At 39.1% G+C, this 114,176-nt stretch overlaps 5 protein-coding genes across 7 annotated transcripts; 3 read left to right on the top strand and 2 right to left on the bottom strand.

Moving 5' to 3' along the window:
• LOC109232872 (ankyrin repeat-containing protein ITN1-like) lies at positions 9,372 to 12,710 on the top strand. Of its 2 annotated transcripts, XM_019398556.1 has the most exons (4): positions 9,372 to 9,589; positions 9,719 to 10,294; positions 10,861 to 11,270; positions 11,551 to 12,710. In XM_019398556.1, the coding sequence occupies exons 2-4, from the start codon at positions 9,724 to 9,726 to the stop codon at positions 12,376 to 12,378; spliced, it is 1,809 nt and encodes a 602-aa protein (XP_019254101.1). In that variant the 5' UTR covers positions 9,372 to 9,589; positions 9,719 to 9,723; the 3' UTR covers positions 12,379 to 12,710. The 2 variants fall into 2 exon arrangements, with proteins under 2 accessions (XP_019254101.1, XP_019254100.1); XM_019398555.1 differs by having other exon boundaries at positions 9,372 to 10,294.
• On the bottom strand, positions 13,856 to 16,632 carry LOC109232870 (pentatricopeptide repeat-containing protein At1g08070, chloroplastic-like). Its single transcript, XM_019398554.1, has one exon. It carries the CDS (start codon positions 16,358 to 16,360, stop codon positions 14,318 to 14,320), a length of 2,043 nt encoding a protein of 680 aa, XP_019254099.1. The 5' UTR covers positions 16,361 to 16,632; the 3' UTR covers positions 13,856 to 14,317.
• On the bottom strand, positions 16,946 to 29,529 carry LOC109232869 (phosphatidate phosphatase PAH1-like). Of its 2 annotated transcripts, none has more exons than XM_019398553.1 (11): positions 29,276 to 29,529; positions 27,699 to 29,061; positions 26,971 to 27,575; positions 26,797 to 26,870; positions 26,314 to 26,398; positions 19,392 to 19,478; positions 18,900 to 18,972; positions 18,050 to 18,093; positions 17,835 to 17,963; positions 17,640 to 17,738; positions 16,946 to 17,227 (listed from the first exon to the last, which is right to left on the bottom strand). In XM_019398553.1, exons 2-11 carry the CDS (start codon positions 28,945 to 28,947, stop codon positions 17,168 to 17,170), a joined length of 2,505 nt encoding a protein of 834 aa, XP_019254098.1. In that variant the 5' UTR covers positions 28,948 to 29,061; positions 29,276 to 29,529; the 3' UTR covers positions 16,946 to 17,167. The 2 variants fall into 2 exon arrangements, with proteins under 2 accessions (XP_019254098.1, XP_019254097.1); XM_019398552.1 differs by having other exon boundaries at positions 26,971 to 27,581; positions 29,276 to 29,528.
• LOC109232868 (protein GPR107-like) lies at positions 66,955 to 68,780 on the top strand. Its single transcript, XM_019398551.1, has one exon. The coding sequence runs from the start codon at positions 67,187 to 67,189 to the stop codon at positions 68,489 to 68,491; it is 1,305 nt and encodes a 434-aa protein (XP_019254096.1). The 5' UTR covers positions 66,955 to 67,186; the 3' UTR covers positions 68,492 to 68,780.
• LOC109233512 lies at positions 100,893 to 101,327 on the top strand. Its single transcript, XM_019399402.1, has one exon. The coding sequence runs from the start codon at positions 100,893 to 100,895 to the stop codon at positions 101,325 to 101,327; it is 435 nt and encodes a 144-aa protein (XP_019254947.1).

Raw genomic sequence — 114,176 nt, 5'->3', positions numbered from 1 at the left:
CTTTCATTTTTACTCACAAATTCATCAATCTCTCTCAATCTCTCTCCAATTTCTTCTATAATTGCTTACTTTATTATTGCAATTTCGTGAAAAAAATTGTGAAGTTGGTGAATTGAAGTATTCAAAGTCTTCAAGTCTTCAACAATATTCAATTTTCAAGAAGTTGTTCGTTCAATTCGGTAAAACTCGTTTCCAACTCTTAATTTTAATATATTTAATTTTGTTTGTTTTAGTTTGTATAATTATAATTAATATGGCATTTTCTTTGAAAAAATGTTTGATGGTAAGGGGGAAAATCTAAAATTGGTGAATTCGTACCCAAGATACTACTCTTCCCCCGGCTCCCCGACCCAGACCTGTTACCCGTCCTCCTCCACCTGTTATTCTTGATAGTATAACACTTGTTTTCAATTTTCCGATAGTCCAATTTTGCCATGATGTTGCACCAGGTCAACAATTAAATGAAGAAGTTATGAATGCTCTTTATCCTAATCAAACTATCTTTTGAAATGATGAGGAAAATGGATTTAGAATGAAACGCAACCGGATTTAGATGATACACCTACTAGTCCTGTTAATAACCAACTGATGCCCCGCTTGACCCTCCTGTAGTAAACCCCTACTTTTAATAGACAACGTGCTCTAAACGCCCGAAACATCGCTTTGGTTGAAACTTTGTTACTCAATTAAGAGAACAAAAAAATAAGGCAAGTGTAAAACTTGGTGGGTCTTTGATGACTCATAAATATACTGGGAGACCGTACGCGACGGTACTTTGACTAGACACATATTGAAATACCCTAGAGATAAAGCTATATATTTACAAATGAAAGCTGCGCAAGAGGGGACAAGTGTAGATACTACGGTTAACCCTAGTACAGGGTCAAATCTAGTTCAACCGGGAATTAACACTGTTACCGATGGCATTTTATATTACGATCCAAATAAAGATCGTGAAGAATTAGCAAAAATGGTTACTATTATGTGCTTACCCTATAGTTTTCCTTCTAACCCTCATTTTGTGCATTATATTAGAAGAGTTTTTAATCCTACTTATAAAGGATGGCCCTCGCGCAACCGTAAAGAGCGATATTTATAAATATAAACATTGAATATGAATAATATTTGCGGTATTTATTTAACTCATATAGATTTGTCGCATTGCTTTACCATTAATATTGGTTAGAAGAACGGTAATGACTGTGATTATCTAACTGTCACCCACTAATGATTGATGGAAGAATAAAAAATGCAAAAACGTATTATTTGCATATAGAATAATTAATTCACGTCACACAGGTAACTTTATTGCTAACACAGTTGCAGGATATTTGTAGATATTTTTGCATTTAGAGATAAAATAGTGTCAATTTCTATGGATAAATGCTTCTAGTAACACTAATGCTATTAGCTTACTTACAACTACACTAAATCCTGCATTTAGTAATTGTTTTCATGTTAGATGTATTTTGTCATATTTACCATTTAATCGCCAGGTGATGTATGAAAATTTTAAATTTGGAAATTAAAAAGGTTAAAATGGCTCTTAATTGGCTTTTTTATTCAAACCGTAGACAGTAGACTTAAGAGAATTATTTTAAAAAATATGATGAAGTTTGGCCTTAGAGAAAGAAAGGTTCCTAAAGCTTGTCCGACTAGATGAAATTGTATGTACGAAAGTTTAGTTGTTGCATATGAATATAGGAAACCCAACAAATGCAACGTTTAATGCTCGTGTTGGTGGTGAGGATTGATGAATGAAATCCTTACAAATCAAATTGGACGAATGTTAAAATTCTTATAGATTTTTTAGAACAATTTTCATATTGCTACAAATGAATTGTCTGGGCAATATTATCCTAATATTTCAAAAACTGTTAGTTATATTGCAGCACTATGTGATTTATTTTTTCAATTGTCAGAGGGTGGGGTAAATTTATCAACTTGCTATAAATGCAATGAAAGAAAAGTTTAAAAAATTTTTTCCCTATCCCCCCTATTTATGGTGTTGCTGTCATGTTAAATCCTACCATGAAATTAGGAGGTCCTCACTTTTGGTATTCAAATATTTATAGGGCTTTAGATCTTTCAGATGAGGAATTAGCTACACTTGCAGATGCAAAAGCCTCAATTAAAATAAATGCTCAAACAATTTATAATGCTTATCAACAAGCCTTAGATCATGCTAGACCACATGTTCCAACTCCTACTTCGTTTAGTTCGCAATCATCTTGTCACGATCCGGATTTTCCACCCTCGGGAGTCGTGATGGCGCCTACTAATCGGAGCTAGGCAAGCCAAGTATTAAAATATTTTCAGATAACATCTCAACAATATAAATAAAACGAGTCATTTAAATTAAAGCGGAAGGCTTAAAAACATAGATAACTGAAAACCAAATGCGGAAACTCAATTTCAACCTCTACCCAAGACTGGAGTCACTAACCCGCGGACGTCTATAGAATACTACATACAAAGTCTGAACAAAATACAATACTGTTTGCTTCGGTACAAGTGATAACAAACTGACTAAAATAGGAAGGGACTCCGGCCTGCGGACGTCAGCAAGGCTACCTCGAGTGTCCCTGGACTGAAGTCAACTCCCAATCAACTACTGTTGTGGTCCAAAAGCTGCTTCGGTACCGTGATCTGTGCAAAAGAGCACAGAAGTGTAGCATCAGCACAATCGACCCCATGTACTGGTAAGTGCCTGGCCTAACCCCGGCGAAGTAGTGACGAGGCTAGATAGGACTACCAAACAAACCTGCACAGATATATGCAATAGAAGAAAAATATACAGAACTTAAACAGCTAAGGGGGGGGGGGGGAGAGCATGCTATGGGGCTGTAACAGTTTAAAAATACAAAATCAATAAATAAGGAATGAAACGGTACAACTACAATAGTCAACGAGAGTAATAATCAAAACATGGCACGGGATGTCCCTTCATGCATTAATAATCAAAATATGGCACGGAATATCCCTTCGTGCATCAATAATCAAAACATGGCATGGAATGTCCCCTCGTGCATTAATAATCAAAAACATGGCACGGAATGTCCCTTCGTGCATTAATAATCAAAACATGGCACGGAATGTCCCTTCGTGCATTAATAATCAAAACATGGCACAGAATGTTCCTTCGTGCTTTAATAAGCAAAACATGGCACGGAATGACCCTTCGTGCATAAATATTCAAAACATGACACGGAATGACCCTTCGTGCATAATCACTCTTCCTCACCCAAACAACAATCACAACCAAACAGGGCGAGGGGATAGACAAACAACATTAAATATCCCGGCAAGGGAGAACAAAGAAAAACAGCTAAATCCCGGCAAGGGAACAACAACAATATGTTCAAACATCCCGGCAAGGGAGATAATCAATATACTCAAAACGTCCCGGCAAAGGATTTGTCACATCTTCTTCTAGTTCCTTCTTTTCTTACTCATTAACCTTTCTATCATCCTGGCCAACGCTCCATAAAGTTTACAATTCCTAATGATTCGATATACTCCTCACATTACATAGAAATCACCAATTAACATGGAAGAGTCATAACAATATTAGCATAAGTATAAATAAGGACTCACGGTCATGCTAGACACCGGTGTATAGATACTCGTCACCATGCCTATACACCGTACTCAACATTTAGCAATTAGTATACAACACTCTAATCATATTCCCTCAAGCCAAAGTTAGATCAAACACTTACCTCGAATGCTCCAAACTCAACTCAAGCCTCTAGTATAGCTTTACCCCTCGAATTCGGCTCCAACTCAGTCAAATCTATGAAATAATGACCTTAAAATATTAATAATAGCTAAACAAACTAAACCCAATGCCTAAATATGAATTTCCAAGCTTTCTTCCAAAAATTCCAAAATCGACCCCGGGCCCGCTTGGTCAAAACACGAGGTTCGAACCAATTCTATGTCACCCATTCCCCCACGAGCCCAGATATACAATTTGTTTTCAAATTTGACCCCAAAACGAGGTCTAAATCAAAGAAAATTGAAAAACCCTAACTCTACCCTTTTCCCCCAATTTCTACCCTAGATTACATGATTTAGGCTTAGAAACTCACTAATCAATGAAGGAAAATGAAGGAAATGAGTGGGAATTTACTTACCCAAGAGGTCTTGATGAAAGGAAGCTTCAATGGAGGACTAAGGGTCTTGGAGAAGAAGGAACTCGGATGTTTTTATGAAAATTTCGCGACCATACTGTTCTGAAAATAAAAATATAACTGGGCAAAAATGCCCTATGCGATCGCGGAGAAGGCACTGCGATCGCATAGGGTAAAGGGGAGTAAAGCATTGCGATCGCGGAAGGCGTGTTGCGAACGCATAGAGGAAATATGACTGGGTAAGAAAAATGCTCTATGCGATCGCGAAGAGCACAATGCGATCGCATAGGGATGGGAAGGCTGGGCATTGCGATCGCACAAGGGCTGTTGCGATCGCATAGAACAAAACTAGGCTCTTGAATTTTTACACTATGCGATCGCGGGAGAAGCTATGCGATCGCATAGAACAACGTACCAGATATCAGAACTGAGCATTTTCTGCGATTTTTACTAAGTTCAAAACACCCCAAACCACCTCTGAATCACTCCCGAGCCCTCGGGGCTCCTAACCAAACACATACACTAACTCAACAACCTCATACGAACTTAACCGAACGATCAAATCGCCAAAACAACATCAAAATCAATGAATCAAACCTCAAAATCATCATTTTTCATTCTAACTTCATAAACTTCAAATTTTAGATATTTAGGTCCGAAACACGTCAAATGACATCCGATTTCAACCAAATTTCACAGAAAGCGCTTAAACCATATATAAGACTTGTACCGGGCGTCGGAACCAAAATACGAGCCCGATACCACAGTCTTTTAATAAATTTTTTTATTTCCAATTTCCTTAATAATTTCAGAAAAATAATTTCACAGAAAAATTCATTTCTCGGGCTCTAGACCTCGGAATTCGACTTCGGGCATACGCCCGAGTCCCATATTTTTCTACGGACCCTCCGGGACCGTCAAATCACGGGTCCGGGTCCGTTTACCAAAAATATTGACCAAAGTCAACTTTAATCATTTTAAAGCCACATTTTGAAATTTTTCACAGAATTTAACATATAAGCTTTCCAGCTACGCGCCCGGATTGCGCACACAAATCGAGGCAAGTAAAAATGAGGTTTTCAAGGCCTCGGAAGCGCAGAATGAATGAGGAAACAGGTGATGACCCTTTGGGTCGTCACACATCTAAAAGAAATGCGGGCCTAAAAGCACTTAGTTCTTGGACGGAGTTCAAGGGTTCTTAAGGTGATAATATTGATGATACTTCACATCTAAATGAGCTTCAAGTTTATTTGTCGCAGGGCCTTGAAAAGGAGAATCCAGACGGCACCTTTATCTTTTGGAATGGTGGAAGGCCAAAGAAAAATACTATCCGGTTCTTTCAAGGATGGCTCGAGATATTTTATGTGTTCAAGCTTCAACAGTGGCATCAGAGAGCGCTTTCAGTCAAGCGAGACTTCAAATAGGTGATCATAGAGCGTCTACGAGGGAGAGCTTGGAAAAATCAGTACTCTTCAGAGATTGGATCCGTTCGGAAAGAAGAAATTTTGGACTTACTGAATCACAACCGGAGATAGACAAAGCTTATGAAGAAATGATAGCGGAACTTGCGGAGGATGCTGCTTCGCCCAGAAGCGGTGATGAACAAGCTTCTTTTCCGCCACCACCAACGGAAATTCCTCCGAACCTTGAAGGATTTATGAAATTTGTTAGAGATACTATGTAGACTAATATGTAACTTGTATTTTGGCACATCTTCATTAGTTTTTTTTCCTTTTAATGGTGGTATTAGCACCTTGTTGTGCTCATTCCATTGGGGGGAGGAAGACTAAAAAAGATATTGCCATTTTTGTTACTGTCGTAATAATAAAAATTATAAGGCATTCCCTTGAATATCTCTTTGCAATTTTTTTTGTGTTTAAATTTGACTCTTTAGAAGATTTAACTTACAATTCTACAATATATTTATAATATGTTATATATATATATATATATATATATATATATATATATATATATATATATATATATATATATATATATATATATATGCATCACCTTGAATAAGTTTTTTTGCAAAATAATGGGGTTTGTAAATTGAAGGAAAAAAGTAACAATCGAGGAATATACTACCTACACGGGTTGATTTTAAATCTTAGGAATACATATGAATACATAAGCTAAAGCAAGAAAACTTGGTTGATAAATGCAATAGAACAAATACTATAATAATAGGAAGAAATAATACATTTAGCAAAGTTTGTAGCTGCAAAGTTTGCCGAATTTTGTTATTGTATTTTTGCACGAGGACCAAAGCCAAAAACTAACACGTAGAAGTGTTTGGCTCCTTCTTTATTAAATGGATTCGTACAATTTAATATGCTTTCCAATTCAATTAGTAATATGATTTTTCTAAAGAAATATGTCTTATAAGTAAAAGGATTACATGGCTAACTATAATATGAAAAAAGAAATATATTTATGTCCGGAATGTAATTACTAATGGAATTCTTAAAGGTAATAGAATTACTTGGCAATGTGGCAATTCTCAAATAGAAAATGAGTTATATATGTTGTTTTCAATTGATATTAGGATTTGGACTTAAAAAGTAAATTAAATTTGTGGATTGGTAGACTACTTACTGATTAGTCTCTTTTTCTCGGTTAATTTTTATTGAGTTTTCTAAAATTTACAAATTTTCTTTAACTACATTCTCAAACCTGAATAGCTATAAATAAATTATTAGCAAAAAGTTTCCAGATTATAAGAATCAGGAATAAGATCCTAAAAGTAATAGAATTATATAGCTAACATCTGGGATTCCGGTAAGAAGTATGTCCTAAAACTAATAGGATTATAAAGTTAATATCTAGAATTCTGGTTATGTCCTTTTATTATGAGTTATTATGCTTAATATTATAAGGTTATTTTTGTAAACCGACATTGTAGTCATGCTTTTATAATAATATAGATAGATAGATAGATATACAAAAGTATACATTTTATTGACTATTATTTTTGGGAGCGGCTAAAAACTATACTTTTCTCAAAAAAGATTATAAGACACACGAGAGAAGAGCTATATAACTTTGATGGAAAAAATTTATAATTGTGTGACCTTTTATGAAATTTATCCGAATTGAATAATGCTTACTTTCTTGTTCGATTAGAGACTTCTTTTAACTGGAAATAAAGTTTTCATTTTATTGTTGATTTAGGAACAATGTGCTTCATTCATATATGAAGAGTACTTATAAATTCCTTTTCAATCCATATTCTAAAGCTTCAGTACGTATTTATATAACATTTGACGGAGTTCCCATTTAAGCGGAGTTAACCATCGGCTTTCTTGTTTAACTTTGTTTACTCAAACCTAATTACCAATTAATTAATGAAGAATCTATTATCAATAAGGAAAGGAAAGTTGACTTAAGAATTTCAGATAGAGACCTTATGTGGGATTTTAGTTAGTTTGGGAAGAAATCAAGAGTTGAAACTTGAAAGCAGAATTATTTTATTGAAATAGATCACGAGTTAATCAAGATTTAATGAAGAATTATTTTATTGCCAAAGGACTTGGAAACCTCTGAAATCATTAAGAATATCTTGCCGACCACTTGTAGCATATGATTTAGAAACTTACAGCTTGTTTGGATGGTTGTTTCCATTGTATCGTATTGAATTGTTATTTCAAAATAATGTTTGTTTTGATTGTCTCATTAAAATTGATTGTATTGTATTGTTAAATTCATTGTTCCGGAACAATGAATAGTCTCCTTTTTTTAAATAACCGATTTGGTATGGTGGGATTGTTTCCTATTTTTCTTTTCAATTATGCCCTAACTTATTACTCCATAATTCTATTTTAACCTTTACCTTTTTTTCTATTTTAACTCCAAATCTCAAACCTATAACCTACTTTGTTTTTTTCCAAAACTTCTGCCGCCAACGTTAAAGGTGTTTTCCCGCATTCTGTTTTACGTTTTCTTCTAATTTGCTTTTAACTCAATTCTAATTAGTTGTGCTCCTTTGTTTTGCTTTCTTCTGTCTCGCTCCTTTCTTAAGGTGTTTTGCCTTCTTCTGTTTTGTTTTTTAAAATTATTTTTATGCATAATTTTTTATAAATTTAATATTTAAACAATTGAGGTTATTTTAGTAAACTTATCAGTTACAGTAAAGTACGATACAATCAAACCAACAAAATATTATTTAACAATAACAAACAATACAATCTATCCAAACATTTTATTCATAAAACGATACAATACGATATAATACAATACATTATAAAAACGATGGGGAACAGTGATCCAAACAGAGTATTAGCCTGCGACAGAGATTCTTAATTTTTAACTGTTCAATACAGAATATTACTCTCAAACGGAATTTCGGGAAAGAAGAAAATTGATAATATTGAGGAAGAACGTTGATTGCTAACATGAATTGGATATCAAAGTTGAAACTGTAAACAATTAATTAATAAAACCTTGAAGATTCACATCATAATCCGATCTTAGCTCAGTTGGTAGAGCGGAGGGCTGTAGTCGGGATAAAATTCCCACAGCTAATCCTTAGGTCACTGGTTCGAATCCGGTTCTTTCTCGTGTGCTTTATTAATACATATTTTTTTTTCTTCCCTCTTTTATTTTTCACACAATACTGTCCAATACCTACTGCACATTCAATTATATATTCTTCTTTGAGTAGTTTTCTGCTAAGATGCAATGACAATTCAATTATATATGTACCGTGTAATTTTCTTTCTTTTTGGCATGATCCAAATTATACAGACGCTACTTACAAACTTGTCTAGATTGTGTAATTTCACTTAATTCAATTGCATATGGCTTTCCAAATGTAAGAAGAGGATAAGAATTGCATGCTCTAATTACACTCAAAAACTGACTTTTCAAAAATGTCTTTTATATTTATGTTTCAAATATAAATCTTAAACCTGCTACTATTTTGTTAGGAGGATGACTTATTAAAACCACTTCGAAATTTGACTAGTTTTATCTTTTTATTCAATTTTTCAATTCACTAGTATAAATTATAAAAAGGGTTATGATACTATTTATACATATATAAACATGCTTTTTTCAAAAATGAAAATAATTCAGATAATTCCTTTTCGTATATAAATTAATTTATGAGTAGGTAATTACAGTCCACCACTTAAAATGTGTACTTCTAATAACCACTAAAGTGCAAAAGTTAGAAGCCAATATAACTAACAAACAAAAAAAATCCGAACCTTTTGGTCGTTAAGAATATGGTAATCAGTACGGCGGCGTCAACATCATTTCACTCCAACCGTTTTAACCACCATCACCACCGGCGGCGTCGCCGTCTTCCCTTTTTCCGTCAGCCGCTGCCGCCTTTCTCCTTACCAAAAACTTCCTAATATTCTCCATTCTTCAAAAAAAAAAAAAAAAACAAAATTTTGATTGCTACGATTATATATAGTGAAGATAATAATTTTCCAAGCAAGACGGTAAGAAAATAAGAAAGGCTTTTAAAAAGTATTAGATTCAACTAGCTTGGGATTGAGACATTGTTATTATTGTAACAATAAAAGATTATTATATATTGTGTACGTAATGCATGAATTTACGTGACTCAGGTGAGATGGATCTGGAAATGGGGCTATCTTCGGCCCCAAATCCAATTTCTAACATGAATTATACCGGCGAGCCATCACCGTCGCCGTCGCCACGTGCACCGGCACTCGTGGTGTCACATTCAAGCAAATCTCTGATACCATCAAATTCAGGGAAGGCTTTGGTTGTATCAAATTCAGGGAAAGCATTACTTTTATCAAATTCAGGGAAAAGGATAGATCCTACAGGGAAAAAAAAGTATGTGAAGCAGGTGACGGGGCGACACAACGACACGGAGCTACACCTCGCGGCTCAGCGCGGGGACGTGGGTGCAGTGAGGGAGATATTGGAGGAAATCGATGCACAAATGTTGAAAACAATGAGCGGAGCAGAGTTTGATGCAGAGGTGGCGGCGATAAGGGAGGCAATGGTGAATGAGGTGAATGAATTAGGGGAAACGGCATTGTTCACCGCTGCTGAACGGGGATATATTGATGTGGTTAATGAATTGCTTCCTTATAGTACAAAGGAAGGGATCACGACCAAGAATCGCTCTGGTTTTGATCCCTTGCATATCGCTGCTAGCCAAGGTCACCAAGGTAATGAACATTTGTATATTGCTTGGAAGACTTTTCCTTAAAGAGTATTGAATTGCTTGATGTTGTTACTAGTATGTGAAAACTGCATGGTCATCTCATCGAAAAGCTTCTCTTTGTATGGTCTGAGACAATTCTTAGCTCATAATTAGTTTTTGAGGTCAAATTAGGCTCAATGTCCATTCCAGTGATGGTGTTTATATTAGATGGTTTTTAAGTTTCAATGCATTATTTTTAACATGTAGGGGAGCCTTGGAACAACGGTAAAGTTGTCTCCATGTGACCTATAGGTCACGGGTTCGAGCCGTGAAAGCAGCCACTAATGCTTGCATTAGATTAGGCTGTCTACATCACACCCTTTGGGGCGGCACTTCCTCGGATCCTGCGTGAATGTGGGATGCCTTGTGCACTGGACTACCATCCATGATTTTGGCTGATTGGTATTATCCTAGAAATGATATTTTAGCTCGTATTTTTCTTTCTTAGTATTTGATCAAGTACTTGAGAAGGATGGAGATAGTCCATCGAAGCCTGAGAAGAACCTAACTACTGAAAAATGTAATGTGCAGCTATTGTTAAGTTACTATTGGAGCATGAGCCAGAGTTGAGCAAGACAGTTGGCCAATCGAATGCAACTCCTCTTGTATCTGCAGCCACAAAAGGACATACATCAGTTGTCCATGAATTGCTTTCCAAGGATTCTAGCTTGCTAGAAATATCAAGATCCAATGGTAAAAACGCGTTACATTTGTCTGCCCGCCAAGGCCATGTGGACATTGTTAAAGCGTTGCTGGAAAAGGATCCGCAACTGGCAAGAAGAACTGATAAGAAAGGACAGACTGCTTTACACATGGCTGTAAAAGGTGTTAGCAGTGAAGTAGTGAAGTTGCTTCTGCAAGCAGATCCAGCCATTGTAATGCTGCCTGATAAGTTTGGCAATACTGCACTGCATATTGCCACACGGAAAAAGCGTTCAGAGGTAAGTGCTGTTGCTTTAGTGTCTGCATCTTGTTTTCCTTTGTCTGGAAACAGTGGCAGATTTAGAGTATAGTATATGGGTTCTCGGGAACCAAGTAACTTTTGCGTAGACCCTGTATTTCTATATTAAAAAAATCCACTAAATATCTATAAATATCTAACTGTGATTTGAGATTACAACAGGAACCCATAAACTTTAAATCCTGAATCCACCTCTGTCCGGAAATTATTGCATTATGTAGCTTCTTCTGATGGCATAATCTGCTATTTTATCAATGCAGATAGTGCACGAGCTTTTGCTGCTCGACGACACAAATGTGAATGCACTGACAAGAGATCATAAAACAGCTCTGGACATAGCTGAAGGGCTTCCTATGTCTGAAGAATCGACTGAACTAAAAGAGTGCTTGACTCGTTATGGTGCTTTGAGAGCCAACGAATTGAATCAGCCTCGCGATGAGCTTAGAAAGACAGTGACAGAAATTAAGAAAAATGTACACTCCCAGCTTGAACAAGCGCGAAAGACTAACAAAAACATGACTGGTATTGCAAAGGAACTTCAGAAGCTGCACAGAGAAGGAATTAACAATGCTACCAATTCTGTAACTATTGTAGCCTCTCTTTTTGCAACAGTAGCTTTTGCTGCTATATTCACAGTTCCTGGTGGTGATCTTGATTCTGGATATGCTGTGGCGTCTAACACCCCATCATTTAAGATCTTCTATATCACGAATGCTCTTGCACTCTTCACGTCGTTGGCTGTTGTGGTAGTACAAATCACAGTAGTCAGGGGTGAGACAAAATCTGATATAAGGGTTATTGGAGTTATTAACAAGTTAATGTGGTTGGCCGCGGTTTTCACTACTCTGGCTTTTGTATCTGCCTCTTATATAGTTATTGGCAGGCGTAATATATGGGCTGCAATTCTTGTTACAGTTTTTGCAGGAATTATAATGGCAGGGGTTTTAGGCGCCATGACTTATTTTGTTGTGAAGTCTAAAAGGACTCGCAAAAACAGGAAGAGGGATAAGTTTGCAAGGACTCGAACCAACTCATGGCATCACTCGGAATTATCCGATTCAGAAATTAATCCAATGTTTGCACTTTGATTCAAGCTAAGTGGTTTCAGACTCTGTTTCTTATCTCAAAAAAGATACAAAGAACAGTAATCTGTTGCAGGAGGTGTGTGCTGGAAATACTGAAGCTTCACCTCAGCAGTGTGGTAAATGAATATATCTCTGAAAAATTAGCCTGTTTTCTTGCACTGGTGGTGAAATATTAATGGTAGATGAAGAGAAGAGAAAGCAATGACAGAAAAATTGACTGTGGCTCTGATGATTCTTGAGTACAAACACTACTGCAGAAGGTTTTTGTTTGTGTTAGAAGTGCATATTATTTGAATTTCTACTAAAAGAAAATATACATTATCCCGTATTCTTTTTTTCATTTCTCTTAAAAAAAATTCGTCCATAAAATTTTGACTGATTCGTGTATTTCTTTCCATTTGATCTCAGACTGTCATCTTTTGTAGGAAAAATGCTGTAAATCTTTTCTTGAATTTTTGATAGAACATGGAAATTGTGGAAAACAGAAAATTGGAAAAATAACTGAATAATAATTCTACAAGAATCTGACAAATTTTCAGCAGAAAGAGTAGCACAAGTACTTTATAAGCTAGAGCCACCAAATATATATATATATATATATATATATATATATATATATATATAAAGCTTAAGTACCTTCATCTTGTGTACATGAGAATGTTTTTCCCTTATGATTTAGTAAGGCACTTAGATAATTTCAAAATAATTCCTCGTAATGCTGCTGGCACAAAAACCATCAAGAATGTGCCATATAAGCTATACAAAAGTAAAAGGTAAAGCTATGAAATGGCCATATGACCTATACAAAGGATTCCGAGCAAGTGACCGATACGAAGGCAGACTCAGAAGAGTAAGCTGGTCCATTACGACACTTGCAGGGGCTGTGTCCATGTCTTCGACTTCATCATGTATGCACTTCGTGTGGGGCCTGGGAACACAGCATGGGATATGTGGCAAGTGATTGCTAGCGGAGCACAGGCCGGAGTTAAGGATGCTGCCTAGTGCCTACTGATGGGCGTTTTCAGCATTGTCTACTCATGGGAATGGGCGTCTAGAGGCGGCTCAAAGATATTTGTGGCCTAAAACCAAAAATTAAGAAGAGGCCTTAAATTATAGTGAAAAAGTTTATATTTAATTTTATTTGATTTTTTTCTAATAATGGTTTATGAATCATCTTGTACGTATTTTGGTTGACTATCTGCTAGCTCCCCACGATCGAAAACATCTAGTGACTCTACTTACAAAGCTTCAAAAAAATTTTATGAAAAACATCCGCAGTTAAGGATAACATTTTTGTAAGTTTCAATCATCTGATAATCTTAATTCTGGTAGATGTTAAAATAATTTTATACATTTGAAATAGTTTAAGTGAATTGAACTTGAAAAAAATGACTTCATCTACTCTTTATAAGAAATAATCTACTTCAAAAAATATTACAAAAGACTTTATTTTATTAGCAATGTTGTGATCAAACTCATGTTATTTTGCTATATTGCATGTTTATTATGAAATTCAAAAATTTGTCTAAATAACCTCTATTACACTCCAAAAAGAAACAAATCTGGTATCTTTTTTATAATAATTTTATAATAACACAATATTAACTGCTAAAGAAAAGTTGAGGCCTTCAATTTGGGGAGGCCTAAAGCAATTGCTTTAGTCGCCTCCCCCTTGAGCCGGCACTGTGCGCGACGAGTGGGGCGACATAGTCGCAGGTGCACTTGTCAACTAGCGCGGCCAGAGCCATGGGGGCATCCATGCACTAGGCTCTGGGCGGCTTGTCAAGGAGCCATGGGGCCCAACCAGGATCATGGGGCTCATGGGGCATGACTTGAAAACCGCCCATGACATTTTGTTTGCTCTATAGCCTGTCCTAGGTACTAGAACGCCAGTACCATCGAACTTTCAGCACCGTTTGTTAACTGAAGGGAATTTATAGATTCACCAATAGTCTCTACAAGAGCAAAAACCATTCTTGAAGTGGTGGAAACGATGGCGGTCCCTAATTACTATTTCTCTTTCAAAACAAGCAGAAATCAGCTTCATAGCTGCATGGCAATCCGCGCAAATGCGAAGATTTTTCACCACACGAATGATAGTGTTTTTATCAGTTGCAATAAGTCCAAAAGCAACAGCCATTTTCTCACTATGGAAAAACAAAGCCTTTTCCTTTTCCTCCTCTTCGACGTCAAAAAATACCTCACTAGTGCTCGCGACATGGCCAGCCTTCTTGAGTCGTCTGTAGATTTCATCTATCATATCATAAATTTCTCTGGCTTGAGGGTGTCTGTTTTCTTGGACACCAAATTCATGTATTACCCCATTAACCTCAATGGAGCTAATCCCTCGCGACTTACCAATGCCTTTTACTTTCATCAATTTTCGGACTTTTGAGACATCTTCCCACCTTCCAGCATTGGCATATATGTTGGACATAATTGCTAGGTAGCCCCCATCCTCAAGGTCAAGTTGGATTAAGTGTTCTATGGCCTTTTCAGCAAGCTCAACATTTCCATGTATCTTGCATGCACCTAGTAAGGCGCCCCAGGCACCCGTGTGTGGCTCATATGGCATAGATTGTATCAAATTATATGCCTCGTCTAACAAACCAGCTCGACCGAGGAGATCAACCATACAACCATAATGCTCCAACTTTGGTGTTAAACCAAACTCCTGAAACATACCATAAAAGCACTTCCTTCCCTCATCAACCAACCCTGCATGCACACAAGCACAAAGAACCCCCAAAATTGTTGCATCATTAGGCCTTTCAGATTCATCTTTCATACGGTAAAAGAAATTCAATGCAGTTCTACTCTGCCCGTTCATCGAGGACCCCATGATCATTGCACTCCAAGCTACAGTATCACGTTCGGGCATCTTATCGAAGACACATGCAGCACTCTCTAAATCCCCACACTTGCAATACATATCTACCAATGCCGTTCCAATTACAGCATTTAACTCATTATACCTCCTATCGATATATGAGTGCAACCATTTCCCAGTATCCAGAGCTCCAGCTTGTGCACAAGCAGAGAGCAAGCTCGCCAGGGTAACATCATCAGGCGACAAATTCACTCTTTCCATTTGATGGAAGAATCTCATAGCTTCATTAACCCTCCCATCACGTACGAGGCCTCCAATTACCGTATTCCAAGATACCAAATCCCTACAAGGCATTTCATGGAACAATCTCAAGAGACATTCAACTTCGCCATTCTTGGCAAGGCAACCTAAAATTGTATTGTACATGAGTAAATCCTTAACAGGCGCTCTATCAAAATACATTTTCGCTAGCTCCAAGTCCCCAGCTTTGACATACCCAAGAATTATGGTATGCCAAATTACAAGATCCTTACATGGTATCTTTTCGAACAAATCCCGAGCTTTTTCCATGTCGTTACATTTGTTGACATAACTAGATAACATGGCATACCATGTTACTTCATCTTTAACCGGCAATTCCTCAAAAACTTTTTTAGTCATGCTCATATCCCCCATAGCAGTATAAAATTCGATCAAACTAGTACCCACAAAGATATCAAGATGGACTCCAATTTTAAACAACTGGCCATGAAGACTTAGTCCTTTGGCAAACTGCAGTAAATCCGAACAAGCGCGAATTACAAAAGGGTATGTGAATTTATCAGGTAGGACATTGTGTGCCCGCATTTGATCGAAATAATAAAGGGTACATTTGGGTGAATGATTTTGTTGGAAGCCTCTGATGAGGGTATTCCAGACAAAGGAATTTGGCTCAGACATTTGATCGAACAGCTGGGCTGCATATGACATGAGTCCAAGAGAAGCGCATTGGGTGATGAAGTTGCCGACGGCGAAACTGCTGTGGTGAAGGCCGGTGCGGAGGAGGTATACATGGAGAGACTTTAGATGATTCAATGTGGTGCGGTTGTGTGAAGACTTTAGCAGAGAGAGGGCGATATCTTTCTGTTGCCATAGCCCATTCCAAGAATCATTCATTGGCGGGACCAAAGGGAGTGTTTTCAGGCTCTCGCTCTCAGCCGTTAGCTGTTAACTCGATTAATTGCCAAAATCAACTTAGCAACTTGAAGCAATTTTTAACTCTAAGACTCTAAAGCCCTACTATTTAAGAATTAGTCAATGCGTCCTAAATTTCAGTTTTTCAGATTAATTAATTTCTAAATTATCCTGAAATTAAGATTGTTAATTTAAATTTCCAGGAAAAAATAAATACTAGCTAATCTTAAATAGCAGCCCGTTGTTTGTGCACTTTCCCGTTAAGTAGTCGTTTGGACATAGATTCCAAGTATTTTTTTAGTATTTGGAATTTGAACGTTGATTTGAAAGTACAGGGTCACTTTTCAAAAACGTCAAATACAGAAAATGTTTTCCTCTTGAACCAAAAATAAAAATATACAAGCTGTTTATCATGAGATACACCTCAGAACCAAATAAGTTAGGTATCATTTATATGGATCCTTACTAACCATGCAGGACAATAATTAATTTTTTTTCATTTGGTTTAAAGTGACATGCTATATAATAATTCGTCACAAAGGAGGCACTATTTAGCATAGTGGAAGAGGCGTCAAATGATTTTTTTTATTCCCTCAGGACCTTATTCTTTAAATGAAATAACAATATGAATTGATTGCGAGTACAAAACTGTTTTTATACACTTAATATGAGACCAAAAATCAATAATGACAGACCTCTTTTTCACAAAGCTAGAAGTGATTAATGTATAGTGGGCTTAATAACATGCTTTCAACTTTCCAGATCAACAAACTTTGTGAAGACAAATCTCTACAAGTAATTGATATCTGAGATGGGCATTTTCCAAAAGTTCCATGCGTTAAAATCTTCCTGCACATAGAATGAAAATCCATAACTTTGTGACAAAAATGCCTACATAATAAACCACACATTAATCTCTAAGGTAAACAGTAAATGAAAAGGTGGTTTGCAATGGAAAAACAAAGAAAAAGATTAACTATACACGTAATTTTGTTCTTGCTAACTTGAATTTGTAGATGCTAAAACAAATGAAGAAAATGCAGAAATAATAAAAGGACTGATTGCCATGCATTTGTTGCAACATTGGACTATGTTAAGCATGCTAGCAGCAAATTTATTCGATGGCTTAACTATATTTATAATAACAGCATGGATCTTAACTCTGATAGCATTGCATCGTACTGCTAAATGGTACTATCGAGTATCGATTGTCTTGTCTTCTAAAACTAGAATTACAAGAAAAGACAGAATTTTTTCTTACCTGCTCAACCTTGGATGTTGGTGGGAACATGTCATCAACAAGACTGTGCAATGAAATATAGGATTTCACATCAATTTGATGATTAATTGATACTTCCCCCTGTAAAGTCCCACTTCAACATATTAGGCATACAGTGTAGAGTAAATCGATAAATCTTGTAGTCAGACAACAAAGCATATTGCAGGGATTGCCAACCTTTGGGTTGATTATAAAAATTTTGCCTTTGGGAATTCCAATTTTTCTGTAACTGAATTCATCAGTGTCCCTATTCCCGAAGCCTGCGTAAAATGGGTTGTAATCTTGTGGGAAAAGTGCTTTGATGTCCTGAAAAGTAGAAGACAGCATTAGAATGGGCAACCACCGGAAGATTCAATAGAATTGGAGTCCGCCCAAAGAACTGTCAGCTATACCTCTAAGCATGCAATCTTGAATTCATGAGGAGCTCTTCTTATAACTGTCATACCAAGTAGAGTGATAAGCAGAAAAACAGATTAGCCTATGTTGTGGAGCTAATTATTCCTCACAAGCATTCTTTTGTGCTCAACGATCAAAACATATCGAACTGAGAGAAACATGTACTCAAAATATTCATCATCTTACCAGAAAATACACCTAAAATAAGCTTAGTATATAGTAAATTTTCAAGAGAGTATATGTTAGATAACTACAAGTACAGATAGAAAGCAACTTAGCTCCAACAAAGCTCCTCTTTAATTAGTTACATATTTGGGTATGGGTGTGTTCTTGGTGGCTATTTTACTGCTAATGGCAGGCTGAAGAAGGTAGGGAAATGAATGTAAAAATCAGAGTGTGGAGAAGAAGGGGAAAAAAAATTTAAAAAAAAAGTTTTAAGGGGTTCAGGCACCCAAATTTGAGTGAAATACATGCACCTCGCCATATCAGCACGAGGTGTGCATGAGATACATTTATGCCAAGAAAATGTGTTTATCTGGTCATTGGGTAAGTTGGAGTGTCAGAGCCACCGTTGATGCCAACTTTAAGTGTCTGTTTATATATTTTGCCTTTTTTTTCTTTTTGTGGCAAAGCAGCATATATGCTTTTTTAAAAAGCATATGTGCTCTTCAAGAGTAATCGTCTGCAGCAAAAGTCAGTAAATTATACCGTAAAGAAAGACAAAGATCTTGAAATACATTCATCACAGCCAAACACCAAGAAACATGTCCAACTCTTATGCACTGATCAAGCACTTTGATTCAGACTACAAACATGAGGAGACAGTAGAAGGATGCGGCCTTATACCTTCTCTGTACAATGATGGAAATAAACCGTCGGGAGAAATCACAACAGGTCCGCTGGGTAGAGTTTTTCCATCCTACAGAGCATTTAGCATTTTTAGTCAGAGAGATCTGTTGGACAATCACACCCACAACACAAGGACAAGATGAACAGAGTCACATCCAAGAAACTCAAGGTGGCAAATATAGTTGAACGACAAGTACCAGGAGCAAAATGGTTCGCTAAGCCTCTCCTTTTCATCCGAGAAAAAAAAACGTCCACAGAAGGAGAGACAATGAATAGTAGGAGAAAAAGTATAAGCAATGAGAAGACAAGGCCAAGTTGCGGGGTTATGAGTCAAGCTAATCGGAACACTGTGAGACCATCTAGATATTTGAAAATGTGTAAAGGGAAAATTCAACCAACTGTTCCCCTGGGATTCCGAAGAAAATGTTACTACAATTCAGAAGCCTAGAACTGGTATGGTTGATGTCTCATGAATGCATATGCTAGTACCTGTTTGAGATTAAATAGGAAATTCTTGGTCAGATATGCTTGAACAATTGCACGCGCACTGAGAAAAAGTAGCTGATACCCATTTTCCTGCAGTTAAGAAGCTAATGCATATCAGCACAAGTATCCGCGAGAAGCTATTAAGGAAATTTGGGTCAATATTAGTGAAAATACAAGTGAGAAGTCATAAATGTTCAGCCTCATTTGTGTCAAACACTCATGCTATCACTTATTAATGCAATAAGAAAATGGAAGAATGCAAAACAAGAGAAGGTAATAAACGACAACTATAACCATACTTCCTACATCTTACTCTTTGACCCAACGTTCGTAACGAAGAATATGCAGTATGTTTAAATCAACTAAACCACGACACAACAGGAGAAACTCGAACAGATCTTACGTTAAGTGAAAGATAAATATGTGTAGAATTGTGTGACCACCTCTAAAAGTGTAATATGGCCAATCTTTTGGGCTAGTGGGTCCATTTTATATAGGCATAAGCCTATTTTGGAAGTTGGCTGGCAATATTTTTACTTGGAGCCAAAGTATCATTGTGTGGTAGAGATTGGTTGATCAATTTCCTTTTTCTTTTTAATAGTTCTTGGAGCCCAAGTTTGGGTCCTATAAAAGGAGGGCCATCTCTTTCATTTCAAACACACCTTCAGATGCAAAAGTAGAAGTAATTCTACTAGCTTTTGTCTTCCTTTTTTATTATAGAGTATTTTGTAAGAGAGTGAGTGTTGGGAAACACTTGTGTGAACCCTTTCTTTGGAGTGATCTTGTGAGGTTATTCTCTTGGGGTATTTGGGACTAATTAGAGTATTTACTCTAATTTTGTACTCTCTTTTGTACTCTTGTTGGTATAGTAAAATTGCTTCTCTCAGCTTGTGGACGTAGGTCTCCTTGACCGAACCACGTTAAATTTGTGCCTCCTTTATCTGCTTTAATTACCGTTATTATCAACTTGTATTGTCTTTGTTATTGTCATTATAACGTTGTTTGGCTAAATTCCGCACTAATCGGGTTCCCGATCCTAACAAATTGGTATCAGAGCCGGATCTAACCGGGTTAGTTTAAATAGCCACAATGACTCTAACAAAGACTTATGTTGAGAAATTTGACCGAAGTGCAAACTTTGGAATGTGGCAATTAAAAAAGGAAGCTATCCTAATTCAGGATGGCTTAGATTTGGCACTACAAGGAAAGGAGAAGAAGTCGGAAAAAATGACGGACGAGGAGTTTGCCGTCATTGACAAAAAGGCAAAAGCAGGTATCATTTTAAATCTCTCAAATGAGGTTTTGCGCGAAGTTGCTGCAGAAAGTTCAGCCAAAGGCATATGGGAAAAGCTGAAAACCCTGTATATGAAAAGGACAATAGAAAACAGGCTTTACCTAAAGCAAAAACTCTACACTTTTCGTATGGCTGAAGGTACCTCTATACTTGCACATCTCGATACTTTCGATTCTCTTCTTATGGATTTAAATAACATAGATGCTGAAATCAAAGATGAGGATCAAGCCGTATTATTGCTTGTTTCTTACCCCAATCGTTTAAGCATATTAGAGATACTACGGATATATCTCTTATAAAGATATCAAACCTATTTTGAAATCAAAAGAACAAATAGATAGAGATATTACTGGGGAAACTAGTGGGAACCAAGGGGAAGGCTTGTTTGTAAGAGGTAGATCTAATAAGAAAGATTCAAGTAGTGAGAGACCTAAATCAAGGTCAAAATCCAGATACAGAAATGTCATGTGCAAATACTGTAATAAGAAAGGCCACATTATTCTGAATGCTTTAAGTTGAAAAACAAAGAAAAGCATACAGAAAAGAAAAATGAGCACAAAAATACTGACACTGCCGAAGCAAGTGTAGCTGCAGATGAGACTGAGGGAACTATTTTTTTAGCAACTAATAATAGTTTCAAATCTAACAATGAGTGGATTTTAGATTCGGGTTGTTCTTATCATATGTGTCCCGATCGGGATTCATTTACCACATATGAATCTATTGGAGGTGGAGTTGTCTTGATGGGCAACAATGCTGCCTGCAAAGTTATTGGAAAAGGTACAGTCCGAATCAAAATGCACGATGGTGTGGTGAGAACTCTCACCGATGTTACACATGTTCCAGACTTGAAGAAAAATCTCATCTCTTTGGGCACTCTAGAATCTCTTGGGTGCAAGTACACAGGTGAAGGTGGAGTTCTAAAAGTTTCTCATGGTGCTCTTGTGATCATGAAAGCACGTAGATCTGGTACGTTGTATACTCTATTGGGATCTACTGTTACAGGTGCTGCTGCAGTTTCAACATCAGATAAATCAGATTCTAACATCACCAAATTATGGCATATGCGATTGGGGCATATGAGTGAAAAGGGTCTTTCCATCCTCAGCAAAAGAGGTCTCTTGTGTGGCCAAAGTACCGGAAATATGGAGTTCTGTGTTCGGGAAATAGAAAATAGTCAGCTTCAAATCTCCAGCAATTCATAGAACAAAAGGTACTTTGGATTACATTCATTCAGATCTTTTGGGCCCTTCACGTACCCCGTCAAAAGGAGGTGCCGGGTATATGTTAATTTTCATTGATGATTATTCAAGGAAAGTTTGGGTTTATTTTCTGAAAAGTAAAAGTGATTTTTTCTTAACTTTCAAACAATGGAAAGTTTTGATTGAGAAGCAAACAGGAAAACAGGTTAAGCGGCTTAGAACAGATAATGGCTTGGAATTTTGTAATGATGAATTCAATGAATTTTGCAAGAATGAAGGAATTGCTCGACACTGTACTGTGAGAATGAACCTCAACAAAATGGTGTGGTAGAAAGGATGAATAGAACTCTATTAGAAAGGGCTCGTTGCATGATTTCAAATGCTGGGTTGACAAACGCCTTTTGGGCAGAAGCTATCTCTACAGCTTGTTATATTGTCAACCGTGCTCCTTCTGCACCCTTAAACTTTAAGACTCCAGAGGAAATATGGTCAGTTACTCCTGCTAATTATTCTAATTTAAAGATATTTGGTTGCCCAGCATACATGCATGTAAATGATGGAAAATTAGAGCCAAGGGCAAAAAAAATAAATTTTCCTTGGGTATGCATCTGGGGTGAAAGGATACCGACTATGGTATCTTGATCCCATGGCACCAAAATTTATATTTAGCAGAGATGTAACCTTTGATGAATCCTCTATGTTACATTCTAGAAAAGAGTCTTCTAGTTCTTTTAATACAGATAAAGGGAAGAGTACACAGAAGCAGGTGGAGGTTGAGATTGACATTCTTCTGAGCCAAGCTCATCAACTTTGGAGAAAAATACAGTTGAAACTCCTGAAGTTGAGGCAGAAACTGAAATTCCTGAAGTTGGGACTCCTGAAGTTGAACCAGAAGAAGAGGAGTATTCTATAGCCAAACATAGACCAAGAAGAGAAAGTAAACAACCATTAAGGTTAGGAGATTGTGTTTCATTTGCTTTTTCAGTTGCACAGGAAACTGAAGAAATTGGAGAACCATCAAAATATTCAGAAGCAGTTTCTGGTGCTGATTCAGCAAAGTGGCTAATTGCAATGAATGAAGAAATTGAGTCTCTCCACAAGAATGGTACTTGGTCTCTTGTAAAGCCACCATCAGGAAAGAGAATTGTTGGTTGCAAGTGGGTCTTCAAGAAAAAGGATGGCATTCCGGGGGTTCAAGATGCGAGGTATAAGGCACGATTAGTTGCAAAGGGCTATAGCCAGGTACAAGGGGTTGATTTTAATGATATATTCTCACCTGTTGTTAAACATAGCTCTATCCGTATCTTGCTTGCCTTAGTTGCCATGTATGATTTGGAATTAGAACAACTTGATGTTAAGACAACTTTTTACATGGAGAACACTTGAGGAACAAATATACATGCATCAACCCGAAGGATTTGAAATTGAAGGAAAAGAAGATCACGTTTGTTTGTTGAAGAAATCCTTGTACGGATTAAAACAGTCTCCAAGACAATGGTACAAAAGGTTTGATTCCTTTATGTTGGGTCAAGGTTATTCGAGGAGCATGTATGATAGTTGTGTTTACTTCCGGAAGTTAAATATGGTTCATTTGTATACCTATTATTATATGTTGATGACATGCTCATTGCTGCTAAGGATTTGACAGAAATTCACAATTTGAAAAGTCAACTGAAAAGTGAATTTGAGATGAAAGATTTGGGAGCAGCTAAGAAAATCCTTGGCATGGAGATCAAAAGAGATCGAGGAGCCAACAGGCTATTCCTGACCCAGAAGAAGTACTTGGAGAAAGTCTTGGAGAGGTTTGGCATGAAAAATGCTAAACCAGTGAGTACCCCTCTTGCTGCTCATTTTAAGTTATCAGCTGCTCAGTCACCGCAGTCAGAGGAAAAAGAGAGGTATATGGCACAGGTACCTTATTCCAGTGCAGTCGGCAGTATTATGTATGCAATGGTGCGCACACGCCCAGATATTTCGCAGGCAGTAAGTGTGGTGAGCCGATATAGGGCTTGCCCTGGTAAAGCACATTGGCAGGCTGTGAAATGGATTCTCAGATACTTGCGAGGTACTTCAAACACATGTTTGGAGTCTGGGAGAAATACTAATACTTTGGTTGGTTTTGTAGACTCAGATTATGCAGGTGATCTTGATAAAAGAAGATCACTAACAGGCTACGTATTTTGCATTGGTGGTTGCGCTATCAGTTGGAAAGCTACATTACAACATGTAGTAGCTTTATCTACTACCGAAGCAGAATATATGGCAGTGACCGAGGCTATCAAAGAAGCCTTATGGTTGAAGGGTCTATTTGCTGAACTCAGTTTACACCAAGGTGGTATTATCATTTTTTGTGATAGTCAAAGTGCCATTCACTTGACTAAAGACCAAATGTATCATGAGAGGACGAAGCATATTGATATCAAGTACAATTATATCCGGAAAACCATTGCTGATGGAAAAGTCTCTGTTCAGAAGATCAACACTAGAGACAATCCTGCTGACATGTTCACGAAACCTCTTCCAGTTGTCAAGTTCAAGCTTTGCGTGAACTTGATTGGCATTTATGAAGAATGATTTTGCCCATTGGGGCTTTTGCAGAGAAGGTGGAGCAAATTTACTATATCAGCCAAAATTAGGCCAAGGTGGAGATTTGTAATATGGCCAATCTTTTGGGCTAGTGGGGTCCATTTTATATAGGCATAAGCCTATTTTGGAAGAAGAGTTGGCTGGCAATATTTTTACTTGGAGCCAAAGTATCATTGTGTGGTAGAGATTGGTTGATCAATTTCCTTTTTCTTCTTATTAGTTCTTGGAGCCCAAGTTTGGGTCCTATAAAAGGAGGGCCATCTCTTTCATTTCAAACACACCTTTAGATGCAAAAGTAGAAGTATTTCTACTAGCTTTTGTCTTCCTTTTTTATTATAGAGTATTTTGTAAGAGAGTGAGTGTTGGGAAACACTTGTGTGAACCCTTTCTTTGGAGTGATCTTGTGAGGTTATTCTCTTGGGGTATTTGGGACTAATTAGAGTATTTACTCTAATTTTGTACTCTCTTTTGTACTCTTGTTGGTATAGTGAAATTGCTTCTCTCCGCTTATGGACGTAGGTCTCCTTGAGCGAACCACGTTAAATTTGTGCCTCCTTTATCTGCTTTAATTACCATTATTATCAACTTGTATTGTCTTTGTTATTGTCATTATAACGTTGTTTGGCTAAATTCCGCACTAATCGGGTTCCCGATCCTAACAAAAAGCTTAAACTGTTCAGAGTGAAAACTTTTATTTACTTATTTTAGGTCTGCTAGATGTCCCCTCACGTCCGAAAATAATTCTTTTCTTGCGCTAAGCAGGTGGAAATATTTTTGTTGATGAGTAATGGTGAGCACAAAAGTTTTTCTTTTTTCTTCTTCGAGTGCTTTAAGCAATTAATGATCTCATGAAAGTTTTATATTCCTTTCTTTGAATATGTTTAGTTACACTCAAGTCTTATCTCTCTAGCGGAAATTTTGGTTAAATGTCATAGGTATAACACTATAGCCTTTTGCAAGACCATCTGTCAGAAGTCATTGGCAGAACACTACAGTCTCTTTCATTTTGCAAGACCATCATTCTTTAATTGCTACATTCCCATTGGTCACACTCTCCAATTCTAACAGCATTGAATCAGTTCCAAATGATAAAGACAAGGTTTATCCATCTCTTGTCAAGTGACCTCATGAAAATAATACCGATACACAAAGTCTTCCTTAGCAGATGCAACTGAACTAGCTGTGAATATGATCTACAATTAATTTGACCTTTAGACAGTATGGGTAGTAAAGGTCAAAACATTAGAAGAATCATATTTAGACACATATGATGATAAGTTTGCAAAAATTATAGCATAAAGCAGATTCCGCGACACAGTTTACACAGGAATTTGGAGAGGAATTCCCAAGAACTGCTTATTTCCTTGAGGAATGGTGTCTCTCAGAGGCATACTGCATGGGACTTGATACGTATCATAAAATGTACGTAAAGAAAAGTAGAGACAGTGGTTATCGTGATATGGTGGTGTTGATGAATAATCTTAAGCTGATTCTTAATGTGAATGTTGTCTGAAATGGATAAGCAAACTCATCTCCCTGTAAGTAAAATCAAATGCACTAACTTTTGCATAACAAAAGAACTTATTCTGAAAACCAGATTCTTAGTCCTCAAATAAAGCCACATTCAACTTTGGCATATAATATCTACTTGGAAAGTGTGGTCGATAAGCTATTTGGAAAATATATTGCTATATATGTGTCCTTGTATATGTATACACACACATATGTCTCTAATATGTATACACACAAACACACACACATAAATACATAGTACTCCTGTTTTATAGAAATAACGAAATATATAGATGTGAAATCTCAAATATGGATCAGAGAAAAGAAGTACCTTGATTGCAGAGAAAAGTCTGGCAGTTCCAAAATGTGTCCAGTCCTTCCCAACCAAAGGCATAAACTGACCAAGAACATCGGACCTGGACATGAAACATGTACCTCAAAAATATGTTACTATCATATATCCACATCCATATTCAATTTTAACAGTAACATAATATGTGGATTATTATTTTTTACTTCTTAAGAAAGAACAGTATTCAACCAATGCCTGAAGTTCTACTAAACTAGTACAAAGCACAATTCATATGCTGTCGAAAACTCTGAACAAGAATCATTCGATTGTTATGCTGCAGTTCAAGAAAATAAATGTTACCAACTCCTTCCCGATTAATGTGACAGAACTCCTATTTTTACACATTAAATCTTTAATGCATTCAGAGGGGTTTATAAGTCATGTATGCAAAAGACAATCTCCTAGATGCATGTAAAAGCTAGTATGAATCTTAAAGGTCAAAATTTTTGTGCACAATCTTACTTGGTAATAGTCCCATCAACATCAGAAATTACAATTTGTGCATTCCACTTCCACAAATATATATGGGATTCAACCTGTTTCAGAAAGTTGCTTGAGCAACCAAAATAAGAGTCCAAAAATACAGTAGACCACATCATAAGAACTAAATATTTTGAGTCAAGAAAGACAACAAACCTTTTGCTCTCCTAGGACTCGGGTTGAGAAAATGAAGGTTACCATATTCTGCCCCTCCTTCAGGTTCAAAGACGTGATTTGACCGGAAGTGGGAATATTTGTTCTCACAAGTTGCTCCTGAGGAGATTCCTTGCCTCCTTGTGTGATAACTGTTGGTTCTGTAGGGTGGTACATTGAGCTAGATTCAGAATCAACAAAGACCTCTTCATTTGATAAATTACAGTTACTGTCCTCAAGTGTCTTAACCCTTCTAAATGGATTTGGCCAGAGAGTCCATCGCCGTCCAGAAGCAACCGAAGAGATCCCACTATTATCCTCTCCTGATTTTGAGGTCTCCTCCCGCTCCACAGGTATGATATCAGCACATTCAACAGGCAATTCCATATCAAATTCGGCCATGCCAAGAATGATAGGAGCAGCTCTATCCCACGAAAAATAGTTTCCTCGAATTCTGACAACTAAATTCTCGTTCTTGATTATGGATTCTGAAGAACTTCTGAATTCATCCTCAGATATGCGATTTGCATCAAAGGCTTCTCTTGCAGCACTAGAACCCATTCCAGCATAAAGCAAGTTGCCACAAAGAGATATCTCTACCCCTGTAGCTATTACTAAAAACAAGTGAAATTTATGAGAAGTTGCAATAAATCAAAGACTAAATGTGAAGCTATAATTGTAATCAACAAAAAGATGGACACCCTACTTTTGCTTGAATCAGGTTTTTGTACCTTTGAGAAAAGCTTCTATAAGACGCTTCGAATTTTCACATTGAGAACATTCATCTGGTTCTTGCTGGACACATTTTATTTCTTCAGCTGCTAAAAATACATCATGCTGTTCCTCTGGATGTTTATCACTAACAGCCTGATGGTCTATTGAGCCGTCAGAACCATTACAATCCATCACTGACTCACATTTCTGAAGGGTTTTACATTGAAGCTTTAAATCTGGTGAAGGAGAACTGCAGGGACGGTCAGTACTAGGATTTAACAAACTGTTGTCTCCCAGTTTCCCAGGACACTTCTTTTCTAAATCGTCAACCCCTTCCAGAATCTTCACATTATCCTTCTTATTGCCACATGAGGTAACCTCCACATGGCCATTTTCCTGGTTCTTCACATCCAAATTTACTCTAAATTGACCATCTACTTCAGAAACATTTAACTGGTGCTCAACCGTATTGCTCTCGTTCTTCACATTGCAAGCATCTGCAGGAGCATCGTTTGGTGTCTCCTGATCACTCGAATAATCATCAGCCCATGTAGCTTCACCTGTGATGAACTCTGAGTTACCATCAAATAAATCTGTCCCCTGACCAGGGCCTAGATTAAACCTAGGCGTGTCTAATTTGACATCTTCCACATTCCTTTCCGATGATGAGATGGGTGCTGTCAATATATGGCCATCCACACTCACCATAACAACTTCAGAACTGGGGTCCTGCGATTCTAACACCTCATCTACATTATCCATATTCTCATATCTGCTGGAACCAAATTCCGCTAGCTCATTACCCAATGTCACACCTTCATGTCGCGACGGTAAATCAGCTTCACTAGAATCATTATTATCATGTGTGGACAGAGCGCCATCCGTTATACTTTCTCCGTTGTTAACTCTATAAAGATCACTAGCATTCACTTCCCCTTTTTGACAATCAAAATCCTTTGAATCCCCATTTGTTTCGCTCTCATTACCAGTAGAAACCTCTCTGATAAAATATGCTTCACCTGAATTATCAAGGTACATGTGAAAATCAGCTTCTACGCCATTAACTTCAATTCGGACAACTTTTTCTGCCCCTTTAAGGACACCCTGAAATTTCCCGAATCGAACATGCCAAGGGGTGCTCCTAAAAGTCCCATCCTGCTGCTTCACAACAATTATGTCAACAGCTCCACCAAAAGGATGAAATGGAGTGGCAACTGAGTACACACCTTGTGTTATAAAGCTGCTAACTTTACCAACAACATTCATTTGCTCCACCCCCACAATGTAATCTTTTCCTTAAATCAAAAATAGGACGGTCCAATTAATATTGATCCCAGAATTCAGCGTGGAAAACACAACTTCCAACCTTAACAAGAACATCTGCATGCAACAAATAGAAGCAAAATTACGTGTGATCATACATGTTACGGCAAATTACAGGTCATATTAAAACCTCCAAATGACATAACTTATCATCTATAAGCTTCATAATACAAAGCACAAATGAGAATTCATTCTCTAGAAATGCATGGCAATCAAGGTTTCTTGAAAATACAACCAAAATTAATAGAATAACTAGAATCTAGAAACTTACAGATTGAAGAATGTGACAAAAATATAACCCAGAAAATCTTCGAACTCCAACTATAAGTGGATCAATTCGAAATTGATCTCACCGCTAAAGGGGTTGGAGAAGGAATACCCGAAAATACTTTTTCTCTTGACTTTTTGGTTTTCTTATTTTTTTTACATATATATAAGTCTTTTTTTCTTTTTGGATGGACACACATATAAGTCGATATATGAAATGTCACGTCAAAGATTTTATGCAAAAGTTTTGAAGTTTGTACTGATGATGAGAATAGGATGAAATTTTTGGAAAACCAACCAACCAGAGTCATAACTTCCTACTTACCTAAAAATATAAAGACTCTGCAATTCCAAATTCAGAAAGATTTCTTTTTGTTGTCAGAATGATTAAATACCTCATCTCTTTGAACGATTATTATTCCTCAAATGCCCTTTATATTCACGTTGAAATTAAGTTCAAACAAGCCTTTTCATGGTAAAATAGTACTTTGGAACCGGTTCTCCAGGAAATTTTGTTTACCCTAAAAACGGATAACAATTGAATTTATAATGTGATTTTAAGGTCAACCGATTCACTTAGCACAAATTGAAAGAAAACGTAAATTGATAATAGAATTAACTGCAAATATAAATGGAGCAAACCAAACAAAATGATAGCTTTAATCCTTGAGCTAGACTGCCCTCGAATTAAGTGTATATTTCGCCCAAAAGTATGAACATAGTAGCAAGAATATTAATAGCTTAAGAATAAGAGAGTATATTGCTTTTGTGACGTGAATATGGCCCTTACAAAATGATTAGAACCCCCTTTATATAATAGAGGAATTCTATTTACGGTACAATTCTAAATACAGAAGGAAATCTCATGATTGGCTAAATGTCCTGTCTTGACTTGATACGTGCCGAGATTTCCGCCACGATCCCTGCCCGGTCACGGATATCTCGGCTTTCTGTTATTCGGCTTAGCAGACTTCCTTCGACCTCGCTCGATCTTTACCCCGCCTTGATCTCGATCATGGCTGGTCTCGATCTTGATCGGTCATTGATTCATGAGCTTAGCAATCCATCTCCGTGCCATGGTCCGATACAACGCGAGGCCGAGCCCTGGTCTGCGACCCTGGTTTTGATTAGTCACACAAAATTAGGGAAGCCCGATTTGACTGTATACAAATAGTCCCCTCGTTTTTTGGAGTGTAATGACGAGAAACGAATTGAGTCTTCGAACTTTCCCTCAGTTTATCATGACGTAAGCATCGTGATACAAGCGGCAGAGGTGACCGAAACGTCCCGTCGGTACAATTTTCTAGGCATTTAATGCGCGTCAGCTGACGGCCGACCACTACCAGCCTTGAACCATCGTTGTGATACCAATAAATAGCCACATTCTCCATTCTTTCAAACTTTACTTTCAATCTTCTTCATTCTAATCTTCACAGTTCTTTGCCTCCCCCAGATCTTAGTGTTTTCAGTTCTCTGAGTCTTTTCACTTGTTTCATCGCAAAATATCCAAGCGTACCTCCTCTGTTTTATTCTTCTCTATTTATAAGAATGGCTAAGACCTCAAAAACCGTCCCACACAAGGAAACCACTTCTTCATCGAGGCATGCCGACGCCGTAGCCGCAGCGGAACCTCCCCTGGAGGACTTCGTTCTGACAAAGTGCCTCACTGCTGCCGATTTTAAGATGGAGAATACACCCTCGACACCGGGTCGATGCGAATCGATGTCAAGATACATATGCACAATTACCGAAGGTCTTCACGAGAAGGCGAAAGAGGAGTGTAACTGGGTAGGCAAAGATGTAGTAGTTCCTACCCCCGAGGAATCTATCATCACTCATGTGGAGGGGTATCTAACTGTCTATACTTACCCCTTCACGATAAGTCCTTTAGACCCCTTCATCGTCGCCTTTTGCAAGAGGTACGATGTCATTATTGGCCAAATCCATCCATCATTTTGGAGGATCGTGATCCTCCTCCGATTTTTTGTAAGCAAGATCGAGGGGCATTTTTTTACCCTTGATCACCTTATGCGTCTCTACAGCCCCCGGCTTTATCATGGAGGTTTGATCAAGCTTTACCGCCGAGCCACCAAACCCCCATTCTCGAGCATAGATGAGACCTAAGATCGAGGTTAGATGGGCCGATTTGTCCGAATAAAGACATCAGACATGATCCCTACCAAGGACATACCGTTTCCTGAAAAATGGAACATGAATCTTAAGTATTGCTTTGCCTTGAATATCTATCTTTGCCATTTTACTTCTCATCTTCTTTCCTCATCTAAGTTTTTATGTTGTCGCTGTGGCCGTCGTACCGGAAGTGATCCCTGACCGGAGGCAATAGGTCGAGGGCTTAGTGTCGCAAAAGTCTTACTCCGAGCGTGCTTGGATAAAGTTATCAAAGGGTCACTAGGAGGCCCGTAACTACGGTAATCTTCTTTTATTAGAACGGTTTTCATTCGGGCTTCGCATTGGACTTACTCATCTTTTTCCTTTTGTAGGCCTCGGGAAGGATGTAGCGATGAGGCCCCCATCTACTGAAGAGGAGGCACTTCTTTCATCATCTGCCCCAAAGCAGGGCAAAGAGAAGAAAAGAAAAGAGGCTTCGAGCTCTCCGGGCCCGAAAAAGAAAAAACCGGCGAGGAGGCCCTGTAAACCTAAGGGGAACGCCATCCGCCTGACTATGGAGTCAGTCCAACAGCTAAAGGATGAGGCTGAAGAAGATGAACAAGAAGAAGATTTCGGGTTGGTGACCCGCGTGCGAACTAGCACCGAAATTCAAAGAACTACTGGGCCAGCGGGAGCTGAAACTGCTTTGCCTCGTTTTGACAAAGTCCCCGAGCCAGAAAAAGCTGAAGGCGCTTCACCTCAATGTGAGAAGTATACCGAGGAGGCGGTCGAGGCTGGTGTAGAAACCACGCTCGAGGCTTCCCGAAATGAAGGCGGAGCCCCAAAAGATTTACTTGGGGAAATAGAGATTGGAGATTCCCCCTCGTTGCCTTCGTTCTCTGATTCGACGATCAAGGATGCTCAGGCGATGGAGACTTGCCACGGTGAAGGGTTCCATGAAGCAGAAAACCCTTTCCGTGGCTACTTTGTTGAGATGGAAGATGTCACCGGTCTGGGTGACTTGGATGTACCGAGGAAGAGCCCGAGTGAGGCTTCCTCGAGCTTTAAACTGACCAATCAATTCTCGACCCTCAGTGTCGATCCCGGGCGTAAACGGTCACTTATCATCTCAGTCCCGGAGGATGCTCGGGTTTTTTCTGCCCCCGTAGGGGTGGCTAGCTATCTTTGATGCTTGGTCACTGAAGAGGACCAAGCCAAGATGGATGAAGTGGAAGTTGCTTGCTTGTTCAACGAGGCCCAGCATGCTCAGAATCGGGTAAGTTTGAGGGTCATTCTATTACCTTCCTTTTAAAACTTTGAATTGTAGATGGTACTAATACTTTCTTCCTGACTTGCAGGCTTCAGTGCTGCATCACGATGCCTTCCTTCGAATCTAAGAGGAGTGCAAGGCTGAGGTTCATGGCCTCACTGAGAAATGTGATACCTATAGGATTCTCAGTGAGAAGCTTCAGACAGATTTGGTGACGGCTCGAGATGAGCATGCTGAGATGGCCAAGCAGGTATTCCAAGTGCTTCATGATAGTGAAGATAAGTTGGAGATAAAAACTAATGATCCGATTCTGCAGGTTCGACAGAGACTCGAACAAATCAAGGGTCTTCAAAAGCAAATAGATGAAGTACGAGCCGAGGCTGACAAGTTCAAGGGGTGCATGGATATCTTATCTTCACAAAAGGAGGCCGTCCAAGCTGCGCTGGAGTTGGTCGAGTCTCAGCTTCGGGTTGCAAGGGAGAATGCCTTGGTTCAGGCAAAAAAGGTCGAAGAGCTTCAATCCCATTTAGCTAACTTGGCCATAGAGCTCGACGTGGCCAGATCTGAGACGGCCGCGGCCAATATTAAGGCTCAGGCTAGTGCGACCCAATACAAGGCCGATGCTGAAGCCACCTTAGCGCAAGCCAAGAGCATGGTGGATCATACGAAGTGACAAGCTTGAAAGGAGGCCCTTGAGGCAGCCCACGATCTGCTGGAGATTTTTGGGGCAGAGGAAACAAAGGCTCAGAAGCTGGCTTTTCATGAGGAAGACTCCAAGAACTTGAGCGAATCTGGCGATGGAGAAGATTCTGATGGCGAAGATACTTCTATCGATAAGGATTATGCTGCTTAGGCTTTGTGCTTTTTGTAATTTTCCGCTTTTATTTTGAGGTCGATCGGTCCTTGTAAAGAACTCTTAATCGGGGCATATGGCCCTTGTAAAAAGATTATGATGAATATATGAAACCATTTACCTTCCATGGCTTCTAAATCTGTTGTCTTTTTGTTATTTCATACAAGGTTCAAAAGGCCTTAGCATAACATTATGAAGTTATGTTCGAGGATCCAAGGTTTGGGATGGTGAGGACCGATAATAAGCCTTGCCCTCGGCCGTTTTAAATTGATGGACCTAGAATGATTGTTGAGTTTATGTAGCCCTTAAGTTTAATGGTCGAGTGAGGACCTGCTCGAGCTCGAAATAAGGTAGCCCTTAGGCTTTCTAGTCTAGTAAGAATAATTTTTCGGACTCGAAGTGAAAGTAGCCCTTAAGCCTTTGTAAATTTTTATTTGGCTGATCTGGCCTTTGTAAAACGATCATTTAAATACATATATAATGCTTTCCACCCTTTTCGGCCTTCAAAATTTCTCCCTTTGTTTTATCATTCGTGTTCACAAAAGGTTGTAATGCCTTAACATGAGATATGAGGTTGTGTTCGACGGTTCGAACAAAACCTTGCTTTTATTGCCTTCCTGAGTTAAGGCGTTATCGGGTTTCGATGTTACCGAAGTTTTTTCCCAAAAATATCTTAAGTTTAAGATTCTGCCGAGTGTAGCCTTTAGAACCATTTGTGAAAGAATTTTCTCTTTTTCGAAGGCCTGCTTTTGTTACAAATTTCGGACGTCCCCGAATCGTGTTAATCAGTCGTAGCCTTTGAGTTCAGGTGTAGCCCAGTGAGCTCGCTTTCCCGAGTTATCCAGGCTTGCCTAAGATAACAGTCCCCGAGTGGGTACGGCCGTAGCCTTTAAAATTCGAGGGTTGTCTAAGAGGTCTTATGCCCTTGACGTTCAATGGCTCGATTTGTTCGAGTTTTTATGGACGGCAGTTCCTGAGTATTGGTGTGATTATCCGAACTCCGGTTGCAATCGACCCTTGGGCTCGTTTTCATAATAGATCGAAAGTTTGAGGTTGTAAAGTGGAAATTTTTCCAAGACATTAAATAGTTGCAAGGAAGGTACTTCTCTTTATTTTTGTCAAAAATAATCACACATGCGTACATGTTTTATGTCAGGGCTCGGGCAATCTATGTGGCACGGTTCGTTTTGACTGTTTGGCCCTTACAATAAATCCTACCTATTGAGACCCCTTCATTTTAAAATAAATTCCTAGCTAGAATAATTCAATAGCCGAGGGTAATCCCTCCCAGTATTTGTATACGGTCAAAATCGGGCTTTCCTAATTTTGTGTGACTAACCGAAACCAGGGTGGCAGACCAGGGCTCGGCCTCGCATTGTACCGGACCATGGCACGGAGATGGATTGCTAAGATCATGAATCAATGATCGATCAAGATCGAGACCAACCATGATCGAGACCAAGGCAGGGTAGAGATCGAGCGAGGTTGAAGGAAGTCTGCTAAGTCGAATAACAGAAAGCGGAGATATCCGTGACCGGGCAGGGATCGTGGCGGAAAGCTCGGCACGTATCAAGTCAAGACCGGAAAATTAGCCAATCATGAGATTTCCTTCTATATTTAGAATTATACCATAAGTGTAATTCCTCTACTATATAAAGAGGGTTCTAATCATTTTGTAAGGACCATATTCACGTCACGAAAGCAATATACTCTCTTATCCTTAAGCTCTTAATATTCTTGCTACTGTGTTCATGCTTTTCGGCGAAATATATAGTTAATTCAAGGGCAGTCTAGCTCAAGGATTAAAGTTATACATTTTGTTTGGTTTGCTCCATTTATATTTGCAATTAATTCTATTATCAATTTACGTTTTCTCTCAATTTTTTCTAAGTGAATCGCGTGTCTTTAAAACCACAGTATAAATTCAATTGTTATGCATTTTTAGGGTAAACAGTTTGGCGCCCACTGTGGGACTAAGGATAATAGTGATTGCCTAGTACAAATTTTTGTAACACACACTATTTTACGCTTGTTCTTTGAAGTGTCTTTGACTACCGGATTAAAAGATTTCAAAATCTCAGTCAGCCCCTCAACACATTGACAATGATCACAGCCGCCACGGCGAGAATGAGAACATTGCACCAGGAAACATTGCACCCCCTGCTGGCCTCAATGGAGTTCCGGCTACAGACCCAATCGGCGTCGGTTCACATGTAGCCATCAATGGAAATGGGGCCGTCGATCCCGAAAGCAGCATTCGTGGGGGTACCCGATCAGCTACTCAGAATGCGCATGGCGGTGAATATGGCGGGATTAGTATGCGGGTAATCTTCGAAATGTTGCAGGCCCAGCATGCAGCAATAGCCCAGCTCCAAAATCAGAACCACACGCCGAGCAGGGTCGAACTCGAGCCGTCCGAAGAAGTTATGCACAGGGTCGAATCGACTTCGAGAAAATTGAATGAAAAAGAATCGAAGACCAATCCCGCTATCCTAAAAATGCTCGAAGAGTTGACGAAGAGAATCGAGACAGGGGAAAAGAAGATCGAGGAAAATGATAAGAAGGTGGAAACCTATAACTCCAAGGTTGACCGAATCCCGGGGGCACCACCAATATTGAAAGGACTAGATTTAAAAAGTTTGTACAAAAACCATTCCCCCCAAGTGCGGCTCCGAAGCCAATCCCCAAGAAGTTCCGTATACCCGAGATTCCTAAGTATAACGGGATGACTGATCCAAATAAACACGTCAGCTCGTACATGTGCGCCATCAAAGGAAATGACTTGGAAGATGACGAAATTGAATCCGTATTGCTGAAGAAATTTGGGGAGACTCTATCAAAGGGTGCCATGATATGGTATCATAACTTACTGCCTAATTCTATTGATTCGTCTACTATGCTTGCAGATTCTTTTATGAAGGTGCACGCCGGAGCCATTAAGGTTGCAACAAGAACGTCAGACCTTTTAAAGGTAAGGCAAAAAGATAACGAGATGCTTAGGGAATTCGTATCTCGGTTCCAAATGGAGAGAATGGATTTGCCTCCGGTCACCGATGACTGGGTTGTTCAAGCTTTCACTCAAGGTCTCAACACTCGGAGTTCCACAGCTTCACAGCAGTTGAAGCAAAATTTGATCGAGTATCCAGCTGTCACTTGGGCCGATGTACATAATCGATATCAGTCGAAGATCAGGGTCGAGGATGATCAACTAGGAACTCCTTCTGGATCCGTTTATCCTAACAGGACGTGGGTAGAATCAAGAGGGATATCGACCGAGAGCCAAGGTTGAATAGAGATCGATATCAACCGTACAATGGGGACCGTAGAGGCAGCGAGTCTAGACTAAACTTTGCACAGAATGAGAGGAGAAACAATCGAGGTCAAAGTTCATGGGACTCATGAGTAAGGATGGTTTCAACAAGGATGTCGGGCCCAAGAAGCTCCACGATTGTCGGAATATAACTTCAATGTAGATGCATCAGCCATCGTATCAGCTATCAGACGTATCAAGGATTAGATGGCCCCAACCTCTGCAGACCGATCCAGCCTAGAGAAATCCCAACCAAATATGCAAGTATCATGGCAACCATGGTCATACAACAGAAGATTGCAGGCAGCGAAGGGAGGAAGTAGCTCGATTATTCAACGAGGGGCATCTTCGAGAATTCTTAAGCGATCGAGCCAAGAACCACTTCAAAAATAGAGATTCCAGTAGACAGAACGAGCAGGAAGAGCCGCAGCACGTGATTCACATGATCGTTGGAGGGGTCGATATTCCTCAAGGACCAGTATTTAAACACACCAAGGTGTCGAACACAAGGGAGAAGCAAACTCGGGACTATTTACCGGAACGAACCTTGTCTTTCAATGATGAGGATGTAGAAGGAATTGAACAACCCCACAACGACGCACTGGTAATATCTGTCCTTATGAGTAAAATTCAAGTTAAACGTGTTTTGATTGATCCAGGTAGCTCGGCCAACATTATTCGATCGAGGGTCGTAGAACAGCTCGGCCTACAAGATCAAATTGTGCCCGCAGCCCGAGTACTTAACGGCTTCAACATGGCAAGCGAAACCACCAAAGGTTAAATTATTTTGCCAGTGAACGTGGTCGGGACCATCCAAGAAACAAAGTTCCATATGATCGAGGGTGACATGAGATACAACACCCTGCTTGAAAGGCCTTGGATCCATAACATGAGGGCAGTACCCTCGACCCTTCACCAAGTTCTGAAGTTCCCGACATCGGAGGGAGTCAAAATAGTGTACGGGGAGCAACTCGATAAAGTGATACCGGTATCGGCACTTTCATCAGCAAAAGCATCGGATTCGAAGGGAAAACATGAGGCCAAATAGCAACCACAGTCACCGACCTCGACCCATTCGGAGAAGTAGGGGACCGACAAGGACAATGACTATTGGATCCCTCGATCCTTCATAATTTCCGATGACTCCGATGCCACCAAGTCAACGTTCGAAGAGCTGGAACATGTCACACTGACCGAACATCAGCCCGGACGAAAGGTATACCTAGGCACGGGGCTAACTCCCGAGCTCAGGAAAAAACTTATTCAATTTCTTATAGCTAATATGGATTGTTTTGCCTGGTCCCATCTCGATATGACAGGAATCCCACCAGAGATCACTACTCATAAACTAATCTTGAACCCGAAGTTTCGCCCGATAAAACAAAAAAGGAGGCCTCAGTCCGAGGTAAAACACACTTTCATCAAAGATGAGATAACCAAACTTCTCAAAATAGTATCCATTCGGGAAGTAAAATATCTCGAATGGTTAGTGAATGTAGTAGTAGTCCCTAAAAAGGGAAAGAAACTTAGGATGTATATAGACTACAAAGACCTAAATAAAGCATGCCCCAAGGATTCTTTTCCTTTGCCTAACATCGATCGCATGATCGATGCCACGGCCGGCCACGAGATCCTTAGTTTTCTCGACGCCTATTCCGGGTACAACCAAATACAAATGAACCTAGAAGACCAGGAAAAGACTTCGTTCATCACTAAGTATGGTACCTACTATTATAATGTGATGCCGTTCGGACTAAAAAATGTTGGTGCAACCCAACGCCTAGTAAACCGAATGTTCGAAGAACAAATAGGGAAATCTATGGAAGTTTGATGACATGCTAGTTATGTCCATGCGAGTAGAGGACCATTTGAAGCATTTGTAGGAAACTTTCAGTAAACTGAAGAAATACAACATGAAGCTCAATCCGAAGAAGTGTGCATTCGGGGTCGGGTCCGATAAGTTTCTCGGATTCATGGTGTCGAATGAGGGAATCGAGATCAATCCTGATAAGATCAAAGCAATCAAAGATATCGCGATAGTGGATAATGTAAATGTTGTACAAAGGCTAACGGGGCGCATTGCTGCCCTGGGTCGATTCATCTCGAGATCATCAGATAGGAGTCATCGATTCTTCTCGTTGCTGAAAAAGAAGAACAACTTCACATGGACCCCCGAATTTCAACAAGCTTTGGAGGAACTTAAGCAATACTTGTCGAGCCCGCCCCTACTTCACACGTCGAGGGCAGACGAACCGCTTTACTTATATCTGGCAGTATCAAAGATAACGGTAAGTGGAGTCCTAGTCCGAGAAGAACAAGGTACGCGATTCCCTATCTATTATGTTAGTCGGACCATAGGTGAGGTCGAAACTAGGTATCCTCATTTAGAAAAGTTAGCGCTCACTTTAATAAGCGCCTCTAGGAAATTGAAACCATATTTTCAATGTCATCCCATATGTGTTGGAACAACTTATCCCTCTGAAATATTTTGCATAAACACGAGCTTTCGGGGCGATTGGCCAAATGGGTCGTGGAACTCAATGGTTACGATATTGAGTATTGGCCCCAAACAGCCATCAAGTCTTAAATCTTGACAGACTTCGTGGCTGACTTCACGCCGGCCCTAGTGCCCGAGGCTGAAAGATAATTATTAGTCAACTCGAGTACATCTTTGGTGATATGGACCCTCTTTTCAGACGGTGCTTCGAACTTAAAGGGGTTCGGACTCGGCATCGTGCTAAAACCACCCACAGGTAGCGTGATTAGACAATCTATTAGAACTATAAAATTGACTAACAACGAGGCTGAATATGAGGCCATGATTGCAGGTCTCGAACTAGCCAAAAGGCTTGGGAGCAAAGGTGATTGAAGCCAAATGCGACTCCCTCCTCGTTGTGAATCAGGTTAACGGAACCTTTGAAGTTTGGGAGGAACGAATGCAAAGGTACTTGGACAAGCTTCAAGTAACTCTACACTGGTTCAAAGAATGGAGTTTGCAACATGTACCTCGAGATCAAAATAGCTAAGCCGATGCCCTCGCAAACCTAGGCTCGTCTGTCGAAGATAACGAACTCAATTCAGGGGCTGTTGTACAACTCATGAGGTCAGTGGTCGAAGAAGGCCATGCCGAGATAAATTCCACAAGCTTGACTTTGGATTGGAGAAAAAAGTACATAGAGTATTTGAAAAACGGAATACTTCCTTCAGATCCAAAGGAATCGTGGGCCCTGCGTACGAAGGTAGCCCGATTTAGCTTGTCCGAAGATGGAACCTTACTCAGAAGGATAGTCGACGGTCCGCCAGCGATATGTTTGGGACCGGGTGATACCGAGTATGTTTTGAGGGAAGTCCACAAAGGCACATGTGGGAACCTGTCATGACCCAAATCGATGGGCCGCGGCGGGCACCCGGTACCTTACTCAACCGAGTACCAACATAACGTATCTTTTCATATCATTCTATCATAGGTAAATGAACCAGAAAGATTGTCATGAGATAAATAGAATGAAACATGAGGGAACACTCGACATAGGACGGCCCTACATGTAATACAAACTTACACATATGACATACGGGCCTATAAGGCAAAAATAATCACTCATACACCAAACATAGGCCGACAAGGCCATACAATCTTTCACATACATGACATATGTCTACAAGCCTCTAAGAGTACATAAACGCCATAAGGCCGGGACAGGGCCTTGACATACCAATCAATACGTGTCGAATGCATACTGACCGAATAGGCAACTCCGGAGCAAATGGAGCGCACCAACACCTTCCGCTGAGCTAATAGCTTACTTGGAGGACTCTCAACCTGTCTATCGGGACCTGCGGGCATGAAATGCAGAATCCCCAGGCAAAGGGGCATCAATACAAATAATGTACCGAGTATGTAAGGAATGAAAATAAGTAAGTAATAGACATGATAGAAACATGGAGTAAAAGACTCAACACGTAAGACCAAATAACTCTGTGAATGATTAATATTTATAATGTCATGCATACGCGTATAAATGTCATACCATGCACAGGTATATGCGTTCATAACATCATCAAGCCTCTGAGGGCATCCCATCATATCATCTCGGCTACTGTGGGCAAATCATCAACGTATACCAGCTGATCAGGTGGTGGTGCGTATATAACGCCATAACCTTTTTCCATATCCCATACACATACAATATACATATATAACGCCATCTGGTCATGGGTCAATGTACATGTACAAATGAATGCAATACATGAGAAGTACGTTAATAAAATCTCTTGGAACATCATAAGACCATTATGCCTTTGATTAATGTCATGAAGTAAACTTTATCAACTTACGTATTTTCTGAGACCCATGAACAGACGATAGAATAATAAGACATATGGGAAATCAAGAACATAGGAACCTCTACTATTTCTATGAATAAAGTCATTTATGGAAGTTGTGCATTTGCTCGTTTCGTTTGTATCGTATGGATCATGCCAAAAGAAAGAAGGGCTATCCTTAACATACCTGAGCTGATTCTCTTGACAATCCCTCCAACACATGTCTTTGTGAAAAACACGTAACGGCGGATTGAAGTAAGGGAAAATCCGTATGATATTCTTGAGAAAGATTATACCGGGATCCCTTAGAATTGCAAATCCCGTTACAATTACGTCGTATAATTTCGCTTGAATTCCTTGTTTAAGATCGTTACTTGGTAGATGTAGAACATAATCATTTTGGTGAATTTGATCACACTCTTGTATGGCTTTCCTTGCCGAAGCAATAACATTTCCATTTTTGTGAATAAAGAGATTTTCCTAATAGCATCTTTCAACAAGAATGAGATAAGGTGTATATATATCCTTAAATGGTGCCACCACCTCCTTTAAGTATAAGATTAGTTAGCAATTTGGTGCCATATCTTCATAATCCCACGTGGATTGTTGTCCCCTAGTAATCATCCAAGATTCTCACTTAATTACATTGTTAATCTTCCACCAAAAATCCACAATTAACCAAATATCCATATAATTAAGAATTATCTCAAATTACTTAAAATACTACTTATTTTTAACATACTTTATACACCTTACTATCATGGTTATGTGGTACCTTGTATGATACTAGTCCATAAATACCGGGTATTATAGCTCGGCCTGTATTTTATCCCAAATTGTCAAACTTCGACCAAACCCATTTTCTTCGATTCGCTTAACCTCTTACCTTCACGAATTTACTTATCACTTGTTTGAAATAGCATAATACTTATAATCTCCAAAGAATCTTGTCCTTGAACTGATGTCAATTATCTTACGACAAATTCAACGTACAATACTACATGGTGTAACATCGTCGTAATATAATACTGCGGAGCATAACATCGACGTAATCTTGTGGGGCATAACATCATTTCCCCCTTTGGAATATTCGTCCTCGAATGTTTACTAATACATTTATCAGTCTCATAATCGGATAGCTCTTACGAATGGTTTTAATACTGTCCTTGCCATTTAGGCAACTGTTCTGTGAATAAATCCAAAGTCTAGGGCATTTCCACCTTTAGGCCTCTTTCTCACACCACAACCTATGGTTGGAATTCTTCCCAATCTCGTAACTGTTGATACCTTCTGTCATGCAGCCTGTACGACTTTTTCCTTGTAAGTGCGCCTATGCGACTCTTCTCTCTTTTTTTCCTCCAGCTTTTAGCCAATCTCTAGGCCTTACTTTGTAAACATATATAGAGCTTGACAAGATGTCCTTCTGGGCATCTATAGGTATACTGAAGTTCTTCGCTCGGTACTTTGTTGAGCTTACGAATATTGTTATATCTTACTTCATAGACCCGGTTATCTATCCCTATGACTTTACTGCATCTAGGTAGGTCATACTATACCATAACTCTTACTTCGATTTATCGCTACTGAGGTCTGCTACCAAACTCCAGGTTACTCTCGTTGCTCCTCCTATATGTATAAATCTATGTCCTTTAACGCTTCTTTATTGTTGTTCATCTTAAGACTGATAGCCTAATCTCATCTTATCTTTGTAACTTTTATCCATCCATTGTTGATTCACCTCAATGTTGATCTACAATCTACAAATGATAACTTGAAACTTCTTACGCAATACATTGCCACTAGGGCTGATGTCTCGAGGGATATCTGAAATGACATGCCCAATCCACCTAGGGGCGATACTACACTATAACCATATTTTATAGCATCCCAATGTGATTCACCTTATATGGGTATTTTAATCCCATACAATTCATGAAATCCCCTCTTTTCTTCAAATCATTACTCAATCGAAGGCCCAAACGTCATCCTTTATCTATTACAATTGCACCCTCATTCTACTACCAGGGCAGTATTCCATCTCTTCTAAATGCTACTAGTCTTAGACTCCTTTGAATTCATTCAGGCTATACTGAGCTTTCTATAACTTAGAGAAACCATTAGCTTTCTTGTTTTCACGGGCTTAATCCTGAGGACTTTATCCATTTTCGTCACCTTCTCACTCGCCTTTTCTTATTCTTACTCATGTCTTCCTAAAACCTTGTCGTTCTACTATACTTTAGCTTGCGACATACACATATCCATTTATCCTACTCGCAACCTTCCTTCAACTTGCTTGCACAATAGATTTCCTTATGTTATTCTGGAACATCAAGCGAGACATCACATCATCTCTAACTCTTCTTTACTCTCTTGACTAGATCTCTTGGTACCTAGAAACCATAGGCTGGAAGATATGCCACTGACAATGCCGCTATCATTCCTGGATACTGAATTCCCGTGCTTCTAGCCTTCTATCCGTAGAATGGACTATTCACAACCTTCTGCATTTGGGTATCTTGTACGTTGTTCACCTTTACCTTACTTTAATATCTTGCATCACATCTTCTATCTCTTTCATGACCTCCCTTCCATATAGGTACAATTTACATCCACAATTTGAAGCTCTATTATAATACTTGCACCTCTGGTGCATATACAATCCGGTGAGAGCTTCATACTGACTTCTTATGAGGCTGGTACTTTTCTAACTGGCTTTATCGTAGAGATGTTATAGAAAATGGCTACTATACTATCTCTCTTGTACCTCTGATATTAAGGGTGATCCTGCAATGTCTCAATCACGATTTCTATAATTTTCTGGGTCCAATAATCAGACTCCTGATTTACTTGGTTGATGTAACTCTTTAGTTTCCTCTTCCCTTTGATCAACCTTTATGTGGGCTTAAGCTATGTTCCGATCTGCGGCTCATGGTATTAGTTATTGCTTTAGCCTTTCATGGACACTATGGAATATCTAGGATACAATCTTCTAACAATTCAATCCTTTGTCTATGACCTGGACTCACTTCTTTCTTTCAACTTATACCGGAGTCTTCTACGGCTGTATGATTGTCAACATATATGCTGCATGGATAATACTCAGATATCTTAAGTGTGTTCATAACGTAACTAACTCTAGATCATTTATCGAATAATTCCTTTCGTTCCTTCTCAACTTTTTTTAAATGTAAGCTATTACCTTTCCTGGTCTTTTTGCCCCCTTGTTGCGTGCATACTTAGCTTATCTTAGTGCCAACACATATTGAAATTCCATACAATGTTGTTGTGAGACTGTTGTTATAAGACCATTTCCTTTTTAGGTCACTGTGCTTAGGTTGAAGCCTTCTTCCTTATTTCCTCAGCTATTCTTTCATGGTCATACTTAGGGAGGACCCTTTGACTCTTGTAAAGTTGCGAGCTTGTTATATTGTATACCCGAAGAAGTTTTCGATGTTCTTACTCGCCTATAAATATTCGTAGTTACATACCTCTGTGCACTTGTGCTCGTGCGGTTGCTTCTGAACTGAAGTTTTGACTGTCTTCCCAGTGGCATTCTCTTTTATTTTCGTATACTCATACGATACCTTTAACTACCCCAACACCTATCTGAATATTTCTAAAGGGTTTCGATGTCATATCTGCGAGACTGAATTCCCCATGTTGGGGTTCACTATGTTTATCTTGCATGATATGTTGATCTATCTGTAACCTCTTGTCTAGCCATAACTAGACTCTTCCTGAATCAACTACTAACTTCTCGTTAGTCCATTCTCATATCGATACTTCGCGTAATCTTTCTTGGATTATTTCTTTTGTCTTAACTTACATCTTGCGTTCACTCTTTATTTATCAATAACATCCCGGGCCGGAACCCTTACTTCCTCTCCTTGGCGTCGTGCTTACTTAATGTTCTGGAATCGTAGCATATACGTAGGAGCTGAATAAGTGTAATCTCATTCCTGTTTCATTTTTACCGCATTATTCCTTTACCATTCCATGATTACTAGAACTACTTAATTTTGTCTTCATGCCACATCACTCCATGTTCCCCCATTTAGGGAAGTAGTAAGATTTAGAGCTACGACGATCTACCTATAGATGTTTTACCTCTTCATTTTTGGTGTCTTTTCACATCATCGATGACCCTTACTTGCCTTACGGTAATCTTTTTGTACCAAGGATAACGAAATTTCCTTACTCGCGATGGTGACACTTAGTGTAACTAGCACATACAGTCCCTTAAACTTAACTTTGCTCACACTGCTTGCTTTAGGGAAGCGTCCTCCTGAATGACCTTTAAAGGTTATTCTTCTATCGCCCATTCTATTATTGCCAGAACGCAAATCTGAAATTCTCATGATGCTGACTATTACTCAGTCCCCAATTCAAGTTGAGTTTATCTTGCTCACCAGTCCATACTGATTTCTATTACTCTGGGGTCTAACTTTTCCTTCTGGTAATCACGTTAGAGTCAAGAAGCTATTTCTCGAAATGAGGATATGACTTTATGGACTATACTCTTTTGCTGTCTCAAGGCCTGTCACCTCTCGTCTTTTCCTTCACTTGGCAATAGACTCTGCAATATTGTCACCATTTTTTTTATCTGGCGTTGTCATCAATGTATCACGTCTTACTCATAATACTTCATTAACTCTCTTCTTATTTCCCTGCCAATATTTCTGTCTATCACCTTATTTTGAAAACTTCAACAAGACATTCTTCTGCTTTTAGCTCCCCTTTGCTTCATCCAGTGGCTCTTCGGGTTGCCTAACATTCTCTCTCTCTTCCTGAATTGTAAATAATGATCATCTTCACAAACTGGGTGTGAGCACGTGATTTTTGCCCTAAGCAATAATTCCTAAAATTTAAAACAAAACAATGTTTTCTAGTATTTTATAATTTGTTGTGAATTTTGTGGCATTCTTTGGTAATTGTTGCATTTTTATTTGTGCATTTTGATCCATATGAAAATACCAAAAATATGCATTGGCATTTAGGGATTTAATTTCACAATTTTAGTATTAGTTAGTTTTAGAATAAAATGTACAGAAATTGCAAGAAAATAGTTCTATGCATTGCTAATTATTGCATTTGTCTTCAAATAGAGTTATAAGTAATTTTAAGAGTTAAATAGGGTAATTAGGTCTTTGCTTTGTTTTAGCATTTTATAAAATCAAAAAATAAATAAATACAAAATACAAAAAGAAAAAAAAAGAAAAATTAAAAGTGGTCTTAATTGGAGACCAAAATCTGGGCCAAAATCAGTTAGCCCAAACAAAATTCCCACGTCCAGGCCCAAATGCTCTGCCGGTCCAAGTGCCTCATGATCAAACGACGTCGTTTTGACGTCGTTAATCACGACCATCCATCTCCCCAGATCCAGTGGCCACAATTGACTCTCAAAAATGTAATAAAACTGTAATAACTTTTATACAAAACTCAACGACAATTCCCATCCTCCTCGTACAAACCTTAACCCCGCCTTCCTCCGCCGTCCTCCGCCCTAGCGCCGCCGGCCGGAAATCGCCGCCGCCGGCGGCGATGCTCCGATGACCACCAAAAATACACCACTGACTCCCCTCGTCTTCCCCTGTCCAACCATGCCCTCAGCTCCCCTCGAATCATAGCCAGTCTCCTCGAATATTCCATCAAAGTTTCCGGCCAAGTCGCAAACTCACCCAAACTGGCCCAAATTCATACCAAATGTCCCTCATCCCTCCCTCATCATTAATCCCTAACCAAAATCTTTCGAATTTTGCCAGAGCTTCTCGAATTTTAAATCTCAATTCCGGCAGAACCCTAACTCAGAAAATCTTGGGGATTTTGGACCGTAATTTCCCTAATCATGTGTGTTCTTTTGAAAACACACGATTAGGGATGTTACGTGTCAAGAATCCCGGAGGATTCAAACAAATGGCCGGTCAGAGTTCCCCATAGTCAGCAGAAGTGCTCAAACTTAGTAAGTTCTGTTCGATGCTGTTCTGATTCTGTATGCTTGTTCAAATTTGTTTGATAATCGTTAACTCTTTAGGGCACTTTTGATTTCAATTTTTCTTTTCTTCAGTAATTGAGCCTCTACTGTTGTTATTGTTTAATGGTAATCAATTAGTTTAGTTTAGTTTAATTACCTTAGTAAGTCCATGTTCAGGATCTAGCTTAAATTTCGTCCTTCATTCTCAGTAGGCATACACGTTTAAGTGGTTTGATTTTAGGTTTAGTTAGTCGACTCCTAATTGTTTACTGCAATTTGAGTTTAATTGTTTCAACCCCTGGATTAGCTGATTTGTCTAGTTTGATCAGCCTTAGGAACAGATTGCTTGGTTGTAGTTAATGGACTGGTTTAACTTGGTCAGTAATTTCATGGGATTCAAAGGGTATTTTAGGCATGGGAAAAGGGTACTTTTATCAGATTTGATAATTTTGGAAGGGGGGTAAGGATAGAATAGGGATTGTAATGGGCATAGAACCTTCTAGGATAGACTATAGTGTAGGTTCTAATAAACTTAAGGTAGTTACTTGTGTAACAAGTCAGAAAAAAAGGGGTAAGCACTGAAATTAGAATAGGGACTAAGGGGTAAAAGGAAAATCTGAAATTGGACCTTAAGCTCACCTATAAATAGGCACTCATTTGCCTTGAGAAGGGGGTTCTTTTTTTGGGGAGGTTTTTGGGCAGTCCTCTAAATCCCTTCTAAAAGGCATAAAACAGAGTGTCTAAAAATCATAAAAATTCCTTCAAAGCAATACTGATCTCAGCATTGGGATCAGAAATAAGCTGGTTGTCGAGTATACTGTTCTATATGTGGAAGTAGCTGCCAAGAGAGTCGTTAAGGTCTATTTGAATTGCTGTAAACTGAGTCTGGGTAATCGATTTGGTTTTGGACTGCATTGGTGCTTGAAATTGTTAATGTTTTGGTTCATTGCTGGAGTTTCAATCCTATTCCTGAACTTGCTGTGTTGATTGAGTTAATACTGGATTTCAACTTCTTCCTGGGCTGCTGTTGCAAACTGTCACTGCTACTGATCTTTTCCTTTTCTTATTTGCCATTACCAGGTACACATTTGAATCTGCCCTGCTGTAACATTAAGCTTGAAATGGAATACAAATGTTCATCTGTTTGATCTTGAAGTGTGCTGTTTGGACTGTGGTGTATTGATAGTTAAATAGGTGTATTGAAGTGTTGAATCAATTTTGTAGTATGTGTGTAAATACTGGACTGCTAACTGGACTGTATAACTGGACCATTCGTATGGACTGTCTCGAACTGATATGGACTGTTATATATTGATAGTTCAATAGTAGCTTAATTCCGATTTAGGTGTGATTGTGTAATTAGAACTGTGTGAGACTAACAGGCTTGAATTGATTGTTCAGTGATAGTGAGGTAAATGTTAATATCTTGTTAATTAGATTTCGTTCTATAAAAGGGAAGCATGATTGTAAAAACGATTTAGGTCATAAGCCTCTCCTGTACTTGATGAACTTCTTCTGTGATTAATAAGTTGTCCAGGAGGTTAATAGTCTTCAATTGATTCAAGTCTAGTTAGAAATTAAACTATTAGCATAAATTAAATCCAAAACAGATTATGAGTTGATATTAGCACAGAGGCAGAGTCCAGTATCGAGCATGCTGCTTCGTTTAGTCTTTCTCTAATAGTTTAATTCAATTTCAAATACATTGGTTAATTAGTTCAATCTGCCTGGGTAATCAAGTTAATAAGTCACAATTGTCATGGAGAAATGTCGAGCTTGTTCTGCACAGGCTGAAGATAAAATAATCTGGGCCATGTTGAAGGCCCAAAACATGATTGTTCCCTTTAAAGTCATATCTGGGCCCGGATCCGTTTGGGGCCCAGTGTCAATTGACGTTTTCCTCACTCGCTTAGGCCTAAATGCAGGCCAATCACCAAGCTGGCTGAGATTTCTTTTGTTGGGCCAAGTTCAGGCCCGAAAGAAAAATTGTTAAAAGGTCTTAGTAAGATGTTTTACTAACAATAATTAATCAGACTTTGTTAGGGACAAATTAAATAGAAACCCTAGTTTGCTTTAGGTTGGCTTTTAAATAATAAAGTGAGATGAGCCTCGCCAAATAGAACACACAAATTGCGGGGCCCTCATTAATTGCTTATATCAAAATGATTAGAATCCGAGGCGTGCCATTTAGCAAAATTTCATGGCCCTCGCAAAGCCAAACGCGTAGGTGCTTTAGGTGCATACTTTAATAATATTACTTCCCTAAATTCGGGTGCACATTGATGTGACCCAAATCCAAATCTCAACGAAGTCGAAATGTGCTAACAATCACGGGTGCACTGGTGCGACGTGATTTGAGGCACATTTTCACGACGTTGCAGTTCGTTTAAAAATCAAATAAAAATAAAAGTAAAAGCGGTTTACTAATAAAAGCACATAAGCTAGAACATATTTCGAAATCAGATAAAATTAAATACAACAGTTGAGCGACCGTGCTAGAACCACGGAACCCGGGAATGCCTAACACCTTCTCCCGGGTTAACAGAATTCCTTACTCGGAGTTCTGGTTCGCGGACTGTTAACAGAGTCATAACTTCCTCGGTTCGGGATTCAACCGGTGACTTGGGACACCATTAATCTCCCAAGTGGCGACTCTGAATTTTAATAATAAATCCCATTCCGATTGTCCTTTAAGTGGAAAAACTCCTATACACCCTTTGCGGGGTGTAGTAAATAAAAAGGAGGTGTGACAGCTCTGGCGACTCTGCTGGGGAACGAACCCAGAACTTTGGTTCAGGGTTCAGAATCCGAGCTTAGATATATTGTTGTATTTGGCTTTATCTGATTTTTCTTCATGTTTCATGCTAAATGTGCAAAATGTTGCTTTTTACCGCTTTGATATTATCTGGATTGTATATAAACTGTGGCGAAACCCTTCTCTTCTCACCTCCGGGGATGTGCTTACTGGTTGAGACTCCCTATTCTGTTAGTGTCAATACCTTGAAATAAGAAAGAGGCCGGACAAGTTACTAAGCCGGATGGCCTTTTGGTTCCCGGTATGTAGCCCCCTCCTCGACTCGAGTTGTCCGCTCGGGTACACAGTCTAGAACACATACCCAGGTTTTGAACCTAGAAGAACTTAACTTCATGCCGGATCCCTAGTAGAAACGCTTATTTGCATCACGTACATTTTGACTTAGGGGACTCAACACAGGGTTTGGGACCGTCTAGGACAGGTGTACCCGGAATAATGGACCATCCTGATGCATCCTACTTGTGCATTTATCTGTTTTGGACTCGCATGCTGACCGGCTTTGAATATCTGGGCAATATTGAAAAAACAAAAGAGAGAGAAAAAGAGAAAATAGCAGTGTGGAGAGTTAATTACCTATGCTAGAAAAACCAATGGCCAAGTAAGTGCCGAAATGCTGCCGGATTTTTTGAGAAAATGAAAGAAAAAAAAAGAAAGAAAGAAAAGTAGTTTTGTTTTTAGTTTGTCTTATGGAATAGCAAAAGGAGTTTTATTTTCCAATTAGCTTAGTTTATTTGCCACTAAAAGAAATTACAAAAAGAGTCTTGCTTTCAGAAAAGAAAAAAAAAACAAAAAAAAGGGGGTTTTATTTTCAAATTAGGGGTGTTTTCAAAAACAGTTAGATTTATTCGACCGAACTACGCTGGTTTGATTCTCACCGGATGTGAGATACGTAGGCAACCCTCATCGGGTCCAACCACCCTTTTGCAAAAATAGCCAAAAATACCAAAATTTTAATTTTGTCACAAAATAAGTCGGGTGATGCCATTCTTGTTCAAAATAAGCCGAATGTCCCAAAAGAGCGCCGGAAGGCTGTTTTTGCAAGAACAGCCACCCTGAGTCAGTTTCAACGGTTAGCAGGCACAACCTTAAAATCTTCTCCCCGAAGTGTTGAAAGGCCGTAACTGCAAAACCGGCCATTTGTTTTAAAATTGGAAATTTGAACAAAAACAGTGTCATTTGTTTTCTTTTAGGTCAAAATAAGCGATTAAATCACCTTAATAAATGTGCAGGATGAGCACGATTCAAAAAAAGGGGAACTTGCATATAGGCCCGCGGCGAGACCGAACGATGTCCCACGGGCGCCAGGAGCTTTAATGCATTCGTGGTTGTCTTTTGAGTCTGTGTTTCCTTTTCCACCAGAGTTGATCATTTGAGTCTGTATTTCCTTTTCTACTGGAGTTCGTATTTCCTTAAAAGTCCGTCAGTTGATTGAGTCTGTACTTTCGTTTAAATAGAATAGGGATGGTGGAGTCGGTAGTTCTTTTCTGCATTAGAGTCTGTTAGTTGTTTAATCTGTCAGTTTTGAGTCTTTGTAATAGACATACTTGCTATCAATAAATTGAAAATCCAAAAAAAAAAAAAAATTTGCTTCTACTTTGCAAGAACTACGCTCGGTCTGATTCACGCGGGGTCGTGATACGTAGGCAATCTCCATAGGATTCGACCATAACCAAGAAAAAAAAAACAAAAAACGAGAAAAGAGAGGAAAAACCACAAAAGGCGAAAAGAACAGAAAAGAGCGGAAAAACAAAATTGAAGAGAGGAAGGAAATAGGAACGAGAGAAGACAAAGGCAAGAGTGAAAAACAAGAAGGAGAACATAAGAAGAAAGAGTTTACAATCGGAAATAAGGAAAAGCCGGGATGACGCATGCGACCGATCAAAAGCTGTTACCAATGTGTTAGTTGCCCTAACGCTAACGTGATGGTTTCATTTTGTTCCAATTCCAGAAAGGCGGTTGGTTTGTGGTTTGAAAGTGGTAACTCTTCTGTACAACACAAGGACAAAAGGCAATGGCAAACAACAAGAGAACTGAGTTGGTTGATACTGGTGCTCGACAACAGTTGGTGGAACCGGATAATGGGTTGGCTGACGAGGTGCGGATGCTGAGACAACATATGACAGATATGTATCAAGCCTGGATGACTGGGAAGGCGCCACCTCCGCCACTACTAAATTTCTCGGACGCTACCCTTACCCAAACTCCCAACACAATACCAGATGATCCTCCATATTCTCCAGACACACCCGCTTATCACACTCGTCCCAACTACCCTAGTAGCTTTACCGCTCATCCCTCAGTTACTACTACCCAAAATTGCCCTCCTGTCATATCCCGAGATGAGCTCCATGATAGAAATGAAAAGGTTACAGGAAGAGAAGGACGAGATAGGACGCCCAAAAAGCTGAAAAGTATAGAACTGTCCTCAAGGGACAAGCAAAGAGTGGAAGGCCAGGGTAACATGACTTGCAAAGAACTGATTGTGCCACATGACACCCGCCTGCCCGCAGGATTCAAAGTACCAAAATTCAACCTGTATGATGGGCGTGGAGACCCGGTAGCCCACATGAGGGTCTATGCAACGAATAGAGGATTGTTNATTTTGGACCGTAATTTCCCTAATCATGTGTGTTCTTTTGAAAACACACGATTAGGGATGTTACGTGTCAAGAATCCCGGAGGATTCACAACAAAAGCTGGTCAGAATTCGCCCCATAGTCAGTCGAGTGCTCAAACTTGGTAAGTTCTGTTCGATGCTGTTCTGATTCTGTATGCTTGTTCAAATTTGTTTGATAATCGTTAACTGTTTAGGGCACTTTTCATTTCAATTTTTCTTTTCTTCAGTAATTGAGCCTCTACTGTTGTTATTGTTTAATGGTAATCAATTAGTTTAGTTTAGTTTAATTACCTTAGTAAGTCCATGTTCAGGATCTAGCTTAAATTTCGTCCTTCATTCTCAGTAGGCATACACGTTTAAGTGGTTTGATTTTAGGTTTAGTTAGTCGACTCCTAATTGTTTACTGTAATTTGAGTTTAATTGTTTCAACCCCTGGATTAGCTGATTTGTCTAGTTTGATCAGCCTTAGGAACAGATTGCTTGGTTGTAGTTAATGGACTGGTTTAACTTGGTCAGTAATTTCATGGGATTCAAAGGGTAGTTTAGGCATGGGGAAAGGGTACTTTTATGAGATTTGGTAATTTTGGAAGGGGGGTAAGGATAGAATAGGGATTGTAATGGGCATAGAACCTTCTAGGATGGACTATAGTGTAGGTTCTAATAAACTTAAGGTAGTTACTTGTGTAACAAGTCAGAAAAAAAGGGGTAAGCACTTAAATTAGAATAGGGACTAAGGGGTAAAAGGAAAATCTGAAATTGGACCTTAAGCTCACCTATAAATAGGCACTCATTTGCCTTGAGAAGGAGGTTCTTTTTTTTGGGGGGGGGGGGGGGCAGTCCTCTAAATCCCTTCTAAAAGGCATAAAACAGAGTGTCTACAAATCATAAAAATTCCTTCAAAGCAATACTGATCTCAGCATTGGGATCAGAAATAAGCTGGTTGTCGAGTATACTGTTCTATATGTGGAAGTAGCTGCCAAGAGAGTCGTTAAGGTCTATTTGAATTGCTGTAAACTGAGTCTGGGTAATCGATTTGGTTTTGGACTGCATTGGTGCTTGAAATTGTTAATGTTTTGGTTCATTGCTGGAGTTTCAATCCTATTCCTGAACTTGCTGTGTTGATTGAGTTAATACTGGATTTCAACTTCTTCCTGGGCTGCTGTTGCAAACTGTCACTGCTACTGATCTTTTCCTTTTCTTATTTGCCATTACCAGGTACACATTTGAATCTGCCCTGCTGTAACATTAAGCTTGAAATGGAATACAAATGTTCATCTGCTTGATCTTGAAGTGTGCTGTTTGGACTGTGGTGTATTGATAGTTAAATAGGTGTATTGAAGTGTTGAATCAATTTTGTAGTATGTGTGTAAATACTGGACTGTTAACTGGACTGTATAACTGGACCATTCGTATGGACTGTCTCGAACTGATATGGACTGTTATATATTGATAGTTCAATAGTAGCTTAATTCCGATTTAGGTGTGATTGTGTAATTAGAACTGTGTGAGACTAACAGGCTTGAATTGATTGTTCAGTGATAGTGAGGTAAATGTTAATATCCTGTTAATTAGATTTCGTTCTATAAAAGGGAAGCATGATTGTAAAAACGATTTAGGTCATAAGCCTCTCCTGTACTTCATGAACTTCTTCTGTGATTAATAAGTTGTCCAGGAAGTTAATAGTCTTCAATTGATTCAAGTCTAGTTAGAAATTAAACTATTAGCATAAATTAAATCCAAAACAGATTATGAGTTGATATTAGCACAGAGGCAGAGTCCAATATCGAGCATGCTGCTTCGTTTAGTCTTTCTCTAATGGTTTAATTCAATTTCAAATACATTGGTTAATTAGTTCAATCTGCCTGGGTAATCAAGTTAATAAGTCACAATTGTCATGGAGAAATGTCGAGCTTGTTCTGCACAGGCTGAAGATAAAATAATCTGGGCCATGTTGAAGGCCCAAAGCATGATTGTTCCCTTTAAAGTCATATCTGGGCCTGGATCCGTTTGGGGCCCAGTGTCAATTGACGTTTTCCTCACTCGTTTAGGCCTAAGTGCAGGCCAATCACCAAGCTGGCTGAGATTTCTTTTGTTGGGCCAAGTTCAGGCCCGAAAGAAAAATTGTTAAAAGGTCTTAGTAAGATGTTTTACTAACAATAATTAATCAGACTTTGTCAGGGACAAATTAAATAGAAACCCTAGTTTGCTTTAGGTTGGCTTTTAAATAATAAAGTGAGATGAGCCTCGCCAAATAGAACACACAAATTGCGGGGCCCTCAATAATTGCTTATATCAAAATGATTAGAATCCGAGGCGTGCCATTTAGCAAAATTTCATGGCCCTCGCCAAGCCAAACGCGTAGGTGCTTTAGGCGCATACTTTAATAATATTACTTCCCTAAATTCGGGTGCACATTGATGTGACCCAAATCCAAATCTCAACGAAGTCGAAATGTGCTAACAATCACGGGTGCACTGGTGCGACGTGATTTGAGGCACATTTTCACGACGTTGCAATTCATTTAAAAATCAAATAAAAATAAAAGTAAAAGCGGTTTACTAATAAAAGCACATAAGCTAGAACATATTTCGAAATCAGATAAAATCAAATACAACAGTTGAGCGACCGTGCTAGAACCACGGAACCCGGGAATGCCTAACACCTTCTCCCGGGTTAACAGAATTCCTTACTCGGAGTTCTGGTTCGCGGACTGTTAACAGAGTCATAATTTCCTCGGGTCGGGATTGAACTGGTGACTTGGGACGCCATAAATCTCCCAAGTGGCGACTCTGATTTTTAATTAAATAATCCCATTTCGATTGTCACTTCAAGTTGGAAATAACTCCCTCTATTATACCTTTGCGGGTGTAGTAAGTAAAAAGGAGGTGCGACACTGGGTACCTCGTATCCTTCTTCACTTTTCTTCTTTTACTTGCTGAAACTTGTATCTATCTTCTGATTCTCTTATTCCTTTTTGCCGTAAGAGTGGATAGACATTTTTGCCTTAGGGATCCTTATAAAGAAGCTTATACGTCTTAGTACACACATGATCTACTGAAGACCTTTCATTTACTTTTCATAAGCATAATGCAAAAATCGAGTTCCTCTAGCTCAACTCTTCTACGTCTATATCTCTTACAAACCGTCTTTCTAGATGTAGGCATCGTCATATTATGAATAAGATAAAGTTTAGGAAATTGAGTTCTTACAAATGAGCTCTACCACACGTTCTAGAGTAACAAGAAAGAGTGACAGTCCTAAATGCCATGTAGCCTCCTGCTTATAAGTGTGGTGCATAACACACCCATAAACAAGACTCTACTAGACACGGCTTGTGGATTCCCTAGGACAGAGCTGCTCTGATACCACTTTTTTCACGACCCAAATTGATGGGCCGCGATGGGCACCCGGTACCTTACTCAACCGGGTACCAACATAACGTATCTTTTCGTATCATGCTATCATAGGTAAGTGAACCAGAAAGATTGTCATGAGATAACTAGAATGAAACATGAGGGAACACTCGAAATAGGATGACCCAACATGTAATACAAACTTACACATATGACATACGGGCCTATAAGGCCAAAATGATCACTCGTACACTAAACAAAAGCCGACAAGGCCATACAATCTTTTACATACATGACATATGTATACAAGCCTCTAAGAGTACATAAACACCATAAGGCCGGGACAGGGGCCCCGACATACCAATCAATACGTGTCCCATGCATACTGACCAAATAGGCAACTTTGGAGCAAATGGAGCGCACCAACACCTTCCGCTGAGCTGATAGCTTACTTGGGGGACTCTCAACCTTTCTATCGGGACCTACGAGCATGAAATGCATCATCCCCAGGCAAAGGGGCGTTAGTACAGATAATGTACTGAGTATGTAAGGAATGAAAATTAGTAAGTAATAGACATGATAGAAACATGGAGTAAAAGACTCAACATGTAAGACCGAATAACTCTGTGAATCATTAATATTTATAATGTCATGCATATGCGTATAAATGTCATATCATGCATAGGTATATGCGTTCATAACATCATCAAGCCTCTGAGGGCATCCCATCATATCATCTCGGCCACTGTGGGCAAATCATCAACGTATACCAGCTGATCAGGTAGTGGTACGTATATAATGCCGTAACCTTTTCCCATATCCCATATACATATAATATACATATATATGCGTATATAACGTCATCTAGTCATGGGTAAATGAATGCAATGCATGAGAAGTACGTTAATAAAATCTCTCGGAACGTCATAAGACCATTATGCCTTTGATTAATGTCATAAAGTAAACTTTATCAACTTACGTATTTTCTGAGCCCCATGAACAGACAATAGAATAATAAGACATATGGGAAATCAAGAACATAGGAACCTCTACTATTTCTATTAATAGAGTCATTTATGGAAGTTGTGCATTTGCTCGTTTCTTTGTATAGTATGGATCATGCCAAAAGGAAAGAAGGGCTATCCTTAACATACCTGAGTCGATTCTCTTGACAATCCCTCCAACACATGTCTTTGCGAAAAATACGTAACGGAGAATTGAAGTAGAGAAAAATCCGTATGATATTCTTGAGAAAGATTATACCGAGCTCCCTTAGAATTATAAATCCCGTTGCTATTACATCGTATAATTTCGCACGAATTCCTTGTTGGAGATCGTTACTTGGTAGATATAGAACATCTTCATTTTGGTGAATTTGACCACACTCTTGTATGGCTTTACTTGCTGAAGCAATAAGTTTCCATTTTTATGCAAAAAGAGATTTTTTTAATAGCATATTTCAACAAGAATGAGATAAGGTGTATATATCCTTAAATGGTGCCACCTCCTCCTTAAGTATAAAATTAGTTGGCAATTCGGTGTCATATCTTCATAATCCCACGTGGATTGTTGTCCCCTAGTAATTATCCAAGATTCTATCTTAGCATTGTTAATCTTCCACCAAAAATCCATAATTAACCAAATATTCATATAATTAAGAATTACCTCAAATTACTTAAAATACTACTTACTTTTAACACACTTTATACACCTTACTATCATGGTCATGTGGTACCTTGTATGGTACTAGTCCATAAATATCGGGTATTATAGCTCGGCCCGTATTTTATCCCAAATTGTCAAACTTCGACTAAACTCATTTTCTTCGATTCGCTTACCCTCTCACCTTGACGAATTTACTTATCACTTGTTTGAAATAGCATAATACTTATAATGTCCAAAGAATCTTGTCCTTGAACTGATGTCAATTATCTTACGACAAATTCAACGTACAATACTACAGAGTGTAACATCGTCGTAATATAATACTGCGGAGCATAACATCGACGTAATGTTTTAGGGCGTAACAGAACCACTCAGGCGCTAAATCGCTGGTTTGAAAGGTAATTCAAGCCGGCTATTACTGGATTGATATGGAAAAAAATGCGAAGGAGTTTGTGCAAAAATGTGATAAATGTCAAAGGCATGCTCCGATGATTCATCAACCCGGGGAGCTGCTGCATTTGGTTTTGTCCCCATGGCGGTTCATGAAGTGGGGGATGGACATCGTCGGCCCTCTTCCATCGTCACCAGGTAAGGCCCAATTTGTCTTATTCATGACTGACTATTTCTCTAAGTGGGTTGAAGCATAGGCTTACCAGAAGGTCAGGGAAAAAGAAGTCATCGACTTTATTTGGGACCATATCATTTGTCGATTCGGGATACCATCTGAAATTGCATGTGACAACGGAAAGCAGTTTGTGGCAGCAACGTGACCAAATTTCTCGAAGGCCTCAAGATCAAAAGGATCTTATCAACACCTTATCACCCTTGTGGAAATGCACAAACCGAATCAACCAACGAAACCATAATACAAAACCTCAAGAAGAGTTTGACCGACGCCAAAGAAAAATGGAGAGAAGTCCTGCCCGTAGTCCTTTGGGCATATCGTACAACTTCGAAGTCAAGTATAGGGGCTACCCCGTTCTCTTTGGTTTACGACACCAAAGAACCTATCGAAGTTGGGGATCCAAGCATCAGATTTTGATATGCGACGAAAGAATCAAATGACGAGGCCATAAACACGAGCCTAGAACTATTGGATGAACGAAGCTGTCTTTGTTCGATTGGCCGCCCAGAAACAACAAATCGAGAGGTATTATAATTGAAAGGCCAAACTTCGATACTTTACCCTCGATCACCTTATGCGTCTCTAAAGCCCCCGGCTTTATTGTGGAGGTTTGATCAAGCTTTATCGCCGAGCCACCAAAACCCCGTTCTTGAGCATATACGAGACCGTTGGATGGGCCGATTTGCCCGAATAAAGACCTCGGACCTGATCCCTAGCGAGGACATGTCGTTTCCTGAAAAATGGAACATGAATCGTAAGTATTTCTTTGCCTTGAATATCTATCTTTGCCATTTTACTTCTCATCTTCTTTCCTCATCTAAATTTTTGTGTTGTAGCTGTGGCCCAACATTAAATTATCGAAGTTTGGCCCTTCAATTGTAATACCTATTAATTCGTTGTTCCTAGGCGGCCAATCAAACAAAGGCAGCTTCACGTAGTTTATCCAATAGTTCCAGGCTCGTGTTCATGGCCTCGTCATTTGATTCCTTCGTCGCATATCGGAATCTGATGCTTGGCTCCCCAACTTTGACAGGTATTAAAGCTTCGATACCGTAAACCAAAAAGAACGGGGTAGACCCGGTACTTGACTTCGAAGTTGTGCGATACGCCCAAAGGACTTCGGGCAGGACTTCTCTCCATTTTCCTTTGGCGACAATCAACTTGTTCTTGAGGTTTTGTATTATGGTTTTGTTGGTTGATTCGGCTTGCCGATTTCCACTAGGGTGATAAGGTGTTGATAAAATCCTTTTGATCTTGAGGCCTTCGAGAAATTTGGTCACCTTGCTGCCGACAAACTGTTTTCCGTTGTCATATGCAATTTCGGATGGTATCCCGAATCGACATACGATATGGTCCCAAATGAAGTCGATGGCTTCTTTTTCCCTGACCATCTGGTAGGCCTGTGCTTCAACCCGCTTAGAGAAATAGTCAGTCATGAATAAGACAAATTAAGCCTTACCTAGTGACGATGGAAGAGGACCGACGATGTCCATGCCCCACTTCATGAACAGCCATGGGGACAAAATCGAATGCAGCAGCTCCCCGGGTTGTTAAATCATCGGAGCATGCCTTTGACATTTATCACATTTTTGCACAAACTCTTTCACATCTTTTTACATATCAATCAAGTAATAGCCGGCTCAAATTACCTTTCGAACTAATGATTGGGCCTGAGTGGTTCCCACATATGCCTTCATGGACTTCCCTCAAAACATACTCGGTATCACCCGGTCCCAGAAATATCGCTAGCGGACCGTCGAATATTCTTCTGAGTAAGGTTCCATCTTCGGACAAGCTAAATCGGGATGCCTTCGTACGCAGGGCGCCCGATTCCTTTGGATCTGAAGGAAGTATTTCGTTCTTCAAATACTCTATGTACTTGTTTCTCCAATCCCAAGTCAAGCTTGTAGAATTTATCTCGGCATGGCCTTCTGCGACCACTAACCTCATAAGTTGTACAACAGCCCCCGAATTGAGTTCGTTGTCTTCGACAGACAAGCCTAGGTTTGCGAGGGCATCGGCTTCGCTATTTTGATCTCGAGGTAAATGTTGCAAAGTCCATTCTTTGAACCGGTGTAGAGTTACTTGAAGCTGTCCAAGTACCTTTGCATTCGTTCCTCTCGAACTTCAAAAGTTCTGTTAACCTGATTCACAATGAGGAGGGAGTCGCATTTGGCTTCGATCACCTACGCTCCTAAGCCTTTTCCTAGTTCGAGACCTGCAATCATGCAATCATATTCGGCCTCGTTGTTAGTCAATTTTATAGTTCTAATAGATTGTCTAATCACGATACCTGTGGGTGGTCTTAGCACGATGTCGAGTCCGGACACATTTACGTTTGAAGCACCGTCTGTAAAGAGGGTCCAGATCCCCGAAGATGTACCCGACTTGACTAATAATTCCCTTTCAGCCTCGGGCACTAGGGCCATCGTGAAGTCAGCCACAAAGTCTGCCAAGGTTTGAGACTTGATGGCTGTTCGGGGCCGATACTCAATATCATAGCCGCTGAGTTCCACGGCACATTTGGCCAATCGCCCTGAAAGCTCGGGTTTATGCAAAATATTTCAAAAGGGATAAGTTGTTACAACACATATGGGATGACATTAAAAATATGGTTTCAATTTCCTAGAGGCGCTTATCAAAGCGAGCGCTAACTTTTCTAAATGAGGATACCTAGTTTCGGCCTCACCAAGGGTCCGACTAACATAATAGATAAGGAATTGCGTACATTGTTCTTCTCGGACTAGGACTCCACTTACCGCTATCTCCGATATTGCCAGATATAAGTAAAGCAGTTCGTCTGCCCTCGGCGTGTGAAGCAGCGGCGGGCTTGACAAGTATCGCTTAAGTTCCTCCAAAGTTTGTTGACATTCGGGGGTCCATGTAAAGTTCTTCTTCTTTTTCAGCAATGAGAAGAATCGATGACTCCTATCCGATGATCTCGATATGAATCGACCCACGGCTGCAATGTGCCCGGTTAGCCTTTCTACAACCTTCGCATTATCCACTATCGGGATATCTTCGATTGCTTTGATCTTAATGGTATTGATCTCGATTCCCCGATTCGATACCATGAATCTGAGAAACTTGCCGGACCCGACCCTAAATGCACACTTCTCCGTATTGAGCTTCATGTTGTATTTCTTCAGTATATTGAAAGTTTCCTGCAAATGCTTCAAATGGTCCTCTACTTGCAGGGACTTAACTAGCATGTCATCAATATAAAATTCCATAGATTTCCCTATTTGATCTTCAAACATTCGGTTTACTAGGCGTTTATAGGTTGCACCAGCATTTTTTAGTCCAAACGGCATCACATTATAACATTAGGTACCATACTTAGTGATGAACGAAGTCTTTTCCTGGTCTTACGGGTTTATTTGTATTTGGTTGTACCCGGAATAGGTGTCGAGAAAATTGAAGATCTCGTGGCCGGCCGTGGCATCGATCATGCGATCGATGTTAGGCCAAGGAAAAGAATCCTTCGGGCATGCTTTATTTAGGTCTTTGTAGTCTATACACATCCTAAGTTTCTTTCCCTTTTTAGGGACTACTACTACATTCGCTAACCATTCGGGATATTTTACTTCCCGGATGGATCCTATTTTGACAAAGTTTGGTTACCTCATCTTTGATGAAAGTGTGTTTTACCTCGGATTGAGGCCTCCTTTTTTGTTTTACCGGGCGAAACTTCGGGTTCAAGCTTAGTTTATGAGTAGTGATCTCTGGTGGGATTCCTGTCATATCGAGATGGGACTAGGCAAAACAATCCATATTAGCTTTAAGAAATTGAATAAGTTTTTTCCTGAACTCGGGAGTTAGCCCCGTGCCCAGGTATACCTTTCGTTCGGGCTGATGTTCGGTCAGTGTGACTTGTTCCAGCTCTTCGACCGTGGACTTGGTGGTGTCGGAGTCATCGGGAATTATGACGGATTGAGGGATCGAATAGTCTTCGTCTTCGTCGGTCCCCTACTTCTCCAATTGGGTCGAGGCCGGTGACTGTGGTTGCTATTTGGCCTTATGTTTTCCCTTCAAATTTGATCCTTTTGCTGATGAAAGTGCCGATACCGATATCACTTCATCTATTGCAAAGATCTCCTTGGTGGAGGGTTGCTCCCCGTACACTATTTTGACTGCCTCCGATGTCGGGAACTTCAGAACTTGGTGAAGGGTCGAGGGTACTGCCCTCATGTTATGGATCTAAGGCCTTACGAGCAAGACATTGTATCTCATGTCACCCTCGATCACTTGGAACTTTGTTTCTTGGATGGTCCCGACCACGTTCACTGGCAAAATAATCTCACCTTTGGTGGTTTCGCTTGCCATGTTGAAGCCGTTAAGTACTCGGGCTGCGGGTATAATTTGATCTTGTAGGCCGAGCTATTCTACGACCCTCGATCGAATAATATTGGCCGAGCTACCTGGATCATTAAAAACGCGTTTAACTTGAATTTTATTCATAAGGACATATATTACCAATGCATCGTACTGGGGTTGTTCGATCCCTTCTGCATCCTGGTCATTGAAAGACAAGGTCCCTTCCGGTAAATAGTCCCGAGTTTGCTTCTCCCTTGTGATCGACACCTTGGTGCGTTTAAATACTTGTCCTTGAGGAATATCGACCCCTCCAACGATCATGTAAATCACGTGTTGCGGCTCTTCCTGCTCGTTCTGTATACTGGAATCTCTATTTTTGAAGTGATTCTTGGCTCGATCGCTTAAGAATTCTCGAAGATGCCCCTCGTTGAATAATCGGGCTACTTCCTCCCTTAGATGCCTGCAATCTTCTGTTGTATGACCATGGGTGCCATGATACTTGCATATTTGGTTGGGATTTCTATGGGCCGGATCGGTCATAGAGGTCGACGCCATCTAGTATCCTTGATACGTCTGATGGCTGATACGATGGCTGATGCATCTACATTGAAGTTATATTATGACAATTGTGGAGCTTCTTTGGGCCCGGCATCCTTGTTGAAACCATCCTTACTCATGAGTCCCCGTGAACTTTGACCTCGATCGTCTCTCCTCTCATTCTGTGCAAAGTTTCGTCCAGACCCGCTGCCTGTACGATCCCCGTTGTATGATTGATATCGATCTCTATTCGACCTTGGCTCTCGGTCGATATCCCTCTTGATCTATCCAAGGGCTTGTTAGGATAAACGGACCCGGAAGGAGTCCTTAGTTGATCATCCTCGACCCTGATCTTAGATTGATATCGATTAGGTACATCGGCCCAAGTGACAGCTGGATACTCGATTAAATTTTGCTTCAACTGCTGTGAAGCTGTGGAACTCCGAGTGTTGATACCTTGAGTGAAAGCTTGAACAGCCCAGTCATCGGTGACCGGAGGCAAATCCATTTTCTCCATTTGGAACCGAGATACGAATTTCCTGAGCATCTCATTATCTTTCTGCCTTACCTTGAAAAGGTCCGAATTTTTTGTTGCAACCTTAATGGCTTCGGCGTGCGCCTTTACAGGAGAATCTGCAAGCATAACAAACGAATCAATAGAATTAGGCGGTAAGTTATGATACCATATCATGGCACCCTTCGATAGAGTCTCCCCGAATTTCTTCAGCAATACGGATTCAATTTCGTCATATTCCAAGTCATTTCCTTTGATGGCACACGTGTACGAGGTGACGTGTTCATTTGGATCAGTTGTCCCGTTATACTTAGGAATCTCGGGTATACGGAACTTCTTGGGGATTGGTTTCGGAGCCGCACTTGGGGGGAAAGGTTTTTGTACAAACTTATTAGAATCTAGTCCTTTCAATATCGGTGGTGCCCCCGGGATTTGGTCGACCCTGGAGTTATAGGTTTCCACCTTCTTATCATTTTCCTCGATCTTCTTTTCCCCTGTCTCTATTCGCTTCGTCAACTCTTCGAGCATTTTTAGGATAGCGGGATTGATATCCGATTCCTTTTCATTCGATTTTCTCGAAGTCGATTTGACCCTGTGCACAACTTCTTGGGATGGCTCGAGTTCGACCCTGCTCGGTGTGTGGTTCTGATTTTGGAGGTGAGCTATTGCTGCCTGCTGGGCCTGTAAAATTTTGAAGATTACCCGCAGGCTAATCCCGCCATCTTCACCGCCATGCGCATTCTGAGTAGCTGACCAGGTATACCCACAAGTGCTGCTTTTGGGATCGACGACAACATTTCCATTGATGGCTACATGTGAACTGACGTCGATTGGGTCTGCAGCCGGAACTCCATCGAGGCCAGTAGGGGGTACAACGTTTTCTGGTGCAATGTTCTCATTCTCGCTGTGGTGGCTGAGATCATTGTCAATGTGTTGAGGGGCTGACTAAGAGTTTGACATCTTTTAATCCTGTAATCAAAGACACTTCAAAGAACAAGCGTAAAATAGTGTGTATTACAAAAATTTGTATTAGAAAATCACTATTATCCTTAGCCTCGCGGTGGGCGCCAAATTGTTTACCCTAAAAACGCATAACAATTGAATTTATACTGTGATTTTAAAGACACGTGATTCACTTAGCACAAATTGAGAGAAAATATAAATTGATAATAGAATTAACAGCAAATATAAATGGAGTAAACCAAACAAAATGTATAGCTTTAATCCTTGAGCTAGACTGCCCTCGAATTAAGTGTATATTTCGCCGGAAAGTATGAACACAGTAGCAAGAATATTAAGAGCTTAAGAATAAGAGAGTATATTGCTTTTGTGACGTGAATATGGTCCTTACAAAATGATTAGAACCCCCTTTATATAGTAGAGGAATTCTACTTATGGTACAATTCTAAATACAGAAGAAAATCTCATGATTGGCTAAATGTCCGGTCTTGACTTGATACGTGCCGAGATTTCCGCCACGATCCCTGCCAAGTCACGGATATCTCGGCTTTCTGTTATTCGACTTAGCAGACTTCCTTCGATCTCTACCCCGCCTTGGTCTCAATCATGGCTGGTCTCGATCTTGATCGGTCAATGATTCATGAGCTTAGCAATCCATCTCCGTGCCATGATCCGATACAACGCGAGGCCGAGCCCTGGTCTGCCACCCTGGTTTCGATTAGTCACACAAAATTAGGGAAGCCCGATTTTGACCGTATACAAATTTAATACTATTCTTTTTCTTATTTAGTTGAAATTAAACACTTTTTTATCAAATAATGTATCGGCATGAGAAATTACCTTTAGAAAACCCACTCTAGAGTCTAGACGATTGGTGGCTCGTATATTTATCGTTTTTGTTACAAATTCTTAGGGGGAATAAATTACGTTAATTATCATATTTCTAGACAGGAGAAAGCCTTATATTGATTCTGTTGAATCTTAAGCTAGAAAAGATCTTGAATTCAATTTTACTTGATTACAAATTTTAACCACTGGGGCTCTCTCAAATATTTGCAAAAAATATATGCTAGTTGAGGTTCGAACCTCTGATTTCATAGATCTTGTTTGGATGGTTATTATGTATTGTTTCATAATGCATCATATAGTATTGTATTGTATTGTTTTGATGTATATAATATATGGATAGATTGTATTGTTTGCCGTCGTCTCATGATGTCATGCACCAACAATATGAAGAATAAACTTGTAATATTATATTACAAAGAAAAAGTAAGGTACGAGATAAAATTATTATATAAAAAGATAGGGTAAAAGATAAAATAAAATTATTTAATAATAAGGAAGGGCACAAGACGAGAGAAAAAATAAGGTAACGACATGACCACACCAAATCGACTGTTTCATAAAGTGACACTTTTCGTCGTTATGTAACGACGAATTTAAAGAAACGATACAATAAAATTTAATGAAACAATCAAAAGAAATATTATATTTAAGCTAACAATACGATACAACATGTATCAACTATCCAAACAAGCTATTAGAGAAAAATTAGACTCATAACCAATGTGCCAGGAGACATTTTGTGTCAAGTGGGGTCATTTTTTTTTCTTATTCATTTCCTCACGGTATTAATACATATCTTTAGTAAAATTTTCTGATAAAATAATGTTGCGTGACATCGCTTCGTTGAACATGTGTCCGCGCCCTGGGCCAGGAGAATGTGTTTACGTGGCCTATAAGCTCAACTAATTCAGTTTGAATATTAAAAAATAAAGAGATGAACATGCAAAAGAATGGGATTAACTTATACATTAATATAATCTCAATATGGTTTCATATTGTTAACAAGTTTTCTTTAAAATACGCTTGGGTCTCATTTGGACTTTGAAAAAAATCTCGAGATGTGAAACTACAATACAACTTGCACTTAACTATGGACAACTGGACATAATTCTAGAAGGTGAAATACAGCAAGTTGATACAGGTTTATGTTACCAACAATATCTAATGTTTCTAACATGTGTTAAATTAAGTGCAAACTAAAAAGGATAGAACTAAATCCAATTTTAAACTTACCATTTCCTGCTGAGAATAATCAAAATTTAGTAACATATTATTAGTTGTTTCAAATCTCAAGGTATACAGATTCACCTGTGATGTAAATTGTTAGCTTACATTTCATGACTCTTTCTTATTCTCATTTATATGATATTCTTTTTTTTTTTTAGTTTCCACCGAAAAATAACACCTTTTTATATTTAAAAATAATTTAATTTTAACTCTCATCTGTAGCTGGCATGCCTTTGTAGTTTTTCAAATATCTCATATGTACAATGTGGTTTGACCTTATTAGGATAATAACTTAAATTTCCTTTTTTATAAAATGCCAAAATATTTAATCTCCTTTTAATACATTGGTTGGTAACTTCAGAATTAAGACTATTGTTTACTTTCCTTCAAACTAGATCCAGATCTAAGGCCTGAAAGGTTAATTCCGTCATTTCCTTATTTCTTCCTGTAAATCTTACTCTATTCATTTCTTTTCGTTCTCCCCTTACTACTGCCAAAATCCCCTCACATCTCTCTTCCTCCTATCCTCGCCGGCGTTGCCGTTTTCCTCCTCCACAGATCACCCATTAATCCACCCCTCGCCGGCGTTACCACTTCAAAATGACGAAATTACCCCTTCTCCTCCCGCTTCTCCTCCTTTGTCTTGTTTCATTTACCACCGGCGAGATAAAAAACCTCAAAATCTCCTCCGATCCACGTGCTATGATCCTCTTCGAGCGTTTCGGATTCACACATACGGGTCAAGCCGCAATCTCAGTCTCCTCTGTCTCCGTTATCTCCACCTTAGCTACGCCCGACCCGTCGCGTCTCGGATTCTTCCTCTTATCAGAAGAATCCCTAATTCAAGTCCTCCTTGAGCTCCAACAAAACCCTAATTTCTGCGTTCTCGAATCCAAATTCATCAATAACCTCTTCACTTTCCGCGATCTCTCGCCTCCACCAAATTCCTCATTCAACCGATCTTACCCCGTTACTTCCCCCAATGAATATTCCCTCTTTTTTGCCAATTGTGCTCCTGAATCAAAAGTGTCCATGGACGTCCGTACAGAACTGTATAACCTTGATAATCAAGTGAAAGATTATCTTTCAGCTGGGCTAACTCAGCTTCCCACGTTGTACTTTCTATTTTCGTTTGTTTATTTTGGATTTTTAGGGTTATGGTTGTATGTGTGTTTCAATAATAAGAAATCTGTGCATCGGATTCATATGCTTATGGCTGCTTTAGTTGTAATGAAGGCTTTGAACTTGGTTTTCGCGGCGGAGGATAAGCATTATGTTAAGGTTACTGGAACTGCACATGGTTGGGATGTGTTGTTTTACATTTTTCAATCGATTCGTGTTGTTCTGTTGTTCACAGTGATCGTTTTGATTGGTACTGGGTGGTCGTTTTTGAAGCCGTTTTTGCAAGAGAGGGAGAAGAAGGTGTTGATGATTGTGATCCCTCTTCAGGTTTTGGCCAATGTGGCTTCGATTGTGATTGGGGAAACGGGTCCGTTTATTAGGGATTGGGTTACTTGGAATCAGGTGTTTTTGATTGTTGATATTGTTTGTTGTTGTGCTATTATCTTCCCTATTGTTTGGTCGATTAGGTCGTTGAGGGAGACATCGAAAACTGATGGAAAGGCTGCTAAGAATTTGGCGAAATTGACTTTGTTTAGGCAGTTTTACATTGTGGTGATAGGATACTTGTACTTCACGAGAATTGTTGTGTTTGCGTTGAGGACGATTGCGGCTTATAAGTACCAATGGGTGGCAAATGCTGCCGAGGAGATAGCCAGTCTGGCGTTCTACATGGTGATGTTTTACATGTTTAGGCCAGTGGAGAAGAATGAGTACTTTGTTCTTGATGACGAGGAAGAAGAGGCTGCAGAGTTGGCTCTTCGGGATGAGGAGTTTGAGCTGTGAAGTTGAAATCTCGTGGAAGGTCTCCTCCTGTCATTTTATACGGTTTGCAGCCTAACACTGTGAGTTCACTGAAGTGATAGTTAGGTTTGCTGGGATGATATATCATTTACTGTTCTTTTACTTTTTCACTTTTATTAAACAATATTTTGGGTTATTGTAGTAGCACTGATATCATGGAACAGTTGTTTCATTTTTGGATATTGTAAGTTCTTTCGATGAAATTACTATGTAAACCTCATTTTCATGATACAGTGGTTTATCATGGTTTCCTCCTTGTTGGTCCTTTTTCTATTCTTTCGTCCATCTAAAATTTTGTGTAGTTGGATATGAAATTGTTAAAATGTGTTGTTTTCCATTGAGAAATTTAGTATAGTTGTGAATGTAGATTGTTTAGTTGACGATAAATGACTGCTTGGTGTATGCCTTTTTCTGTGTTCTGTTGTTTGCGTCATGCTTTTACATCACTCCTGACTGGCCAAACTTTGTCCACTTATATGACTGTTAGGATGCCAAATAATCCACCTTCCTATGAATGATATAATATTTGTTGACCAATGGCTTCTCAGTTCATTTTAGGAGTTACTGCCTATTGGCATATTGAGGATCAGAACCAGAACTGAGAGAAATGGTCTTGTTCACTTCTCGTCTGTCTATGTGGACAACACCAAAGATATGTCAAAGTTGTTCATTGATCGATGATTTTTATAGTTCTTGTGCTTGGTACTTGTATTGCTTTGCTGAGGTGTTAGAGCACATGATATCTTGTGGTTGTCCTAGTTATTAAGATAGTTATGGGTTATGCATCAGGTTAAAGGTTGTAGGATCTGTTTGGTAGACTCACTGACCTTTTTCCATATCAATGCTTTCCTATTTCAAATGTTGGTAACTTGGTGTTGAAAATGTTCTGTAGTAAAACAATGAAAACAGCTTGTGGCGCAATGTGCTATTACTTGTAAGTTAATCTCCACTTGACTTTAAACTCAAATTGGTCCCATGGATAATTACATACTGCTGATACCTTCCGTTACTCTCTTGTCACTTCCACATCAAGTAATGACTCGACAATACTACTACATGCCCATAACATTTATCATTAATGTCCCAGAAGAACGATTTAGAACGTGTTTTACCTTATAAAGCATTTCACATGAAACAATGAGGAGTAATAGACAGTGACATAGGCCAAAAAGCTTATTGTCAAAGAATCAATGAAAGCCTGAAAGGCAATAGATCAGGGATGGTATGTTGGTGGGAATTCTTACAACACTTTTTCCCCATTACTGAGATCTGAGATCCCTTCCAGATATAAGGCTTAAGGAACCACGGTACAATAGGGTACGTTAGTTAACGCGCTGCTATTCATCAGGACAATTCTGCCTTCAAGTGAGAAACCATTTAACTGACATTGAAGGCTTTTTTTTCCTACACTAGAAAGCTGGCTAAATTGAACAATCGTGACTCGGAAGCAAAAGTGGTAATATAATCAGGTATTTACTGCATTTTATGTTAGACACAATCGAAGATCATCCATCATATGGGAGGGCAGGTGTACCTCCTTTTTGCTATCTTTATCTGTTATCTTTATCAAAATACAAATGTCATTAAATATCTAGTGATAGTCTATAGGATGGAACAGATACAGAAAATAGAAAGCACCAATACAATCTTGTTTACGCTGCAACAACTTTGGTCTTTTGTTCAATAGATCATCTAGATGCTCTTTCATACATAGACCTTAATGATAGATAAGATTACATGGAACTTCTGGCTTGACTTTCGCTTTTCTTGTTGGTTCCCATACTTTTCCTTTGCTGATAGGGTTAGTCTACTACTCGTCGGGGAACTCATAATACTGTTTGTGGGGAAGTTATGAAGCAGCTACATTTGCCTTCATCTTACAAATTTATGAATCCCTTAGTAGTGACAGAGGAACTTAAAAATAAACAAAATAGTACTTAGTCTAACTTGCAGAAAGATGCTCTTGCTGTCTGTTAGAACTCTTCTATGCTAGCTGTGGTTTTTCCCTTTGAATTCGCGGGGAGGGGGTGGGAGGGGGTAGGTTCTTGAATTTTCTAGGTCAAGGCTCATAACCTTGAGTTGAAATCTTCATCGGCTATTGTGCTGCTGAAAATGGGTAAGTTTAGCATCAAACTTGTTCTTTACTTCCTCACAGCTAGTAAATTTACCCTTCTGTTGCTCTGCTGATTTTGTGACAAGTTTTTAGTTCTTTTACAGATGGACATAAACACTCTTTTTCTTTTGAAATTCAGGTGGTACTGTTTTCCTATTATTTGTTTTGGTGATGTAACAGTCCTCGAACATAACCAATGAAAATGTGGCGCTATTATCAGAGGTCTAATTGCTGGCTAGGGCTGTGACTATCCACTTATCAGAGGGCTGTGACTATCCACTTATTCTTGCGCAACTATCAAGTATTTCAGGGCTCTGCTTTGATCCACTTGTAGTAGCAGCTATAGCGTAGTAACCACTTCCTAAACAAAAATGCTAACTTCTGACAGTAGAGGGCTTCTTTATTGTTTGCATTTTTTTTTTTTTACTTTGATTGATGAGGGATTTATCATCTGACTTTTATATTAGGCATGCCTTGCTTTTTAACTCAAGGCAAATGATTGGTTACACATAGGAAGTATGGGTGCCGTGAACAGAAAACAATGAAATTTTAACCAGATATCTTTGTTTGGTGGTCCAAGATAATCTTGATAGATAAGTAAAACATGGAAGCATATCAAAATGAACATAATGGCGGGGTCCCAACTGAAGGTGTTCCATCAGAGAAGACGTTCGCTATCTGCTCATACTCCTTTAATAATGATATTGAGGTTTCTGCCTTTTTGATTTGCAAGTTTTGTTCTTCTACTAGTTGATGCTTGCTCACTGAAAGTGAAATCTGAGCAACAGCAGCAACAAGAAAGCCCACCTAATAGATATTTGACCTTTAATATGTCTTGAGAAGTTCCTTTTCAAGGTTTTGACCAACAGCATTCTTATGAGTTGTGACGGATCATCAAATAAAGCAAACAAAAACGATTATCATAGTAGGGCAGTCCGGTGCATAAAGCATCCTGCGTGAGTTCGAGGAAAGTCTGCGACACATCGTACTTTCATGCAAGCATTAGTGGCTGCTTTCATAGCTCGAACACGTGATTTACGGAAACAACTTTACAATTGCTCTAAGACTTTTCTTCCACAGTGCAGCGAGCGAAATGAGATCAACCTAAAATGTGAAAACAATGTTGTGGAATACAAGTGTCGTGCTGCTAGTCGAAGCAGTTTGAATGATCTATAACTCATGAGCAGCAAATGCCTGCTTTGGATTTTCCATTGCTGCATCTTTAGTCTATTTTCCTTTACTTTAAAGAGCTCTTGAGTCTATTTATTCTTGTGTATTTAGGTACAACTGAAGATTGGTAACATATCCAATCTGATTAACAGGAGAGGTTAGGCGGACTCAGTGGCCAAAGGGAAATGTTGTCGGCTTACTTTTTCTTCTATTGTCTTAGTAAAGTTGTGCGTACATACTATCCTTTTCAGACTCTACTTCTGGGAATATGCTGGTCTACTGGATTTGTTGCTGTTGTTTGTTTTAGTGAAGTTTCCATCAAAATCTTAACCTCAAATTAAAGGGTCATGAAAATCAATTTAATTAATTATTAGATGCATATTTTTTCTTTCTTGTCTTAATATTTCCCCCCTTCTTTCTCACTTTTTGTCTTTGAGGTTGTTGAGCACGTACAAATCCCTATCATATGAAAAGAAATTTTAAGTAGTTTTGATGTGATGTAACATTGTTAAAGAGAAATATAATTTTGACACACACCAGCGACATATTTAGAATTTAGACATAGTAGGCCATGAAATAAATATATAATTCCATTTAACTTGTTATTCACGTACACAGAGGCGGACCCAGAAATTTAATGCGACGGAGGCACAATATTCTGTTTAATCAGTGCTCCCTAAAGACTTTTAGCGCTAAGGGTGCCCAGTGATTTATATTAATCATTTTTAAGGTATATACATATACATATACAAGATTTCTGCCGAAGATTACGGGGTCCGGTGACCCCTCAACCTAAGCCTTAGGTCCGCCTCTGCACGTACATATATAAAATTCGAGTGAAAAAAAATGAAAAATTGGAAAATGTTTGTTGCTCTAATACGCGTTCTTAACTTTCTTTTGAATATGAAAATCATTTGCCATTCACTATCGTCAAATAGACAGTTTAAGAAATCACAAGAAAAAAAAAGAAAAATATTTTAAGTTGTAATGCGCATGGAGCTTCCATTCTGAAAGCTGCAGCTACTTTTGACTATTATGGCCATTTACAGTGGATAACAATAAGCGGCTAAAGCCTCTCATATGTCAATATCTAGAAGAAGGGAACTTCTTTTTTCTTTTTCTTTTTTTGATAGAAATGACATCAGCTGTACTAAGAATATTCCTTACTAGGGTTTCCCTATAATATAAAGGGGACCCCAATTATTTGTAACATCATCTGATCATTGGCAAGAATATACTATCCTACTTTTCTCTCTTACTATTCATCAGAATTGTCCTTTACATTTATTGTTCTTACTTTATTGCTCTTAATCCATCTCGAGGTCACTAAGCTCGAGATCACCACTGCTGAGTAACATTGGTTCGATTCACTTATTTCTTTCATTTCTACTTCATATTTCTTGAATATTAATTGGTATTGAAATTAATCACATATCTTTAAAACCACAAATCAAATTTAATTGTTACTCGTATTTTCGAGGTAAATAGTTTGGCGCCCACCGTGGGGCTAAAGATAATAGTGACTATTTCTCTACTGATTCGCGTTACACACGTTAACTTTACACTTTTTCTTGTCAAGATTTTCTGTTTCTCAGGATTAAATATGTCAAACTCGCAAAATACACCTGTTCATGACAACGAAGATCTTGGATCTCATGGAGAAAACAACAATGCAGGGCTCGATGTACCACCAATAAACCCTGGGGAAGTGCCAAATCTGGAACCAGTTGACGTTAGTTCGCACATTGCTTTAAATGCAGATTTAGACGCAGACCCCGGAGGGAGTGTGCGCAGGAAAGCCCGATCTGGGGGCCAAGGAACACCAGGTATAGGAGATGGGGGAATCAGCCTCCAAGTGATATTCGAGATACTGCAAGATCAACAGATCGCCATTGCTCAACTTCAAAGTCAAAATAAGACTCCGAGTGTAGCTGAACATGAAAACACTCGACGTGCTGAGCCAGCGCCAGAGAGGTCAAATGGAAATGACTCGGGGACTGACCCCACCATTATGTGGATGCTAGAAGAGCTCACCAAGAGGATCGAGTCCGGAGAGAAAAAGATTGAAGACAATGACAAAAATGTGGAAACTTATAACTCCCATATTGACCAAATACCGGGGGCACCTCCAGTTTTGAAAGGATTAGATGCCAAAAAGTTCATACAAAAACCATTCCCGTAGAGCGCGACTCTGATGCCTATTCCTAAAAAGTTTCGCATGACCGATATACCCAAATATAATGGGACAACCGACCCTAACGAGCATACTACTTCATACACTTGCGGGATCAAAGGAAATGACTTGAATGACGATGAGACCGAATCAGTCTTATTGAAAAAGTTAGGAGAAAATTGTCTAAAGGAGCTATGATTTGGTATCACAACTTACCTCCTAACTCTATTGACTCATTTGCTATGTTAGCGGACGCCTTCGCGAAAGCGCACGCCGGGGCCATTAAGGTGGCCACGAGAAAATCGGACGTCTTCAAGATAAAACAAAGGAACGACGGGATGTTGATGGAGTTCGTGTCCAGGTTCTAGATGGAACAAACGGAGTTACCACCGGTCTCGGATGACTGGGCAGTACAAGCTTTTATGCAGGGTTTGAATGAAAGGAGCTCGATTGCATCTCGACAGTTAAAGCAGAACCTGATCGAGTATCCAGCTGTGACGTGGTAAGATGTGCACAACCGTTATGAATCAAAAATTAGGGTCGAGGACGACCAGTTGGGAGCCCCCTCGGGTTCAGTTCATCCTAACAGATTCGTAGCCAAGCCCCCGAGGGATACGGACAGGGAATCAAGATCGAACAAGGAATGGTATCATCCATACGTCGATCGAAGAAACGACGCCTCGGGTTGAAACACCCCCAAAAATGATCGGAGAAACAATCGAGGTCAAAGTTCTCGAGGGCTCATGAGTAAGAGCGGGTTCGATAAGCATACCGACCCCGCAGAGGCACCTCGACTGTCAGAGTACAACTTCAGCGTATATGCATCGGGGATTGTGTCAGCTATTGGAAGAATCAAAGACACCAAGTGGCCCAGGCCTATACAAACCGATCCTTCTCAAAGGAACCCGAACTTGATGTGCAAGTATCATGATACACATGGTCGTAGAACAGAAGATTGCAGACAGCTAACGGAAGAAGTGGCTCGATTGTTCAACGAGGGCCACCCTTCGAGAATTTCTAAGTGATCGAGCCAAGAATCACTTCAGGGAAAGAGATGCAAGGAAAAATGAACAAGAAGAACCACAACATGTAATCCACATGATCGTTGGCGGTGTCAATGTCTCGCAAGAACCTGTGTTCAAACGCACCAAGGTGTCGATCACAAGAGAAAAACGGACTCGGAGCTATGTGCCCGAGGACGCCTTATCATTCTACGATGAGGAAGCAGAGGGCATATCTCAGCTACACAACGACGCCCTGGTAATTTCTATCCTTTTAAATAAAATTCAAGTTAAACGTGTTCTAGTGGATCTAGGTAGCTCAGCAAACATAATCAGATCGAGGGTCATAGAACAGCTCGGCCTGCAAGATCAGATTGTACCTGCATCCCGGGTCTAAATGGCTTCAACATGGCAAGCGAAACAACAAAGGGCGAGATTATCCTGCCAGTAAACGTAGCCGGGACCATAAAAGATACTAAATTCCATGTCATCGAAGGTGACATGAGATATAACGCACTCCTCGGGAGACCATATATACATAACATGAGGGTAGTGCCTTCAACTCTTCGCCAGATGATGAAGTTCCTAACAGAGGAAAGAGTGAAAACAGTCCATGGAGAGCAACATGCTGCAAAAAAGATGTTTGCAGTCGAGGAAGTGGTACCGATACCAGAGCCTTCAGCCTCGGAGAAATCGAACATCGAAGGTAAACAGGCGTCTAAATAGCAATCACCGCCCCCAGCCTCGACGGAATCGGAGCAACAGGTAATCGAAGACGAAGAAGAGGACTTCCTTACTCCTCGAACCTTCGTCGTTCCTGAAAAGTCCGATGTAACCAAATCAACTGCCGAGGAACTAGAGTAGGTCATATTAATCGAATACATGCCCGAGAGAAAGGTATACCTGGGAACGAGATTAACCCTCGAACTCAGGAAAAAACTCATTCAATTTCTTATTGATAATATGGATTGCTTTGCTTGGTCCTATTTAGATATGACAGGGATTCCACCGGAAATCGCCATGCATCGGCTAAGCATCGACCCCAGGTTCAAACCGGTGAAGCAAAAAAGGAGGCCCCAGTCGGAGGTGAAACATGCGTTCATAAAGGACGAGGTAACCAAACTTCTTAAAATAGGGTCTATTCGGGAGGTAAAATACCCTGAATGGTTAGCCAATGTAGTTGTAGTTCCTAAAAAAGGAAACAAACTTAGAATGTGTCTAGACTATAAGGACCTGAACAAAGCATGTCCGAAGGATTCTTTCCCATTGCCGAACATCGTCGTATGATCGATGCCATGGCCGGCCACGAGACCCTAACTTTTCTCGATGCCTACTCCGGGTACAATCAGATTCAGATGAACCCAGAGGACCAGGAAAAAACTTCATTTATTACTAAATTTGGAACTTATTGTTGCAACGTAATGCTCTTCGGGCTAAAAAATGCCGGCGCTACATATCAACGCCTAGTTAACAAAATGTTTGAAGAAAAAATAGGTAAAACAATGGAAGTTTACATTGATGATATGTTGGTTAAGTCCCTGCGCGCAGAGGACCATTTAGCTCATTTGCAGGAGACATTCGAAATCTTGAGGAAATACAACATGAAGCTTAACCTGGAGAAATGCGCCTTCGGAGTCGGCTCGGGTAAGTTCCTCGACTTCATGGTGTCGAATGGGGTATCGAGATTAACCCCGATAAGATCAAGGCCATCGAGGATATTATGATCGTGGATAGCGTGAAGGCCGTGCAAAGGCTAATAGGGCGAATAGCTGCTTTGGGTCGATTCATTTCGAGGTCGTCAGATCGAAGTCACCATTTCTTTTCCTTGCTCAAAAAGAAAAAGGATTTCGCATGGACCCCGGATGCCAACGAGCCTTGGAAGAACTAAAACGATACTTATCGAGCCCGCCTTTGCTTCACACCCCAAAGGTAGATGAAAAACTTTACCTATATTTGGCAATGTCCGAGATAGCGGTAAGTGAGGTACTAGTTCGAGAAGAGCAAGGTACGCAATTCCCTGTTTATTATGTAAGTCGAACTTTAGGAGATGCTGAAACTAGATACCCTCACTTAGAAAAATTAGCACTTACATTGATAAGCGCATCTAGAAAGCTAAAGCCATATTTTCAATGTCATCCCATACGTGTGTTGACCACTTACCCCCTTCGAAATGTTTTGCATAAGCCCGAGCTGTCGAGCCGGCTGGCCAAATGGGCTGTCGAACTTAGTGGGTACGATATCGAATATCAACCCCGTACCGCCATCAAGTCTCAAATCTTAGCTGACTTCATGGCTGATTTTACGCCGACCGTCATACCCGAAGTGGAGAAAGAACTCCTGCTAAGTTCGGGTACATCATCGGGGTTATGGACCCTTTTTACGGACGCTGCCTCGAATGTGAAAGGGTCCGAGCTTGGCATTATCTTGAAACCACCCACAGGTGATGTCACACCTCCTTTTTACCCGAAAGGGGGTATAAGGGAGTTTTTCCAATTAAAGTGACAATAATCGAAACGGAATTATTTATTCAAATTCAGAGTCGCCACTTGGGATAACTTATGGTATCCCAAGTCACTGGTTTAAAATCCCGAATCGAGGAAGTTTGACTCTGTTTTACAGTCCACGAAACACAGAAATCTGGGTAAGGAATTCTGTTAACCCGGGAGAAGGTGTTAGGCATTCTCGGGTTCCGTGGTTTTAGCACGGTCGCTGTAGTCATACCCGGCTCAATTAAATTGTCTAATTACTTATTTTAGAACCTATGTGCATTTACCTCTTTTAATTAAGAAATTATCCTAAAAATGAGTCATGCGTACGTGTACTCATTGCATTTGGCGTGTAAAAGATCATGTCACGCGTACGTGTCCAAAATTAATCACGCTTTATTATTATTAAGAAATTTTGGTCGAAGTTGCGCGAACGCATACCCCGATTTTGCTTTTAGGATCGTAATTATGTCACGCGAACGTGTCCACAACCACGATGATAGATTAAATCGCGCCTAAAACATGCTCCTAACTATCAATGCAATAAAACAAAACTAAACGAAACATTTATGTTCTAATTTCTCTTTCGGTTTAAGTGCCCAACCCTTAATATCACAAATAAATAAATTTAACAGATGCTAGCACCAATAAAGATCATTAAACCAGTAAATATTAAAAGCAAAACGCAACATTTCAACATGTAATGGAATATAGCAACAAAGAGGAAAGTTAGAATTAACCTCAAGCAATTACAGTAGCATAACGGGAACCGGAATCGAAACTCGACGGATGAAATCTCACCAAACAAGAACTCGTATACATTTTAATTGGTGAAATCTCCCACATTTACACGAGCAGATGCACCAAACGCTACGACTGGAACTTAAATCTGACAGAAACTCGGACGGAACAACGAAACAACTCTGAACAGCCTACACCTCAACGGATTCGAAACCAATTCCAACACTTACAGAAAAATTCATTTCAAGACCTAAAATCTGAACAAAAAAAACGAACAGATTTCTCCTCTCAAACTCGGTTTTTCTCTTCTTCCCTTTTTTTATTGACTGTATGCATGTATAGTGTGTTTTGGTGCGTGTGTGTGTGTTTTGTGAAGAATGGAGAGGCTGGCTGCGGGCTTTGGTAGAGTTGCTGGCGAGGGCTGCTTGTTTTTGAGACGGGGGAGAAAGAAATGGGAACGAGGGGGAGAGGACAACGTCGCCGATAGTCGCTGGTGTGAACAGACATGTGTGAGGAGAAGGGAGAGAGGCGTGAGGGGCTGGTGCAACTGTTTTCTAGGTGGTTTTTCGGTTTGGACGCCGGCTGTCGTGAGACGACGACGGGGTGGCTGGTTTGTGTTCGTTTGGTCGCTGGTTGGTTTGGTTCTGTCCGTTGAGTTTGGGCGGCGGGGATGGTGGAGTTGCGGCTGGCTTTGTGTGGTGAAGATGAAGCCTAGGGTTTTTTCTTAGGTTGAAGAAGAGGGGTCTTCAAAATGGCTGCCCTAGGTTCTGTTTTAATGAAGAAGAAGAAGCTTAGGGTGCATCATGGAAAAAACGGCTGAAGCTTCTTAGGTCTAGGGTTTCTTAGATTGTGTCCCGGTCTTGAAAATGTGTGTTAGGGTGTATAAGAAGAAGGGGAAGTGGGTCTTAGGGTTTGGGCTTTAAAATTGGGCCATCTCTTTGGACCTCTTCAATTAAGACCAAACAAAATTAGCCTCAAATTTTACTCTTTCTTCTAAAACAAGACTAAAAATACTACACCATTTACTAATTAATCCTACTTAAGTAAAATAACTATTAAAATAAAACTAACCGTTAAAACAAACCTATTTTTGGTATTTTTCAAATATCATACTAAAAGATAAAAATGGAAAAATCATTGTAAAATTAAAATAACATTCCTGAAACAAAATGGAACTATTTTTGTATTTTTGAATTTTATGTAAGGTAGATAAATTAAAAGTAACTAGATAGAATATTAATTAGCTAAATAAAAGAAAATATTTTGTAATTTTTATTTTTGTGATAAAATAAAGTAGAAGAGTCAAAACTATTTAGAATAGCGATACTGAACCTGAACTAAATATTTTACGCTAAAATGTGTAAAATCTTGGGGAGGGTCAAAAATTACATGTCTACAGCTGCCCCTCTTTGACTGGAAACACGAAGAGTTTTCGGACAAAGAACGACGAGACAGGTTTTTTGACCCGACCCTTATTTAGAGAGACCAAAAACTAAAGAAAGGAGAATGTGACCGAGCCCTGGTATCTGAGCTGCCTACATATCCTTGTCTATAAAGGAATTAGGCCACGTGTAGTTCAGAAGTAGGAAGAGCGATGAAGTACCGAGGTGGAGAGCCGATTGAGGTGCCGTCGAAATCCTATCTACTCCTTGTTTTGAATCTTCCTTGAATCTCCACTTGCTCCTTCAACATGAAACTGAAAATTCACCCCATTCTTCAGGTGGGCATCCTGCTGACTTGAATTTGAAGAAAACTGGAGGTTGACCCTGTTCTTCAGCCGGGCATCCTGCTGCTTGCACTTGAAATAAACTCGAACTTGGAGTAGACTTGAGCTGGAGCGGCTCGTGCTACTTCTGATTTGAATTAAAAATTTCCCCTATTCTCCAGGCGGGATCCTGCTGTCTTTGACTTGAATCTTGAAAACTGAAAGTTGACCCTATTCTTCAGGTGGACTCCTGCTGTCTTTGACTTGAATCTTGAAAACTGAAAGTTGACCCTGTTCTTCAGGCGGGCTCCTGATGCCTCTGACTTGAACTTGAAAACTGAAAGTTGACCCGGTTCTTCAGGCGGGCTCCTGATGCCTCTTTGACTTGAACTGAAAGTTGACCCTGTTCTTCAGGCGGGATTCTCCTGATGCTTCTCTACCTTGAAATTGAAAACTGAACATGTTCTTCAGGCGGACTCCTGATGCCTCCCTGACTTGAACTTGTAAACTGAAAGTTGACCTTGTTCTTCAGGTGGGCTCCTGATGCTTCTTGAACTTGAGAATTGAAATCTGAACACTGACCCTGTTCTTCAGGTGGGCTCCTGATGCCTCTCTGACTTGAACTTGTAAACCGAAAGTTGACCCTGTTCTTCAGGCGGGATTGTCCTGATGCCTCTGATTCGAACTTGAAAACTGAAAGTTAACCCTGTTCTTCAGGCGGACTCCTGCTGTCTTTGACTTGAATCTTGAAAACTAAAAGTTTACCCTATTCTTCAGGCGGGCTCCTGATGCCTCTCCGACTTGAACTTGAAAACTGAATGTCGACCCTGTTCTTCAGGCGGGCTCCTGATGCCTCTGACTTGAACTTGAAAATCGAAAGTTGACCCTATTCTTAAGGCGGGCTCCTGATGCCTCTTTGACTTGAAATTGTAAACTGAAAGTTGACCCTGTTCTTCAGGCGGGATCCTAACGCTTCTCTAACTTGCACTTGAAACCAATTTCTAAAATATTGACCCTCGTTCTCCAGGTGGGATCCTCCTGCTTGATCTCAAACGAAATTGAAAGTTGACCCCGTTCTTCAGGAGGGTTCCTGGTGCTTCTTTGACTTGGACCTAAAATCGATTTCTGAAATGTTGCCCCTCGTTCTCCAGGTGGGTGCCTGCAATCAAAAACAACAAAACAAACAAAATTTTCTGCCCCAGTTTGCACTAGGAAGATTTGTGAGTTGTTAGTGAAACTGTAAATTACCTATGCTATTGATGAAGGATGCAATGATGAGGGTAAAACTAAAAACTCGACTAGGATGTGCGTCTCCTATGAGATCGAGCTTAAGGAAAATTATAAGCTAAGCTTGACTAAACTAAAAATTGCCCCTATTCTTCAGGCAAGACCCTGAACTCAAGAAAAACTAGAGATTGAAAACTTAAGGAAACTAACAACTGACCCTATTCTCCAGGTGGGACCCCTGAACTTTAAGAGAAACTAAATGTTGAAACCTTAAGGAAGCTAACAACTGACCCTATTCTCCAGGCGGGACCCCTGAACTCAAAGAAAACTAAAGTCTAACCACTTAAGAAAATTATAAATGACCTTATTCTCCAGGTGGGGCTCCTGAACTTAAGGAAAGCTAAAGATTAACAACTTAAGAAAACTAAAATTGACCCTATTCTCCAGGCGGGACCCCTGAACTTAAGGAGAACTAAGACTAGCAACTTAAGAGAACTAAAAACTGACCCTATTCTCCAGGCGGGACCTCTTAACTCAAGGAAAACTAAAGACCAACCACTTAAGAAAATTAAAAAAATGACCCTATTCTCCAGGCGGGACTCCTCAACTTAAGGAATGCTAAAGATTAATATTTTAAGGAAACTAAAACTGACCCTATTCTCCAGGTGGGACCTCTGAACTTAAGGAAAACTAAAGATTAACAACTTAAGAAAACTAAAATTGACCCTATTCTCCAGGCGGGACCCCTGAACTTTCAGAGAAACTAAATAGTGAAACTTAAGGAAACTAACAACTGACCCTATTCTCCAGGCGGGACCCCTGAACTTTCAGAGAAACTAAATAGTGAAACTTAAGGAAACTAACAACTGACCCTATTCTCCAGGCGGGACCCCTGAACTTTCGGAGAAACTAAATAGTGAAAACTTAAGGAAACTAACAACTGACCCTATTCTCCAAGCGGGACCCCTGAACTTTCAGAGAAACCAAATAGTGAAAACTTAAGGAAACTAACAACTGACAATATTCTCCAGGCGGGACCCCTGAACTAAAGGAAAACTGAAGATTAACAATTTAAGAAAACTAAATTTGACACTATTTTCCAGGCGGGACCCCTGAACTCAAGAATAAATAGAGATTAATGATTTAAGGAAACTAAAACTGATCCTATTTTCCTGGCGGGACCCCTGAACTCAAGAAAAACTAGAGATTAACGACTTAAGGAAACTAAAACTGACCATATTTTCCAGGCGGGACCCCTGAACTCAAGAAAAACTAGAGATTAACAACTTAAGAAAACTAAAATTGACCCTATTCTCCAGGCGGGACCCCTGAACTTAAGGAATGCCAAAAACTCTTTTGACTAAGGAGAATGCCTAGGAGGTACGGTTCTTCTCAACTAGGGAAAATGCCTAGGAGGTAATGGTCATCTCAACTAGGGGAATATGTAGGAGGTAAAAACATTCTCAACAAGGGGAATGCCTAGCAAGTAAAAACCTTCTCAAACAGCCTTTGTGCTGACAAAATTTGGCATGGCACCTGAAAAATTCAAGCTTCCAAGCTTTGATTTAGACATAGTCTTCGTCCCTGTTTCAAACAAAGAAAACTTGTGAGTTTAAACATGGTGGTTGGTTTGTGGCCTTGAATTTGAGGGCGATTGCTCATTCACTTGCCATGACAACTTTAATTTCAACTTGAAAGACCTTTCTTGTTTATTGACTAACCACTTTCTCTGTCACCCTTATCACAGGAAATACCTCTGATCCGTTAAAACCCAATACCCTTTATTTGTTGCATTGTGCTTATGAATTGACATATACCGAACCTTTGTATTTCACATGAATCCCAAAGCACGCCAAACATCGCCAACTCAGTGTGCACACATGCTCTTTCTTGACTTATACCACTTTGATGTGCTAGCCAGATTCCGCTTTGTGCAATTGGAAAGCTGGTAGCAAATTTTAAAGTCATTTCTTACTTGTTTTGATAAAACAGACTCAAGAAGAGGACTTAAACAAATCAAGAGGAACATAGTAAGGGGACAATAGAAGGAAATGATATCTAACAGGAAAACCACCAAGTAGAAACTTATCAGATGTGGATACCAACTCTAATGACCATGACATGCACCTTTGGATTAAGTGGCCTAATCTGGCAAGCAAGTCTAATATTCAACTCTTGTTGTACCTCTTCGCCATGAAACTAGGCTTCAATGCTCTGATTATCCTTTCACGATCCTTATTCGACTTGTAGTGCCCGAAGAGTTTTCACCATCAAGCCTCTCTCATTTTGTTCTTTCTCTCAACTCACCGTCGCCTTATGGTGCTTGTGAAGGTTTTCACCAATAACACTCTCTCATTTTGTTCTTTTCTTCTTATTTTCTTTGATTCTGCAGATGACAAGGCATTAACCATGGTAAAAATATCATATGCTCTTGGCATGGCTAACTCAGCACTCTCAAAGATTATCTGGGAGGTCTTTTTGGGTTGTAATGTGGCTTTTGGACAGGGTTAGAAAGAAAGGGTATGATAAAGGCTCAAAATAACTAAGATAATAGGGTTAATTTATTTATAACTTTTGGAATCCATTATAAAAGCTTTGCCCCAATTTCTAAAACAAGAGAATTTGATTCTTTTTTTTTTTTTGAAATGGAATTTCTAAGAAAAACTACCCCCCTCTCGACTTCGTGGGATTATGAAGTATTTTATTTGGTGCGACCGAACCGTAAGGCTACCTACGTATCTTGTGGTGACAAGAATCAGGTCGAACATAGTTCACACTAATTCTTGTTTTGTTTTTTGTTGCTCTTTTTCTTTTCTTTCTTTTTTTCCTTTTTTTCTCTTTTTTTTTCTTTTTCTCTCTTTTTTTCTTTTTGATTTTTTGATTTTTTTTGGAATGAATTTTCTAAAAAAAACCTTATAGGGGCATACTTTTTTTAATATATCTTTTCTTTTAATGACTCTAACTTGATTCCAAAAGAGGTGAGGTCGAAAAAATCAGCACAGGCTCAAAGGGGTGTCAAAGGGTATAAAGTGTTTGGATAGCTGAAAGAGGGCCTCCCAATCTCTAAGAATACCAAGTATAACACATGCAACTTGAAGATGAAAAATGAAGATCATGCATAGCATTTCTTTTGCAGCATCGGCATTGGTATCACAGATATACCTTCCACCTTTCTTTAGTGCCTTGTCAAGTACAGAGCTCTTCTTGGGTGATTTCTTCTTCAAAATGGATGTGCTCCATCAGTTTGGAACAAACTCCCTTGGCTTTATGTTGTAACTTGAGATGCACTTGAACTGAAAGTTGCTTGCTTCAAATTGTCTGGGACGCACTTTCTTGTAACAAATTCTTGTCGTTCTCTTAAGTTCCCAAACCATCTGCCCCAGTTTCACACAATTCGGGCTTTAAGTGATCTCAAAATGCCTAAATCTGTACTCATTTCCCTCAAATGTCCCTATCATCTTCAAAATTGTTTCATTGATTCATGACTAGACTAACTTTTAAGACCAGGCTGAGAATTCCGCGTGCAAGTCATTTCACTAGAGTTAGCATGAAAAGAACTATAAAAGGAAAAGATAACTAAACAAACGGGCTAGAAGTAACAGAAAATAAGAGATTGCATTAGACAAACGGTGAAAGGGTTTGAACAACAAAACGAGAAAAATAAACTGGGGTTACAACCCTGGAACAGACCTAGATAACGCTAAACGAGTTATTACTACTAAACGAACTAGGCAAAATAAAAGGATAGAAGGGTTTGAGTCACAAGACAATATCCAAATCACAACCCTGAAATAACCCGGACAACAGAAATGACAACAAAATAAACTACCAAGACTCCTCCCCGGCTAGCCAAGAAAGGAGCATCTTTCCAATCGCCAAGCTCAACATTTAGCCACTGAGTTCCGCATCAACATTACTAAGACCTTCACAAGTTTCCATCACAATGACCTTAGCCAATTGCTTTTGGGTCCCTTTTGCCAGCTCGTTCTTAAGATCAACTTCCGGAATCGAGACTGATAGCGCTGAAAGCTTTGCGGCAAGTGGCCCTACGGGGATCTCAGAAGAGCTCTCATATTCCTTTTTAACACAAATCATACCCACCATATGTGTCTCATTATGAACAGGCAATGGACTTTGGCTAGTGTCTACTGCATCTGGATTTCGCACGACAATGTCACCTGCATCAACGAGCTTCTGGACTGCTCTTTTCATATTCCAACACTTTTCTATGCTGTGCCCCGGGGCATTAGATCAATGTGCGCACCTTTGAGAATAATCAAAATTCTCTGGAAGAGGGTTCGGAATTTTTATCTGAATCGGCTTCACCATGTCCAATAGCCTCAACCTCTGGAACAAACTAGCATATGATTCTCCATTAGGAGTGAAAGTCTTGTCTTTTCGCTGTTGCATTTTCATTTTGTACTCTGGCCTTGGTTAGAACCTTTTGCGGGTAGGTGATTGATATGCTTGAGGAGGCGGGTAAGCCATTTGTAGAGGCAGTGCATGCCATTGCGAGCATATGGTGGTGCATTGTGGATGGAGTACTGGGAAGGTGAGGTATGACTTTGGGGATTTTGTGGAGAGAAGTAGCATTGGGGAGGATTATCTGGAGCACATGGATATCCATAGGGTCGATATTGAGGCTGAAAGCGTTGAGCAGGAATGCCCACTGGATCCTGTCGTTGGCGGGGCTCAACAACATCTTTTTTGTTTCTCTTTCTTCCCCCCAAACTTACTGAGATGTTCTGAATGTCTTCTGTAGTATCTTTCAATGCAGAATAACTCATGATTTTGCGTGACTTGATTCCCTCTTCTACCATCTCCCCCATTTTTACCACATCATTGAAAGGTTTACCCAAGGCAAGGATCAAATGACTGAAGTAGGTGGGCCCCTGGGCTTGTAGGAAAAGCTCAACCATTTCTTCTTTACCAATCTGGGGACTGACCTGAGCAGCTTGTTCCCTCCATCTGAGCCCAAACTCCCTAAAACTTTCCTCGGGTTTCTTTTCCATCTTAGATAGGGAGGAGCGGTCTGGGATAATGTCTAGATTGTACTGAAAGTGTTGAACAAAATCTTGAGCCATGTCATCCCATGCATGCCACTTATTGACATCTTGACGAGTATACCATTCCAAGGCTGCCCCAGTCAAGCTCTCACTGAATACACCATCAACAAATCATCTTTCCCGACAACACTTCTCATTTCACTGCAATAACCCCTCAGATGGGCTACTGGATCTCCACGCCCATCATACAAGTTAAAGTTTGGCATTTTAAACCCCGCGGGCAGATGAACATCAGGGAACATACACAGGTCATTGTAAGACATGTTAATCTGATTTCCCATCCCTTGCATGCTCCTTAAGGACTGTTCTATACCTTTCAGCTTCCTGGATATCTCATCTCATCCTTCTTTTCCTATGAACTTTTCATTTTCAACATGAGGCTCAGTCCGAGGGCTATGATTGTATGAGTCAGGGACCTTGTGGGAAACCTCCGAGGGGTAATATTGGGCATCATGAGTTTTGAGTGGGTGTTCATTGTTGGATCTATGAAGGAAAGATTGTTGAGAAGTTGTGATCGTGGGGATAGTGGATACGACAGGAGCGTAATTTTTGGGAAAGGTAGTTGGAGGAAGGGTGATGGAGCTACTAGGGAGGTTCGGAAAGTTGTGATAAGCGGGAGAATCTGGAGAGTATGGTGGATCATCTGGCACTATGACCGGAGTTTGGGTAAGGGTAGCATCAAGGAAGCTAGGTGGTGGCGGGGGTGGTGCCTTCCCAGTCATCCAAGCCCGATACATGTCCGCCATGTGTTGTCTTAACATCCTTACCTCTTCAACCAACCCATTGTCCTGTTCAACCAATTGCTTTTGGGCACCAGCATCAACCAACTCAATTCCGTTGTCGCCTGCCATTGTCTTTCGACTTTATGTTGTAGGGAAGAGTTACTAGTTTAAGAACCACAAACCAACCACCCTTCTGCTATAATGAAGATAACAAAGAGGAACAAAATGAAGTCATCATGTTAGCGTTAGGGCATTTAACATAAGATAATCTCACTTTTTGTGCAATGCACCTAGTCAGAGTTATCGGTTCTAAAATGACTTCGAGGGTACGAAGGTCATATGGAATCATCCCAGTTCCACTCTTCTTGCCCCGTTTCCTCTTCATTTTCATTTTTCTTGGTTTTTCATTTCCTTCCCCCCCCCCCCCACTTTTCTTTCTGATTATTGCTTTTTTCCTCATTTCTCACGTCCCACAACTTCATTCTCTTTTTTTTCCTTTTTTTTTTCTTTTTTTTAATTTAGTGATGATTCGATCGAACCCTATGTAGGTTGACTACGTATCATATCCCTCATGAAACAGATCAAGCGTAGTTCTGAAAAATCGAGAATAGACTAAACAAACTAACGTTCTCTTTTTTTTTTACCTTAATGACTACTCTGACGAGAAAAGAGAAATAAAAGAAGCAAATCTTTTTTTTTGAATTTTCTAAACTTAATGTTCTATAACCCATTCTAAACTCAAGCTTAACGAGTGTATATTTTTTTCTTTTTGAAACAGATACTTTATGAGAAATTATTAAGGAAAAAAACCTAGAAGAGAAAAATATTTTCTGATTCTTTTTTTTTAGGAAGGAAATCTAAAGAATAAATTGAAGAAAAATATTTTGAATTTTCATTGATATCCTAAAGAAAAGTTTCGAAAGGAGAAATGAGAAAAGAAGAAGAAAAAAAAATGTTTCTGGATTTTGGTTTTTGATTACCTAAGGGAGGAACGCAAACAGCTTGTTTGGATGGTTGTTACCTATCGTATCGTATCGTATTGTTACTTTAAATACAATGTTTGTTTTGATTGTTACTTAAATTTTATTGTATCGTATCGTTAAATCTGTCGTTACGTAGCGATGAAATGTGCCACTTTATGTAACGACCGATTTGGTGTGGTCGCGTCGTTTCCTTGTGTTTTTCTCTCAATCTCACCCTTCATTATTATTAAATAATTTTCTTTTATTATTTACCCTACCTTTTTATATACCGTATCATAATTTTTCTTTATAATATTGCAAGTTTATTCATCATATCACAGGTGCGTGATACTATGAAACGATGCCAAAACGACACAATCCATCCAAATATTGTATTCATCAAACGATACAGTACAATACAATACAATACGATACGATACATTATGAAACGATACGTAACAACCATCCAAACAAGTTGTAAGGATAAACAAAAGACAAAGTATATTTTTTTTAATCTTCTTTAATTAATGTCCTAAAGTTCTGGTGAAAATATAAGGATTTTTTTTTGTGTGTTTTATTAGTTTCCGAAAGAAGAACCTCAAAAGGAAAATCTTTTTGGCTTTTGGAATTAATATCTTAAAGAAAACTTGTAAAGAGATATCAAAAGAAAAATCTTTTTTTTTTGTTTGAATTTTTAGTCCTAATATCCTAAAAGAAATATAAAACCAGACTTTTTTTTTGAGTTTTAGATATTAATTTCCTAAAGGAAAACCTCAAAAGATTTTTTTTTTGAATTTCTAGAGATAGTATTCTAAAGAAAACTTCTAACGGAAATATAAAAACGCAAAATCTTTTTTTTTTTTTTTTGGATTTTTGATTTATAACACATCTTTTCCAAATACAAAATAGGAAGTACAATAATAAAAGACTCGACAAACTTACTAGACTATGACAAACTCTAACATCCCCTAAAAGACTCGATATTACTGTACAAAACTAGAAGGTAAAACACGACATAAAAAAACAGACTCAAAACATAAAAAAAAAAAATCTCCTTAAGCAACTCCTGAATGAGCGATCTTGACAGGATGGTCCTAGGGCGTCTGTCATGCTCAAGCTTTGATAAGTAGATCCACACCTGTATGAGAAAACTAAGACCAAATAGATAAAAAAAACTTAGAATACTATGTGAGACAATAACACTCCCTATTGGACACATGCAAGACATGATTGTGGCAATTTTTTTTTTAAAATTAACCTATGTGGCTTATTAGCGTAAACTCATCAAAGGTGACCTCATAGACATGGAAATACCTCACTAAAGCTTATGTTGATTCAAACTCCCAATAATCATGGCCCAAAATTAACTTGCAAAAATGACCCATTTTGCAAGAATGGCTGATGTGGCCAGAAGTGGCTAAAGATGCAAACTCAAAAAAGGACGGACCTTAAAGTAATATGACACCTAGTTGTAGACTCGAGATTCTAAGACATGGGTCATTGAACCACCTTTGCGCAAATGACCCCGTTTTTGCAAGAATGGCCGATGTGGCCAAAAGTGACTAGACATGCAAGATTTGGCTAAGACCCCGCGAAGCCAAGAACCTAAGACTCACTAGGAAGACCGGGCCCTATGTGGGCTGCCTACGTATCCCGCCCCGAAAGACGAGAATCAGATATGCGTAGTTCGAGAAGATTGGATATGAGAGAGAATTTTAAAAAAATACTAATTTGAAGAAAACATATATTTTATCTTTTCTGAAAAATGATGAGACATGTAAAATCTTTTTTGGAATTTTTTTTTTAATTTTTTGAAAAATGATGGGAAAGTGCAAAATCTTTTTGGATTTTCATTTTTGTCTTTTCTTGAAAAAGTTGTGAAAGAAAAATATAACTGGGCCCTACTTGCTTCATCTTTATATTTCACCCTCTTTTTTTCATTTGCCCTCAACTATCATTGATCCGCCAAATGACCCTTTTACCCTTGAAGAATACAACATGTAGCGCATAGGATGTATCAGGATGGTCTTTTATTTTTGGGTACACCTGTCCTAGACGAACCCAACCCCTGTGTTGAGTCCCCTAAGTCAATTGCACGTGATGCAATGTTCCTAATAGGGATCCGGCATGAGGTTATGTTATTCTAGGTTTAAACCTGGGGTTGTGTTCTAGACCTGGCTTACCCGAGCGGACAGCTCGAGCCGAGGTGGGGCAACGTACCGGGAGCACGAAAGTCTACCCAGCCTAATTACTGACCCAGCCTCGTTCTATTTGGTATGACATCTAACAAAAAAGTGGGCCACGCGTACGTGTGCACCATATTTTTGGAAGACTCAGAAGGGAGGCGTAAGAAGACAGTTTTAATACAGTTCAAATGATATCAAAGCAGTAAATAAGCGGCAATTAGCACATTAGGTTCACAAATACAGTAATATCAACAAACAATAAAGCCAAGCATAGATCATATTTAACAAGATCGAATTCTGAACCCTGGTCTGCGAAACCAGAGATTCTGGGTTCGATCCCCAGCAGAGTCGTCAGAGTTGTCACACCTCCTTTTTACCCAAAAGGGGGTATAAGGGAGTTTTTCCAATTAAAGTGACAATAATCGAAACGGGATTATTTATTCAAATTCAGAGTTGCCACTTGGGATAATTTATGGTGTCCCAAGTCACCGGTTTAAAATTCCGAATCGAGAAAGTTTGACTCTATTTTACAGTCCGCAAAACACAAAAATCCGGGTAAGGAATTCTGTTAACCCGGGAGAAGGTGTTAGGCATTCCCGGGTTTTGTGGTTTTAGCACGGTCGCTTTAATCATACCTGGATCAATTAAATTGTCTAATTACTTATTTTAGAACCTATGTGCATTTACCCCTTTTAATTAAGAAATTATCCTAAAAATGAGTCATGCGTACGTGTACTCATTTCATTTGGCGCGTAAAAAATCATGTCACGCGTACGTGTCCACAATTGATCACGCTTTATTACTATTAAAAAATTTTGGTCGAACTTGCGCGAACGCATACCCAATTTTATTTTTAGGATCGTAATTATGTCACGCGAACATGTCCACAACCACGATGATAGATTAAATCGCGCCTAAAACATACTCCTAACGATCAAAGCAATAAAACGAAACTAAACGAAACATTTATGTTCTAATTTCTCTTTCGGTTTAAGTGCCCAACCCTCAATATCACAAATAAATAAAGTTAACACATGCTAGCACCAACAAATATCATTAAACCAGTAAAAATTAAAAGCAAAACACACCACTTCAACATGTAATAGAATATAGCAACAAAGAGGAAAGTTAGAATTAACCTCAAGCAATTACAGTAGCATAACGGGAACCGGAATCGAAACTCGACGGATGAAATCTCACCAAACAAGAACTCGTATACATTTTAATTGGTGAAATCTCCCACATTTACACGAGCAGATGCACCAAAGCTACGGCTGGAACTTAAATCTGATAGAAACTCGGACGGAACAACGAAACAACTCTAAACAACCTACACCTCAACCGTATTCGAAACCAATTCCAACACTTAAAGAAAAATTCATTTCAAGACCCAGAATATGAACAAATAAAACGAACAGATTTCTCCTCTCAAACATTGGTTTTTTTCTTCTTCCCCATTTTGTTGACTGTATACGTGTACAGTGTGTTTTGGTGCGTGTGTGTGTGTTTGGTGAAGAATGGAGAGGCTAGATGCTGGCTTTGGTAGAGTTACTGGCGCGGGCTGCTGGTTTTTGAGACGAGGGAGAAAGAAATGGGAATGAGGGGGAGAGGACAGCGTCGCCGGTAGTCGTTGGTGTGAAAGACGTGTGTGAGGAGAAGGGAGAGAGGCGTGACGGGTTGGTGCAACTATTTTCTGGGTGGTTTTCCGGCTTGGACGCCGGCTGTTGTGAGACGACGACGGGGTGGCTGGTTTGTGTTCGTTTGGTCGCTGGTTGGTTTGGTTCTGTCCGTTGATTTTGGGCGGCGGGGATGGTGGAGTTGCGGCTGGTTTTGTGTGGTGAAGATGAAGCCTAGGGTTTTTTCTTAGGTTGAAGAAGAGGGGTCTTCAAAATGGCTGCTCTAGGTTCTGTTTTAATGAAGAAGAAGAAGCTTAGGGTGCATCATGGAAAAAAGGCTGAAGCTTCTTAGGTATAGGGTTTTTTAGGTTGTGTCCCGGTCTTGAAAATGTGTATTAGGGTGTATAAGAAGAAGGGGAAGTGGGTCTTAGGGTTTGGGCTTTAAAATTGGGCCATCTCTTTGGACCTCTTCAATTAAGACCAAACAAAATNTTCTTCTAAAACAAGACTAAAAATACTACATCATTTACTAATTAATCCTACTTAAGTAAAATAACTATTAAAATAAAACTAACCGTTAAAATAAACCTATTTTTGGTATTTTTCAAATATCATACTAAAAGATAAAAATGGAAAAATCATTGTAAAATTAAAATAACATTCCTGAAACAAAGTGGAACTATTTTTGTATTTTTGAATTTTATGTAAGGTAGACAAATTAAAAGTAACTAGATAGAATATTATTTAACTAAATATAAGAAAATATTTTGTAATTTTTATTTTTGTGATAAAATAAAGCAGAAGAGTCAAAACTATTTAGAATAGCGATACTAAACCTAAACTAAATATTTTACGCTAAAATGTGTAAAATCTTGGGGAGGGTCAAAAATTACATGTCTACAGGTGATACCATTAGAAAATCTATCAAAACTTCTAGATTGACTAACAATGAGGCCGAGTATGAGGCCATGATTGCAAGTCTCGAGCTAGCTAAGAGCTTGGGAGCAAAAGTCATCGAAGCCAAGTGCGATTCTCTATTGGTGGTAAACCAAGTAAACAAAAGTTTCGAAGTTCGAGAGGATAGAATGCAACGGTACTTGGATAAGCTACAGGCAACTTTGCACCGCTTCAAGGAGTGGACTCTGAATCACGTGCCTCGAGAACAAAATAGCGAGGCCGACGCACTTGCTAATCTGGGATCCTCGGTCGAAGAAGATGACATCGTCGCGGGGACTGTCGTCCAATTATCGAGGTCTGTGGTCGAAGAGGGTCATGCCGAGATAAATTCAACAAGTTTGACGTGGGACTGGAGGAATAAGTATATCGACTATTTAAAGAGTGGGAAACTCCCATCGGACCACAAAGAATTGAGGGCCCTACGAACCAAGGCTGCTAGATTTGCATTAGATAAAGATGGAACATTGTACCGGAGAACATTCGACGGGCCATTGGCTGTATATTTCGGGGCAGGGGACACCGATTATGTTCTACGAGAAATCCACGAAGGCACTTGTGGGAATCACTCCGGTGCCGAGTCTTTGATTCGCAAAATTATCAGAGCAGGGTATTACTGGGATAGCATGGAAAAAGATACTAAGGAATTTGTCAAAAAATGTGATAACTGCCTATAATTTGCACCGATGATCCATCAGCCCGGAGAACAACTCCATTCAGTTCTATCCCCGTGGCCTTTCATGAAATAGGGAATAGACATAGTCATACCCCTACCAACGGCCCCAGGTAAAGCTAAGTTTATTTTGTTTATGACTGATTATTTTTCTAAATGGGTGGAAGCACAGGCCTTCGAAAAGGTCCGAGAAAAAGAAGTTATTGATTTCATCTAGGACCACATCATATGCCGGTTCGGAATACCTGCCGAGATTGTATGTGACAACGGAAAACAATCCATCGGCAGCAAGGTGACGGTGTTCCTTGAAGCACATAAAATAAAGAGGATCTTATCGATACCATATCATCCAACTGGAAATGGAAAGGCCGAGTCAACAAACAAAACTATCATTCAAAACCTGAAGAAAAGGTTGGACGATGCAAAGGGGAAATGGAGAGAAGTTCTACCCGAGGTTCTTTGGGCATACCGAACAACATCGAAGTCTACCACGGGGGCTACCCCGTTTTCTTTAGTATATGGCTCTGAGGCCCTTATCCCTGTCGAGGTCGGAGAACCCAACGCCAGGTTTCGACATGCATCGGAGGAGTCAAATCATGAGTCTATGAATACTAGTCTCGAGCTATTAGACGAAAAACGAGAAGCGGCACTTGTTCGGACGGCCGCGCAGAAGCAAAGGATCGAAAGGTACTACAATAGAAGGACCATTCTTCGACATTTCAAAATCGGGGACTTAGTTCTACGGAAAGTCACCCTCAATACTCGAGACCTGAATGAAGGGAAACTGGGCCCGATTGGGAAGGATCGCACCGAGTCCTCGGAGTTGTCGGTAAAGGATCCTACAAACTTAGCACGATGGAAGGTGAACAACTGCCAAATAATTGGAACGTATCATTACTCAAACGATACTACTGCTAAGGTATGACTTTATCCTTTTGTCCATTTGAGTTTAAAACTAACTCATTGCAGATTTTCGGTCGAAGCTATCGGAGACACCCCTTTTTTACACGAAGGCCTTAGGTTTTAAAGCATGAGTTGCACTCTTTTTCCCTTAGACCGGATTTTATCCCAAATGGGTTTTACCGGCAAGATTTTTAACGAGGCAACAACTATATGCTACCTAAGGATAACTCAACAGTATCCAGGGATTCTTTTCAATCAACCTCAAATACTGGGGGGCATCACCCTCGGAGATTATATTTTCGAGGAAAATACTTCACGCCTAAGAGGGCCTCGGTAGGAAAACTTTGTAATGGGCCAAACGGTCAGATGAACCGTGTCCATATAGAATAGTCGAGCCCCGACGGCAAAACATGTATGCATGTATCAATTAAGCATTCTGTTTATATCAAAAACACTTTGTATCTCAAAGAAGTATACTATTATACGAGCTGTACACTTATAATCCTACGGGAAACGGCTCAAGAGCCAAAGCATGAATGCAACCCCGAGATACTCGTGGACTGTCATCGACAGTCAGCACATCCGAGTCATTGAAAACTCGGACTCATAAGACCTCAAAGAGGCATCCCCCCGAAACAAAGGCCAAGACCAATATACTCGGGGACTAACTTTTCGAACAAGTTCGAAATGTTATCGGGGAACAAGTCCAAGTGACATACCCGATGGCTACGGCCATATTAAAGACTACGGTCATATAAAAAGGCTACGATCGAAATAATACTGCTCGGAGACGTCCGACTTCCGCCATAAATTAAAGGCCTTCAAATACTTTGAAAAAAAATGGTTAAATCAGGCTACCCTCGGAAAAAGCAAAATATAAAGGGCTTCGATAAATTCAGCCCTCGAATAATTTAAAGGCTTCGATAACATCAGCCTTCGAAAAAACCTCAAGAGGTATTTGATTATGTTTACAAAAACAAATTACTAATAAGTTTACGATTCGTCGAACCTTTGAAAAACTCAATGGGTACGAAAAACACATGCCAAGGCATAATTAAATTTTCACTATGTCTTTTAGCCGAAAAAGAGGGAAAAATTATAGCCACTTTAGAGGTCGAATCGGCCCAACTAAAAGAGCCTAAGGGCCGATATATAAGAGCCTAAGGGCCAACTTAAAGAGCCTAAGGGCCGAATATAAGAGCCTAAGGGTAAAAGAGCTCAAGGGCCAAAACGTGTAGAGTTTGAGACCTCGTTCTCACTCAAATCGGACTCAAGAGTCCCATTGTTCCGAGCTCGCACCAAAATTGATTTAAGCTTATCTCAAGGATTACCTAAGACCTTATGAGGTATTATGTTGATCAATAAAAAACCTAAGGGATTATTATGTGCTAAGTGCAGTACTTGGACTGGTCATTAGAGTTATACAATAAAATTCTTCACAGGTGAAGATGAAACGAAATTCAACAAATTGGAGATAAAGCAAAAAGGTTATTTATATTCACAAAAGATGATTTAAAAAGTATATTTACAACGCCCACGAGGCGCCCTTACACAAAAACAAAAGAAACGAAAAAGAACCTAATCTATTTCGGGGCTACATCCCCGGAAGCAACATCCTCAGGAACAGCACCCTCGGGAGCTTTATCTCCGGGAACCTCCTCCTCCTCGAGGGCTCCTTATTCACCTTCCCCGCCCTTGGAGCCATTCGCAACGTCTTCATCATCAGAAGAAATGAGAAATCGGGTATCGATTTCCATCGCCTTAGCTTGGGCTATCTCTTCAGTGAGGTCAAATCCTCGGGCGTGGATCTCTTCGAGAGTCTCCCTCCGAGCTTGGCACTTGGCCAAATCATTACACCATTTTTCCTGGTCGGAGGCCTCCCTCAACTCAGCTTGAACTGCTGCAGCATCTTTCAAATATACGCCGATAGTCTTGTCAGTCGTGGCCTTCGTCTTCTCAACTTCGGCTTTGGCCTGTACAGCTTCGGCCCGGGCTCTAGCAAGCTCTGCCTCTAACTCCTCAATTTTCTTGGCCTGAGCCAGACCCTTCACTTTAATGCCTCGGAGTTGAGTTTCAGCCGAGGCTAGTTGAGTTGTAATAGCTTCCTTATATGCAGCGAGTTGATCCGTGTTCTCTTTCCATCGATGGCAGTCAGCCTTAACTTGATCAACCTCGCCCTGGAGCTGCCCAATCATTTCCAACTTCTGCTGCAGCTGAGACATCGAAGTGTTAGCCTCCGAAGTAAGGCCAAGAAGACCATACTCTGTTAAAATCACAGTTACTTGCTCATCTAGCTCGGTCTCGTTTTTCCGAGCTTTGGCCAATTCGGCCCGAAGGTCCTTAAGCTCCTCCTCCTTTGGGCCTCAGAGGAGCCTCAGGGCCTTCTCATCACCCGAAACCCTCCTGAGCTCGGCCTCACATCGGGTCAACTCAGCTCCAAACTTGACAATGGCCTACACACGAAACGAAGGTATGTCAGTCAAAGGAAAGGAAGGAAAGAATAAATTACAACAATGAAAGTTAGCATTTACCTGAGAGAGGAGACGTTGGGCCTCTTCAAAGAGCGTGGATGCATCGTTAAGGTCAACAGCATCGTCGACCCCGATGAAATAGTCCCGGAAAGGGTCTTCTTCAAAGACCTTGCTCAGGTCGGGTATTCGCAGAGCCCGAGCATCCTTTATGGTCTTATCGGAGTAAGTTGGTAGAGATGGTGAGTGACCCATTGTCACGGCCCCGAGCTCCTCACTCGGGGCACTCTGGTTAGCTGTGGCCTTCTCAACATTTGTCCCCTCAGGCGTACTTATTGAAGAGGGGGGGGGGGGAGGGGGAATGATCTCAATCTTCGGGGACTCGAGGGCTTTGCCCAAGTCTTTTTTCGGAGCTCTTCCACCATAAGATGAAGTCTCGGGTTCGGAGGGCTTGGCGGCCTCGACTGGTTTCCTAGTTCAGGGTACCAACGCTGTTTCTTCACCCTTGTTCTCTTCGTCTTCTAGATATTGAGTGGCGGAGCCCAAATCCGCATGTACAAGTTTCCTCCTCAACTTTCGAGTAGGAGTCCCCTCGTCCTGTGAATCTTCAGGCTTTGAAGCCCTCTTTCTTTTACTGTCCTTCCCCGATTTTCGGATCGAGGACGCAGTCTTTTCCCTAGGCGGGGCTGGCCTCATTTCCGATACATCTCTGATGCCTGCACAAATAAATATGAATGAGTTGACGCCACCAACAAGTGAAAAATATCTAAAACTTCGGAAGAGAATTTACCATGATGTTTGGCCTCCCACTTGCCCCTCGATAATTCACGCCATTTGCGCTCATCGTAGGAGGAGGTGATAGCTAACTTTCGAACCCAGTCCTCGAGGTCGGGGACCGCGTGGGGCGTCCAAGTAGTGGCTGCAGAAAGGGCAAAGACATTATAAGATGCGGAAGCTGAATATGAATAGATATTGGGAAGAAGAACTCCACTTATGATTAAAGTTCCATTTCTCCGGGAACGGCATTTTATCCCTGGGGATGACATCCGAAGTCCTTACTCTGATGAACCGGCTCATCCAGCCTCGATCTTTGTCCTCGTCGTTGCTAGCAAAGAAGGCTTTCTTTGTTCGACTTACAGCTTGATAAGCCCTCGAAACAACTGGGGCCGATACAGCCGTATAAGATGGTTGAGGGTGAATTCCAACCCCTCGGCCTTTTCGGAAAAGTAGCGCAGCATGATCACGATGCGCCAAAATGAGGGGTGAATCGGGCCGAGGGTGACCTCGTATGTTTTGCAGAAGCCGATTACTACCGGATCAAGGGGACCTAATGTGAAGGGATAAGTGTAAACACTTAAAAACCCCTCCACGTGGATAGTGATGCTTTCCTCGAGCTTGGGATCTGAATCAGGACCTCGTCTCCCCAGCCGCAGTCCCTCTTCATGGCTTTGAGGTACTTCTTCGATATCGAACAAATATATCGAGATACATGTTCGCATCGGCCTGGGATATTGGGGGGATTTTCAATACTGAAGTCTTTCTTAATCACGCAAGGACCGGGGGTGATTTCTTCAAGAGTCAGCGGCACCACCGGTTTGGCCGGCCGGGAGGTAGAAGAAGACGATGCTTTTTCTTTTTTGGGAACTGTTTTGGAAGTTTTAGCCATGATTCTAAGCTAAAGAGTACAGACGACAGCAGAACATGGTGTTTTACGAGAACTTGGCATTTTCCGGCGTTTAAAGGGGCGGTGGAAATAGATGGTGAGAGAAAAAGATGAAGAAGGGAGGTGATCAGAGAAAATGTGAATGAAGGAGTAAAGTTTTTAATTCAAAGAAGTAGCCTCGCATTTATAGATGAGCGACGAAGGTTCGGCGGCGCTAGTGGCCGGCCATTACTGGCATGCATTTAATGTTTTGGGGAAGTGAACCGACGGGACGTTTCAGTCACTTCGAGTGCTCACGTCACGGGAATGACATCATCATTAGAGACTTCGGAGAATCGAGGTTCAAATCGTTTCTTATCCCCTTACTCTAAGAAATGCGGGGACTATCTGTATACGGTTGAAATTGTATGCTTCCGATCTAATAGGCTCGAGGGGTCTTGAGCCCGAGTTCAGGCAAGGTCGAGTTCGAGCTCGAGGGACCAGATCCGAGCTCGAAGACAGAGTGCAATGCCCGAAGGTTGGAGCATGATGTACACCGAGGCCGAGTATGTTCGACCCCGAAATAGTACCGTTATGGATTATAACAAAATGAGCGGGATTCCTGCCACGTCCCTAAGATCATGGTGCAAATTCCGGAATAGAATTGTACGATTCCGTACTAGGTGGTTAGACAGCTGTACTAAGAATATTCCTTACTAGGGTTTCCCTATTATATAAAGGGGACCCCAATTATTTGTAACATCATCCGATCATTGGCAAGAATATTCTATCCTACTTTTCTCTCTTACTATTCATCAGAATTGTCCTTTACATTTATTGTTCTTACTTTATTGCTCTTAATCCATCTCGAGGTCACTAAGCTCGAGATCACCACTGCTGAGTAACATTGGTTCGATTCACTTATTTCTTTTATTTCTACTTCATATTTCTTGAATATTAATTGGTATTGAATTTAATCACATATCTTTAAAACCACAAATCAAATTTAATTGTTACTCGTATTTTCGAGGTAAACAGCTGCTATATAGGGTTTAACCAATGCGTCCCATATTTTTGTCTTTCAGTTTAATCTTTCGGGATAATTAAAATGTCCTTAATTGTTTTGAAATTAAGATTTTCAGATCAAAGTTTCAGGATGAAATAAGTGATGGTTAATTCTTAAATAACAACCCTAAGAATGGATATAGGTGGGGTTGAAATCTCGGGTGTGTTCATTTGTGAGTTGTGAACTTGTGAATAATTCATGATATATATTGTTTATAAGAAAGAAAAACTTATTTTTCTCAGCTTCCTTGGTCACGTTTTCCACATGTACTTAGCTGGATTCGATAAAACCCCACAATTTAAGGATAATGGTTTTGTTTTGGCAATTAACTTGAATTAGTTTCTTTACTCGTAGAACAAGAAAGAAATACACGTGAAGTGGATAAAGCGATATTGCTTAGGGAGGGAAATCAGTCATTGGCTTTCCTCCTCCTTTCTTTTTTCTTTTTTCATTTTGGAATTTATCTTATATCCATTATACTGAATTTTTTCATAATTTACAATTTACATGATGTTGAATAATACTTGTCTTATTTTTCATGTGAGTAATTCCATTAGTTATAGATAATTACTAATTTGCTTTATTTTTTCTTGACAAGGTCAATTCCTTGTTTTGTTATAAAGTAAACCTCTATCTTGACCATCTTTCATCAATAATGAGTTATTTTCGTTTCGTACCTTTATCTTAAATTCGGGTTGAATTTAAATAATGTCCAATGGGACTGTAAATATTTTTTATTTCCATCAACTTACTTTATCTATACCTTTGTCAAGTTGTATAATACCCACCCATATGCTCGATCATTTCTCCATTATTGATTTTTCAGTCAACATAATTATGTAAAAAATAATTGCATGATTAAAGCACTTTCAATGCTAATAGTGTGAAATTATACTATTTAAACACCACGCAAAGAGCCCGACATTTTTTCCATTCATACCATCAACAACAACAATAATATACCCAGTATATTCTCACAAGTGGAGTCAGAAGATGGTAGTGTACGAAGACCTTACCCCTACCTTATGCAGGTAGAGAGATTGTTTCCAAAAGACCCTCGGCTCAGATAAGCACAATAAACAACAGTAAAAAAATGCAATATATAAAAAGAAAAAAAAAATCCATTCATCAACTACTCCTACTGTTCATTTTAGTTTTGACTTTGCACTCACTTTAAGACAAAATAAATGTAGTATGTATTTTACAGTTTTACCCATAATAATGATAGTATTTTCGGGAGTCTTGAGAAATGATTTGGGCATAAATAGTTAATGATAAGGATAAAACAGAAAAAGAAAAAGAGATTATCTTTTTATTTGATTTAGTATAGTGAACAAGAAAAAATAAAAATATATTTTATATAGTGGACAGCTAAACATGAAATATATCAAACTTTTCTTTTCTTAATTCACCGTCGACACATATAAAAACTCTGAAGTGAAAAGAACTAGTACAACAAATTCACAGACCATTCACTAAACCAAAAACCAACCAAAGCAAAAAGCTGAAATGGCCACAGTTTTTATATCAAACTATGACACAACAACTCCATCCAGAGCCACCAGCTATGTCAACTTCCAGCCAAAATCCGACGTCGAATTCGTAAAGACTGATTCTCCGGCGATGTACGGCAGAAGACGGCAGCTGTGGCAGCCGCCTAGGGTGGTAGACACCGTGTCATGCCGGCAACTATACTTAAGGAGCGCGTATACATTTTCAAGAAAAGAAACTGTCCCTCAAAAAACTAAGAAATGTTTCGGAAAGGTCAAAGAAAGGGTGACTTCCGGCGGCAAAAAGAAGGGAAAATCCAGTCAACGGCGGCGGCGGAGGAGGTTTGCGGTGGTGAGGAGAGTGAAGAAAGTTTCTTGTGCGGCGTTGTCTGGTATTTTCCGAAGGCTGTTATCATGCACTGCTACTGTTGATGTTGTGGACCATAAAAGTTAAAAGTCAATGTACTTACAGTATTTTTCTCTTTTCCTGCTTTCACCTTTCATTTTTTTTTTTTTTTTTACTTTTCTTTTCTGATTATATTTTATGTTCAAAAAAAAAAATGAGATAGAAAGCAAGCGTCTGCGTATATCTTCTCCTTTGCTTTGGCCAATATCAAAGCATGAGCGTGAATTAGTTCAAACTTTGAAAAAAAAGGGTGGGAAATATGCAAGTGTAAAATTGTTAGTAGTGCTTAATTTTCTTTTTTCTTTCTAATGACGATTTTTTATTTGAGCTTGTACCCATTCTTATTCGGGTACCTATTATCGTCCAGTAGCATAAGATAATATGCTTAGCTAAATGAAAAGAATTTACCTAATATAGTTTATGCAATTAGTCAATTTTTTATTAGGTCCTTTTAATTTACAGTATTCTTCTTTCTTTTATTTTTCTCCTATATGACAAAGTACAAGATTCTCAATCCCGGCATTTTACAGAATTAAGATTTAAAGTGAGAATACAAATCACTTAACCATAATCAAATATTAAATATGTGTATGCAAGATTACAATTCTTGCATTAATTATTTAATGTAAACATAAGGTGCACATAAGTTTTTATCATTGTTTAATTTGCAAGGTCAAACCCAGTTAAGGTAGAGCTGTTACCGTAATTAATGGGATAAAGACGCAATGATAATGCAAGAAGAAATTGAAGATTCCAACGGCTATTGACCATTATAAGCTTTTTCATTTCAGTAATTAATGTGTTATAAAAAAAACCCTGTTATAAATAGAATTGTATTTATGATAAATATTTATATTTAGAAAGATTCTATGGTTCATTGCTTGGTGGCTAAGTCACCCTCTCCCTATAAATAGAGGGTTCTATTCCATTGTAATTTATCTCAAAATCAATAAGAATTCTCTCTCCCTACTATTCTCTGCAATACTCTTCTTCTTCTTTTATTGTTTCATAACACGTTATCAGCAAGACTCTAACCAATTGAGTAGAAGCTTTGGGATTGAGCATAATGATTGTCAATTATTCCATGAACTTCCTTCATGATTAAATTCTGGATTTAAGGTAAGTATTTTATCGTATTTTTCTCTTTTATTCTATACTTTTGATTTTAAATACAAGCAAAGACAACAAAGTTTGATTATAACTCTAGTGGAGTTTGTAAGAAATTATAACCACCTGAAGTGGTAAAATTTCTATGCCTCGCCATGATCAAATTCATGTATGATTGTGGGCAAAGAATTGAAAACCCGTCCCATTGAATTTGCTCCATTCTCATTCCCTTAAGAGAATGTGATAGCAGTATGTGATAAGTCTGAAAGAAGACAAAATTATTACTATGAATGTATCAGTGGATATGGACGTGGCAATAGACGAAATTATAATCGTCATCATTTGTGGTAATGAGAATAATAAGGATTCTCAAAATAATCCTTCACTCTGTAAAAAATATTTGTCATCGATTTGACATGAGATTTTGTAAAGCACATATAGATGATTATGGTCCATTCATGATGTGAATGTGACAACATCTGATTTATGAATACATATTCATTCTTCAAAGAATATGAACGTGCTAGTGGTAGTGAATATACCGCACTCACCTCTAAAAGGAGGTTTGAGATGATATAAGAAAATAATGTCATGAATGGTTATTGGTCACGTACCTATTGTACGCCAAAATATTTTGGCATTGTGATTGTTAAAAGACAACGGTAATGCAAGAAACAGATCTTGCATATAATTTTGACCATAACCATAATGGTATAACTTTCTCTTTAAAAGAGATATTCACCATATAGGTGTTGATGAATATGTGGTACTACAAAATTAATTGAGAACTCTGCAAGAGCCAATTATACTATTTTGAGAAAATTGATTATCAATAAGACGTTCTGTTGTAGTAAGTCTCAAAGAAACTTATTGAGTTTCTAAAGTATTCGCGAAAGCGGTTGGTCATACTGAGACTATAAATAAAGGAAAGATTTAATATCTTCTATTACTACAACTTGTAGCGGGGTAATATGTATGTGAAACGCTACCCGCTTTATTCTTCAGTTTGTACTACACAAACAAAAGAATGCCACAATAAAGAGAAGTTTATTGATATAAAAACCCATATCATAATAAACTTGGAGTTTATTGATAATTGCACACGTCATGGTGTAAATCTGAAGTTTATCAATATTGATAATTTATTCAGTTGGCATAGTTGGTTTACCCATATCAATTTAAGTATGATGTGCAAAAATAAAAGAGAATTCACATGGGTAAATATTAAAGAACCAGAAAGTTCTTTATGAATTCTCTTATGTTGGCTGTTCTCATTAATTAATAGACCAACTAAAATTGGGATTGAATCCCATGAATGCTGGAAATATCAAAGGTGAATATGGGCCCATTCATCTGCCATGTATACCATTTAAGATGCATCTATGAGATGGTTACATGTGCAATTATTATTGACCCGCAACCTGGTGTTTGCGAGGTAACTTGCTCAATAATTAAATATAGAGCATAATTTCCAGATTTTTATTCAAGATAGTTCTTCTTGATAAGTTGGTTTACATCACAGTTGGTTTAGCAAAATAATTTATTGAGTGCCTCCACTTAATAGCTAAACTATTGCTTATAAGAACAAAGATATATATATATATATATCAGTTTGATATACGTTATATACGAAAGTATATTATTTTTTCCCCTCACAAGTGGTTCAGGGTTAGGAACCAAATAATTCCATCTTATTATTATTGATGTGCGGTGTATATTTTGATTAACACCATAACGCACAAAGGTGGATTCTCAAAGTTGAGGTAACAAGTTAGTTTTTCTAACATGAGGGGGAGACATGATAACCAGTTGAGAAAAAGTTACGTGGAATGAATTATCATTTATACATCTAGATCCTCGAATAAGATAATATGAACTTGAGGTTCATAAAAATATAATTCATCTGCAATATAATACAAAGCATGCCAGACACATTTGCTGACCCAAAGAAAGTAACTATATTCTCATTGCAAATGCTCCTATTAAGTCCTAGAAGGACAAAGTCTATGGTAAGCTTAAAGCGTATAGACAATCGGTTTCAAATAAATTTCTTGATAAAGAAGATGAGCAAATGATCAAAATGATCATAATAAAGGAGGCAAATGATCTAGAAGATCACATGACATAACACTTCATAAAATCTCAAGAGAGATTCAGGTACCTGAAAATATGAATGAAGAGATCTCTATGTTATGTCTTTAATGAAAAAAATATTGAAACCGATATAGAATGTTTGTCGACAACATCTATAATAGCGCTAAATATATATGAGGATCTTAAGTCTAGAGAAACAATTCAAATAGAATTGGTTTCATATGAAAGACATGTAGTTTTGGACATGTAGTTCAAACACTTGAAAGTATAAAGTCAATGGTATGTGCAATCAGTTTTGGGTATCTTATATGTCTAGCATGACATGAAAACTCGATATGCATCAAAAGTCTATTATATGACTTATACGACTTAACTTATATGACAATCCATGAAGGATTTAAGTTGCTTGAAGCATATACAATTCTTGATCTTGAAGTACCACTTCCTCAGTGCAATTTGTGCACAAATGTATCTTGCTATAACTATATGCATGATAATATGATAGCAAGAGTTTCACCTCTATGTGAAGATATTGAATTGAAGATTCCAACAAGATCATATGAAGACAATTCATTTCTATCAAGAATGATGATTTCAAGGTGCGATATATTCATTCAAGTTAATATGGCTGATTTGTTCATCAAATCTTTACCAAAGATCTTTTGAAGATGGTGCACAACAAGAATTGGGAAATGCCAGAATGCTCAAGGATGTGAATTGATGCTCTCATCAGGGGAGTTAATACGTGTTGTACTTTTTTCCCTTACAAGGTTTTGTCCCACTGGGTTTTCCTTGCAAGGTTTTTAACGAGGCAACCAAAAGGCGTATTGTTAGATATATTATCTCTATTTCCTTCTCTAGAATTTTTTTCCCACTGGGTTTATTTTAGTTAAGGTTTTAACGAGACACATTATTTGTTAATAGACATTCAAGGGGGAGTGTTATAAATAGAATTATATTTATGATGAATATCTATATTTAGAGAGATTCTAGGGTTCATTGCTTGGTGGCTAAGTCACCTCTCCCTATAAATAGAGGGTTCTATTCCATTGTAATTTATCTCAAAATCAATAAGAATTCTCTCTCCCTACTATTCTCTGCAATACTCTTCTTCTTCTTTTATTGTTTCATAACAAAACCAAAGTTGTTGTTTTTCCCAAATCATCAACCAAAAAAACAAAAAAAAAACACACACAGAGAACACAAAAGTAAAAGAATAAAGGAAAAAAATTGCTCACAGTAATAACGATGTGATTTTAATCTTTACTCATACGTTAATATATTCTATTATATAATATTATATTATAAGGTGTTATTTACTTATTTTTTATTTTATGTAATTCTATTACCATTCGGGGAGTTATGTGCTTTTCAATTGAAAGGCTATTCTCAAACATATGAGATTTTGCGATTATAGTACATCTATATGGCTCTAAATATGTAAGTTTAATCTAAAAAAATTTAAGACAGTTATGCCCGGATATATGTCCAAAGAAAATTAAAGATGTTAATAAGGCAGGCAAGCCGATTATACGACTAGTAATATAACATTTGTGTAAGCATTTTGATTCTTATAATAATAATAATAATAATAATAATAATAATAATAATAATAATAATAATAATAATAATAATAATAATATTATTATTATTATTATTATTATTATTATTATTATTTTAGGTAAAAATTTATATATTATTTATGCAAAATATAATGTGGAATAGCAATACTTGAACAAATCTAAAAGGCAGAATAGCCTATGAGATACCCGTACTAGTTCTGGTTTGATATCCCGGGCAGTACTTCATAAAGTTTCATCCAGACACTTAAACTCGATCAAAAATAATATTTTAAACACCTCTGACCATTGACCAAGCTGATGTGGCATAAATATAGCTGAGGTGGACAAAATGCCTGGTATACACTTGCATAGTGAGCGTGAAATGGTGGCTAAATCAGAAAATGACAAAAATTAAAAAGAGAAAGGATAAAAAAAAGTATAACAACTCATATCATCTTCAACCCACTAGCCTCTTCGATTTTGGTGCTGGCATCGCCGCCTTCTGCCGCTCCACCACCACCATCTCCATCGCCATTACCTCCTTCTACTCTTCCATCATCACCGCCACCTCCCTAAAATTCAGCGTTGTTTTGGAGCCATTTCTTTTGCCGCCAACACTACCACCTCCACTATGACAAAGAATCGCCTCTTCTCCTATCTCTCCATCAATTCAGTCCAAATGGAAAAATAATAAAACAAAAATCTGATTATTTGAAGTGTTGGTGTCTATTTTGGATGAATTTTTGGAGTTCTCAAGTGGGTCGAGCTCAATAGATTTGCTTCTCAAAGGCAATATACCACCAACATAAATTGGACCTCTACAATCCTTCTTGTCCATAAATTCCATGGCCTTAAAAAATTCAAATCCTCCTTTGATATTTTCTTTTCATTTTCCTTAAAGATTAAAGATTTACGGCTATCGACAAAATTAGTTGTTGAACTACTACTCTTGGTGCATAATTTGGATTGGCACATTGAGTAAATTTGGGGTTTTTGACTTTTTGCAATTTGGGAATAATAGAGTAGAAAAAGGAGGTTAAATAGAGAAGAAAACCTTGAAGGGGGAGGGAAGAAGTAGCTTGTCACCATGTAAGAGATTTGTGAGCTTTCAAGGGTGAAAATGGTAGGGATGGGTAAAAGGCAGAGAGCTAAAAACGTGGAGAGAGAAGAAAAGGTATGAGGTTCTTTTTTTTTTTTTGGAAAAAAATTTGATTTGAATATTTTTTAAACAACAAATTTTTGTAAAAGTATATTATAATATGGATAATATTTATCTAGGTGGATCTGATGTATCCTCCATATCACGGAGAGTGAACAACACACATGGTCGGAGGTATTTAGACTATTTATTTTGATTGAGTTCAAGTATCTGAACGAAACTTAGGGACCAGGATGCCAAACCGAAACAAGTACAGGTGTCTTCTAGGCTATTCTGCCAATCTAAAATGGCAGAGTAGAGTACCTTATGGGTCGTTTTCTCAAAATCTAAGGGAATCTTACGAAAATACCCAACTAGGTTTTAACTGACTAACTACTAGCCATTAATCATATACTTACCAAAGTTGTCAAGCACATACAAAAGTTGAAAACCCAAATAAATAAGGATTTTCTCTCTCCAAGAATCACACGCAAAGATCTCCTCCATATTTTTAAGCGTGATCAACAACATCAGATTCAAGACGGAAAGGAAATTTCATGGATGAGGTAGCAAACAAGGTGATGAAATACAGAATTTAAGGAGGATTTGAGGTAATTTGGACTGATATCCGTAGTTAAAATCGAGTTCAAATAATTTTTCTGCAACACATGTATCACGCATGTATCTCATACATATGTATATATGAATATACACGTGATACACATTTGATACAAATATCATACATATGCGATACACAAATGATACATAGTGTGATGCACATATCATCTTTTTGGGAAAAAAAATAAAAATAAAAACTAGCCACATTTACAACTGGCAATTGAAAAATAGCCGCAGTTTCAAAAATAATTAAAATTTAGCCACTTTCATGTAACGATAAAATTTGAACAAAAATACACTTAAAAATTCGGAAATATTCCAGCATAATATGCTGTAGTTCGAATTTTTTTACCTATGAACCTCCAGCATAATGTGCTGAAATTTCATAATGTGCTGGAGTTCCAACGTAATATGCAGGAAGTTTATATGCAGGAGCTCCATAATCCAGCATATTATGCTGGAACTTTCTCTGTGCTGGAGTTCCAGCATAATATGCAGGAAGTTTATATGTAGGAGCTCCACAATCCCGAATATTATGCTGGAACTTTCCGTGTGCTGGAGTTTCAACATAATATGCTGGAAATTTATACGCAGGAGCTCCATAATCCCACATATTATGCTGGAACTTTCTGTGTGCTGTAGTTCCAACATAATATGTTGGAAGTTTATACACAGGAGCTCCATAATCTTGCATATTATGCTGGAACTTTATGTGTTCCAGCAAAAATAGATGGCTATTTTTCAATTACCAGTCCAAAAAATAGGCTAGTCCGTGCTATTTTCACCATCTTTTTTCATATTTATCTTCTACTTTGAATTTTCAATTCAAACCACATGAAAACTCTACCAAATCATCCCAAAACTGAGATTTAAGCTCTTTAATATGTATCCAATCTATACCAATAACACCCACACAAAAAAAGAAAAATTTTGACATTTTTTTTTGCTACAAATAGCTAATTGGCTAATATTGATAATATATAAATGAGAAATTTTCATAAAGCACTATCTTTTAATAGTAATTAACCATCTATAGATACCATTTGCTATATTACGGATTATAGATACCTTTTATGTGGTTATAAGATGTATTTGATGTATTTAAGCTATTGTATTCATGAATACAGTAGCAAAAATAGGCGTGAATCAAGGAAGTCCAGCTAATCAGTTGTTGTATTCGACTGTATTCATGGAGTGAAACATGTGATTACAGCTGGACAGAGTATTGTATTCGACTGTATTCACGACGTGAAATAGGGGATTACGCTGTTTTTAAAAGGGAAAGGGAATCAATTAACAAAATAGACTCCTAATATAACTCAACAAACTCAATTATAACACACAAATTTTGTATTTTCAGTTATAAAAAAGATTCTCAACCGAAAAATACCCCAAAAACATAGCAATCTTCAGAAAAATTATATAATATATCTGAATACATAAATTATATATGAATACATTCATGGCATATAGCGAGATAGTGAATACAATGAAATACATAGAATACAGCGGGATACATTGAAATACAATGGAAAAAAAACAGTGAATACAATGAAATAAATGGAATACAACGAGATACATTGAATTACAATGAAAAAAAAGACAATGAATACAATGAAATACATGAAAATACATTAAAATATATTAACAGAAAATCAAGTTGCTCAGCCCCAAACTCCGTCGTCTTTGTTCAAGAACAAACCCTAATTTTCGGCGAATCTTCCTCGTTATGCCATCGGAATCACTGTCGCTCTCCGATGGATCCGAAGGCAGTGAATTTTCACGCGATTTAATGGCGGCGCCGACACGAAAATGAGCTAGCCGGAAAGCGGAATGTGATGCCGTGGATAACGGCTGTTGACGGACGTTGCTGTTCGAGAAGAGTAGAATTGGTGATTGAACCAGGTGAATGAATGAGGCTCGAACGTATAAATAGTGATACCATTTTGACCAATTCATTAGAGGCTTAACTACATGAGCCATTTCTATTGCAACTGTATTAGCTTTTCCAGTGGGAAGAGACAGCTTGAAAAGCATTATTCAGGAGCTTATTTGGAGATTGGGGAAGAGAATGGCATGTATCAAAGTAGAGAGAGAAAGAAAATGTGTAATCTCACTTTATACCTATTAGGGCTAAACTATTTACCTTTTAATACCCATCCCCAAACTATTTACCCTGCCTACCCAGTCGGCCCAATCTATTTACCCGGCCCCTATATTTCACGCGGCCCAATCTACCCATCTCTCCCTTATCTTCGATCCAGCCCATTCTTCCCACGCTTTCCTTCTTTCTCTATCAGTTAACAGAGTACACTTTCCATAACTCCATAGCCAACCGATGAGAACGCAAAAGTGAAACACATTCGAGTTGTAATTTTTTTCTTCCGATTCCGTTCAATCTCTTCGTCTAGTACCTAATTTTGGGTGACATTTTTGCTTTGGGTGAATTTTTTTGCTTCTAAAAGTACATTTTAGTGAAAGTGGGTTTTCAAAATCATAGGATTTTTATGTTTTCCTTTGTACTTTTGTGAATCAATGTCTATGGGTTGTTGTTTTCTCTATGGGTCGGAAGCATTGTGCGCGTAGATGGTGGCGCTTTGGACAATATCATTCTTCAAAACAAGTAGCTGCTGAATCCGTTGCCTCAGCCATGTCTGGGCCTAGTTTTTCCTTATTTTCTGATTCTCAGTCTCCACTTAGTCGTAACCCTAGCAGTAGTCATGTTGAAAACACAACTGAAAATGTAGAATTAGAGGGTGGAAAAGGCAAAAATATTAATGCCGCGTCAGTTGATGAAACTTTCTACCTGTCATTACCCGACACAAATTCCGAACCAGTCATAGGAGGTGTTTCTGTGACTGATAAGGGAAAAGGTAAAGTTGTTGAGGATTCTGAGTTAGGGGGAAGCCGACGTGAATCCGTGCATGAAACAGAGACTCAACCAGTAGATCTTGATTGTAGCGATGATTCTCAGTTAAAGAAGAGAAAAATTGGTGTCGCACCCAAGAAGGTAATTTTCTTACAATTATGACCTTTGTGATTACATTGTTATTTTTTGATTTCCTGTTATGCTTTTGTATTATATTATAGTTATAGTCAGTTGTGTTAATTTTTTGAATTAAATAGACAAATTAAATTAATGTTCTGCTTGAGGTTTAAAAAAAATGGTCGCCGATTCACTAGTGCTGTCAATCAGTAGCTGTTGTTGTCAACCAAATTTATTGAAGCCAGAGCTGCTCTGTGTGATTTCTGATTTTTAGCTTTGCATTAGATGATTTTGTACGTGATCTAGTGTTTAGGCCAGTTGATAGTGGTGGTGAGAAGCAAGTATGGAAGGAATGGGACCGTGTAAGTTATGTGTGCAGAATGAGCTTTTCTTTATAGGTGGCATGGTGTGGATGGGGTCAGAAGCCCCACGGCCTTGGCTGGTGAACACCACTGGCATTGATTATAGGCAGGCATCGGGGTAGAGTGATCATGTATGGGGCATTTTTTGGATAACACCCATTGTCCCTTTTGAACCATCTGAAGAATCCCTTAACCTTAAGTAATAAGTTAGGACATGATTGACTTATTTTCTAATGAAAATGATTTGTTGAATTGGTGTTAAGTAGTAGACAAAAAATATGCCAGGTACTCAGTTACATGATTGACATAGTATTTGAGTCTCGAAGGGGGATGCAATGCTATTGGGTTAAAGAAATCTTTTGCTCAGAAAGCATGTCCACCAATGAGCGGCCCATGACTTTCAAATTTTGTAAGGAGATCGGCAGTCACTAGGTAGGCAAAATTTAGTTTCAAAAGCTTGAAGATGCTCTTCACGGCTAGTTACGAATCATCCTGAAGCTCTGTGTCTTTCTTCTCCTATGTTTGTTTGACAAAGGTTTCCTTGCATATCCTGAGAGCCAAGTGTGACGTTAGCTTTTAGATACTTCTTAAGAACCAATATGTCCCACTTACCTTGGATTAGGAATCAGCTTCTATTTTTGACTTTAGACCGTCATTTCGATGGAAAGAGGGGTTCCCTTCTTTTATCAATTAACTATACTTGCTGCTTTTATGTTTCCTTCATAGCAATTCACCAGATTGTTTGGTGATATCATGTGATGGTAGTCGGTAGTGAGTGAAAATGAATGTTTTTACAGCCAAATCTGCTATATGTCCCCCATCCAGACTTTGCTGGTTATGCAGAGTTAGCAACTTGAATAAGCGGTATTAGAGAGAACCTGATGAGTTTAAGGCACATAATGAATCACCTTATGAAGAAGCTGGCAGGCTAAGTTGAGCTTTTTTTGTTATTCACAATCTAAACCTATGAGAAAGACACTCACCCTAAGGTTGTAAAACTTGTATAATTTCTGGTGCATGCAGCAGCTCTTTTGACTTCTGAGGTCTTCTTCTAAAAAATTGCATTTATGTTCTTTATCTGATTGCTGCGTAACTGGTGTTTTGTTGCAGTGGCAATGGCACGCATGATGTTTCCCATAGAAGTTTTGTGCCTATAGACATAGTGTATATGTTATGTGATAGTTTTTATAGTTATAGACAGTTATTGGAACAACCCCGTACAACTATTTACCCTGTTAGTATAGCTATATACTATCATATGCTTCTGGATCTTTTTTTAGTTGTCTTCGCTATTTGTTTTTCCTTTAATAATAGTAGTATCGTACAGTATCTTGAAAATACTTTATAGCTGCATTCCTTTTTGCTTTTTCTCTTTATTCCTATCTGTTATGTAATAGTAGATAGTATTTGTAGTTGCCGGAAATTAGCCAGTATAATTGTATACCCTGCTGGTATAATTATATGTCGTGTTGGTTCGTATGGTAGTTGTGATATTTTTAGTTGGTTTAGTTGCATTTTAAGTGAATTCTATTTCTGAAATTATTTTATATGAACATGTTTTGCAGTGTTGGGATTTCCTTGTGCCTATTGACTTAGATTATAAACCAAAGGTTGATTGGGATACCAACTGCCATGTTATTCATCAATTGAAAGCGAATTTATCAAAGAGGCAACTTCGACTTTTTAAGAAAACATGCTTTGGCTATTTTTTAGATCTGCCACCAGTGATTGTGCAGATTCGGGTTATGCACCATTTGCTTATGAGAGAAGTACATCATGAGGTGAAAAATGAGATGCGGTTTGTAGTGAATGATTCTAGGTTGCGGTTTGGCTTGGGTGAATTTGCACTTGTTACTGGGTTGAAATGTAAGGGTGATACAAGTATAGAGAGCTTAGCAGAGAATAGGTTGATTTCAAAATATTTTGGGACTGCATCCGTGACATTTGCCCAACTAGCAGACTGTTTTAAGAAGAAGAAATGGGAAACGGATGATGATGCGTTGAAGATAGCAGTTCTTTATTTTGTCAACAGCTTCTTATTTTCTCAACTCAAAACAAAGGCTATTTCACGGTCTTACATTGACTTGGTTGAGTCCGGTGATTTTAATAATTATCCCTGGGGTATAGATGTTTATAAAGCTACAATTGACTCGTGTTCCAACAAGTTTCAAGATAAGCCTTCTTTTTATAGACTTGGTGGCTTCCCGTTGGCTTTACAGACTTGGTTGTATGAATGCTGCCCAAGTTTGGATGGTCACTTTGCTGATCATCTTGGAAACAAACTTCCACGAATTTTGAATTGGGTAGTCATGGGTCAAATCCCGAATGAGCGAGTTGCTTTGCGAATGTGTAGCTTGCAACGCGAGCAGGTAATTTTCTCATAGTTTTATTGCCTCTCTTAATGTTTTGGTACAGTAGTTTAGTCACAGTTGTAGCAATATCCCAGTTTAGTGATATACTCTGTTGGTATACATGTATACTATATTGGTATCATGTATACTATATCCCAGTTCAGTGATATACTCTGTTGGTATACATGTATACTATATTGGTATCATATGGTAATATGGATCTTTTTTCCTTCATACTTTATTATCATTTCTATTTCTAACTAGTGTGCTTAATAATTGCAGCTAAAGAACATCACCCCAACTGATGATGAGAAGAAACAATTTGGTGTGCGTGGTCTAAGCTTTGAATTTGAAGTTGAGTGCCTGACAGCCAGCCCAGAGCCCGATATGCTTTTTAGGTTTTTGGCCACTCAATTAACCAAAGGTTACACAAAGTATGCCTGAAAGTACTAGAGGTGATCCCAACCTACCAATGCTGAGGTAATAAGGAGTTACAAAGCTTGAGCTTTTTTTGTAGGAAAAAGTTTTGAGGAGGTGCTGCAGCTAGGTAAGCCAGTTCAATGAATCAATGAAACCAGAGGGAATTCAGCGGTTATTCATCGTAATATAATATAATGCTATAATATTTTTTCAAAGATGCATATATGCTTATAGATACTATTCCCATTCTTACTTTTAG

This window comes from Nicotiana attenuata, chromosome 10 (genome assembly GCF_001879085.1).
Source record: "Nicotiana attenuata strain UT chromosome 10, NIATTr2, whole genome shotgun sequence".
Classification (NCBI taxonomy): Eukaryota; Viridiplantae; Streptophyta; class Magnoliopsida; order Solanales; family Solanaceae; genus Nicotiana; species Nicotiana attenuata.
This window is presented reverse-complemented; position numbering and strand designations above follow the sequence as displayed.

Coding starts and splice junctions, on each gene's coding strand:
- LOC109232869 (XM_019398552.1), bottom strand. CDS start 28,947: ATGAATGTTGTTGGTAAAGTTAGCAGCTTTATAACACAAGGTGTGTAC. Junction 17,739..17,834: donor TTTTTATAATCAACCCAAAG/GTTGGCAATCCC, acceptor GGGACTTTACAG/GGGGAAGTATCAATTAATCA. Junction 17,228..17,639: donor CAACATCCAAGGTTGAGCAG/GTAAGAAAAAAT, acceptor TTCTATGTGCAG/GAAGATTTTAACGCATGGAA.
- LOC109232872 (XM_019398555.1), top strand. CDS start 9,700: ATGAATTTACGTGACTCAGGTGAGATGGATCTGGAAATGGGGCTATCT. Junction 10,295..10,860: donor TGCTAGCCAAGGTCACCAAG/GTAATGAACATT, acceptor TGTAATGTGCAG/CTATTGTTAAGTTACTATTG. Junction 11,271..11,550: donor CACGGAAAAAGCGTTCAGAG/GTAAGTGCTGTT, acceptor TTATCAATGCAG/ATAGTGCACGAGCTTTTGCT.
- LOC109233512 (XM_019399402.1), top strand. CDS start 100,893: ATGGCCACAGTTTTTATATCAAACTATGACACAACAACTCCATCCAGA.
- LOC109232868 (XM_019398551.1), top strand. CDS start 67,187: ATGACGAAATTACCCCTTCTCCTCCCGCTTCTCCTCCTTTGTCTTGTT.
- LOC109232870 (XM_019398554.1), bottom strand. CDS start 16,360: ATGAATGATTCTTGGAATGGGCTATGGCAACAGAAAGATATCGCCCTC.